The sequence below is a fragment of the Diorhabda carinulata genome, chromosome 2 (assembly GCF_026250575.1).
Source record: "Diorhabda carinulata isolate Delta chromosome 2, icDioCari1.1, whole genome shotgun sequence".
NCBI lineage: Eukaryota > Metazoa > Arthropoda > Insecta > Coleoptera > Chrysomelidae > Diorhabda > Diorhabda carinulata.
The window spans coordinates 31,728,734-31,872,912 of NC_079461.1; the positions used below are offsets into that span (position 1 = coordinate 31,728,734).

The 144,179-nt window shown below is 32.8% G+C and overlaps 2 protein-coding genes and 1 long non-coding RNA gene across 5 annotated transcripts; 1 reads left to right on the forward strand and 2 right to left on the reverse strand.

Moving 5' to 3' along the window:
* Nucleotides 1-233: 233 nt before the first annotated feature.
* LOC130903721 (uncharacterized) lies at nt 234-3,176 on the forward strand. Its single transcript, XR_009060768.1, has 3 exons — nt 234-363; nt 1,473-1,590; nt 2,815-3,176. It is a non-coding gene; the product is annotated as an uncharacterized LOC130903721 (long non-coding RNA).
* A 2,279-nt stretch (nt 3,177-5,455) lies between these two features.
* On the reverse strand, nt 5,456-118,809 carry LOC130903719 (glutamate receptor ionotropic, kainate 2). Of its 3 annotated transcripts, none has more exons than XM_057815957.1 (18): nt 118,697-118,809; nt 101,855-101,948; nt 93,867-94,022; nt 77,627-77,811; nt 70,759-70,916; nt 61,772-61,913; nt 58,324-58,488; nt 53,909-53,938; nt 39,131-39,283; nt 35,074-35,292; nt 27,442-27,692; nt 26,998-27,177; nt 22,481-22,618; nt 19,632-19,830; nt 15,400-15,631; nt 13,109-13,224; nt 12,376-12,531; nt 5,456-6,145 (listed from the first exon to the last, which is right to left on the reverse strand). In XM_057815957.1, the coding sequence occupies exons 2-18, from the start codon at nt 101,931-101,933 to the stop codon at nt 5,969-5,971; spliced, it is 2,736 nt and encodes a 911-aa protein (XP_057671940.1). In that variant the 5' UTR covers nt 101,934-101,948; nt 118,697-118,809; the 3' UTR covers nt 5,456-5,968. The 3 variants fall into 3 exon arrangements, with proteins under 3 accessions (XP_057671940.1, XP_057671941.1, XP_057671942.1); XM_057815958.1 differs by lacking the exon at nt 22,481-22,618 and adding an exon at nt 22,669-22,806; XM_057815959.1 differs by lacking the exons at nt 5,456-6,145; nt 22,481-22,618 and adding an exon at nt 22,669-22,806 and having other exon boundaries at nt 12,279-12,531.
* A 7,900-nt stretch (nt 118,810-126,709) lies between these two features.
* On the reverse strand, nt 126,710-132,799 carry LOC130890802 (26S proteasome non-ATPase regulatory subunit 10-like). The gene is made up of 4 exons (XM_057795126.1): nt 132,662-132,799; nt 131,682-131,968; nt 130,540-130,749; nt 126,710-129,081 (listed from the first exon to the last, which is right to left on the reverse strand). Exons 2-4 carry the CDS (start codon nt 131,965-131,967, stop codon nt 128,585-128,587), a joined length of 993 nt encoding a protein of 330 aa, XP_057651109.1. The 5' UTR covers nt 131,968; nt 132,662-132,799; the 3' UTR covers nt 126,710-128,584.
* Nucleotides 132,800-144,179: the final 11,380 nt, after the last annotated feature.

The following is a 144,179-nucleotide window of genomic DNA, read 5'->3' on the forward strand; positions in this document are numbered from 1 at the left end:
AAAACTTTTAGTTAACTAAATTGTTTCTATCTAAGCAAAAAGGCTTAAATTTTGAACAATTTTTTCATTAGTATCGATTACTGTCATCGATGCGAACCATTAATTTTTATACATTTTTTTTATAAATAAATTTGATATTGTTTCAGACGATTCTTGTTTAACGTATTTATCTTCTCAAAACAAAGTTTACTCATATGAATAGTTTACAAAGCATTTAAATTTAGAAGTGATAAAAATTAATCGATTCTGTCATGTGTCAAATATTGAGATTAAATATTTTCAGTAATGGCAATACTGCAAACAACTATCAATGAATTCTTTCACTTTTAAGTTGTGAACTGAAGAGGAAGTTCATAATCACGGGTTAGTCGTAAATTTTATGTATTTATCATTACTCAATTTTATAATTTGTGCAATAGAGATTGTATTGATAATATTAGAAATTAATGTATTACATTCAATTCAGTAACTGTTTTAAGGTTATGCGGAAACAATCTTGAACTTGTAGACAGTAGTTATATTTAGTCAATTTTATGTAATAGAAAAAATATATCCATGCACCAAGCAGTTTATTGCATTGAATAATAAATTTTATTTAATTTATCCCTTATGAATAACTTAAAGTATCTCTAGACAGAAAGAAAATAGGTTAGTTTTGAAATTTAAATAATAAAAAAATGGTATGAAAATAGAAGGACACGCATTATTTAATCAGGTGCTTTTGGAATTTCGAGGTTTAAATTTTTTTTTATTTGCTACTTTTCATTCACTGCAACAATTTCAAAAAACAGTTTTGCTTACTCGAAGTTATAACAGAAATAAATAGAAATGACAGAACATTTTTATATACTTTTATATATTTATTTGGATTTGATAGATAATGACGATGGTAATTATCTACAGACACTAAGTTATTTCCTCTAGAATTCTCTCCTTATGTCATTTATTTAATTTCTTCTTTGCTGTCTGTTGATTTTCTTAATCTTAGTTTTTCTCTGATTTTTTTCTTATTGTGGCTTTTCATTTTTTGATTTTTAACCTTTCTCCATCAGTTTTAAGAGTAAGGAGTGCTTCTGTCTACTTTTGTTCATACATTTACCATTATTTTATAAGGAGCACTAGAAATGTTTAGGAAATATAACTAGGAAATTTACAAATTTTCTACTTTTGTGATTTATCTAATTTCTTTTTTGTTCTTGGCAAATTTTATTTATCCTGGTTTTTCTCGCGACACTTTTCTTCTTACTCTAACTCCTCATATTTTGCTTGTTATCCTTCTTCCATCATTTTCAAGAGTATTGAACGCTTCTGGCTACTTTTGTTGATAAATTTTCCAAATTATTTTATAAGAAGACTAAAAATGTTTAGGAAAGATTACTAAATGTATAGAGGGGAGAAGTCATTTTGAAAAGGTATTTTAGTTTTTATAAACTTGGTTATTGTAAAGTAATTAAAAACATATTTAATTTTAGGTACAGGAGTGCGTGATACTAAAAACAACATTTTGAAAGTATTTTCAAAACAAGTATGTTGAATTTACCAACAAGAATATTCCACAGTCAAATAAACTTATTTAGATTATTGACAAAGGTAATTTTTTAATTATTAATTCTTTTTAAGTGTACATGTTGACCTTTTTTTATTATATTTATAATTATCAAAATTTCAAATTCAATATGTTTGGTAATAAAATAAACTTATTCTTATTAATTAATTGTACTTATTACGCAGCATTATTAAATAAATTAATAGTGATAGCTACTATTTACAAAAATAATATATTAAATCAAATTGTATAAACAATGACAAACAAATAAATTAAATGACTTTTAGAAAATATCATTTATGCATATACTTTCTGCTTATTGATATATCTGGTGAAAAGACAAGTTTACATTATTCTTATCGTTTATTGCTCTAATTTTATTGACCCATAAGACACATGGGTGTAAGTTTATATTTATTGAAGGGGTCATGAGTATATCATGTGAATGAAGAGGAAGTCCAAGTGATAATGATTTTGTAGTAATATACTGACAATTTATTTTGTCTATAAACATAGAATAACCTTGGCATTGGGACTAAAATTGTTTGGTAATGTTTTGTTTCTGAATTGTTTGGATTTTCTCAATACTGTAAAATATTGAGGTGTGAAACAAAGCAGTAATAGACATGGGTATGAAAATAAACACGAACAAGATAAAACCAATGGTGATTAGGGAAGAAGAAACCAAGATAAATATAAGAATCTATATAAAAACACAGAAACAAGTTAAACACTACCAATACATAGGAACAATAAGCCTGTGGCTTATACGACAATATTTACATACTAGGCTAATGTTACATAAATAATTATTTTATAATTTTATCACGTAAAACACTACTAAATATTTACAATTTAGTTCAGTACTGTATGAAATGGAAACTTAACAAAGATATTTAGTAGTCGTGGATAAAATATTGTATTCTACTCGCATATAATGAGTTATTATTCGCTAGGTGATAATAAACTTCACTCGTGTATAATATACTATTTTTGATTAATGCCTAGTGATTAACATCGTGGTTAAAATATTTTTATGTCACAAGTGCATTTTGGGTTAGAGTACAAAGAGCTGAATGTCTCTGTTTGCCATTTAATTTGACCCACGATATCAAAGCGATAACAGATAATATCAGCTCAATTTGAAATAAAACATCATTTTAAAAAGGAAGTCTATGATTGTTTAAAAAATTATGTGAAGTGTGTGGATGTTTGAGCTGAAATTTTTATTGTTATTTCCAATATCTGATGTACAATGTTTGTTTTAGCACACTCCCGGTAACCGTGGTGATGACAGAATATTCACACCTACAGTATTCTTTGCATTAGGATTAGGATTTGGATTACATGCTTACAGCGTGTCACTGATGTTTAGAAAAGACCGTCATAATGTCACTTCTGATTAGAACTCTTATCAATTTTATACAATTGTATTTTTTTTATTTGAAGAAAAGCATAGTGTCCTAGCATGTATTATGTTTTAAATTTAAGATTTACTACTCTAAATTAGGAGTAAGAGTAATGTACAAATTTTTAGTAAACATAAATTGAAAGTAATATCATTTATAGGCTTAATTTTGCTGTTTTTTTTCTTTATGTGTGCAATAGAAATAAAATGTGTCCTATTAAACTTTGTTTTTTCTTATATTCCATAAAATTGGGGTGTTACATTCTCAAATACTTATTGACACAAACCAGAGAATTCTAATTGCGTTCAAACTACATGGGGTGAGTCCAAGATCTAGTGTTGGAATATTAGACATGTAACCATTAGCCAAATAGTTTAATGTATGGGTCTTGAATTTAATTTTGGCACATAATATTGACAATGAAGTACCAATAATACTGATCTTCAAAATTGCAGTTTCACAGGAGACAAAAAACTTTTGAATTTTATATTCTTTAGAAGGTCTCTTAAAAAAAGTTCACATTTAAAAAGACAATTTCAATAAGAATTATCTGGTTAATAGAAAAAATGTTTGTTACATATTAAAATTCATTACTAGGGAATTTGATTCTTAAAAGTAAGATCGCCCAAATATAAACCGTTGTCCTCACGACATTCATTTAATCTAGCGGCTCTGCAGGTATTATCCGGGAAGGCTGGGAAGTCACTTTAGATTCGAACATAACCTCAAAGTAAAAAGTGTTTAGTGGTATTAAATCGAGATTGTGTGGAGGCCAACTTATGTCACCTCTCCTGGGCTCAATTTGCCTTGGCAAAGATCTATTAGACCCATGTGAAGTTGCCCGTTCTACTAGAACCATGTTCTTTGATTATCACAATTAAAATTTTGCAGTACAGAATCTGAATTCATTGTGTGTTCTTTTCCATCTTCAAAAATGACTTGTCCTTCATAGGGCTAAAACAGTTTAGCTGAATTGCAAAGCACTGTATTTAATTCCAAAGGATGGGAATGAAATAATTCTAGTTTAAAATTAATCATATTTTTATTAATAAATATCATTCACATTGTTATTAACACGAAGTACTTAAAACAACATTAATAAACTATATAAAACAAATTATATAACAATGTTTTTTACATTAGCAATAAATTAGGAATCCTTATTTAGGATGTTATAAAATTTTTGTTATTGGTATAAACTCATATATAGTGTGACTATAAAGTAACACAAAAGTTCTTCAATGACATCAAATTTTATATTATTCACTATTATTCAAAGTAATTCTAATCTGAACTTCATGAATTTCCCAACCGATTAAAAAATTGTTGAATGTTTTCAACTAAATTACAAAAGTAAGAAAATTTTTCTATTGAATTCATGATGTTTCTAACAATCTGCTTAAAGTTGAAACAATTTTATGCCAGTCTGTTTTGATGGCAGTTTTGGTCATTGTACTAAATTTTCAATTCTACAATACTGTAAGAAATTAATGTTGCTTTCAAACAGATTATAAAAATACTTTTTAGTTTCTTGATGTTCCCAAAAACCAAGCAGAAAATGGTATTAAACTGTCTATTTAAAAAGATCTATCTATCATTGAGTAATCTTGTTTTTTAATACTCAATACTTCTAATCTAACCACAAATTTCAGGTCACTATAGCGATATATTTTGAAAACACTCAGAAATTTTCAGAAAAAATGCATCACCGGCAACCATATAAGTTATTACATTTTTTTGGATAAATTATTTTATTTTTCAACCTAGTCTCCTAAATGTTTTTATACATTTTGTTAAACATTTCTCCAATTCTTTTATCCCTTCCAAATAATTAGATTTGTCAAAGTCGACAAAATGATATTTATTCATAATTCAGATTTGGGAAATGATCACTTGGTGCTACATGAAAATAGGATGTATGTGCCAGTAATTTTGTAGCCTAAACTAGAATTTTTTCGTAGAAACTGTCTTGCGTCCGTTTTTATGAAAGTCATATTCTCTATTTGATGGTTTTACCTTCCTGTAAAAAGTCATAGTGAATATTCTTTGTTGACAAACTCACCTTTGTGCAGATTCATCTCGAGAAACACTGTTTTGACTGCAGTTTTCTCTTTATTTTATTGTGATGTATCTACGAATACAAAACAGCGCAAAAACTTCATATTGCGGTAGAACAACTGACAAACAATTGAACATACGGCTGCGTTTGTGAACGATTCTTGCTAGTTTCTTATGTCCATACTATCTTGTACTTTAATCTTCGATCGATCGAAACGCATAGTGAATTGGTTCGGATGTTCAGAACATTTAGCATCTTCTGTGTTTTGTTCTGTCACAACGAAATTCAGTAAACCACTTTTGCACCATTGAAATTTATTGCTTTAACAGTGTTTATCAAGTTTAGTTTTGGTTCAAGTAGCAGTTTTGTCCATTAAAAATAATGGTTATTTAATGAGCATGTGAAATTATTTTTCACATTTTTTCTTTAGATGCTTCTCAAACAAACTAAACGAAGTTCGAATTTTGACAGATGTCAAATGTCTATTGATAGGAGCAGTGGTGACTTAATACATTTAGGGTGCATTTAATGCGTCCCGAATGTTAATTATGACGTTATGAGTGACATTCTAGCTGTGACTGCAACGGTCGTAGTCGCTATGTGGAAAGCCAAAAAGAGTATTTCGGGCACCGTGAACGCTTAGTGGAATACTCCCTTAATGGATGCTCAATGGTTAGGGATATTTCTTTATGTTTTTTATCAATTATTTTATTATTTCGTTAAGGTTTTGGTTACAGTTTATATTCATTTCTCTATGATACAAAAGTAGCAAGTTTGTGAGAAAATTTCTGAGAAAACCACAATAATCATTCATATCAAAATTTAAACAATACACAGATTAAAAACCATATTAACTTTTGAGAATCTATTTTGGAATCTGTATATATTCTTAATTTTAATTAATTTATCAAAGACACTTCGAAAAATGTATTTACATGTACTTGGGAAACGAGTTTAATTTATTATATCTTTACTGATAAATCCGTATGATGTGTAAGATCCTGAAGGGTGATACAATCCATCGTCCATAATTGGTGGACTGCATGATCTTTTCTTTTTGACAGATTTTGTACTATTTTGACAACAAACTGCTCGTCGAAATTCTACTGCCATGTCTTTACACAACGAGGACTGAAATGATAAAAAAATAGTATATAAATTTCATTTTACAAGGTAATAAAAGCAAATTTTCATGACGAATATTGTCCATTAGTAAATTTAAGGGAAAAACCAACACCAAGACAAAATATTGATTGAAGATTTCTTGTATTTATACGATAATTGAGAATGTGCGATTATGAAACAATTAAAAATTAACAGGCATTTATCTTTAAATCACCCCATACCTTAAATTTGCTCGGCTTAACAAAAATATTACACTCCTATCTAATACTACAAAAATATCAGCAAATTTTCTTAGAATTTAAGAAGAGATGGACGCTTGACATGTAGCAAGACAAATGACATGCAATTTCTTGCAAAATATTGCACGTTGTTTATTACTACGCAAGGTTCTTGCCAATTAATCTTAGCTGTGACTTACTCTTCACTATTCAGCTACAAAAAAATTAGAAATCATCAAGGTTAGATTAGTTAGGTTAGACTGACATTTGGTTAATCCAAAAATAAATAGATGTCTTCTTAGATTTGTAATTTGTATGCAACAAAAACGGCACCAAACGGATAAAGTTTGGCCCATCAGCTTTATCTGCGCTTCCTCAGTATCAGATATTCTGCGTTTCATTTTATGTTATTTTGCTCCATATGAAACGACCTTAATAAAGGTTTAGCAAGATGCTGCGGTTAAAAAGCACGCCTTTGAATTAGAAGAAGGTGGTAGATAACTTTGAGATTTTTTGAATGATTCGGAAAAATGACATTTGTAATTTTTAAAAAATCGACGTTTCAAAAGCTTATTTTTAATAAGTTAACGGAGCAATTTAATTCCATAATAATTTAAATTTAGCGTAAGGTCATTACTACTGGCTAGTAACAGAGATCTAGATATGAAAAATAAAATTTTGAGAGAAATTTATTACAACAAAATGATACGAGAAAACATTTTGTATACGTACACCGCAATATCCGATTTTCAATGCAAAATGATGTTGATACTTCAAATAAGATATTTACTTTTCTCAGTTTACCGATTTGAGCGTGTTATCTTGATCTATTTTGTTGTAGGTATTTCACGTAATTATTTCTGAACCGAAAATTTGATACTGATCGGTAATTTTATAATTGAGGCCATATATTACATTTAGAGTGAAATTTCCTTTAAATCCTTGTTGTATTGCTACTGAAACGTCAGTTCCACGAGTGCACAAAGTGACTTTTTTTGAACTACCGATGAAAGCCCGTTCTGACTACCATCAATATATAATGGGCGAAGTAGCTGCGACTCAGTTGATAATAATATGAAGTAGAGCGATTACTCGTGACAACTAGAGGGCGCCGTTGGTAAAAAAAGCGTTACAATCGATGTGGAACGTTTCCTATCTATATGTATATACTACAAGAATTAGCAACACCATAATAAATAAAAAAAATACTTACTTCCTATTTTATCCATATTAAGAATGCGCAAACAATATTAAAAGGAATCTTAGATAGTACCTACTTAAGTCTATGTATCATTGTGTACAAAAATTCAATATTATTAACAATTACCCTATAGATTTTTTATTCTATGCCATTAGAGTTATGTAGACCATGTGTAACATCATAATTTATAACTAAAGAACGTTATCCAATCCAATTTTGATCATTTTTATAGTACGAGAGATTAATTTTAACATACGTAGACTATTAAGCCGGGTTGTCACTTCGCGAAACGAGTCTCGTCTTCGTACTCATCCCGAAACTTGTTTCGCCAGTATGTTTCGAAGTGAGCCAACGCCAGTCGATTTTCGATCGCGCATTAAAGTGTTTCGCCTTCCGTATTGTTCACAGTGTGTACGTGGACTGATCAGCCTGCACTCGGTGTCTCGTACAAACTGACGGCTCATGCTATTTTCGCCTGGAATCCGAAACGTTTCGTCCAGTCGATCGAAGACATTTTCGCGAAACAGTTTCGCGCAGTGACAACCCGACTTTAAGACTAATATGCAAGGGTGTACAAATGGAAAGGTACAAAACGACGTTGTATTTTCTTCTTCGCGTTCCGTGACCGCTATCGATCGTTGATGTTGGTTTTCATATTTGACTATCATCGCTTCATTCATTACTTCGCCGAATAGCTGAGTTTTATATTAACCAAACCATTGACGTTGATTTTTTAACCATGCAGATCAAGATTTCTCCTGGTACATTTTGTTGTTTAGTTTTAATCATATATTTAGTCTTTTTTATATTAAGCTTTAATCCGTAATAATGAAATGATATAACAAGACGGTCTATGAGGTTTTCTAGTTCGGGGTGGCTACTAAAATAATATAAACAGCGTTGCGTATATTGTTGACAAGTTTTCCATTAACCAAGATACCTTCATCAACCTCATGTTTTACTCTATCGAACGTTTTTCAAAAATGGAAAGCTTATATATAAATGTCGTGGTTCATAACCCCACATGTTTGAACCATCTGTCGGAATAATTGAAGTTTCCTCTAATGTGTCTCTCAGTTCGTCGTCCGAGCTGAACCGGTTCCCTTTAAAATGTTTTTTAGAAGCCCAAACAGATGGTGATGGTCACAGGGTGATATTCCGGAGTTGTTGAGACTTTTTGTACTTTTTCATTTGAGCACCCGTCAGAATTCGATTAATAAATTAAATTAAATTGTCCCTTACGCCTCCGTAATTAAAAAGACAACGAAAAAACCCGCACAGCAAAAATATTATCCCGCCAAAAAGATGTTGCACAAGGACTTAGCTGGAAATTTTTATGATTGTGACAATACGACTGATTTTATTTCTGATATTGTCAGTAAATTCGTTATTAAAACATTTATATTGAGTCAGTACAAATGCTAAGAGGCCTCTATATACCTATTTACTATATATACAATTTATTTATAAAAATGTTTATATTTATGTTAATTTTTATTTTGTTTACACAGAGTTAAATTAATCGACCACATAATTGTCTTCAAAGCCCCATGTTTTGTGTATTTAAGAAAACAAAACATATGTACAAGGGCCGTTATTTTATCAACCTCCGATTGCTCCGTGCAGACGCTAAGCACGCTATTGTTGACATTCAGGTGTCAGTCGGCGTTGTGCTACAGGCACGTAATCATGTCCACAATTATAGATGCTCGCCAAGAGTGAATTGCGAAGTGTGATTCGTTTTCCACAGGCTGAAGGCCGTAGTGCTGTGGAAATGCATCCAAGAGAGGCCAAAGACTCAAATCTGTCGTTTCAGATGACCTGGTTCAACGAGTTGACAAAATGATTAAAGAAAACCGCAGATTCATCATTACTGCTTTGTCTACGGAATTTTCAGAACTTTCAAGGTCTGCTCATTGCCGGAAACATTCTTTGAAGAGGATATTGAAAAGGTTGTTCACAGAAATGACCAATTTCTCAATCTCTTTCAATCGGAGGTTAAAAAAAGAAACGGCTTTCGTATCTATAGTCCGGAAGCTCTAGTTACATTTTTCAAGTGATGCTTCAGATTACTACGTCATGAATTATCAATTGGCACAATCAATTAATATATGGTTGTTTACAGATCTACTTGGGTACACTCAGTACTCAGTATATAAGAAGTAGCCAAAATTAGCTCCAGGAAAGTGTTTGATTCAATTATTTTTTGTTGGCTGAGTTGATGAATAATTAAGAAAAAAAATGGCAGACACTTCTGAAGGAAATCATTTATCTCAAAGTTATAATTTATAAGATTTGAAAACAATATTTTGCATGTGTGTTAATTATACGCGAGAGGTAGTTTTGGACGAAGCAGCATACATTTTTCTACACAACCCCTTACATCTCTTGGTAAAAATTATTATTATCGTGTCAGAATTAAAAAATAAACAAATTCACACATTTATTGGAATGGCTACTGACATCAGAAACACTGGATCATGTGCTCCATATAATGATCTTCTCCACACTTGATGTCTTCTTTGGTATCATAGCTCTGGATTTATCGCCTCCCGATCTCAATCTATTTCGAGACTTTCATCATTCTCATCGTGTCCTGGTGATATCATCTGTCACGGTCAATGGGACCGCAATAATGACTTATTGAATCAAATATTTTTTTGGGGCCAATTTATATTTGAATTAACGATTTATGTGCATACCCAGATAGTGATATTGAATCTCTGATGCTATTCATGACGCAGTAAATCATCTTTGAGGATCGAAGATTAAATTCATATAGTTTGTAGATGATTTGAATTCATAGGTTGAAATGAATGAATTATATAGATTTCATATGTAACTCTGCCTATTTTAAAAAGTTATAACATCAAGTTTCTCTATGAATGAGTTTCAGCCATTCGTTATGGGCTTATGGTATGAATTTTTTCAATATCTAAACATATTCACCTTTATTTACACAATTTTTGGTAATTTTATTCTTATTAGAGTATATCTACCGATTTGAGCCTATACTTTTCAGGTGAGATGAAACATTGTTATTTAGACAGAATTTGAGATATAATTCAACACAGATATATTGAGCAATAGAGCACTAATCAAATTTTTTTGAGGTTAATAAGATATTTAGGTTTCCCTAACGTCAATATCTTGTTAAATGTGATTCGGTAAATTTTAAGAAATCTACTCGTATTATTTTTTGAAATCATGTTAATTTGAAGCAGAAAAACTGCTTGCTCTTCTTCTATGTGGAGCAGAAGTCAAAAAATAGCAAGAATCAATGCACCTGGACAGAAAAACAAACGATAACATAAATATAGGGCAAACTGTCCCACAGTTAACCAAGGCGCAAAGTGAATCATTTGATATTTGTTCTTCTTCTTTTGTCTTTACCATTAAGTTTGTTCTGAGATGGTGTTGGGAGCAGAATAACTTTCATCCAGTTATTTTTTGAAATAAATAAATGGATTTGTATCATTCAAGACGATCGTTATAGTTTTGATTGATACAAATCCATTGAATTGTTTCGAGAAATAACTAGACGCAATATTTGATTTCAAAATTTGAAATATGCAACCAAAAGCAGAAAGGAAACTGTCGTTTCCATGTACGTTTAGTACTGCTAACTAATCAAGAGATGGCGCTGAAACGGGAACTCGAGTTGTTTATCTAAAGGGTGTGGTTGTTGTGTGTGTATTGTGGCTGTTACTATTCAGATTGTCCCGAGATGTTGTGGGTAGCAGAACAACTTTCGTCTAGTTATGTCTCGAAACAATTCAATGTATTCGTAGCTGTATCATTCAAGACGATCACGATCATTTTGAATGATACGATTCCACTGAATTGTTTCGAGAAATACCTAGACGCAATATTTGAATTTAAAGTTTGAAATTTGCCGCCAAAAGCAGAAAGGAAATTGTCGTTTCCATGTACGTTTAGTACTGCTAACTAATCAAGAGATGGCGCTGAAACGGGAACTCGAGTTGTTTATCTAAAGGGTGTGGTTGTTGTGTGTATATTGTGGCTGTTACTATTCAGATTGTCCTGAGATGTTGTGGGGAGCGGTACTTTGTTTCCGCGCTTTCCAAGTAAATTATTCGACACATTTTACTGTAATTTTTCTAGTGGATATTTAATTTTGGGAGCTTCTATGTGGTAGGTAGTTAGATGATTACTAATTGATTACGAGGTTCGATGTGCGTACACGTACGAAATGACCAAGAATAATATGTATTAGAATAGCTATTTCTTGGTCGGAGAACAAAATTTCTGCAACTTTCACTGAGGTCACCTAAGCGTTGTAGTTGTTTAAAGGTCGGTTTACGGTGCAAATGCGAACTGGTCCAGGGTATCTACAGTGTAGTATACAGTCAATCACCTGACATTTTTTTTTGAAATTATCGTAGTATATGTTTTTCAAGTTTTTGGAAGTAAATTAGGCGTTAAGTTAATCTCAATAAACCAAACCATTTTCAGAAGTTTTTATTTCAAAAATGTGGCAGATATGGTTGTTGACTGCAGGAAAGAACAACAACCATATATGTAACATAAATAGATCTGAGAGTGGTTTTTGACGTTGAATTTAAAGAAGAAATAGAGAACTGCTTAGAAGAAAAACAAATCAATTTTTAATACCCAACCAGAGATGTGACACATTTACTTAATTCTATATAAAAAATAGCTCAATATATTTGTACTAATTTTTAAATTAATAAAAATATCCGAAACCCAATAGCCATATATTTATAAACAAAAAAAACTCAATAACAATTTTTTCTCATCTTTTATAGCTACGTGTCGTGTAGAATGCTGCTCACCCGTTCCTCGACTGCTACTTTCCGAGATTTCCATACAAATTCGCACACGGCGATGACGCAAGCTACTCCCATTCCACCCATCAGTACAACAAAAACTCCACCTACGTTCGCTAGTCCCAGTTCGTTAGCTGTACTACTAGTTTTCGTTGTTTCGTCCTGGAAGTTAAAGGGAAATATAAATTCCAACGATATCAATAAATTTATAATTACACATTCATATTCTCAACTCCTTTTGTCATTTTAATGGTGCTTACACGTCAACAAAACAGAGAAATTATTTTTTAGACGACGCCATCTGAAAATTGTTCGTTCTGTATTCATTTACATAGCGAAAGTTGCGTTTTGAGTGTTCCATGTAGTGAAAGTGACAGTTTCGTACTGCTGGACGCCTACTCCAGAGTAGGCAACTTTAATTTCATTAAATGTGACTTCAATGTTGACAGTTGACAGTTTCACTTCGATGATTTTGTATGATAAAATAAATTACATTACATTACATTTTATGTTTTACTGCAGAATATTTGATATAGTGGGTAGATGCAGCAAGAAAGGGGGACCTTTGGGTCACAGTGTATACGAGACCCCAAATCTATGCACATACAAAAAGGTAGATGAACGACCTTTGAGTACGTTATCACTCAGTCCCATATTCCATTTGTGTTGTGTGTGTTTGTAGTAAAGGATTGATGATCAATGTATTTAGAAAGTATCATACTAGTAAATTGATACTTACTCGGCATCTACCACCTCCTCTTTTTTCCTTCCACCATCTTGTTTTTAATATGTGTAGTTTTCCTTCTTCTTGTAGTTTGAGGATGGCACCACTGATGGGAGTTCTGAACGGCGAATCTATGAAAAACATTTTTTTATTAAATTTTGAAAAAAGAACAAGTGAAAGTAAAGGTTTAAGTCATATACTGATAATCCAAAAAAATTGAAGAGAGGACAGTTAAAAATGGGACTATCATTTTGACATTTCAATATAATTTTGGCGTTTTTAAAAATGTAGAGTATTCCAGGACTTAATGCCAAAAATTTGGGAGTGAGTAGATGACTTGAAAATAATGCTGTGACATAAAAAATTCATACCATCTCTCGTTTCTGAATTATAGGCTTTTAAAGTAGCGAAATCGGAATTTATATTTGAGTACATTTTATAAATTTTGCAACAAAAAGTTTGTTTAACTCGGTAAAATTTATATTTTCGGTCAAGAAAACCGTTCGCAGTAAAGAGAAATTGATCACTGATTGGAATTATTTATTGAAAATACCTACAGGGTATTACCATCTACCATATTGAAACTTAAATATGATGTGAAAATTATTGATGACAGGTTTTGAAAATTTAACATCAAACTGACATTAACAAATTAAGTCGATTGCAACTTTCAATTGAATATCACATAGTTATTAGTCTCTTTCAAATTTTTCCTTATGCCAGTAAAATGATCTTCGATAGTATGTAGTACAGATATTTATTTATTTATTCATTAGTCCTCCAAGAAATGTTTGAATGTGTTTTAATACCTCCTGTAAGTATTTTCTTCGAAAAATGGATACTTGTTGAGTTATTAATTTTTTTTGTAAAAAATTTGACCGTTGCTGACCCTTATAAACTATTTTTTTACAAGGATACCCTTAAAGATATGAAAATGGTTTCTGTTCGGTTGCTTTTAACAAGGTCACACGTATTTGAATCTTTGTTCAAAAATTTTATATTTTATACAGGGTGTGTATAAAAACTGTTCAAAGTTTAACTTCTTGAATATCAAATTTTTTCCTTTTTTTCACTAGAACCTCCCGGTTTTTGCTATTTTAATGCATTCAGGGGTAAAAAATAAGGCAAATTCATGTATACTTTGCTATACCTAAACCTTACCGTTATCCAGATATTAATTGTTTTCTGTAAGTTTTTAGAGATGCATATGTGGTCTAAATTTTATTTTGATTCGTTGATACAAGCACTAAGAAATAAAAAAGTATTTTTTTTATCAAAAAAACAAATCAAATTGTATTTACTAATCCTATTCCAACTTTTAGTCGATTTGGAGATATTTGAGGTTTTAATTTTTTATGTATACTTTCAGTAGGCTTTGAAATAATTGACAATTATTTAACTGTCATCAGTCAATTGTTAATACTTTCGTTAAAATGGCTTGTTTTCAATTTAATAACGAAGATTATGTAAATTTGCTTTTAATACATGTTAAATGTGACAAATTATTTACAAGATCATGTACTTTATTTGCTACAAGATATCCAGATACACCACGACCAAACTTTTAAAAGGATCCTCAATTTGAAGCTATACGGTTCATTTGTAGCAAAACTCAATCAAATTAAACCAGTTATTGATCTGCATTTGTATCTCTAAACATTTACAGCAAACATTTAATATCTAGATAAAGATAAGATTTAGGTATACGGAAGTATACTTGAATTTGTCTTATTTTTTACCTCTGAATGCATTAAAATAGAAAAAACCGGGTCCTTCTATTTAAAAAATTAGGAAATTTGATATTTATGAAGTTAAACTTTGAACACTTTTTATTCACACCCTGTATAAAATGAAAAATTTTTCAAAATAGATTCAAATACGACTGACCTTGCTAAAAGCAACCGAATAGAAACCTTATTCATATCTTTAAGGGTATTTTCGTAAAAAAATAATTTATAAAGGTCTGCAACGGTCAAATTTTTTACAAAAAAATTAATAACTCAAAAAGTATGCTTTTTTCGAAAAAAGTTTTTGGACAAAAATATGAAAAAAATTTTATTCAGTTTTTAAAAATGTACAGTGGAACCGGCCATATTTGAATATCTTTTAGTTGAAAAGATCGTATCCAAAAACTCAAACGTAAAAATTTTCATGATTTTACTAAAAGCGTTTCGCCATATATAGATAGTTTTAACTCGTCGAGGGACACCCTGAATAATAGATGATAACCAACTTGGAATAAACTGAGTGGGATAAATAGAAAAAGTGAAATAATATATTTAAAAATTAGAAAAAGAGAAACTCACTGGGTGGTGTAGCTATACCGTATCCCTTAGAATCGAGCAACCCACCGACTTGTGTCAATTCGCAATTTCTTTCGATGACGTATTCAATAGAAGTTGATTCCATAAGGAAAGCGTAACTACCTCTGCTTTTAATCACTTGTTCCACCCCTTCTTGATTGCTCGATGTAAATACGGGCGGACGTTGAGATTCCATAAACGCCCACATACGTTGATACGTTGAGAAATTGGAATCCTGAAAAGAATTCAAATTTGCTGTTATCTTATCAATCGAAGTATTATTCGACAAAAAGATAATGTTTTAAACCAATCGAAAATACTTTTTATAGTATATATAAAAAGTATCTGTTTGTTGATGATTTTTAAGATCAACACGTTTCTTTTAGTCGACGTTTTTTGCTGAACAATGTGATAAACGTTTTTTAAAAGAATCCATCCGCTTTCTTTAGAGTTTTCACTTTGCTGTCTAAAAGGAAAAGCTCCTGTTATACTCGTTGAGTACTTTTTGCTGTTTCTCTCGAAAGAAAAAGACGAAAACGTCTATACAATACCACTAGGAGTTACATTGTAATTTTCGTTTGTTTTCTTGCGTCTTTTGTAGTTTACTAAGATTATTTCCGTTTGAATTTTCGTCTTATCTTTCTCTCGGTTTTTCCACTAAGCGGAAGGAGAATAGTTGAATTATCGAGTCTTGAAAATATACACAGTGACTTCACAAAAAAAGTTTCCGTTCTTTGTTCTTAAGTTTATTTTCTATTGATTCTGCACCGAAAAGACAAGAAATTATCTTTTTTTGCATTCACATGGTGCCGTTTCATGAAACTCGAATGATGAATAACAATCAGGTGCTTTGAATGAGAACGGTCCCAGAAGTACTTGTCCTGACTTTGAGATGGCGGTAGTTGCTTGAAAAATACTACTGTATCAGAAAGTATACAATCTATTCAGTATATGTTTCAAGTTTGAGGACGCCACGTTGTTTGACGACCATCAATAGTGAACGTTTTCAGTGAATTTGTAAACATGGAAAAAATTGGTCATCGTTATGTGTTACAATACTTTTATTTGAATGGCATTAGCCCGACCAATATTGAAGCTGAACTAGATTCTACTTTGGGCGAGACTGCTCCTTCGTTATCAACAGTAAAATATTTGAAAGCAGAGTTTAAGCGAGGCCATACGACTTGCGAAGACCAGCATCGCAGTAGTCGACCAAATGAGGTGATGACTCCAGAAATGTTGAAGAAAATCCACAAAGCGTTACTGGACGATCGTCGGCTGAAAATGCTTGAGATAGCGGACATAGTAGGCATTTCAAAAGGTGTGGTACATCGTATATTACTGAAAATGTGGACATGAGAAAGCTGTGCGCAAGTTGGGTGCCGCGTTTGCTCACAATGGAACAAAAATAGAGGAGTCTTGAAATAAAGCTGCATTTGGCTAAGAATAAAGAGTTGTTTCATGAAGACAACGCACCAGCTCCAACATCCGTTATTGCAACGGCCAAAATTAATATATTAAAATTTCAATTGCCACCTCATGCACTCTATTCTCCAGATTAAGTCCCCTCGGATGATTATCTGTTCCCAGACATGAAAAATAGCTCGTTGGTCAAAGTTTATCCGTCAATATCGGCAGGTAATGGCTACTTTGAGGAGATTCACGATTCTTATCATAAAAAGAGTATCGAACCTATTGAACATCGCTGGAAAAAGTGCTGGGACTGTCCTCGTACAAGCTTAAAAAAAACTGCAATTGTCGCGAAAGTGTGAATATGATGCTGTTGCATTTAGTTATACGCTTATGAAGATGGTAAAAACATGAAAGAAAATATCAACATCGGCAGATCTTGCCATCGTTGTGGTTCTTGTTGTTGGTAGGTTCGAAATATACAAGATATAATATCGATTGGAAAATACTTCACTGGGAACACTGTAGAGAATTCAATAAAATAGGTTGTTACATTTACAGCCATGCTTCATTAAATATGATCTAAGCAATTGATAGGAGGAAGCTTCTCTAGTTTCACTTGTAAGTCGTTGTGTCATACCTTATCAAAGGCTTGGGATATGTCTATGAAGTCTGTAGTTTCTACCGATTTGGTTAACTAATCTATGAACTTTTTTAATTGTTTCCAGTTCATTTTGAATACCAAATGGTTGCGGTTATTTTCCTATCTGCTATTAGTATGTTTAGTCTCTTAGTATAAAGCTTCTCTAATATTTTCAAGAGAATTGATTGCTTAAAAATAATCTAAAAATGTGTTATTTATACAGCAAACTAAGCAAAAGCTGACAATCTAAAAATACTGTATAGAAAAAGTATTCTCACAGACAGTCGCTTTGTGAAAAAACCCATGACACATCTAGAATAAATAATATTAATTTTTGGGTGAAATTGAATCAAATTATTATCCTTACATCACTGATCGGCTGGGCAACTTGCAGTTTCTTCTTCAACAAAGTATAACAGTAGCCATTCCATTTTGACTGTATTTAATTAATTCAAATATCAATTTGATGCAGTGGACATGTACAGGTGATATTTATTCTTCATTTGGTTCTATCAATTGCTTCCTGTTGTCAATTGTTTGCTATTTCTGTATTCCATTTACTCCTGGTTCTGCCTCTTCTCTTTTTTTTTGTCTTTAGAGTTCTGTCCGCCTTCATTATCACTATTAGTCCAAATCATCTCAAGTGTTGTTCGATTTTTTGCACCTCACTCACTATGTTTCATTAGTGTCGATTCTTATTTCATTTTCGTGTTATTTTTTGTAATGTTTTTACTCTACATGTTATTTTCTGCCTCAATTTGTTGGTTAGAGCCCAATATGAATATCTTCATTAAGGTCTTACAATTGTCCGTTGATACTTAACGCTCTACTTTTACATATCTTGTATTTTCTCTGGTTTGTTTGATATTTTCATCTCTGTTTTTATTTCTGTTTTTTTGTATATTTATCTGCACTCGGTATTGCTTCATTTCATTACCTATTCAACTTCTGTATTATGTTTTGTAGAATACATTAGTCCGTTTGTTTATTTGTTTTCTTCAACCTTATGAAAGTATTTTAGTTCGTTTAGATTTCTCAGTCTGTTGTATCCCATGTGTACATTAAATTCATAATCCGCATTTATATGAAGTCGAATAAAACATTAATTCATTTTAAAATGCAATCAATGTAATACAAATATCTATAATATTCGCTAAGTTTTTCAAACTCTGATTATAATGAAGTTTTAGAAGTAATTTCCTCAATAAAATATTTTTTCGTACTATTTAAAAAGTTTTGCAGCGATCAGACAGCAATAAAAAAAGTATGAAACACCAAAAGTCTCAAAGTTAGGTTTAATAATCATATCTACCATCGTTTTTTATGACAAACGCTCTTAATGACTTTCAAACAAGATTATAACTGAAAGCTTCATTTTAAAGTCACGTTCTGGTTATTAAAGGACCGTATTTGAAGATTAAATCAAAGATTACAATTAAAAAGTTACGGAATATCATTTATTAAAACGGTTTCATTATTATTCACAATAATATTATATCTGAATAGTTTGATTTGTTTATTTCAGTCCTTAAAGTACTGTTCTAACTGAGAGTTTGTCAAATTTTCCTTTAATAATAACCAAAGATTATAAATATTACTTACGAAATACGAATTTAAAATGTCATATTAATACAAAAATGTGTGACGACCGCGCCATGTCACCTTGCATTTAAAATATTCAATACAGTGGACATTTCTCGGAACAAATTTTGGGTCATAACAGCCAAAAGAATAGTTTTACGTAAAAAATTTATATAACCTTATTTGTAGAACTTTTTATGAGCTTCATTATTTGCTTGAAACTTTTTTCTCTAAAATCAATATTTTCGGAGATATTAAGTAAAAATCGTTATAACTTTAAAAAGGACGGGGGGGGGGCAAACGAAGCTTTATCGGTAATCATCCTTCCAGGAATTATCTTTTCTAATCACGAACGAGCTTTGTCGAAAATTTCAACAATAACGGGTAGTTTAACTTTTAGTAACACCCAGTACACCTAGTTATTATAATTCATTTGTTAACTTATAGAAACTATTAATTAGTAACAATAATAAATATATAAATTGATATAGGTAGATAAAAATACGTATAGCGTGTTCACACTAAAAACTGAAAGTTTACGTGTTTGAATATTATCGAATTCCTCGTAATAACGCCCTGTATTTACAATTTGTGCACTTACCCGGAAGAAAGCCGCCGTCGAACCGCCTCTAAGGGCCCCGTATTTGATTTTCGTTTGTTTGGCTAAATCCTCGGCCGTCTCGATGGGCGAATCCATTCTCTCCACAGTGAGAAACGCTGCCAAGTTGGCCGTGTACGAAGATATCATAATTAAAGTGAAAAACCACCACATCCCAGCTACCATTCTAGTGGAAACGGCCCTGAAAAGAGAGAAAATAGTTCTATACGAGGCGATAAGGCGATTTCCCCGAGTGAAGTGAGAGAAACCAATTTCATCTTATCTACTTTTTTGGGTTATTATTTGATAAGTTTCTTCAAAATAGGTAGAAAAATTATTCATTGCGAAAAATGCTGATAAAATTTCTTGGAAAAACTTTGGTTTATCATTTTGATATTGCATATTACCTTTTACGTCATGTTTTAAAATAATTAGTGGGGCCTTATTGCTTGATAATGTTAATAACATTTAACTTTTTAACTGGACTTCAAACAAAATAACAACAGGAAGCAGTGAACATAAATACGGCAGAGCGATAATAAGATCTTTCACTCGTATCCCAATGTAATCAATTCAGAGGCTTCAGGTTTGAAGTCGCTTACAACTTCGTCCTTATTGTACAAAGTTGTTACAGGATCCAAAGCCGTGGATCACATGTCTATTTCTTTGTCGAAATTTCACACTAATCAATGGAAATAATTTTCTGAACCATGCAATCTTTAGAGATGAATCGACTTTCACTTTGGTAGATGTAGAAACAATCATATTGTGCATGTCTGTGAGTAAGAAAAGCTTCACGTGATGGTACAAGTGCAAATTGATTTTTTTGTGTGCCAAAATTTGGCAGTGAAAGAAGTTATTGTTTCTTTTTTATTTTGTTAAAGTTTAGCTATGGATCTTACCTCGGTTAGAAGAAGAAGAACTAGAAAACTACAGTTTTTCAGCAAGATGGTGCGTTTCATTGGCATAACGGAGTACTCTAGATTGGGTGCAAGGGGTCTAATAATAAAGCGTTTCTATAACCAAGTTATCGTCTTCAGAGATGGGTAAACAATGATAGAAAAAGATAACATCTTTTTCCTATTAATTTATATATCGTTTCATTTCAAATTTCAATTCAATTTTTTTGCTATAATAACGGGAAATTTCATATATTCATGACTAGTAGACTTCTTAAAATATATTCTGAAGTGATTTCGTAAGAGCTCTTTCGTATGCTTATGAAGAAATCGCTGGCATAATCCGTTTCTTTCAATAATAAAAAAAAGTCGATGAATCATATTTGATTTAAAAATGTATTTCCAGCCAGAAAATATCGTGGATCCGTGTAGCTTTGGATTCTTTCGACTTTAAGAAATTGTATAAATAAAACATTTACGGGGGTGGCTCGAGGTAATGGATCACATAATATAAAAAAATACAGAGCGCGACTAAATTATAGATCGAATTAATCATTTCATCAACTTATTTCCGATGAAAATCTCTAATACCTCATTTGATTTTTTTTTTATTTATATATTCAGCAGTATCACACTTAACTGGACTAATGCTTGTACAGGAAAAATAATTTATTTTATCCAGAAAATAATTTTACAATAAACGAATTTTTATATGAAATTTATTAATAAATTCCATCCTACATAAACTCCATGTCTCTGCGAATGTTTAGAGGAATATCACATAACAAATTAAGTCGCTTTCAATTTTTAATTGAGTATTACGTATTCCACAGTAACCTACTTGATGCAAAGTAATTATTGATCTGTTCTAAGTTTTTTGCTTATGCCAATAATATGATCTTCGATAGTACAAATGTACAAATTTATTCATACATTAGTTCTCCAAAAAATATTTGATTGTGTTTGAAGTGTTTTCAATAAATAATTAAAATTTATGATAATTTTCTTCAGAATGTCTCTTTATGGCGAACGGTTTCCTTGGCATGTACAACGATCCAAAAATCTACATATCTCCTAAACAATAAATTTTACGAGTTTAATGATGAGTACCTTTTTGTTAAATTAATTTTTGCTATCCATAAATTGTAAATGTTGTCCCTGTAAAAGTTACCCTTGACCCCTGGCCTTCAGATAGTAGTGTAGAATTATTTACTTCGTTACTCACACTACAAGGACATACGTAATCATTCATTAAAAATTCAAAATGTTCGAATGTATAAGTTAGAAAATATAATTGAATATAAATTCTGATTTCGCAATTTTAAATACCTGTAACTCAGAAACAAGGGGTCGTATGAGGAAATTCTTTTGCCACAACATTATTTTCACGTCATCTACTTACTTCCGGTTTTTGTTGCCCGGAGATACACAGTATAATACTGTTTACGGGTAAACAGCCGCACACCATCTGACGGCACCGGTTATAAGTTTATTATTATATTATATTCATTTTCTAATGGAAATTATACTGTTTATTTTATTTCATTATTGTGACTAAAGTGAGTTTTGTATTCAAAATATAATATTAGGAACAAAAAAAAATATTTTAGTGAGAGTTTAATGTTTGAAAGAGATTTAAACCTCAAAATTAAAATCAAAACTATGTCGCGAGGTTGCGGATTTACTTACAAAGAAACTACGAAGTAAAGAATGTTAACTACGTTACTACATTAAGACTAGTGACATTACTAAGTTGCCATATTATTAAAAAATCGATACTAAGATTTTTTTAAGTTTGTAAAATTATATTTTGGTCAATAATTTAGTAGCGCATAATTTTTTGAATTAGTTGATAAATACATGATTAATTGCACAACATCGACTAATCATTGCCAATTATTTCACTTCTACGGCCACATTATTCCGTTTTTTTTTTTGAATTCTAAAACTTACTTTGGTGCAATGTCTGAGCCCTGTTGCATGAGAGTACCGACGGTAAACCACAACGAATTCAACAAAGTGAATTGGTTTTCTAGTACAACCGGTACACTGTCACATGGATGCGGGTTGTCCCATTCGTACGGACTGAACCTGCAACCATAGAACAGTTTCGTAAGAATAAATAGACAAAATATGCTTACTTGGGTAGAAAATCGCATCCTTGTTGCATCAGGGAACCGATGGCGAACCACATGCAGTTGAACAACGTAAACTGATTCTCCAAGTGATCTGGATTCGGATTACAAGGATGCGGGTTTTGCCATTCGTACGGGGTGAATCTATATAAAGTTTCATTAGAAGTACGATTTGATTTAAAAACATAAAAAGTGTTATAAATTAGCGTAGCGACAAAATTTGGAGAACGGACAAAATCTCAACGAAGTCTGTAACTCATTTTGTCTTGCACGATTTTGGGAAGCTTTGTCACCTCATGCTTTGGAAAGAGAACTGTTCTCAGTTACTCTGTTTTTTGTTTTATACATGGATGAACGAAAGAGATGGAAAGTAAATTGTTACAGAAAACACACAGTAGATTGTTTACGACAGTGTTTACGTTCCAATTATAACTTGATGATTTGGAAATAGACATTTTCAAGATGCCATCTTCAGTTACTTCGTTTTTTATTATATACAAGAGGAGAATGAAACTATACAGAACATACTGTGTAATAAATGGTTTACAGAGGAGAGTATTAACGAATATCTTGATGTTGAGATAAATTACATCACTTAAAATGGTTCATTTTACCCATCTAACAAATCTGCCGTATCGAAAGAGGCTGGATTAAAAACAAAGAAATCTATAGCAATCTCATTGATTGACCAGAATCAACTTCGTCAGACTACCTACACGTGTTTGGTGGTGGTCGATTCTTAGGAACACGTGTATCATCAAAATAAAAAACCTAAAGAAGTAAACACGCCCACGGAAATTTGTTTGGAGGAACTAATAGCTTTACTGAAGGTGATATCAGACGGTTGACTTTTGGGTTCATTCGGATGAATGATCACTCAAGTGAATGTTCTCTTTTTTTTTCATTCCTCGCTCACAAGACACACACAAAATGAACTTTATTCGCTCATTTTCTCGAATATATCGTCAAATGAATTCGAGTGAACGTTCTATTCGTGTTCATACGTTTCATTTTTCGTTCATTCGGAGTGCGAGTGATTGATGCCGAATGCCGAAATCCAACATCGCTAGATTGGTTTACTAATAAAAGTATTTATCACTTTTGATTCATTTAATGCCTAGACGTTTCATTCTTAATGAAATATGCTGAATGAAAGACAGAAATGAATAAAAATTGAGCCTTCTGATATCGATATATGTTGCATTGAATACTCATGGATGTATTTAATATACCCTATAAGAGTATGTCACGCTAGACGTTCTTTTGATCGGAAAACTTTTGCTCATGCACGATCATGTTTGCCTTCACGAGGACCATTGTGTAAAGAAATTTCACAATTGTCGTGTTTGCAATGGATTGTCCAGCAAATTCTTTAAACCTAAACTCAATTGAAAATGTTTGGGTAGAAATGGGCAGATTTGGTAAGATCTGCCTTAACAAATTATAATGATATGCTGAGTATGAGAAGACCGTGACCGATATATGCTTTTAATCCGGTGATACAGGTTTTCTGCGGTTCTTCTATAACCTGGTAACCACGCGCAATATCGGACACATACACTAGGCGAGCATCACTCCAAAAGAAACGATTCCTTAAGTTCAGAGCGGTAGAGGAACATTTTTCCTATATCTGAATTATTTCTTAAGTCATATCTCACTAGGATAATCCCAGAGGTACCTGGCGCAACACAAAAATTTATTTATTTTCTCAACGTGAACTCTTTTCAGCTTAACACAGCGATGTTCAATAAGTTCGATAGCCTTTTTATAATAAGAATCGTCAAGCCCCTCAAAATAGTCTTAGCTGTCGATATTACAACAGAAAATAATCCGAGGGGACTAAATCTGACGAATAGGGCTCATGAGGTAGCAATTCAAACTTTAATTCATTAATTTTGTGAGCTAGTGCATTGTCTGGATAAAACAAAATTTTCTTCTTAGCCAAATGCGGTCGTTTTTTCTTGATTTCTTCGGTAAAATGTTGAAATTAGTTCGCGTCATACTCGTCGTTGATAGTTTTTCATTTTTCAAGTTAGTTAATGAACATTATCCACCGCGCATTTCAAAAAACTGACGCCATGACATTGTCTGGAGATGTAACCGTCTTTGCCTTCTTTTCTTTGCCAAACATTCGATGGAAACATCTTCACGACGCTGTTTTTGTTTCATTGTGAGCAAACACGGCACCCATCTTGCGCACAGCTTTCTCATGACCATTTAAAGTAATTTTACCCAAAATTAAAATATCGTAATGAATCAAAGAAGAAAATTTTTGAACATTTGTAGACGATTTACTCAACAGGGGGTTCTCAATAAAACCTTACTTTCCATTCTTTTCGTTCACCCATGTATGTACCAAGAAACAACGTAACTGAGGACGGAATCTGAATAGATCTCTGTCCGATGAATGAGTTTAGGTTACGATTCCTAAATAAACTTGTTAAAATCGGAGAGATAAGGTTCAATTGACATTAGGTAAATTCTCCCAATTTTGGTGGTGTTTATACGAAAACTAGAAGTATATATATGGTAATTCGTGAGTAATTAACCAGATTGTAACAATAATAATCATTTTGTCAATACAAGAATGGAATTTTGATGATACAACAATTAATTTTCGATATAACAACTTGAAAATTGAGTATGAACTAGTTTCAGTAATGGTAACCACATGATTCGGATGAAATCAACTACAAATTTTTTGTCTTTTCGAATATCTCGAAAACGGTTAATAAATCGAAATTATTTGTTGATTTATTTACGCAATGTAGACGTCTGCTATGATCGATATAAGTTTTTGAGACTAAAAAAATAAGATATACGGAGTATCAATCGCAGATCTGGTTAAATACTTTAAATATTTTATTGTTTTTAGCAATTTAAAAATTATCCGCCAAAAAGTTGACTATTTTCCAAATTTCTAGAAGCCCGATACCCGTCTTACCTGAGCGCTAGTCGCCGTCCACCTATTTGGGCTTAGTGAGCTCCCATCCCATGTACGGTATTTATAAGGGCCTCAATATACAAAAACTCAAATACATAAAGGTATTCGTCCATTGGATATTAGATTAGAGAATTAGATGTAAGCAATTAAGCGAAGTTGATCAATGTTAATCGACTAAGATAGTCTAAAGAGAGATTTCATCTCGTTTCTTGTAGCCTCACCTAGGCTCCGCTCGATTTTTGATCTTTTGAACATTTTCGGTTCATGAGCGAAAGCCAAATGTCAAAGGGCTCGAAGTGAGACAAAGTTTGAACACTACTTGGCTGACTTCAGTTTGCTTAGTTCTATTTCTAGGCGTTGCAATCACCCACCATTTTCTTTATCACCATTTTCGTTAGAATTATGTGTGACGAATTTAAAATTCAAATCAAAATTTCAATTGCTCGTACTCCGAGAGACAGAGCTCCACGCGAAGGTGCCCGAGTCCATCAAACATGCATTTCGAACTTCAGTTGTAGTTCTTCCAATATCAATTGCAGATTATTAAAACCCTTGCCGACGATTTTGTTTGATCTATAACTCATTTTATAAATTTATTATTTCATTCTCATCTTCTTTGATAACATGTTCAACACAGTTTTTCCAAAGCTCTTGGCGGTCTGCTGGTAGACGTTTCTTTACGAGTTCTACAACCTCTTTACTCAGTTCTGGAGACGCCAATAATCTTGTCGCCATGGAACTATCCTTGATGGTTATTGTCATCCGTATATTCAGTTTCTTGCTCCAAATGCTGACAAAACTTGACGCAATGTTTCTAAACTGGTATAATTGTATTCTTTATTCTTACTACACTGTGCAATTCCATTGTCTTCATTCGTCCATGGTCTAAATACCATATTTCTATTTATTTAAAGAAATTTATGAATTAAATGAATGTCACCAATGTCTAGCGCAGGCTTTCTAGCAGGAATAAATTGTGTACCGACAGCTACGGCCAACAGAAATACATTTATGTTTACGATTCGATGTTTTGAACGGTAAACCGTGGAAATGATGAGTCCACGTGGACTGACGGTTTGTTAAATGTTTACCGAAATTTATACGGGGAGTAAACATTATTTTTCATTTCTTATTTTTGTATGAGTGTCTTCTGTAATTGATATTGGGAGAACTGAAACTTCGTAGTGGATATTTTAAGTTTTTGTGATGGATATGATAATTGGAAGTTAAAGTTAACACCCCTTCACCAGATGGCAAATATTTGACTAGAATAGATAACATTGACGCGAACGTTCTTGTTGTTAATACTTGATATTGATTTGTTATGCAAATTGAATAAATTGTACAAATTTATATAATAATACTCATATAAGAAAGAATATGTTATTTACCTTGCTAAAATAAACAGTAAGACAGACACTCCGAGATACGCTGTCGCCATATAAATCCAAACATCGAGCGATAGCGGCGATAAAAAAGAAAATAAATTGGGAGATTGCTTGATCGGTTTCCTGTAGAGAATGCTAATACCCAGGTTCATGAAAGGCATTGTGAAATCCACTGCTTGCTCTCTGCTCGCATATTTGAAGCATGAAAGGAATATTGTATTTTTTATTAAGAAATGGTTTACAATATGGTTAATTTATGTGGTTTTGCAGTTTTGACATTATTTAAGAATACATATTAGACAACAACTTATCTGCGTCCTAGTGAAGCAAAAAATTTACCCGATTGGGTTTCTATATAAAGACTACATTTCAATTTAACTCATTTGTAATTAACCTTCGTAAATTACTCTGAAATTAAATTTTCATTAATGTTTTACCATCGCTCACCTGTCGTAAGTAATCGTGAGATCGGCTATAGCCAAATCCGCTTTCTGATCTAACAATTCTCTGATGAGACCGTCCCATTCTTTGGTTTCCCTATTCAGAGATCCGTATCTACCGTCTGGCACTAGTCGAATTGTGTAATTGAATCCTAAAACTCTAGATATCTCGTGGATTAAGTCGACTGCGTATCCTTCGAATTGTGCATTGCCTGACAGTTTTTCACTCGTTTCTTTCAGCATAACGTAAGGAGCACTCTGAAATTAAGCGGGGCATTTAAATTGACATAATTTTTCTCTTCTCTCTTGAATTTTCTTTATAAATTATCGAAAATTCAAAACAACAAAAATTAATGTCAACTAATAATCACTAATCTCAATGTATGGAAAAGTTGTCCGTGGGAAAACATCCAATCAAAATTTATTAGAATGAGGTAGTTGTGTTTAGTTCAATATCCAATCTCCTAATTTTGGTAATTCTGGTCACTACATTATATAAATAATAAGAGAAGAGTGAACAGTGAATAAGGATAATAGTGGAAAATCAGTAAAATTGTTTAAAATACAAATGAAAATAAAATTTGAATGTTCCTCATAATTTCAGTGTATGGAAAAAATTTAATTCAAAGTCAAAGGCCAAAAAAATGAGTTTTTCGTGATTATCAACAAAACGGTTAGTTTTATCATAAAAATATATCAGACAAAAAATGTAGATCATAAAATTATCTACAAAAAACGTATCGATACTTTTTGTCTTACGAGCCACCGTTTCTGAGATATAACGATTCAAAAAGTTGTGAAAGGATATACTGTCGTATTTAATGGCTATAATGATTGTACTAGAAATACCAAATAACATCGTCGAACTTTAGCAACATCTTCGTCAATTGATAATTTATTTGATGAACTTATGACAGTTCCAACCAGTTAACAAATATTTCTAACAAATACTCAAAACAAGTCGCGGTTCATTTCAATATTGTAAGAAAAGTTTACTGCTGAAAATATATTGGTGAAACCATTAAATACGAAAACTTTTATAACTTTTTGAATCATTATATCTCAGAAACAGTGGCTTGTAGGAAAAAAAGTATTGATATATTTTTTGTAGATAATTTTATGATCTACAATTTTTGTCTGAAGTATTTTTATGATAAAACTCACCGTTTTGCGGAAAATTGCAAAAAACTCATTTTTTTGACCTTTGACCTTGAATAAAATTTTTTCCGTACACGGAAATGATAAGGAACATTCAAATTATATGTTCAATTGTATTTTAAACAATTCTACTGATTATCAGCTTGATAGGAATTCATGTAACACACAATTGAATTTATCCAATTAGAACTACCAATCGTTCCAATGTACTAAGGATGAAATATCTTTATACATCGATGGTTGTTGTGGATGGCATTAAAATCAATTAAAAGTCTCTCAATTCTCAATAGAGATTGAATAAAATAAATTTACTTGACGTCACACTGTATAAAATCAACAATAACATAATAACAAAATGGTATGTAAAAAAATTTGATGTTCAAGATGTTTAAACTTTTAGTTGATTATTTAATCTATCCTATCTCTAAAAATAAATATGAATTATCACATAACTTATCAATAGATTTCAGAAGTACTAATGCAGAGCTTCCTTACTGATTTTGATTTCACCAAAAGGACTCTTCTCATGGTTGAGACGACGCAGTACATATATTTACATTGTATTTTAGTGAAAAATATCTTACATTCTAAACACAACAAAACACAATGAAAAATATTACATTTTGTATCTATAAGATTAATTAATATTCCGTCATTTTATTTGACTAGTCTAACCTAACCTAACCTAACCTTACATAACCTAACCTAACCTAACCAATTGCAAGTGCACATTAATTATGTTATGTGGAATTTTACAAATTACGACATCCGCAAGTTTTAAATATTCAGTTGTAAATATTTGATATATCATAAACATTGTAAATTGTTTAGTATCTACCTAATGTGAAAATTCTAAGGGCTTAGGAATTCTACGTTTTAATTTTTGGATTTTCCAATTTTAGAAAGTGGTACTAAATTCCAGATGAAACTCACAAGTTGTATTAAGTACTCGGACTACCTGAAATGTCCTCGTTTCGAGTTGTCGCATATTTATTTCAACGGATTAAAAATCATCACGAGTTGTAATGCACCTAAATGGATTTATTTGAACAACCCGAACATGGAAAAGCAGTTGTTGAACAAAGGATAATTAACAAAAGCCGTCGCAATGAGAGATAGATTCGAGCGGAAAGTCTTGTTGTATATCTGATGGAATTAGGAAAGTTCTACTTCCAGTTGATCGAGCCATCATTGCCGATGTATATAGTGGACATTCATGTAATCGAAAACTCAACCATATACTGCGAATGAGATCAAAGAACTTGGTAGTATCGACTCTCTACCAAATAGTCCGGACCTTGTTCCGTCAGATTTATTCAGATCCAGAGGGAAATTCTTGCGTGGAAAAATTTTGAATCCAAAGGAGATGTTTTTACATCTAAGCCCAAAATTAGATTTTACCAAGGTCTCAAAGAGGTTGCTGGACGTTGGTGTAAAACAATAGAATATGATGGGCTAAACTCATTATCAATATTGAAACTTTTTTTTTAATAATTATCAAACAAACAATGGAAAGCGTCAGTATTTATGTGACACCCTCTATTATTTACGTCGCTTTTTAGTGTTTTAGTTATGCTCTGAACACTGAGTGTCCATGCCTTTCTGACGTATAAGTGTTCAGGAAAGATAGCGATTGACAGATTGAAAGATTGACAGATCTTGTCGTCCTGTAGTAAATCCCAAAGCAACGTATTTCCAGGATGACAAACATTATCAACTTTAAAACAAGCTGATAATCTTAAATATGCAGTTTTTTCTGGAGGATGATCGAACTCGTGCAAATCCATACCAGCATGTCTTGATCTGGCAAGTTCATTTTCGCAAACGGAATCTTCTCCATCAAAATCTGCTATGTTCTTCTCGGATTTATTGCTCATGCGCGAAGAATAGCTTCCTTCTACTACTGCTTCTTCTCCACTTAACAAAATGTCTAAATTATAGTGAGTATTTCAACCCCTTATCCTGGGGAATATGTCTATGATAAAAGAAATGAAATATGGAGGAATTTCGAGAAATATATTTCATTTGATACAATACAGGAAATATCCGGTAATATAATATCAAATGTATAGTAAGTAAAAGAAGAAATGCGTTTTGTTTGTGTAAAATTCATCTTCTTTTTCCAATAATCCATTCTTGTTTATTTAAAAGTATGAAAGTTCTTTGGATAGTCACAGAATTGATAGTACTTTCATCAGTATTAAAAAAAATATGTTTCAATCGAAATGAATGTATTCTTTTTATATAAACAAGTCTAAGAGCAGAAAGTCAATTATAAATGAATTTTCAAGTGCCCTAGCAATGAAACCATCAAATATACTTGAAATTCCGGCGCGTATAAATTTCTATAGAATGTAATCAAACGAGTGTGCATCAGCGATGCGGAAAAAAGTTAAAATCCCTTTTCCAATTAGTATACCGTTTCGAGATGAAAGAGCAAACTTTCTGGAAATACAAAGGACAATTATAAACTCCCTAAAATGTTGTTATGCAAATATCATTCGTAATTTTCCCGGGAATTATATCAAGCTTTTATCTAAACAGTCATTTGGAAATATTGTTAACCCTTTCAATGAGTTGTACGCTATAGAAATATAATTTTCCAAAATGGAGATTTGCCTAATCGTGAGACTAGGGATCTTTCGTATTTTTAGAGAGATTAGATACATATTAAATTCCCATGTAATTTATTATTAGCAAACGATATTTACGAAGAATATTGTATAGCAGCATATTTATAAACAACGAGTAGCATTCCAGGACTTAACACAAAAAATTCGGAAGTTTCTGAGAAATAGTTTTTTAAAGTTGCGGAATCAGGGACGACTGATTAACAATGATTAACAATCCGTAACTTTTACAGGGACAGCCTGTACAATCTATGTACAGGCTGTATGTACAAGATAGCAAAAATGCATTTTTCATTCGATTTCTTAACAAAACTCGATAAAATTAATGGTTTAGGAGATATGTAGATTGTTATACATTGTTATAAAGAGAATTTCTGAAAAAAATTATCATAAATCGTAATTATTTATTGAAAATACTTACAGGAGGTATTAGAACACATTAAAAATTGCAATCGACTTAATTTGTCAGTTTTTTCAAAACCTGTTATCAATAATAATCACGACGTATTTAAAGTTTCAATATGGTAGAATTTATCTTTAGTGAATATGCTGACATGTATTTGATGTATGGTTTAGTTTCTGGTAACTCTTCAGAAACCAAAAGGTTGTATACTGAATGCTTTCCGGACAGAATTATACCCGACTGTAGAACTTTCGTTAGTTTCCGTTTGTCTACATAAATTAAGAGAACTAGTCATTTCTGCAATAGTTATTTGTATGCCAAGGACTGAAAGTGCCAGTATTTCAGCAACGACGTACACAACATTTTTTAGACGACGCATAAGATCCAAAACGTACACTGAGGAAAGAAAATGAATAATAGAGAAATATAAACATTTTATCTATTGAAAAATAAGGATATTTGCAATATCAATATTAAGTTATTAATTATTCGTAAAAAGTAATGTTGATTATACCTCCAGGACAATTATTAATATTTATTGGATTGGATGTAGATGGAATATGTATACCTCTACTAGATGTTGATCGAATCTCTGTAGATGTGTTTGTGTCATCGAAGTGAAACTGTCAACTGTCAATATTGAAGTGACAGTCACATTTAAGGAAATTAAAGTTGTCTACTCCAGAGCGTCCCGAAAGTGTTTTGCGGTACGGAACTGTCACTTTCACTACATGGAACGAATGATTTCCCATCTATGTTAGGTAATATTCCTCTAAACATTCGCGGAGACATGTGATTCATGCACGATAGAGCCACTCCCCACTTCCTAAATGACGTGAAAAATCATCTTAATAACATTTTTCCTAATAGGTAGTTTGGTCGGGAGGTCCAATTGTAAGGCCACCACGTTGCCCTGAATTAAATACAATGGATTCATTTTTTTGGGGATATCTTGGAAGTTTGGTATATGCAACATCGATAATCACAAAGAACGAGATGATTTTCCACGGAATATCCTCCGAAGGAGCCCACTTCGAACATTTATAGTATTTTAGTCTTTTTTTGTTTTTATTTGATAAGTTGTGGGCTAACCAACTAAATTTTTCTATATTTAAATTTCGAAGAGTACTTTTTTATTGAAAAATCGATTGAAAAATTGCTTTTTGCTATTTTTACGGTGAACCTGTAGAACCATTGGGCACGAACCACCCCTGGCCTTCAAATACTAGTTTAGAATTAATTATTCCGTCAACCACACTACAAAGATATACGTAATCAACCATAAAAAACTCATAACATTCGAATGTATAATTTATAAAATTAAGCACTATAGTGCACCAAGTTCTCCAAGGCAGTTTTTTCTAATCTAATCTAAATTTCTAATATCTAGTAAAGTGAAATGGTAAAATGAAATATGATGGATCAGAAGAGATGAAAGACCGCATACAATCTGGAAATAGAACATACTATAATATAATAGATTAATAGAAGACTAGAGCTTGAGTACCAAAACCAAGTTAAAAAATATCGAGCAGCAATTAGACCTGTTTTTACTATATATTGTAAAAACTGTGTCTCACGAAGAAAGAAGAAGAATACCTTGGAGTGAATGGAGAAGAAAATGCGGATAAGAATATTTGTAACAAATAAAATAGATGAGAATGAATATAGAAGAGTAGGGAACGAGGAAATGATATGGATAATTGGTGAACAAGTTAAATTCATAAAATCTGAAAGTTTCAAATATACAGAAGGACGGTATCTGGATTATATCATAATATTAAAAAGATTAGACCAACGGAAGGTAGACCAAGAATAATAGACGATGATAAAGTGATATAATACATTAAGATAATAATCGAAGCGTTAGATATAAAAGGAAAGAATACAAGAAACTAAACGACAGAAATATCATTCATAAAAAAGAGTATGAATGATTTATTTCAATTAATATTTTTAAATTCAGTTTATTCCCGAATCCAAGTCGGTTCATCGATTGATTTGGATCGTTCTAAAAGTTTCCAAAGATACACAAAACGCCCGCGTTTTGATGCTGTAACAGCAGTTTCTTTATATCTCTAGGGAAATCTGTTGATTATAAAAAAGCCGTGGGCTAAACTGATCTGGAAAACCTTTGTAAATTGATAAGATGTATCTGTAAACAATTTATATACAGTCTAACACGTTTTTTGATATTATTCATTAGGTAACAATGTTTGTAGCTAATACAAGTAGTATAAAAAGTAGTGAAAATAGTAGAAAATATATCGAATGATCGAAAGCAGTTTTCAAAAAAATTTATTGTAGAATCTATGATTTTGGCAATCTTATACAAGATGATATAACACAAATTTATTATAAAAAATCGTAAACAATATTTAACTATTGAATTGCCTTAGCTTACTTAGTTCCATCTAACAATTTTATAAATTGCTATCGTTGTGAAAAAGATGTTTCAACTACAAGAATGAAAAATTATAAAAGAACCCCAGCGGAAAACCCTACAATAAAAAAGCGAATATTTTGATATTCTTTTGTACTACGAGGTGTCATAAGAAAATATGAATGAAGGTTTTTTTTAACTCTCAGAATAACTGTGCATAATGAGCATTTGATATGAATGAATGGATGACTTGTGGAGAATGACCCCATGGAGTAACCTCTTCTAAAACTTAATATTAGTCTTATTACAAGTTTTTTTTGTTTCTATGTGTCTTAATAATAAACTTATCTGTGTTCACTGCTCAGATTGGATATCAGCAGGCGTTTCAAACTTCCCACTTCACTATTATCTCGCACATTTAACTAAATGTCTAGCACAGTGGGACGATGAATAAAATTCTGTAGCAGTCGTTCTTCTATTCCACCTAATATATCTCGTAACTTCGATTGTTTGAAACAAGCAGTGATAAGTTTGAAGTAATTTCGATTTCTCAATCCGCTACTGAATCTGCTTTGAGGATTGCAGTGTCTGCCATGGAACAAGGATCTTAAATAACCATTAATATCAAGCTGAAGACAAAGTAACTCACGAAATACTGAAATCTGTATTTGGTGATTAAACTTTTAAAGTTTTTAAAAGTCATATGAATGATTTAAAAGCGGAAATATGCAAAAATAGTACGAACTAATTTTATATAAATATAGATTGTGGTGAACTGTAATGTTTGCGAAACGATGCAATCAGACCTGACAAAGAAACCGATGGTTTTCTTTCAAGTCGCATTTGATTCACAAGTTTTTACCCGATGTTTGATCACATTCACATTATTGTAATTTTGTGTTCTTCCCAAAAATAAAGGAAGGAGAACGATAAGAATTACACAACAGTGTCATCCATAATTGCTTCCAGTCATGGACTCATAGTTATGATGAGTGCATATTTTCTCATCATACTTCGTACATTTCAGCTGGTATATTTATAACAAATATTGAAAAAAAAACTTACCAACAACGTTGTGACAACAAAAGTTTTGTTCTGTATAATCTCCACAATCTGCGTATACGCTTCCCCGTAGGTTCTTGTAAAATTAACACCTTCAGTGGAATTCCACGTCCCGATTTTTTTCAGTCCTTCTCTGCTAAGCTCTATTATTTCCAGGACGAAGTCGGTCCTGAATCCCTGATGATCGAACTTGATGACTCCCGTCAGACCCTTCATCTCCACCTGGGAAATCACTTACATTGAAAGAGGTGCGAAAACGGAGAAAAAACGGGAAAATATTTCACTGAAACACACCGGTTGGTGAGTTATTAAGTCGATCACGTTGTAGGCGAAAAATATTGGAAATTTTCGAACAAGATGGATACAAATATTAATGGATGTTGTTAGTTTGACGGTTTCGTATCTTATATTATTAAAAGTGTCAATTCGCGGTAGAATTTTTTATTTATTATTTTTAACGGTAATTTTTAGTTTAAGCATGATTTAATTCGATACAAACGGAATGGAATATCCACAAGTGCAAATATATGACGTTAATGAAGAGTAAATTTTCCTTTTTTAATAGTATTTTCCACGATATTTTATACTCATTAGTAAATATTTTCTATATTTTTTGCATTTAACTGCAATTGATCTTTTTCGAGTTTACACGAGAGATTGGATGTCTATTAGAAGTGCAATCGTGTGCCTTTGCGGTCGTTCCATGGTGAGAGTCTCTGGTTGATGGATAAAAATTAAGTAATTTCCTTTTCAATATCTTATTATTGAAAAAATAAAATGTTTGGCGTGATTTTTGGAACAATTATTTAGGTTGGGAATGAGTTAAATATTATATGCTGATGATGACAAAGTTGAATATATGGAAATATACGTAAAAATGCATTTTTATTTTGATAAAGATCATTTTACCTGTTTTTCAAACAGATTTGCTATCAAAAGAGGCCTAAAATCAAGACGAATCATTACGAAATTAAAGTTTGTAGAAACTAATGTCCATTGTGTTAAAGCTAAAATGATCAAATCTGGTTGAAATGAGTGAAAAAATTGTTGGAAAATTGAGGAACAAAGTAATAATATCATAAAGTGTGGTCCTTTCATTTGTACAGTGAGTTTGACCGCAGTGGGATAGTATCCTAAAAACTGGATTTTCGGCATTCTTTGAGTCATTTTATTTCACAGTCCCCGTTTAATGAACTAGTCAAAAATTTTGCGTTTTGTCCAAGCTGCGCTATCATCGAAAAGCACTGAACATTTTTTTGGATCTTTGACTATGGCCCATCAATTATAACGATTAACCTCTTGTGACATTTCTGTAACAAACTATAGCAGATCGTACATAATCCAGGTGGACTTTTTTTTCGCTACATACCGTACTAACAAACTAATAAACAGCTTTACACAGAGATAGCACCACTAGTATATTATAGAAAAGTTCGTTTTCCGTTGCAAGTTGGTACATGACGCAGTTTTCATTTAAATAAACCAGGTAAAAGCCTAAAATTAGATATTTGATAGATGCCATTTATCATTGATAAGTGATGGTAAAAACAATTTACCTACCACCAATATGTAATATCAAACATAACGATACTAATATGAGTTTCGTAATGAGATACTTTACCGCACTAGAAGAATAAAAAATTAAACTTCCTTTATTATAATAATTAAACACAACACCTGTACAATTAGTGATGTTTATTCCAGCTAACGTGGAGGCAATTGAAGAATTGTAGTTTTCAATTTCAATTGAATTTTTTGTAGAAACGATTTCTCCTTCCATTAATTTAGTATCTATATTTTTTTGTTTTCTAAGGATGTTTCTACATATCCTTTAGCGACACTACTGGATTTCCATCCACCATGTCTCTTCAAAATGTGCATATCAACACCAGCATCAGCAAGTAGGGATGCTGATGATCTTCTAAAACAGTGACCTGTATATTGTGATGGATTTGGTAGCTTCAGAAACGTTGCTATTTCTTTTGGAATGCGCCCAAAAGTATTGATACCAATTGGTTGAGAAAAACATTTTCCATTTTTATATAAAATAAAAAACCGGTCATGGACTATATTTTGAGGACGAAGTCGTACATATTTTCGGACGTTATTCAAGCAGTCAAAACCAGCGATGTTTCCTCTAGTAATAGCACAATTTATTTCCCCTAATGCAGTTTGTCAAGATCAAGTAGGATACTGGCCAGCTTGGTAAAAAAGGATTAGGTGCAAATTCCCTAAGTTTTTAGGAGTCTTCCAAACCATAAGAGAGAAATGTGGTGTAGGTTTATGCTCCAACAAAAAAATATGATTCCTTCAAAGATTTCTTCACCACAGAGAAAAAAGAAATAAGAGTTCGATAAGATATATCACAATTCTGTAATTATTGAAAAAATAATCAATATATTGATTTTTCAAAAAATAACGTAACAAAATGTTTTATTTTAAAATTTATGGTTAAAGGTTATAACTGGTTTGAACCAACTTTGGTGGGTAGAGTATATATGCTAGAACTTCTTATGAAAATTCGAATTTGGAACGCAAAATGGGATTATTCTAGAGCAATTCAAACCATAGTATTTGTTTGGGTGGTTTGTTACTTGTGTGACAATCAACGAAATCACAAAGGGAATTACTCAAGGAAGACTATGTCGAAAATCCGCCGTCGATATATTTTTATATAAAAAATAAGTACAAGATATCCGGCATAAGATCCGACATACAGCAAACGCTTATGGGAGCAATTGGGGACAATTTACCTCTATATCAAGCTACATTCCTCAGGGGTCACTGTTTAAGACTGTCAAGGGAATTAAGTTGTTGTTAAGGTGATCAAACCATTCTGAGTATGAACCTAACCTAACCTAACCTTGAAATTTTTTATTTGCATACCATAGATAACTTAATTTTAAAACTTTATTTACTCTCGTAATTTTTCATCAAACTTTGTCATTTTCAAGGAAAAATCCAATAAGCAAAGACATGTTTTCAATAACAACAATATTTTACAGTTTCCCTTACGAAAATCTAACACCAACTACATATTCACTCATTTAAAAAAATTATATCAATTCCGTTACTAGAAGAACTGAATTACAGCCAACTATTGACTTTTTCAAATCAACCAACAGATAAAAAACTTTTGTGTTAAATTTTAAGGTTAGGTTAACATTTCAGTAACGTTCGATTGCCTCCTACGTACCATTACTTAACAATCTTAATATAGAGTAAAATAGAAACAAGAAAAATTGATGATAGTAATAATTCCGTGAAGAAACAAACACATTACAGGAAATATCTGTCTGCAGTAGTGCTTTTTCATTGTAAGGCATTACTATATCGTAAGTGATAGACATTCAAACATATTTCAACTAGTATAGGTGACAAAACAGACATCATAAATTAACTGTTCCTTTGAGTAACCACATAACACATAAAAACCATATTACTTATAATGGAATTCTAAAATTTGGCGAAATCGCGGCGAGTTTGATATGCTTTTTATGCACCAGTGAGTTGTGTATGTTGTTTCCTTGAACTAATTTCAAGGAAGGTCAATTTTATTTATTAGTTTGTTTATATTGTAGAATGTTTGAAACATCCGTTTTGGGTATATAAACGAGTTTTTTTTAGCGGAGTTAGTGAGTTTATGATAATAATGAACGAAACGACGTAGACAAGTAACCATTGAAATTAAATACACAATACAAATTAATTAAAAATCAGCGATAAGTTGATTATTATATAAGTTAGTTAAATCTAGTGTAAGTGTTTAAATGAATTAAGTACGTAAAAAACAGTGTATATAAATTCACCCCATCGATAGAAATAGGATAAATAAATAAAAAAGTATTTATCAAGAGGAGAAATATTTGCTGTATATTTTGTATATTTATATATTTAAAATTAAATTCAATATTCACATATACCTGCAGCATATTTGATGAGTGTAGTGTAAAAATTAGAGCACTTCACCCTATTGCCCTGATAAACACCGTATAGAAAATTAAATCGGTACATGAATGTGGAGAATATTTCGATTTACTCATAAAATAGTTCAGCTTACCACTTTCATATAATTGATGAGGCTGTATCCGTGAGGCCAAAAATCCACAGCATCGCAACTCAGCGGTTTGATATCAATTTGCTGGCTAGTATCCAAATCGTGTAATGCTTTGGCGAACAAGTGGACTGCATCGTACATTAATGCCGTTTCTGCCTGTAATAAAAGACATTTGATTATCTTCTAAAATCTATAATAATATGGGTCTTACGAATTGTTTCACCAATGGAAAGTTGTTTAATGTTATTTTGATAAAATTTAAAACGCTCTGTATTAAATGAGACCACAGGTTCGTCACCGATATGAAAATATAATAGTATAGATACAGGGTGCTTCTAAATTCATGCGACAAAATTCAGCAGGTGATTGCTTGTATTAATGAAGTTGGGTTTTTGCTATAACAAAAATTTCATCAATTCATTAGAAACCTTAAGCATTCGTCCCACAAGAAAATAGGAGAATTTTTGATTCGCAGGGTATATTACACCCCGAACTATACATATATGTACTACAGTTGACACTCGTTATCAGTTAATTCTAGTTTCGACTAGGAAAAACCAGTTTTCACAAACCACTTCCGTTAAAACTTGTTTATACTAGTCAAAACTAGAGTTATCTTCTTTCTTTTCATTGGGACTAAGTTGGAATTTATGGAACCGTTGTGGTGATATTCATATTCAATACAGTGTTTACACCAATACTCACAATTTCACTGTCTGTCACGCGTTTCGATAACCAAGTTATCGTCTTCAGAGATTGAAGATATGTACTACTCTTTAGTGATATAGAGTGGTATATATGAATATATGAAATTAAGTGTGGATATTGTGACGAGAAGTATATTGGGCAGACTAAGAGATCCGTTAATGTCCGGTTTAAAGAGCACATAGCTCATTTGAAATATGGATGGACCGAAAAATCAAATATTGCTAGTCATAATGATGACATAAATATTATTAATGTGAAATTTTTAAAAAATGTATCCAATAATAAATTGTTGGATGCATTTGAAAGCTTTGAAATTATTAAATGTAAGAGTAGCTTAAATAGGGACAAAGGGACAATTTCTTACAGCCCACTCTATAGTTTAGTAGTCAAGGAATAAATGTGAAAAATCCTGCCAAGGAGGCTTTTTCCGCTGGAGAAGGTTTATTGGTGGGAAAAAATTTAGTATAAAACAGGTAAGTCAAGTCATTAGATTTTAGTTCACCTTCAGCCTATGAAGACGATATTTGGTTATCGAAACGCGCGTCAGACAGTGTAATTGTGATACCATACTTTCCTTATTACTTATCATTTGAGTAGAAAATTTATTCCTCATTTTGAGTTCTTTACACATTAATTTCCACTGTTGCGTTCAAGTTTATCAAACATGAGTAAGGTTAAAATAATAACCTAGTGGCATCTAAAAGGTACAAGGACAAGAGTTAACTCTTTTTCGATAGGTGAAAAAAGCTCTAGTTAGAATCCTGGTCATTTTCCACAAGTTTTCAATATATTTGTGTTTCAGACTTTATTTACCGTTTACTTACGCTAAGTAAAACACTGCATGGTGGAAAAAACGACAAAAGTCACGTTTCTAGGAAGAAATTTCGCACTTCTTTTAGTAGCATTCTTCAAGAAGCAATTTCACAATAAAACTGTGAATAAGACTAAAAGCGAACAAATAATTTCACAAATCTCACAAAAACGTATGGTATTTAGTATTTTTAAATGGGCATCGGATGATTTTGACAATTTCTTAGATTCCCTAATACTTATGTCAAAACTTCAGACGAAGACTTTGGAAGAGTGCGCGTGAGGTTCGAGATCGGCGACGCTTAAATAGTATCAGTCAGATGTATGAAGTACTTGGGTATAGATGTGTCTTCAGAAGGATGAATTATTAATAAAAAACTCAGTTCCTCACAGGCCACGGGAGTTTTGGAGTATACCTGAAATGTATAGGTGAAAGTGAGAACGAGAGCTGCTTGTATTGTGAACACACTGTGTTCCACTGCATGAAATTCCATAATTAATGGACAAGACTCAATTAACTGTTGAATGGATTGATGATAGGCAAAATAATAATAAAAATTGTGGGGAAAAGGAAGACAACATTTGATAAATAAAGAAAACAGTACAGAGAATTAAAAAAACTAATAGAATAACTGCTGTTCATGCAATTAATTACAATGCCACGACAGTTTAAACTTGCCAAGCAAGTAGAATAATATTTTTATTATATTTCACGTGCTCAATTTTTTTTAATATTAATAATTCCGACTTTTTATTGTTTTAATCGAATATAGTTTTGGAGCAATTATTTTTTTAATGGGAAACACAATTTTTCATTGGTAGAATCCCCAGTGAAAACTAATTTTAACTGATAATTTTCTTAAATCAGATGAAACACGTTAAACTAATAAATTCTAGTATTTCCTTGTCAAAAATGTGAAAATAGTAGTTTTAGCGCCGAGGATATTAGTCAACACTAGTTTCGACAAGTAAAAACTAGTTTTAACGGAAAAGGTTTGTGAAAACTAGTTTTCCCTAGAGGAAATTAGAATAAATTAAAAACGGGTTCCAGCTGTAACATATGTACATAGAAAGTTTGTTCCTCACGAAGTGGATGAAATAATATTATTTCAAATTAGTTACATTTCGTGCACTTTTGGAAAGCTACTTCAAATTTCAGTCTATATTATATTTTTAAATCTAAAACACTAAAAACTCAAACAAGTAATATTATATATCCAGTGCCTTGTACTAATATATAGGGCAGACATCTCAGTATTTAGAAATTAGACTAAAAGGTCATCGATACGATAAAAAAAATTAAACTACATTAAGGAATCTTGAAATATCAAAAAAACATAAATTCAATTATAAAGATTCAAAAATCCTTGAAACGGAATCTAATCCTCTAAAGAGAGTGAGTAAGTAAATTCTAATAAAACTAAAAACTATATATTTGAGATGTAAGGACTAAGAAAAATTAAAAGTTTGATTTTATTCTTATTTTGATATTTATGATGAAGGTGATCTATTGAACAATATAAATAAGCAAATTGTCAGTGTCATTTTGATAAAGAATTAAAAAAAAAACTAATTTTGAAACAGTAGAAACCTAAAATCAAAAAGATTCAGAAACATAAAAATATTATATTTTATTGAAAAAACGGAATATTATGATTGAAAGCAAAGCGTAATAGGCCAAGCAACGGGGATTTTTTCGTGACACAAATCTTAACAGGTAGCGAGTGGTGTCAATCGATAGAGTAAGTTGCCCCCATCAAAACAGTATACTTTTAAACTCGAGAAAATCGCGCGTTTGTTTGTTATTAACAAAAAACTGTAAATTTTCGGACTTTTTTTGGTTTTTTATTTATAAATCCGAAAGATTTGTAGGAATCGTTATGGTTGTAATACAAAAGTTGTAGAGAATTGGATAACAAAGAAAATGAGCTGTCGCACGACTTCGTAGCTTGATTAGAAGCTGAGAAAACCCGGAAAAACTGGAAAATTCTCTCTCTTTTTTAAAAATTCATATCTCCGTCAATTTTTGACATGGAGAGCCGAAACTTCGCAGAATGATAGAAGAACATATGCGCTTTATGCATGCAAAACCCTGTAACTGTGCGATTATTAGTTTTGCCGTAACGGTTGTTTATACAAATTAACGCGAAATTTTCCCGAGTCTCCTAGTGACACACGGATCGTTTAAATTCAATTTTGAAAACGGATTTCGAAAGAATGCGACCTCAGCTACACAATGTATATTCTGATTTTTCGAAAAAAAAAGAAAAACTGTTTCAAATTCGACGTCAAAGATGACCGTTTTTCTTCGCGCGCCGCGAAATAGTCGAAGAGTGGGGGGAGCAGAGGCGGAGGAGAGCAGCGATATATACTAATAGCTGCGCGCTGCTCGCGGCACACGTATATTTGTAGTTATCTGAGTTCGCTCATTGATTTTTCGTAATAAAGATGTTGTTATTTTTTTGTTTAATGCATGCAGTTATAATTAACGTGAGAGAGAAAGACAGACAGAGACAAAGAGAGACAGAGAGAGAAGACCCGAAAAAGAGACGCGGAAGATGATCATTGGATGCTCCGAAATGAGAAATAATTCAAATACAATGACGTGTTTCATACCGTAAGGAATTATATTTTACGAAAAAATTTATCAAAAATCCGAACGTCACATATTTTATTTAACAATCGTAAAAAAAATCAGTGAGATTTATGAAATAATAGCAAAGAAATTCTAAGATTAAAAACGAATGAGGCGGCATGCTACAAGCAGCGCGCAGCTATTACTATATATGCGCTGCTCTCCTCCGCCTCTGCTCCCCCCACTCTTCGACTATTTCGCGGCGTGCGAAGAAAAACGGTCATCTTTGACGTCGGATTTGAAACAGTTTTTCTTTTTTTTTCGAAAAATCAGAATATACATTGTGTAGCTGAGGTCGCATTCTTTCGAAATCCGTTTTCAAAATTGAATTTAAACGATCCGTGTGTCACTAGGAGACTCGGGAAAATTTCGCGTTAATTTGTTTAAACAACCGTTACGGCAAAACTAATAATCGCACAGTTACAGGGTTTTGCATGCATAAAGCGCATATGTTCTTCTATCATTCTGCGAAGTTTCGGCTCTCCACGTCAAAAATTGACGGAGATATGAATTTTTAAAAAAAAGAGAGAATTTTCCAGTTTTTCCGGGTTTTCTCAGCTTCTAATCAAGCTACGAAGTCGTGCGACAGCTCATTTTCTTCGTTATCTAATTCTCTACAACTTTTGTATTACAACCATAACGATTCCTATAAATCTTTCGGATTTATAAATAAAAAACCAAAAAAAGTCCGAAAATTTACAGTTTTTTGTTAATAACAAACAAACGCGCGATTTTCTCGAGTTTAAAAGTATACTGTTTTGATGGGGGCAACTTACTCTATCGATTGGCACCACTCGCTACCTGTTAAGATTTGTGTCACGAAACCCTATATACAGGCTGCCCCGTTGCTTGGCCTATAACGCGGTTCTCAATTTTTGTTAAAATGAATTTGAAATCGATATTTCAATACCTCCACACGTCTAACGTTATGCATGATAAATAGGTACGTGGTTAGGATGTTAGTAAGAGCCTATAAATTCGATGATTAAAGTGTAAAGTTCAAATTTATCTTCATTTAACTTCTAATATCATACTGAGACATTTACCGAATTTATTTCATTTTATGTCACGCACATTTACACAATTATGATATAATTATCACACTGCTTATACACCGGGAGGGATTTTCGTCCTAGAACGATAGCAGCTTATTATCGATTTGATAATCAATATTTTTTTGACTGGAGGGTTGCGAGGGTTCCGAGGGCTAATATTTATATAAAAATGCCATCATCGATTATCCGTGATTTTCTGATTCCTCCCAACTAAATTAATCAAATATGATATTTGGTTCAAAATAGTCAGATAAAATGTTGGCAGGAAGTTTCCGAGGGCACAACTGTTCCTGCGCAAAATTTTCATCCTGAGACTGTGATTTTTTGATAATTTCCTTTTTATGTCACAGATAATCACAGAATCGGGACGAAAATTTCCCAAGAACAGTTCTGTGAACATTACAGAAAATTTTAATGGAAACCCCAATATCTCTATTACACAAACTTTTCTCTGATCATTAATACGAGGGTTGTTACTTTGTGATAGACAAATATTTATAATTGGATACGGCTTTATTGTTTTCAAAAATATTCTCCATTAAGATCATTAAAATTTTGCATGTGTTTGAAGCAATTGTCAAATTTTTTCCATTTCGATTAAGGTATCTCCAAAACATCTGATTTGAACGCGTCCAGGTGTAGAAAAACGTTGACCTCGCAATTCATTTTTGATTTTCGAGAATAAGAAGAACTCATTGGCTGCCAAACAAGGACTGTACCCATCAATTCGATGTTTTGACTGTACAAAAATGTTGTTGTTCGACTTGATACGTGAGAGCTCGCTTTTTCGTGAGAATGATTGGTTTCTCTGAATTTTTGGAACACTTCTGGCAAACAAATGCTGATGTACTTCCAGAATTGATTGTTCTACGTTGTTCTATTAAAATGGTGGTGATACGTCTAGTTATTTCGAAAAAACAGACGACTATTTGCTTCGTGCTTTTGTTTGTATCCAACGCGAACAAATCTTTTTCACAGTCAATTTCTTAATCTCACGGTAAGTCACTGTTAGTTTAATCCACGTCGAAAATTATCGCACGAAAATGTCTTACTTTTATTTTTTGACCAAGATCTGTAAACAATTCAAATAGCACTCGTATAACAACGCGTTCCAAGTACGTTCTTCATTAAAAATGTCATCAGTGTTACCATACCTCAAAACATAAGTAGCAGCCTTCTCATTTATTTCGACAACTTGCAGATATTCGGGTGTATATTCTGTAGTGTGTTCAAAAATGTTTAAGAAATGGTATGGTTGCAAAAGTAACAAAATTTTCATGGGAAATCAATCGTACGTTCTCTAAATGAATTAAAAATTTACTTCTTTTTATGAGACGGTTTGATGGAATAACGACTTTGCCCAATAAACCTCACCTTTACACACTTAGTCCAGTAAGTTTAAATTTTTTTCGGAATTTCCGTAAAACACACGCCTCTTTCCATCTGTCGGAAATCGCTTTTCACTAATAAGTTTGGAAATAGAAAATAATTGGAGGGAGCCAGATAAGTTGAATACGGCGAGAGAGGCAATAAATTATATGGCAATTCTTTTGCAACAACACCGGATGAATAGGCCGGCGCATTGGCGTGATGGAACCAAATTCGTTTTTATAAAAAATATTATACTTTTCAAATTCGAAAATACTGAAATCATAACTTTATTAACCGAAAAAACCGTTTTTGTTTGCTTGGAAGCAGATTTCTCGGATGAAGTACTTTGTTTTGACTATCTTTGTGTCTGGGGATAATGGATTAGCCAAATTTCTTTGTCAGAGATATATCGATCGAAACAATCACTTGGATTACGTTTGAAGATATCCACACATTTATTTCAATGTCGTTTGGCATTAACCAATTGCAGCAACTTCAGTTACAGATATAATATATATAATCTTTCATTTGATATATTGATTTATCACAAAAGTAGAAGGGCAATTTTTGTTTTAGTTATAGTAAATCATCCGTTTTGATATCAAAGATAGAAAGTGCGAGGTAAAGGAACAAAAATACGGAATTTTCTGAATAAGTCAATAAGAAATGTAAATCGTTCATGAATTTCTCCAGATTAAGCGATTTAATTCTTTATTTTGTTCACATTTTTACAGACGCCTCTAAAATGAAACTCGTACGCTAATTTTCAGTATTCAATATTTCATACAATGAATGTTCCGCTTCGAATTGAACCGTAGAGGATTTCAATTAAATTTTCTCCCCACTTTATGTCGACAGAATACTTCTGAATTTCAACGACCGCTATCCAGATCCCAAATAAAATTCAAACTGTTTATTCGAGCGAAGCACTAATTAAAAATAAAATCTATTTGAAACATTTTAAAATGAATTCAATTTAAAAATTTTAAACTGTTGTAGATTCCACAAATTATTTTATACATAAAGCAAGTTTGTAAAATCAAGACAAAATAATTGAACTTATGCTAAACATCTCAAAGACATTACAAACTATAAGTTGTCTCAAATCGATCGCCAAATCCTTTCTAAAAATGATTGGAATGTTAGAGAATTTAAATTCCACTTTGGATGCTTTGGACGAAAATGTCTCTTCTTCTTCTTCATCATTCGTTAAGACTTAGTACTGTGTTTGCATCAATCGTTGCCTAGCTGCAGCTGGGATGATGAAGACCAGCTTTCATACTATCTTGTAGGAGGTCGTCTTGGTGGTCGGGACATATTCGGTTTTTATTCCTTTGCAATCTTTGCCAACCGGTCATCTGACATTCTGTCCATGTGGTTTCTCTATTCCCTTCGTCGATTTGTTGCCCATCTCCCTACATCCTGAATGTCACATGTTATGACTTCATCATTTTGTCTTGTGGTCCAATAATGTGTGTCCTGCTATTAATCTCAGCGTTTGCATTTCAGTAGTTCTTAGTTATGGGAACGAAAATGTGTTCTTACGAATTCGTTAGAGTATAAGAGTTTCGGCATACATCAAAGTAAAGGAAGAAGAAATAGCAAACAATAGGGAGGATGAACCCTTTATAAGACTTGAGATTTATTGAACCGGGCTCTATATGCTCCTCAAAGTCTTCGAGACTACTAAGCTCCAGAGTACTAAATCTGGAGACGTATGAAATAGAAAATGAAGACATTTGATAGCTAGAATCAACCCATAAAAGTGCCGTTTTCTGATGGAAGCGTTTCCAGAGCAGAGACCACCACGTCGGAATATATACAACGTCATCAGAACTATTTAAACGATAAAACAAATTTGATTCTTTCGTCTGTCTTGTATCTGTTTTGGTTGTTTTCGTGACTTGAATTTGATCATTTCAATATGGATAACGGTAAATTGAGTAAAGTTTTGTGTTCAAAAATAGGGAGACAAAATCTATAGTGAGGAAGATATCGCTCGACAAAAGTAGAAAAAAGGAGTACTCAATACTACTTATGAGTAATTAGATTCATTGTTTGCATCATTTATCTATCAAGAACATAATTTGTAGAGCTACAGATTATTTACTTGCCTTTATTTGGTATTAAGCATTAAGTTCGTATGCAGAATTTATTTTCTACAATGCAATTTATTATAAAAAGCTATGATGAAGTAACGCACAAAATCATAAAACGTACATTTTTAGAATAAGAAGCCAAATACAATATTGTGGTCTTAATAGCCGAAAAGTTCTGGATAACCAGTTTAATAGAAATGGAAACTGGAAGACGTGGATCAATGTAGTGGTCACATAGGTCACTTGATCTTACTCTCTTGATTTTTTTCTGTTAGTACATTTCATAAGTCTGGTCTACGTTAATCGACCAGACAATTGAGAAGACTTAATGAAACGAGTTATAACTTATAACTACGTAGATCTATGTGATACAGGTTCACCATTGTCTTGACTTACACTACCAGTCAAAAATTTTCGCCCACCCCATAATCTATTCAATGAATTTCAAAATAATACACGTCGAAAGTCGAAACGGTGCCTTACAAATCAAAAATAATAGTGTAGTTTAGTCCTAGTTGTGAGACTCAAGAACGTGCTGTGATTTATACCTCTTGGACCAAGTCATTTTTTTGTGAAGTTCGTATACAAATTGTTTTCGTTCTCGCAAATTCAGACTTGTAGGTTTTAAAATGGGTAATCGTGCATTAATCTTCACAGTCTAGGAAAAACCAACCGTATCGTTGCCACCGAATTAAAAATTCTACGATGTACCGTGGAATACACTGTGAAAAAATATGCATCCACCAGGAATTTTGTCGATAGAAAACGTTCAGGGTGGTGTCGAAAAACTACAATGCTTAAAAAAACGTATTGTATATTAAACGTGATCGACGACTCACGGACTCAGGGATAACAGCTCAGATCAATGAATCTAGGGATTTCCCTTTGAGTAATTTTACACTGGAAAGAAGTTAGAGAGGAGCTGACATTGTTGGCAGGGTGGCAGGAAGAAAACATCTTTTAAGACGTCAAAATAAAATTAAGAGGTTACAGTGAATAAAAATTGGACACATGAAAAGTTAAAGAGAGTTTTATGTAGTGATGAGTTGAAGTTTGTGGTTTTTGGGCTTAAGAGAAGAGTCAAAAGAAGAACGAATGTTGGATCCGTGTTTGTGTGCAGGTCAAAAGAAAAACGGATGTTATATCCATATGTTAATCCCGGTAGAGACTTTGTTATGATTTGGGGATGTGCTGGAGAATGAGCGGCCGTGGATTTGGTGAAAATTGAAGGGATTATGAACAAAAAAAGGCTATAAAAAATATGAAGAGAAAATGTAGTACGTTCTGGCCAGCGCCTGATACCAAGCCTTCCTCGAAGTTGTGCAAAGAATAAAGAATTGCAAAGGAAGAATGTACTGGAAGTAACGATTTAGCCGTTACAGTCGCCCGACCTCAAACCGATTGAGTTATTGTGGGATAAATTGGATAAGGAAGTCCTTCTTCTATTTTACATTTTTTGATTGGACGATGATTATTGTTACAGAGAACACAAAATTGGCACCGAAATAATCAAAACAAAACTGTAGTTTCCTTATTACTTTATTCTTATCTATATATGTTCTTTAATAGGTATATAAATATCCAAATCGATCATATTGTTTCTAAATGTTGTGTATCACCCAAACTATACGATGGGCAAAAACTTTTGACTGGTATTGTATGCTAGATATTGAGTAGGATTGAATTGAATAGGATACAGTTTGTATAATTCATGTAATAAATAGTAAATATCCACTACACAAAGAAAAAAATTTATTTGCTTTTCAAATTAGAAATTTATGTGAAAATCTTTCTAGAATATCCAAGCTCTTAAATTTTGTAAATGTTAATATTTTTAAAACTGATATTGGGAATTTTGTTTAATATTAGGAAAAGATGAGATACTAAGAATATCTTTGTCGTGCGCACCGTTATTACAAGGTTAAAATTCGTTCTGGTACATCAGTTTTGCGAGTAGTTACTCTTTAAGGTAGTCACACACTTGTTGTCATCGGACGGAACGTTCGCAACGAACGGATGGGATTTATTTCGACAGCTGCGCAGGTTTGTAAGCTCCACAAATTACCGATTCCGAGGTCTCTCGCCAGTCGTAAGTTTGAGTGGCGTACTTTCGCTGAAGAAGACTCGTGCGTTTGGTTTTTGACTTGCTTGCTGGCAAAAGATGAAGAGAAAGAGCTTAAGCTGGCCAGAAAGCCCCCAGATTTTTTCAATATTTCAGTTTCCTTAAGTTGACACTCCGTACGGATGATTCGAAATCCATTTAAATCAAAGTTTTTAATCACACTCGGGAAAATCGAACCGTTCGATGCGTGCGTGACTACCTTTATATACTTATATTATAACAAAACTTTTATTTAATTTTAATTGCGAGCTGATCTCAAAGTTTTGATCATGTCGACGTGGTTTACGATTATTAAGAAGTGAAGCTTAAAATTCTCAAGTCACATTATACAAAGTTCTGTAAAGATAAGAAAGATTACACAAACTTTGTCGATTGTCAGAGGGGTTCCATTTAAACATAATGAAGACGTCGCGAGATATAATATTTTCAGTGGAACGTTGTAAGAAACCAGTGGAGTATTGTGTAGATTTTAAACTTATTTGTTAAAAGAATCGTGATCTTGTCGACTTCATTAGGACGCAACAAGAATGGTACAATCGATGAAGATATATGAATACCTAGTTTAAACCAAGAAGTCGATATTAGATAATCTAGTTTACATATAAGTTTGTATGGAGTCGTCAAACTAGCGTTTCACAATTACTAAGAAGTGATAAAAATTTATCTCATTTCTCTAAACGTTTCTTTGGTATTCAAGGTGTAAATTCTAAAATTTATTATGAAAATAATATATGAATCATGTGGTTGCAAACACACATTGTCATGTTTTTCAGTCAAAAACTACGAGCTTATTGGTACAGTTTAGAAAAATATAGGATTACTAGCTGACCCTGCAAACGTTGTTCTGCAATATAAATTATATCTACGAAATATTTTCTTAGTTCAATACAAATAACTAACTTACTATAAGTATGTAGGGACGTACTTGAAACGTTGTAGATAATGAAAGTCCGTCTTTAGCCAACACAAACAAACTGGATGGTCTTCCCAAGCGAAAGCCAATGTAATTGGAAATTGAGTGTGTTTGAATTCAATTGGCACATCTGTAGGAATCATGGCAGTTTTTCATTAATCCTTTAATGACTAATCGTGTGCCACTACACAGCCGTGGTGGGTTCAAGTTACGAAGCAGAAAGATCGGAGATCCAACCTTCAATTGTAAATGGTTTGGTGGCATGCCTGGCAAATCCAATGAATTTAAAAACTCAATTGGATAATTCACACTTTCGTAGGTATCGCAAACTGCATCGATAGATTTATGACACCAAATCCCCAGGCAACAACTGTTGTATCTTTAAATTTAACCCATCGACTTCCACATTTTTTGCTGCGAAAATCGCTCTTTCTGCCAGCCACTTATGATTTTCATATTGTGTGTGTACATCGGGAAATATGTTATCGATGAGAGTATTTTGCGAGTCGATAATTACGCAGAAGTCCGTAATTTTATGCATCATCCAGTATTTTCATGAACAACAACTTTTCCTTCGCCAATACCTAACAGTTGTTTAGAGAAAGTTTCGGCGGATGGATCCTGAAGCATTTGAACGCGCATGTTCACCATCAGTTGTACTTCAACAGTCGCGATGATTTTAAGCAAGCGGTAATATCATCAGCGTTCGTTGAACGTGAAATAACGGAAAGTGTTTGTCTAAAATCACCTGAAAGCAGTAACAAAGTGCCGCCAAATAGTTTATCGTTGTTTTTTATATCATTTAATGTCCAATATGCCATAATGCATTTATCCCAGATAATCATTGTTTTTTATGTTGCACACTGCGTTTGAATTTCTTTGAATGTCCAATGGTAGCTTAAATGTTGAATGAGCTGTTCTGCCTCCATCTAATAAAGTTGCTGCAATGCCAGAAGATGCAACGGCCAATGCGATGCCATTTTTTGATCGTATCTCGGCAAAAAGTAACGAAATAAGGAACGTTTTGTCAGTTCCACCTGGTGTATCCAAAAAAAGAATCCTCCTCGTCCTGCCGAAACTGCCAGCTTAAGGCGGTCGTGAATAAATTTTTGGACATTATTTAGTACTGGAACAAAGCGACTAACAATGGCTACCATTTCTACAGTATCTTACTGTAGTTCACGATTCATATCTGTGATGAATAAATCAGGTGCACTTCGATTCGGTGAGCTCATATCGAAATGACTGATCGATGAATTGGCAACAATTCAATGATCCTCGATAGGAGTCAATGCTTCATTGTACAGTCATTGAATCTTTGTGATTATACCAAAAGATTTGTGCTCGGGTCGGCAAACATGTAGTTAGTACTATAGCAAATAGTAGACTTATTTGTGTTCCTGTGCAGTTTAATGCTGCTTCAGCAAGCATATCGTCCCTATGATTGTCGTCTCCTAGCAAGCCTAGTGCAAGGCATGCATCTTTATACATTGGATACTGTTCTCCATCTACCTTTCGTATATTTTGAAATGACAATGGTCCGGTGACATCAATCAACAACAGTCGCAGATAAAAGCACTAAGTCTGCCTTGGATTGACTGTACATACACGACTCAAACTATTTGATTTGAATAAACCGGAGCACGCATCAACTGGTGTTTCTTAAAAAAAATCGCGATGGAAAAATAGGGCTTGATCGTAGAGTAATAATATTTCTTGTTTCACGACAAAAAAATAAAAATCTTGCCAAAAAAATTAAAGTTTTTAATTAACAAATAAAAAAATTTATCTAAAAAAATTGAAAAAAAAAATTAGGGGTGGACTATCCTTAACATTTAGGGGGATGAAACTAGATGTTGATCGATTCTCCGACCTACCTGATATGCACACAAAATTTCATGAGAATTGTTCCAGCAATTTCGGAGGAGTTCAATTACAAACACCACGAAACGAGAATTTTATATCTTATATATTAAAAAAATTGATGACTTCCATTCCGAGTCCGTTTAGGCGTTCTACCCAACCGATTTGCTTAATTTTTTTTTTCAATGAAAGGTATTAATGCACAGATCAGCCATCAACCATCGGATTTCATCAAATTTTCACCATTCTCAAGTTATACTCAAATGTGATTTCCCCCTGTACATTACATATCGGAGTTTTTCACACACACACACACACACGTTTTATCCTCAATATTTCAGGTTCTATTCAAGATAGAGACTTCGTTTTTGTTTAAGAACACTCGCTGAAACACCCTCTTTCTTTTGAGTTTTTAAACACTTAAATCGGTTGAGTTGGAGATGAGCTGGCGCGGACATTAAATGTGGAGTTATGGATTTTTGTAGGTTTTTGGCAATTTTTCTACATTCAAAGATCTATATCTCAGGTTCTAATATAGCTACAGAGTTCGTTTTGGTTTAAGAACACTCGCTGAAATACCTTCTTTCTTTTGAGTTTTTGAACACTTAAATCGGTTGAGTTGGAGATGAGCTGGCGCGGACATTAAATGTGGAGTTATGGATTTTTGTAGGTTTTTGGCAATTTTTCTACATTCAAAGATCTATATCTCGGGTTCTAATATAGCTACAGAGTTCGTTTTGGTTTAAGAACACTCGCTGAAACACCTTCTTTCTTTTGAGTTTTTGAACACTTAAATCGGTTGAGTTGGAGATGAGCTGGCGCGGACATTAAATGTGGAGTTATGGATTTTTGTAGGTTTTTGGCAATTTTTCTAAAAGCTAGTATTGGATTAAATTACAACGACATCTTCTCGAACGAAAATTCCTCATCATTTTGGAAGTCTGTGAGGTAGTTTCTTTCCAGTCTTCTTGTTACTATTATTAGTTAAACCAACCTCCCTAAATAACGGTTTTGTTCGACATAGTTTTTCATGAACTATTTGTTTGCTGGATTGAAAAAAATCAAAATATACATTTTCTAAACTTATCATCAATCATAACCGTTCGGTTTAATTTAATTTCCTCTTTCAGACACAATATTAGGTGATTACTACGAAAGGTTAGGTATTTTCTCAAAATAGCACTTTAGTACATAAAGGGACTTACCTTAACAAAGGTGGTGTTATCCTGGATATCCTTGCAGCAAAAATGAAAATACGAACATTAAAACTTAATAAAATTCCTTCTTAGTGTTAGGTTATTTTGATTTTTTGTTGTTGTACGTAGTTAGTGGGGCACAAGGAAACAGTAGGCACATAAATACACGAGCACGATTCAATAATCATTTCTTCTGTATCATCCTATGAATATCTATATCTCCCAAAACGTCTTTAAATGTTATTCCACCTTATGTTTCAGTATTTCCAGCCAATAGCTTGTTAGGCTTCTAAACTAATGATAAGACGTAATCTCCAGGATCCGTACTGCCATATCCCCGGCCCTGCAGAGAAAAAAAATGCCTATATCAGGGCTCATTCCAAAGAACCCTCCTTTTCCTTATCCTACTAAATTTATCCAACGAATCTCTTTCTTTCAGGGACATATCCTAAAAAGTTTTTCAATGGAAAGAAATCTAAGTAACGAAGAAAATCCAGGGTTTATAATATGTTAGAAAAAAATCGACTACAAGTCTTATATACAGAAGAAGAGCAAAATGAGATGAAGCAGAAAGCAAAGCAGTTAAAAAAGGCACATAATTTTTGAGAAACTAAAAAGCGTAGAAAGAAAAAAGTCATTGTCAAATTCTGATTCCAGTGAGAATCAGTTGCTAAGATTAAGTGATGTTGATGATAAGATGTCGGAGGAAGAAGTAGAGTTTGACGTTCCTAATCCAGAAAATATGAATATTGCTACGCCCTTCTTATTAAATTTGGAAAGAAGTAATTGGTGCTTTATTATGTGGTAAAGTAATTTTTAAATACAATTTAATTGAGTACCAAGAATTATATCTCAGATGAAATATATATTTGTTTTTCCAGAAAAGGGAGATGTTGTTTTCCTGAACCAAATTATACAAAAGGCACAGCGTGGACAATACCTATGGATATTTTTTTAAAAAATGTACAATAAAATTAGCAATTTGTCGTTGTTAATAATATCTGTCAAGCTGTTTAACATAATCCAGGCTAGAGCAGTTTTTGTAAAACCTACTCGACAAGCAGACGTGACTCATTTCTTTGGAGGAGTGCAATTCTGTGGAATCAGCAAGGCACGTCTTTTCCGAGAACTACAACCTACAGAAAAAAATCTAAATATCATTTAAAGTAATCTGATAAACGATTTGGGTGATTTTATATCATGTATCCAGGCAGACATGGCTCCGAGTTCGCACTGCAGACGTCTAGAACTTCAATTGGTAGGGACTCATTCTTTGGAGACGTGCAAGCCTGTGGCTACTAAGGCACGGCTTTCCCGAGCACTACAACCTACAGATGCTCAAGAGGCATCTCCACTCGGTAAGAGTGTAAAATGGTTTACCATCTTGTGCTGCTTTTTACATAAAAATAAAATTGTGTTAACGCGTTTTCCCGATTGTTTTTTTTTACTTTTTAAGTTTTATTTGTCATTCAGTGGATATATAAATGTTTTAACAAGTCTTGAGGACTGGAAAATATAATCACAATAAAAATATTATTTCAATATCTTTTAACTAATTCCATACAAATTCTTTTTTCCGTTCTGTCACAACTTGAACAATTATTATAGTATTGATAAATTTGGCTTGATTTTCATTTGAAAATAAATTGAAAACATAAAATTATTCACAGATTATTACATTATTAATTTTCATATTATATGAAATATTTCTTTCTTGGTTGAAAATAGCCAATAGTGAAACATACAATAATGATATCAAAGATGATAATAATATTGTTTTCAAATCAAATGGTTTCAGTATTTCTAACTCAAATTAATTTAATGTTTTGGTAGCTTTTTTATTAACCATCCAGTATTCAACCAACATTTTTGGTCACGTTGTAAACCTTTGATAAAATAGAAGGAAATTATTATACTTCATGTAACACCGTTAGCGGAAATAAAATTACACGTGTATATACACAGGTACTACAGAATGTTGTAAATTAGTATGTACGGGAATATGAATTTCCTCTCACAAAAACGTGTCTTTGTACGGTTTAATTAAACGAATGTTGTGGAAGCAATGCCAAGAAAGAAGTTTACGTTGATACATATTACGACATAATTTTACTGCAACTAGAACTGATTCGTTTTTTTAAACGATTTACAGGTTTTTGGGGGTTTTGTAGTTAAAACATCAGAATACATTGCTTTTTGTTAAAAGAGCGGTGGAAATAGGTCAAATCAGCATTTTAATTTTTTGATTTATTTTAAAAGTCCAAAAGATAGGCTTTAAAGAAACATGACCCAAGAAATGGCAAAATAGGTTTTACATAAATCTTGTATATCACAAGAAACAAAAGGAATAAATACATATAAGAATGATAAAATGTACTTTCAGATTAGTACTTTCTTTATGTTCGATTATGAAACAAAGAGAAAAGGATGTGTTAAAGTCTACCCTATAATAAATGATATTATTCATCACAACTTTAACTTTCGGTTAACGCTCACCAAGATCGAGTGCCAATAAAAACTGCAAAGATTGAAGATATTAAAAAACTGAGAGCCTACATTTCAAACGAGCATCGGGGATTTTCCGAAAAAATTTGTGACTGGCCAACTCAAGAGATTAAAGGCTTTTCCAATAAGGACTTGACAACTTTTTTTCAAAATAAAATGAAAACCATTTGAGATATTTCAAAAACTTCATTATCGGGTTGGAGTACATTCAAAACATTTTCCGTGACTCGGCCACACATTTCGGCCGAAACGGCTGCTATTTCGCGTTCAATGTTGGCTTTGAGCTCATCCAACGTTGTCGGCTTATTAGCATAGACCAATGACTTGACGTAGCCCCAATGAAAAAAATCTAGAGGTGTTAAATCGCACGAACGAGGCGGCCAATCGACTGGCCCATTTCTTGAGGTAACACGCTCATCAAACTCAATAAATCGATTGTAACACACCAAACAGTTATTTTTTGTGGATGAAGGGGTTTTTCATTAATCTTATGTGGATTTTCACCCGCCCCAATACCGCATCTTTTCCAGAGCCCAATCGGAGAACGTACGTCGCTTCGAATGGGTCCATCGGCTTCAATTCTTGAGCGAGCCTGATCTTTTATGATTGTAAAGTAAGATCCTTACGCAAAATTCGTCATAAAGTGGTCTTGGATGCTCAACTCTTGGGAATTGGCCGATTTGGATCATTGTCCCTATTGGAAAGTCCCGTACTAGCGATTTCGAGGTTGAAGAAACCAACGATTACCAATAAATCAGAAAAATAGCCTATATCTTCAATTTTTTTTCTTTTAAACTCAGTTAAATAATTTTACTATCTTTTTAGTAAATTGTAAACATTGTCTTACAATAAAAATAACAGTTTTTACTTGAAATTTAATGGTTTTTATCTCCTTGGAACATGATTTTTTCAAAATGGCCACATTTTCACACTTTTGGAGCGACATAACTAAATTATGGATAAAGATACAAGTGTGAAATTTTGAATCTTGCTGTAAATAGAATTTCTTTACATGTTGACATTTTTTAAAAAATGTTTCAAGTGGAATATTTTGATTTAAACAGTTTTTTTTAGTTTTCCGAAAGTTTACTTTCTTGGACTTACGCCCGTTTAAAAAAAACCGATTAAACTAGATACAATTGATACAAAAAGATATTTCCTTGTATTTTCTAAAGGAAACTAACTATAATTAGTTTTCCAATAGATCAAATTGACAACTAACCCGATCTATCCTAACCTTGACCCTATCCTTACCTCAAACTATTTTGTTTTATCTAGAGTCAAAGTTGGTAACCATGGTCATGTTAATTTTCAATTTAGTTAAGTTGGCAGGCGATAAGCACCTTTTGATATGTTGAAGTGACAGTAAAAAAAACGAAATGAAATGGCGACAGGCAAACGCGCTCTAATTTGTAATCTCAAGAACTGTTAAATATTGAGCAACAATCCGACGATTGTTTAACAAGAGTTTTGTTAATCAAAACAAGTATTGTGAAACGATTCAAAAGGTACCTTTTGAAACTCTGTTCAATAAAATGAACATTTTGTCAACTTTGGACTTTTCATTTCTCAACAAAGAACCCAAATCCACGGATAAAAAACAACAGAGTTCACTGACTTATACAGGGCACTTTTACAGTAAAATCTAAATATAAACACATGAATTATTTGTAAATAAATGTTGACGGATAGTGTATGCTTTTCAAACTAATTGTAATTGAACCTATTACTAAAAAGTGAACTTATATCGTTACTTCCAATCTTATAATTGACATTATTTTATAAGCATAATTCAGAATAGTAATTACTTTGTTGTTTTAACCCTGTTATTGATCTCTCTTTTTTTGAGTACTGTAAACTTTTATCCGATTCATCATTCAACTGGTATCTTTCCTATTTAATCACTATAAAATACTTACCCTATACAACGGTGGTGGTTCACCTTTTCGGTTTTTTATATCGATTCCCGCATTCCAATCTCGTATAATTTTATGAACTTCCGGACCATCTGGATCAACCAATCTGAATGCTGTAATATTAGTTCCGCCGTATTTAAATTCTTCTAAATTCACACCATGCAAGTCCTGAAACAATATTACAACATTACAACCCTGAAATGAGCTAGATCTATTGGCATATTTCTTTTCAAAATAGAGCAAAGAAGTGGTTGCAGTTAGACGGTGCATTTTCAATTAGCTGCAATGGACTATCTAAATAGAAAATTTCCAAATAGATGGATAAGAAGAGGGGGTTAATATAGATTTTTTATTATTGGAAAACATGAAAGGTATTGTTTTTAGTACCACACCGACTAATTTCGTGAATAAAAATTCGGATTAGGAACGTATTTGCTGCAGTTACATCTGACATTTTAAGAGATGTTAAACTATCATTTGAGTTTAGGATTACACTCTGTATTACAGAAAATTGCGCTCAACTCGAGCAACCTTTGTAATTTATCTGTTTAACTATTTTAATATTTGATAGATTGAGTTGATTTTTCCATTATATTATCATGAATTTGAATTACAAAGTGGAGCCGGGCTGGCCTGTAGCTAAGCTTGAGGATGCACGCCAAAAAGATTTTGGAGTGGAGACCTCGACGTTGCACACCAGAGTAGGGGACCAACTATATTAAGAGAATGCAATCTAACTATATGAATACCGCACAGAATTGACTCAGATGGATTTAATTACGGGAGGCTAGTGTCCAGTAGTAGATTCAGATGAATTGAATGATGATGATTGTTATATTTCAGAAGGTACATAAAATTTATTAAGTAGGACAGAATTGTCAAAAGGCGCCTTGATCGAACATGAAAATGGTTAGAAATAGAAAGTTTATGAATTAGGATAATAAATATTGTATCCTTGATTATTAAACTACTTTTGGAATATCCTTTAGGCTGGAAACATTTTTAGATTATCGCCCTAATTGATGTTCATATGATTATGAGAAAAAATTTTGAAAAATGTCACCGTTCACTCATCGTATAAATATACCAAACGCCAAAAAGCTTTCAAACGAGATAAAGTTGACACTTTCATAGCCTGTTTAATTGTTGCTGTATATAAGGATATCCCAACTGCTGTGGCCTTCCTTCTCGTTGAAACTTATTTTATGTGCAAAGTTATGTTGAACCGACACCTTTTTATCTTTTCAAACTATGTTACATCCGTTACACATTGTATAGAAATAATTTTTCTTTTAAATCTGGTTAAGCAAACAATGCTATGAAAATTTCTTACAAGAAAAAAATCATTAATGTAGAAAATGGTGTCGAGTAGAGTGTATTGAAAGAATAATTGGCGCCTCAACGTGGACTTCCATACACCAACAGGAGTTAAAATGACATGAAAATTGTTACATAAAAATTTTCGGTTCATAACCAAAATTAAAGGCGTCAATAATGAAGCATACTGATAATTTTTATACAGAATGCGCAATTAAGCTTAATATAATTGCATAGTTATTGTTGTTTTAAATAATCACTACATTATTTAAAACAATTGGGATGATTAAAAAGAAAATATGTATTTAATCGACGCTTTAGACATACAAATGGTAATCATCTCATACACAATACAATTGAATATACTGTCTTGAAATGAATATATTTTAGGAGAATTGGCATGAGATGAAAGGCGGTTTGATTTAATCTACTTTGTTATGTGACAGATTTAAGTTATTGCGTTTTGTACACAACGGCTTATTTTTGTTTTCAAAAAAACGAGATAATATTGTAATTTGTTTATCTTTCAAACATATACGAATATAATTTGCATCCTTAGAAAGCACTTGAACCGTTTAAAGAAATATTACTGCATATATACAGAATATAGTAGGAATAACGATGATTTTTTTCGATATAGGAAAACCAGAGTCCGTTCACATATAAAATATTATAAATTCTGACAATAAACTGTACTTTTCCAATCCTCCAAATGTTTTTCTATACTTCTATACAGTTTTCACATTTTTCAAAACGTTTTACAAGCTTTTGCTTGCCCGAGTAAGAAGATAACCAAACTAGAACTACTTCTGTCACCTCATTATCTGAGTCGGACCCGAGAAACTTTTTCAGATAATGGAATATGTGAAAATTGATTGACGCCAAGTCTGGACTGGATAGCAGTTTCCATATTTGTCTAAGCATTTTCCATAACTTTTTAGAAACTTCCGTTTACCTGACTCTGAAGATACTCAGTCTTGAACTGCTTCTGTCACCTCATCATTTGTCGCAAAGCTGAAAACTCTTTTAGATAGTGGATTTAAGTGTGAATAGCAGAATAAGGTCTGGCCTCTGCATTTATTGCTGTCTATTGCTGCTTAAATTTGATAAAAATACCCCATGTTCATCTCATAACACGTTTGCCATAGCCTTGCGTGTGGGGATGCTTGCTCGGCCTTGGTTTTGACTGGAGATGGTGTGTGACGGCATTATATTCATTCAGACTCTGAGATTCTGTGGGAAATCCACGATAGGTGGTTAATCTCTTTCTATCCAAAGTATCTGATTAGATTTTGACTTTGTGTTTCTATGCTTCTTCACTTCAGCAGACCCCTGTATTGCATATCTAAATTTGTTTAAAGTAGGACAGATAGCGTCCACATCTATTCCAAAACATGGTTTGCATAACGTCGAGTATAGATATGATCTGTTTAGACTGTAGATGTTGTGTAACGCAATTATATTCACAGACGTTTATACTTTGAGGTTCTGTGAGAAGACCACGTTTCATTCCTTGTGAGATAAAAGTCCGAGATAGTGAAATAAGTGAAATTTTATCGGCGCGAAGTCTGGACTGTAGGTGGCCTATCCAGAAGATGAGGTAATGCAACAAAACGTCAGAATACCATTGAGGCTACACTTATGGTTGTTTCTTGTCGCAAAGACTCCATATTCATTCCAAAATTCTGATATTATAACCTCAAGTATAAAGATTGTTTGCTTGGCCTTGACTCTGAGGCTCTCTTAGAAATCGGTCTCGTTCCTTGTGACAATCTTCTCCAAAAATTAATCAACTTATTTATGATATCGATTGAGAGATTAAAACGCGACAATTTGCGAGGTCTCAACTTGTCAGAAACGTTTTTGGCAAAGTCTAGCCAGCCCTGCCTTCATATGCATATTTTTACAATATAAATTTCTTTTCTGTACGAATTTTCAACAATGTTATCAACTTTGATCTCAATTTAAATGATTCAATTGTAAAGCTTCCTCGTATAACGAAAATTTGGAATATTCAGTTTTCTATCATAATTCATAGTTAGTTACTTTTAGCTAACGTTAGACCATCCCGAGTCCCTCATAAACACAGTTACATGAGCATTAACTTAAAGCCGAAAAGCGATGGAATACTCACCAGAGACGTGATAAGATAACTGTGGTAGTCGCTCATCATCCCGATCTGTTGCGCCTGCTTCAGGACGTCGTAAATCCTTTGAGTCGAGCAATCCAGCACTATGTGGGATTCAGCAGAGTTCTTTATTTGTTTCAGTAAAGGCCTGAAAAACGTAAATCAACGGGGTTATATTCCACCACCGCAAGCAGACTTAACTACACCCTGATTTATGGACGACAATATTTCCGTACAAGGGTCCAGTTTTATTTTATTTCATTCTTTATTATTTCAGTGCAGATAATATTTTGGAATGACGACTTTATGTAATAGAATCTTTGGTAAAGGTATTTGTGAAACACACGATAAGAATTGTAATTCTTATCGTTTAACTTGACCGTACTTTATATAAAGCTTAATACCAAGAAGACTAAATACGTAGTCATAATTTAACAACGAAATATACCAGAAGAAGAAATTATGGTTAATAACGTATAAAAAGACCGAGTATGAAAAATAAAGCTAAAAACTTTGGAATGTCTGAGCAGTAAGATGGATCAACAAAGTGCAATCGATTCGGGCAAACCTTAGAAAGCTTTGATAATAAAAATTATATAATAAGAAATGATAAATGTATTTGTACAGAAGAAAAATGCATTTCGAATGGTTAAAAAATGAAAAATCAACTTAATTTTACTGCTCGGGAGCTTTCGAGATCGCTGAACCCAAATATCATGATAGAAACGGTCTACGAGGTATCTGGTATCCAGGGTAGCCAACATCTACGTCGTCCACCGGAGTCTCGATATTAAATTGAATATATACATCCTGGGGATGTTCAAGGTTGATGAATACGAATATTAAGGCGGCGATGATGACCTGTGAGGTACCTTGTACCCAGGTTGGCTAGTTTATACGTCTTCTGTGTGTTGTTCCTGAAGATGCCATGGTTTATATAGTAATGTGGGCTTGTGAATAAAAAAAAGAGATCGCACTTGCGCTGACACCAATCCTCAAGAGCTCCGTCCAAAGTCACAGGATGGCGTGCAATTTTCTGACCTTAGTCCTTGGTTCTTAATACAGTAGTTGAATAGTGTGTTTGTAAACCTTTTAGTGTTTTGATAATACTTCATTTTGACATATAACAGTCACTAATTATCATCAGATTATGTAATCATCCCTTTGCAGATCGTGCTGTATGTTATATATATTTTTAATCATCCCAATTTGGTTGCGCTGCTGTATAGCCGAGAGTTAGGTAATGGTTTGTATGTATGGAAATAGGTCACTGATGGTTTAATAATCACGTTGATGATGATAATATGGTGTTCTAACAACGTTTGATGGATATGAGAGAGGTCGACGAAATTGAAAATTAATATTTGATTATGTACCGTCTCAAACTTCCCGATGCTTTAACATTTAATCTTAGATCAAGTGCAATTTGTAACCAAACATTTACTTCAGATAGTTTTATGAAGTATGAAATATTTATATCATTAGTAAAACAATTATAAAGTATAATCAAATGTAATGTGTCAAGATTTTCATTATTTTTACAAAATAATATGAAATATGAAAAACTAGATATTATTGTGTTGAAGTTGAATAAATTCATCGTATTTTTATCAAATATTTATTTGAAATCCGTAATAATATTATCCAGGGAAGGTAAATATATGTGAAGTCGAAAATACTCCTTTAATTCCCTATTGTTTTCGTGGTACCTATTTTATATATTATATATAAGAGCATAGAGTACAGAAAGAACTTCATTATGAATCGTCTGCATACTGTAGTATATTGGAATTGTTTAAACAGATCTGCTACATATGAAGAAAATAATAAAGGACCTAAAATAGAACCATGGGGTACTCCCGGTTTCAGTAGCAAATACATTTACCACCTCATTATTTTTAATTGATATATATGATCTGAAAAAGTCGATAGCAAGGTTAGAAAAGCAAAAATAATTTAATTTGACTAAAAGTATATTCTGGTCAATGGTATCGAATGCTTTGGTAAATTCAAGTAACGACAAGCAGGTAGCCTATCCTAGATTTTCTCTAGATCTTATTTCATTTACCAATTTAACCAGACTTCAACTTCAGTTTAACTGGAAAAAAATCAACGAGTCGCTAGCTCAACCATTATAGGAATTACGTATGCACAAATATCGATATGAAACACACAACTTTTCAAAAAATCATATCCACCAAACTAATGGTTGGATTGAATTGAAATTCTGAGGAAATCATATGTGAGGTAAGTTTCAACTGGAAAAAAATCAACGAGTCGCTAGCTCAACCATTATAGGAATTACGTATGCACAAATATCGATATGAAACATACAAATATTCAAAAAATCATATCTACCAAACTAATGGTTGGATTGAATTGAAATTCTGAGGAAATCATATGTGAGGTAAGTTTCAACTGGAAAAAAATCAACGAGTCGCTAGCTCAACCATTATAGGAATTACGTATGCACAAATATCGATATGAAACACACAACTTTTCAAAAAATCATATCCACCAAACTAATGGTTGGATTGAATTGAAATTCTGAGGAAATCATATGTGAGGTAAGTTTCAACTGGAAAAAAATCAACGAGTCGCTAGCTCAACCATTATAGGAATTACGTATGCACAAATATCGATATGAAACACACAACTTTTCAAAAAATCATATCTACCAAACTAATGGTTGGATTGAATTGAAATTCTGAGGAAATCATATGTGAGGTAAGTTTCAACTGGAAAAAAATCAACGAGTTGCTAGCTCAACCATTATAGGAATTACGTATGCACAAATATCGATATGAAACATACAAATATTCAAAAAATCATATCTACCAAACTAATGGTTGGATTGAATTGAAATTCTGAGGAAATCATATGTGAGGTAAGTTTCAACTGGAAAAAAATCAACGAGTCGCTAGCTCAACCATTATAGGAATTACGTATGCACAAATATCGATATGAAACATACAAATTTTCAAAAAATCATATCTACCAAACTAATGGTTGGATTGAATTGAAATTCTGAGGAAATCATATGTGAGGTAAGTTTCAACTGGAAAAAAATCAACGAGTCGCTAGCTCAACCATTATAGGAATTACGTATGCACAAATATCGATATGAAACATACAAATATTCAAAAAATCATATCTACCAAACTAATGGTTGGATTGAATTGAAATTCTGAGGAAATCATATGTGAGGTAAGTTTCAACTGGAAAAAAATCAACGAGTCGCTAGCTCAACCATTATAGGAATTACGTATGCACAAATATCGATATGAAACATACAAATATTCAAAAAATCATATCTACCAAACTAATGGTTGGATTGAATTGAAATTCTGAGGAAATCATATGTGAGGTAAGTTTCAACTGGAAAAAAATCAACGAGTCGCTAGCTCAACCATTATAGGAATTACGTATGCACAAATATCGATATGAAACATACAAATTTTCAAAAAATCATATCTACCAAACTAATGGTTGGATTGAATTGAAATTCTGAGGAAATCATATGTGAGGTAAGTTTCAACTGGAAAAAAATCAACGAGTCGCTAGCTCAACCATTATAGGAATTACGTATGCACAAATATCGATATGAAACATACAAATATTCAAAAAATCATATCTACCAAACTAATGGTTGGATTGAATTGAAATTCTGAGGAAATCATATGTGAGGTAAGTTTCAACTGGAAAAAAATCAACGAGTCGCTAGCTCAACCATTATAGGAATTACATATGCACAAATATCGATATGAAACATACAAATATTCAAAAAATCATATCTACCAAACTAATGGTTGGATTGAATTGAAATTCTGAGAAAATCATATGTGAGGTAAGTTTCAACTGGAAAAAAATCAACGAGTCGCTAGCTCAACCATTATAGGAATTACGTATGCACAAATATCGATATGAAACATACAAATATTCAAAAAATCATATCTACCAAACTAATGGTTGGATTGAATTGAAATTTTGAGGAAATCATATGTGAGGTAAGTTTCAACTGGAAAAAAATCAACGAGTCGCTAGCTTAACCATTATAGGAATTACGTATGCACAAATATCGATATGAAACATACAAATTTTCAAAAAATCATATCCACCAAACTAATGGTTGAATTGAGTTGAAGTTGACGTACAGGAAAATTTCCTATAGCTTGATTGATTGTCAGATATAAAGTTAGACGAATAGACGAACTCGCCAGGCTTGGTTGTATACGTGTCTTTCTAGGATTTTTGATACCACTGGTAATATGCTTATAAGTTTTAAGTCTTTTGCTTTTGGCTATGTATTTTCAGGAAAAGAAATGAGAATAGCTTTCTTTTGAATATGAGGAAAACACTTTACAAAATAGAACTTTTAATAATATATATTAAAGGCTTTATGCACTAGGGTAAGCATAGTTTAAGTTCCCTAATTGTAAAACCGTCTTCACCAACAGCATTCGTATTAATTGAACACTTTTCGAAGAAATTTTCTTTCAAACACATTTAAAATTTTATAAAGAAATTAAAATATCAAACAATACACTTAATATAATAAATATAATAATAAATATTTACTCCTCTATAAATTCGTATGAATTGTAGTTCAGTTAATCAAAGTTTGGACATTTTATTCCCATCAGTATAACATTGTTGTTGCAACATCATGAAATAGGTTAACAAAATTATATATACTTAATTATTCCATCGTTTACTACAACAATTAAAGAATTAAGAGCCCTTCAATATTCCATGCTTTTCTCTAATTAGATTTTCTAACCAATGAACACTATCAGGTGAATATTTATTTACAAATCCCACCTCGTCGATCGTCGATGTTACAGGTTTTCAGCGGTTTTACCGCTCTACAACAACCACTCAACTTCACTCTACAAATGCCGTTTGGGTTTGGTTTGAAGAGCCATCTTTTTTCCAAAGCCCAGAGGAAAAGTTCTCCTATATCATGGAAATTTCAGAAATTAACCCTATCCTACATAAAAATATCCCTATTCTATTCGAAAACAATCCAACGAGTCTCTCAAAAATAAGAACACAACTTCAGTTTCGGAGAAAGGGTTTCGGTTATAACTAAATGGCTTTTCATTTTTTCTCCGATTACGTTTAAAAGTAGGCAGAGGAAAAGTATTCCTATATCAGGACAATTTCTGAAATTATACATATCCTACTTGAAAATGTCCCTATCCCATTCAAAAACAAACAAACGAGTGTCTCAAAAATAAGAACAAAACTTCAGTTTAGATTTATAACTAAATGGCTTTTCATTTTTCTTCCGATTACGTTTAAAAGTCGTCACCTTACTATTAAGGACATTCAAAATATCTCATACTGTAAGACAATGTTTTTTTTGAAAAAATCTTCAACATTTTAGCCTAATGTACTAAATTATCAAAAAAATAATATTCATCAGTACTCCTAAGTTTACAGTTTACACTAGTAATTTTATGAAACTTTTATGAACATCATCCCTGTTCATAGTTTAACTGAAAGTATGAGTAGTCGTTACAAAGTTTTTGACAGAATTGGAGACTTAAATGAAAACTATGAACGTACTAGAATGGAAACATACATCAAGTCAAACGAGGAAGAAGTTTGAACTGTTTTCAGTACATAAAATTGTACAAACCCACAACAAAAGTCCTTAGCGTGATATATGATGATTTGACAGAGTGGTTGATCAATATAGTGGAAAATAAACTATTTAGTTCTTCTACACAGGGATATTGATTAGTGATAAAGTTCAGTGCCTCCTTTGTCCTTTGAGATATCAATTTGAAAATTTATTATTCTTTTTATTACAAAATTATTTATAATCGAGAATTTGCCATATCAAAGTTAAATTTTTCTAATTGAAACACCCTAAATTTGATTGAACATTTGGAATAAGTTTGACTTCCCCAATCCAATAATCTAGGGCAAATCATAACAAGTTCGATACCCTGTTCAATGTAAGAGAAATTAAAGAATGAAAATTCAATGAATATGATACAGTGTGAATCAAAATACTAATACTTTATTATCTTTATTTTTTTCAAATGAATCACCCTGTATTTTATGTAAGTATCGAAAAGTAATATCAACATACTCATTTTTTAACAAACTGTCCTATGCCGTAAATTATTAGTTTGTTTTGATTTTTCTGAACAAAACAATTGTGAGTTGGCTGTGATTTATGTGTCAAAAATGACATTTTATCATTGCTGTTTGATACTGTTGAGGTTAAATTGCAATACCAAAAAATATTACGAATAAAGTACAGGAATGAAACAATGGAAAACTATCCAATTTACTACAGTATACATACACGTCTTCATTATCACAATAAGTGTTCGACATGACATCCAAAGATATCTAAGCTTAGTTGAGAGCGATAATTCAAAGGATTACTCACATTAGGAAGCATTTCACCCAGTATATGCTTAAACACTTAGTTGGATATAAAGGATGCAATGTATGTGAAAAAACAGAAGAATGGAAAAACCAAACAGGAAGTGGATAGATGAAATTGTAGCATTTTCTTCAAATTTTTTCATGATGCGGAGTATTAAATATTAACTTCTGGTCAAAAATTATACCCTACTCGATCTAGTTTTTTCTCCAGTAAGGATTTGACACAATTTTTTCACTGCAATATCTCGTATTTATTCTTTTCGTATCTAAAGTATCAATTTTTCAGTTTGAACATGCGATACAAAATATTTTCCACCTCATTGTATAATAGAGTATGAAACATTGTGTCGATGTTTTCACAATATAAATGAATTTGTTTCCTTTTTTTTTCAGAGTTAGCCATCTCCAGTGATCCTATTATTCACGTTAGCGAGGTTGAATTAAAACTTTTTTTTTGGGAAACAATGAATTTAGCTGTTTATTTCTAGAAGTTCTTGTAACATTTTGTACCCCAGTAAATTAAAACTGACCCTCGTTAGGATAAAATGTCATCCATAAATCAGCTGTGGGTTATTTCAAAGTTGAGCTCTGGCAATCCGATTAATTTCGTTTTCAGTTGGAAAATTGTTTGAAAGTGTATATGTTACCAAACCCGACTTCAGGTCAAACTTCAGATCAGAATTTGACATTTGCAATCAAAATTTTTAGAGGTAGCAGATGTAAACCAAGGCTCTAAAATATCGTTAAGAATTGCGGCTACGAAACATTCGGTTGGATTAGGCCAAGGTTTTGTTTTGTGGATGCAGCTGCAACAAAAAGTGTTCCACAAACAGATGCCAGTGCAAAATACTCTGCAATTCTGAGGACCACCAAAGCACACCATGTAAAAATAAATAACAATTTTAAAAATTATATTAGAGAAGCATTGTATTAACAATTATCCATAGCTTTCAACGACGAATCATTATTGTTTCAATAAAAATGATTATTCTTACTATTACGGAGTTTGTTATTCAGTTTATCCATTTGGCCTAGGTTAAACTGGTTTATCCTATCGAACTTTAGACAAATTCGGGTTTGGCCGCTAACATATGCATTTATCAACAATTTCATGTTGATGCTAATAAAAAACTAGATTTAATTTGAGTAAAATATTGATAAAAAGCTATAATGAGAGGAGAGATATCTGCTATATACAATTCCCAAGGAAAATTAGGTGCAACGCGGTGTAATATTTACATAAACATTTAAATATTATTTTGAAGTGCGTATAATTTTGAAATTCCTTATTTGAATGATAAATAAGTTATTACAAAAGTGATTAATTTCAACCAATATAAATGGAAGTTTTAATTTTCTTACGGAAGAAGGTACAACGAGAGTGAAATATTTTTGTAGAAATAAACAATTCTGGTTAATTGAAATCTCAAACTGGCACTTCCAGTTTACGTACAAAGCGATTTTCTAAGCAAATCAAGTGAATAATGTTGTAATATTGGATTTTAAAAAACGTTTTTCAATGTGGACTCGTTAATATAAAATTTAACTATATCTGTGTCGTTCTGATCGATGATCTTTTGCCACTTCTAGTAAAACCACACCTCACCCAGTAATTCCAAGAAGCATCTTTTGAAGTCAGTTTAACACCCTTAAGAGAATTTTGTGGAGACATTACAAAGCCAAGGATATACAGAGGATGCATTAATACTTGTTACCCAAACTTAGTTTTTGACGAGTCCTCAAGATATGTGCCGGTTTAGCTGATAGTTTGTGGCGCTCTTTTGAAAACCTACATGGTTTTCCTTACCTCCACACCCTCCATATGTTCACATAATAAAGGATGAAATCATAAAACGGTGCGGCTTGGCAAAGGTAATGGAATAGGTGACAGAGAAATCAAAATCCTGTGATGTGCCGATGACGCCACGATGTGTACCGAAAAAGATGATCTTCAAAGATTATTTAATTTGTTTAATATCACAGAAAAACAGTGTAATGCGTATGTAAGGCGGAACAAACACCTGAGACAAGAAACAAAGGCAGGAATTTACAAAGCGGCAGACCTATGATGACCAATACGACAGAAACATCAAAAACGAAACTACTCTTGAAAACCACAGAGATACAAACTTCTAGGCGGATCTATAAAAAGAAAAAACCTCTGACGATTATGTGATAACATTAACGAATTGGTATTACTGGATATAAAACAATGCAATCAACATATAAGTCGAATGACAGACGATAGAATGGTAAAAATACCAAGTGATAAATCTTATTTGGAGCACGGAGTAGAGGTCTACCACGAAAGAGGTGGAATGACAATCTAGGGTGAGGTTGACGAATGATATCGAAGACGTTTTACCTATTATGGAAGAAAGAAGAAGAAGTAGGTTGTTGATTGTGTTTGTGTTATACAATTGGTATAGAACTTTTTGTGCTGATTAAATATTAAAAAAAGAAATTTTCTCTACGTTGCGAATGGAGAAATTGTATATTGTGAATTTTTGATCAACAAATAAATTGAGAGTGTAATTCAATGTTTTTATCATTTTATAGTATTGCAAAATTTATATTTTCATCACCTATAGTCCGAAGCTTCCCCCAATTGGCGCACAGTTATAGGAAACTCATAAGGTCCATGAGCTTTGAGTAATTCCTGTAGACGAACGAGTCCTTCGTTGTTCTCGTAGATTATCGTAAATGATTTCCAACCCCATGCTTTGACTAGATCAACGTATGCCTGAAACAATTTTGAATACGTCAAAAATTAAAAACAACAACAACAGAAAAGTTGAGAAAATGATTGATTTTAATACGAGGGCCGTTTTTTTCAACCTCCGATCGCTCCATGCAGACGCTACGCGGGCAGAAGAAGGGAGACTGCGAAGCTCTCGCACTACACACTCCGCTATTGTTGATACTCAGGCGTCAGTCGGCGTTGTGCTACAGCCACGTAAACATGTCCACAATTATTGATACTCTCGCCAAGAGTGAATTGCGAAGTGTGATTCGTTTTCTACAGGCTGAAGGCCATAGTGCTGGAGTGCTGGAGTGTGTATGGGAAAAACTTCATTAGTGATGGTGTTGTGCGTGAATGGTGTCGAAAATTTGAAGATGACCGTAATGATGTGCATGATGAAGTACGCTAAGGACGCAAATTTTTCGTTTCCAATGACCTGGTTCAACGAGTTGACAGAATGATTAGAGAAAATCGCAGAATTATCATTACTGCTTTGTCTATGGAATTTCTAGAAGTTTCAAAGTCTGTTTTGTACTCTATAGCTACTGAACGATTTGGCTACATTAGCAGCATCTTTCTTGGAAGAGGATATTGAAAAGCTTGTCCACAGTTATGACAAATGTCTCAATCTCTTCGGTGACTATATCGAAAAGGAATCGGAAGTGTATCAATCTTTTGGTAGTAAAATTATTGTTCTATATAAACTTGTCTTTTATTTATAGCCTATCGGAAATCTATCTACGATTTGATCATATACATAGTTTAATTTTAAAACGTATCATGCTTTATAAATCGCCTCTTTGACGAAGCTACTACACATTTATATTTAAGAGACAGTTTGTAGATTGCTTTTCAATAAAATCTCGTCAATCTTTTAACGGGAGCAGATATAACCCCCGGAAACTTGATTAGAAAAGGGTGACTGATACTTTTTTTAGTAGTTATACAAAAATTGTGTGAAAACTTCGGCTTGTATAGACAAGTGTTTGAAAAAAGACATCAATAGGCGTCGCTTTTGCTTCTTGTTAAGTACTGAGATCTCAAACTTAATTAACACTCGTAAAAATTTCGGAATAATTTTATAATTTGATGATGTTGCTTCGTATGACACAGACTGAAGATTGTTTTAAAGAAGAAAAGCGTAAGATCGAATATGCAAATTTGCAATTTATATAAATATTGTTCTGGGACCGAATCCTCAATCACGCTTGGTTCCAGTTCCGGCAAATCACATTTAATTGTTTTAAAGGTTTTAATAGTTTAGAAGTGATTTGAGGTTCTCAAAGGTACAGTCAGAACTTCTTTGGTCTCGTCTTATGGAATAGAACTCACTTGCCGAAGCAACGAAACTTTTCATCATAATTGTTGCGTTTTTCTCATTTTACAATATGGGACGTTTATTACGTTTTTTTCTGAATTAATGTAGGATTCATATATCAAGTATTTTTCTTGTGAATGACTCTTGATTATACACTTATCGCAATATAGGTTGAGTCTTATTACATAATGGAAATTTAAAACAATCTGTGCTAGCTGCCCTACGAAAATAAGCGCAGCAGCTGCAACTAGCAGATGTATATTACAATTTTAGTGGAATTTGGGATATTTGCTCTTTGTGGATTAGTCGTACATTGAATGAACACTAAGTAAGTCAAAGTTAGCCGAAAATTTCAGCTTTTTCTGACCGTTATCGTATTTAAATAGGTCTACCTGTGATTTAATTAAAAATCCACGAGTTTATTTCCATCCGTAGCCGAGACTGTTCGAAACTCTCTCAGCCGAGAGTTGAAATTTTATGATTGAATTTCGAAACTTCATATACAACTTGTTAATGAAACCAAGGTAATATCTAGTAGTTTCTTTAATGATGTTTCATAACTTATATCTACCCTCGTCATATAAATTTTGATCTCTCCAATGCACACGTCTTTCAACAGAGAACACAAATGTTTTTTTACACGTGAGAGAGCGTAGAGTAGAGAAGACCGATACTCACTTAAAGAAAAAGAGAGTAACGTCCAGGGAAACGTTCAGGTCGTGTGAAAGTTTTTCTAAACCCATATGTCGTTCACATTATTATTTACCACTTCATTTTTGGAAATGTACACTCCAATGATGCTCTCAACTATAAATTCCTATCAAATAGTAAGTAATGAGACAGGATTCTATTCAAATTCCCAGAAACTTATTATTGGACTATTCAAGACTGGAGCTTATTCCCGATAAAAGTTTATCCCAGAGAACAGGAATTTGACGTATATTACATTAATATACAAGGAGATAGAAGGCGAGTGACAATTATCGTGCGCACGAGCGCAATAGGTTGTGCGGCAAAGTTTTAAAAAATAGAATTCCAGAAAATATGATTGAAATAGAAGGATGGGAGTACTAAAGAAACGTGAAGCCAGACATTTAGTAACCTAGTGGATCTTGAAAAGGTCTACGACATGGTGCCGTTGAGAACGCTTTATACGATATATTGACAAAATGTGACCTCAGCAATGTTAAAACCTTTTCACTGCTAGTATTACTTCTTAGATAATTTATAAATTCCATTAAAATGCGTTTATGGGACTATTTTAATCAGTTGCAGAAGTCAGATGATGAAAATCTTGCGTCCGACTTTAGGGATTGTCCGCAGGCACAGAACATTCATCTAGACTTACTAAAATGGGGCAAAGCCGGGAAGTTTCACTGGCCCGACTATAGAAGGGCGTAGCAGTGAAAAGGTTAATATTCGAGCTATTCAGAACATATACAGAAAGTCGAAAGGTGTAGTTAAGTTGGAAAATACCCTAACAAAACCATTTTCGTATTCGAAAGGTTTGAGAAAATATTTTAAACATACATTCAGGAAGCTCTGAGTAGTTGTAGAACTAAAATTGCGAGAATGGGAATGCTTAACAAGTTATTGTTAACAAGACGACCAAGTTATTGCATTTGGCGACGCAGACGATGCAGATTATATGCTGAGAAAGTTGGACGACGAATATGTAAAATGGGGTTTGAATATGATTATGTCAAAACCAGAATATTTGCCGGTGGAAAGCTCACAAGTAGACCCCGAACTGCAAATAAATAGGCTTGAACGATACCTAAGAAGTATAATTTTGGAATATGGAATATGGAACGACAAAAGACGATATAAGAAATAAAGTGCAGCAAGGGAAAAAAGCTTCACAAATTCTGAACTCATTGCTGTGGTCATAAAAAATTAATGAAGTCATAGTGGAACTTATTTTAACGTATTAATGTTAGTACCGGCAAATAACTGATAGACAGGAGACAAATATAGAGGTTTAGAAATGGACTACTTCAGAAGATCGCGCAGAATATTCAGAACAGAGTATACACGACTTCAGAGAGAATACAGACTAAGCAACTGCTCTGGTACGGACATGTGATGAGGATGGATCAGAACAGATGGCCGAAAAAAGCATTGAAATATCGACCGCTGAATAGGAGGAGGCAAGGAAGATACTCAAGGACCTGATAGATAGATAGAAATGTGGGATGCGGAAAGAAAGCTGAAAGACTCCCGCTGTATATGTATATATATAATATAGCCGTTGAGGTGAAAATAAACTTAATCAGTTGAAATGATTTCGTTCTATTTATACACGCATATTCTCAGAACGAATTAAATTTCTTAGTTGAAATCCACCTACTTATCAACTCATTGTTGGAATATTAAATTCAAGGCTCGAGTTTATTCCAGATAAAAGAGAGCAAAGTTTAACTTGCTTGGAATGAAAAAAAAATTTATAGAATAATTAATTAGTGTAACAAACAACTTCAAAATAAACTTTATCATATAATATCATTCTAAAAATAACTCTGAATGGTACAAAAATATGGACAATCTATCTGATGAAGTTAGAGAACTTGATGTAAACAAATAAGATTATTTACATCGTTCAAATGCTGTATGAAATGATTGGACATACAAATGCTAGTCATAAGACTACAAGTTTTTGTTAACAATCAGAATATTTTTTACATTCTATAGGTTAATTTGCTCGCGAGTGTTAGATAATCTAACATCTATAATGTCTTGGTGAGGCTTACATCCAGTGATGCAACCTCTTATAACTCATATTGACCAACTTTTTTTCAGTCTTTTCGCGTTTCGTGGCGTCAACAACTCCTCTAGTATTGGATTTGGATGAGTTTCTATAGTTTTGTGGTATTTGATGATCCTCTCTTGGATAACTTCTTGTACAGTGGGCACTCCCAGGTCTACGTGAATAGTGTTATTTATTACATACCAGGGAATATTTTAAATTGGGATCTCTGAATAATATTTGTATTAGATTTGGAAGAGCAACCCCACAGCTCTATTCCATATGTCCATATAGGCTTCATGAGAAATTTGTAGATAAGGATATATTTAGGCATAGATTATATATTATATACAGAACTTTTCTAAATTCATGTGACAAAATTCAGAAGGTGTTTGCTCGTTTAAAATTAAGATGGGTTTTTCCTATAACAAAATTTCCTCAGCACAACCCTTTCCGAGATAAGACTAAAGACTAAAATTGAGTTTTGTTAATTATGAAGTTTCAGTAAAGCTAGAAACTTGAAATTCTGTACCATTCATCATTATTTTGTTGGAAAATATGGTAATCGCAGGACTTTCACGTGGGTGTTTGATAATATGACCTCTTCTGAGAATTGTTCTAGTGTTGAGAAAAATATATATGTAGAAATGCTCGATCCAAAGAATCTATTATGTTCCCTTTTCTTGCTGCGGCATAGGGATGCTCGGTGTTTATAGCTAATCTAATTATTTCTGTCTTTTCAGAAAGTTGGTGAGATGTGGGATGGATCTAGCCACCAAAAATCTTTTTTAGACGACGCCATCTGAAAGTTGTTCGTTCTGTATTCATTTACATTCCGATAGTTGCGTTTTGAGTGTTCTATGTAGTGAAAGTGACAGTTCAGTACTGTAATACACTTTCGGGATGCTTTGGAGTAGACAACTCTAGCCACTTCAATATTGACAGTTGACAGTTTCACTTCGATTATTTTGCATAACCTTAAATTTTCAATTTTCTGAAATTATTTGTTTTATTCAAAGTCCTTGGCATACAAATAATTATTTTTCTATTTCTACAGCCCCGGTGTAATAATATGGAGTTCCGTAGACTTTCGCGATTGAATGTGGATAGAAGTTTCGTCATCCACATAGCAGAGTCTGCACGCTATGTTCTCTGTTAAACCAAGCGTCCACTGCTGCGGAAATTAGATTAATCTGACAACTAATAGTTTGTGGATATTGCATCATGGAAGAGTGTGGATGAAGTGATCGAAAACTAGTGAAAATATGGTGCGGTTTACTGAAAAAACCAAATTATGATATAAAAATAGTTTTAAAAAGAAAAGGTAGAGATAGGTACTAAGAAAATAGGGAAGGAAATTGAGAAAAACAAGTGAGTGTGAATCAGAGCTTGAACCTCGCATTGAGAACAGTTTCTCTAATGGAACACCAGTTGAGCCTACAGTCTCTGTTCTCACTTGAATAATTTTGGGCATAATCGACGTCCAGGTATTTTAATAAAGGTCATAAACGTTAAGAAAACCAAACAGTATGTTATTACTATCACACTAACTGACTCTCTCGCGTATAATCTTACTTGTTATAAGTTAATAAACTTGCCTAATGAAACAGATTATTTGGTGTCTTATTTAACGAGAATCAACGAGAAAAAGAAGTGTTCCAAGTATTTTAAAATATAAATAATCCCAGATTAAAGAGTATAATAATTGTTAAAAACTATAATATGTATAAGGTGGAGTATTTTCTTGGATAAAATTTCTAATTTCCTCAGAGACTTAACTGCGCCAAGGGAAAACTTGAATTATTATGTTATTTTAAAGCGTACGGAAGAGAAAATGCGTTTTCTTAGTTTAAAATGAGAAAACGAAAAGAGACAAGACGGCTTTTCCTGAATTCTGAAAATTACACAGGTAGTAAAGGATCCAAAGTTGGATTAGAATGTATATACAAGAGAGGTAGAATCTTGTTTTCAATCGTTTTGTTTGTTTTATAATGTTCAGTTTGGCGCTCTTCAAGATAAACTTAAAGATATATTGTAAAACATATTTGTGTTTTGTCACCAGTTTCCAATTGTTAATTTTTTATTAAAATCATTCTAAATTGCTCTGGCTTTCTGTATCCACTTGTCAGAGCATATCACGAATAAGCTCGCGAAATGGGTCCTTAGACCGGCCCTACTCAGCTACAATGGAATTTTAAAATTCGGCGAATCAGCGTGGTGCCTTTATAAATGGTGGACGCACCTTTGATAAACTTTTTATTATAGAAAGCGATTTATTACAGTATTAAATGATTTCTAGGAAAGTCTATTTATTTTTTTTTGTTCTAGAGCTTCGTAGAATTCTAGTTGTGGCGTATAAATAAGTTTATGAAGCGCAGTTAGTTCAGTTTTAAATAAATAGTCGTAGCGAAAAGATTGCAAATAAACGTATTGAGTATTAAATTTTTTTTTACCACTGATACTTATGAAACCATGGTATCGGGAGTCCTTCAAAATAATTTGCTACGAGCCTCGCGTTTGCTTAATCTGTCACTAGTTCAAACTATACAAATCAACGTAACAACATTTTGCATGATACAATAAATCAAGAATTAGGAGTATCTCCTATATAAAAGTAACTTTTAAAATGTAAAATAGGCACTTTACCTTTGACAGAGTAGTAGGATGCGGATAAAGATTAACTAAGCAACTTTCCCTGCGGAGTCTGTAGTCCCAACGAGTCTCCAGATGTGGAATTTCCATTGTATCGCATATCGACTGTACGTGACTAGCAGTATGAGCAGATTGTGGACCAAAAATTGCCGCTACTCCATTGCGAAGTAAGTGACACACTGAAATTCGAAAATTCGAATAAAATTCGTCACAGATGGAAGAGAAAAATATTCGTTAGAAATAATATAAGAACGTTATTTTTTAGAGAATAAGATTTGAATTTAGTTTCAGATCAAATTGCTATCCAAAACATTTCAAACACAAAGTGATAAACAGCCAATTTTTTATTCAATTATTTTGCTCTATTTTCTTGAAGCTTGTATCCTAAGTCTACAAATTGTCTAGACATTTGTTTGAGTAGTGTTTAAAATTCAGATACACTAATAGAGAGGGAGAGAGAGAAATTCGTTGGGTATATTTTGGGTGGGAAGAGAAAATTGTTTATGGTGAGGAAGGTTCATTGGATTTGGCCCTGATATGGGAGCTGCTCCTCTGCAGGGCTAGGGTTGTGTTGATAGGTTTGTGGTTGCACTGCCTCAGGCTGAAAAAAAACTAACGACCAGCCTGGGTTTGTATAAGAAGAGAGCTCCATCCTAAAAAAACAGTTCCTTCCAGGTTTAAAGGTATGTTTTGTAAGTTTTTCTGTCTTTTTTTGGATTTTTTGTTGTTCTTTGTTTGTTTTTTTGTTTATTTTAAAGTTGGCTGAACCAGCAGTTTTTCCATTACCGGCAATATATTTTTACAAACATTATTTTGTCAGTAGATTAAATTTGTATTTCAAAAATTTTTTCAATCAAATCACTTCTATCAAATGTAAAGCACAAATATCAGTTTATGATTTTTTGGTGATGGCCAAGATTACTAAAAATCATCAATTCTAGTGGGTGTAACCAGTAAATTTAAATAAATTTGTATGTTGGTAGTCAAGTACGTAAGACAGTGTTTATTGATTCACCCCTCGACTAGAAATAGTTTGAATGAATGATAAAAACATTACACTATTAGAAAAAATGTTTACTGGGATTCAATGATTTTGATTGGATTACTCCAGGAGGAATTATTTGCTGAAATCTAAGGTTACTGTATTGTATTAAGTATTAAGATTAATTGATAAAGAAAGAAGGTTAATTTGTTTCAGCTGATAAAGGATTTTTAGAAACAAAGGCATTTTTTGATCAGAGCGGACATAAAGTGAAGCTTGTTATGCCACCATTTTTTGAAAAAAAGATTGAGTTACCAGAAGAATATACTGAATAAACTTATCAAGTTGCCCGAGTACGAATTCCCGTTGAAAGAATCATGCAGCAATTATGCCTTTATGGCCGCTTGACATGATGCAAGACAACGTAAAGATCAAAATATTTCATAGACAGGTTCCGCTAGACTTTATTCAAGTCTCTTGCTATCAGGGTTGCTATTAACCAAAATTCCATAAGTTAAAGTAAACAATTTATTAGCCTCAAATTTTATTTAATACTTTGTGGACGGTTTAAACTTGAAAATAACAAAGCTAGTTAAAGTGAACAAGAAAAAGTGCATCATCAGCAATAATTACGAGGATTGTCTGGCCTGATCTAGAGAGGGTGGTAGTTGCTTGAAAAATACAATTGTATTAGAAAGTACTAATCTATACAGCATATGTTTCAAGTTTGAAGACGCCACGTTGTTTAATATTTGTTTAGCAGCCATCAATAGTGAAAGTTTTCAAATTTCAAATTTGTAAACACGGAAAAAATTGTTATTGTTAAACAATTTCTGTTTGAAAGGCATTTTGTCCAACAATTATAAAAACTGAACTAGATTCAACTCTGGGTGAGACTACTTCTTCGTTATCAACAGTAAAATATTGGATAGCAGACTTTAAACGAGGTCGTACGACCTACAAAGACATGATAAGCATTTCAAAGAGTGCAGTACATCGTTTATTGATTGAAAATTTGTAGACGAGGAAGCTATGCGTAAGATGGGTGCCGCGTTTGCTCACAAAAACAACGTCGTGAAGATGTTTCCATCGAGTGTTTGGCAATGTTTCATAACCATGGATGGAACAAAGCAACTATCGAAACAAGGTTTCCAGACTAGAAAAAATTGCTCGGCGATCAAAAATGTCTTAACAATGAGGAGGTAATTTTGTGTTTTCTTTGTTGGACCTGGTACTTCTGGGACCTTCTCGTATATCTGATACTGCCTTACTGTTGGAGTCTAATAGACAGAAAAGAGCCTCCAAGCGATGGTGGGCTATACTTGGCTAGATAGAACAACAGGAAACAAGAGTTTAGCTATAGAATTAGACAAAAATCATACAAACATTAGTTGAGAATAGTGAAGAAAATTTCCAGGAAAATAAAACGTGATATTAGCAGATTAAAAGCTTATTTCTCACTGGAATTGCAGCTGGCACGCAATGAACCCCGGCCTTTTTTCTATCATAGATAAATTTACTTTGAATTTATTTTACTTAGTTGTTGACATGTTTGTTACGTTTGGCAACCTCCAATTATTTCTAATAAAGATAGAGCACATAGAATTACTTAAATTTCAAGAAATTGTGTATATCAAACTAAAATTTTTTGTATTTTACTATATTTTGAGGTAAATATTAATGTGTTTTATTAAAATATATCGATTATACAAAATAATCAATAGTTTTTTCTTATCAATATCAAATATCTTTAAAAAGTAATAAAACTTAAAATCACAATATTCAAAATATAGAGAATCGTAACCCAATACAATCTAACTTTCGTTAATTTTTATTTTTTATTTCAGATTATCAAATAATCAACTATTTTAACATTTTTTATATTTTGTCATGTAACACTTTTTATAATTCACTGATTAACCTCACAGGTCACTAAATTTCTTTCATATATTCATGTTTTTTAATGCATTTCAAATTTTGAATTATTTTTTTAAGATTATTATTGTTTATACGGATCTTACATATGTCATACTATTGCCAAGTATGATTTTATGCAAACATCAGATGCCGCTTTTGTTGCACACCCTGTCAATGGGTCTATGTATCTAAATTAACTCTTAAGATTTTAGTCTTAAAACTATGCTTCATGCACGAAACAAATCTACAAATTTAAACCACAAAGGAACGTCTCAGATGCTCGAAAGTGCGAAAATAGGCAAAATTGCACGGTTATAAAGTTGTGTTCTGAAATAGGATATGACTTTCGTCCAATGGATTGAAATCTATTTCTCATCAAGTGGGATCTAAATTTTTCTACTTTGGTTAATAATGAAAACAAGTTTTCTACGTCAGAAAAAGTCAATAACATTAAGTTTAAATGCCAGTAGAGAAAAAGTAAATTTTCTCTGTTTATGGTTCACATCTAGGGGAAAATATTACTGATATAAATCTTGTTTTCTTTTTTTATTTCATTTCATAGCGCTATAACAGTAATTAACTGTTTAATTTAGTACCAAACACGAAAAACAAATGATTTTTCATGAAGTTCTCAACCACATTACATTCCTTTTTCCTCTCCGGAAAACATAATGCAGTTTAAAGCACAACTAATTTGAATGTTTTAGTGTTTCCCCGAGCAATTTCTTCCGTGGTTCTTTCTCAGTTCTAAGTTTACGATTCGGTTTCATTTCGAACGTGAATGTGGAATATTATTACCAGATTTAGATGAAAAAATGTATATAATATTACAGAAATAAATAAAAGTCAAATATTTATGTATTCCGACTGGTAGCAAATAAAAATCAATCAAAATTAATAAAAGAGAACTGCTGGAAAAAGGGCTGCTCAGCATTTCCAATCGTTTTCGAAAGATCTCAGGTGTTAATACTCTTGTCGTTTTCATAACATTCAAGACATTCAAATTTCACATACTCATTTCATTATTGTAGCGCTTTGACATAAATATTCAAATCAATTTCTCTTTTGCGATATTAATTAAGACATTTATTAGATGCAGAGCAGCAAAGCGAAAATGTAGTTCTACCCTTGAGATTCTGGTTGATGCAATTAAGTTATGACAGTTGAGCACAAAGTTCCTGGCGACGCCGCCGGATGCTTGCACCATTTCGAATGAACTTAAAACTCATTTCCGGGGAACAGACAAAGGAGACGACACGACGTGTCGCGTTTACAATTTTCTAGTCAAATTTCGACGCCCTAAAAGGAAATAACGATTTGAAACCTGAAGCATTGTCGGCCTATTTCTCTATTTAAGGTTAATTCGACTGTAGAGGTAATTTGAATAAAACAAAACAGAACGAAGTGTAATTGAATTCATTCCTAATTTACTAAATGACAAGAGGAAACGTACGAGTAATTTTTATCAGATGCTTCCAAGAGATCTTATAAATTTCTAGCTTTCGATGATTTTCGTGTCGATTCGTGAGTATCGAGTGATAAATTGAGGGATTTTGTTTTATATATGGTCTTTCAATGATTCTAGAACATTGTGGTATATTTCTATAGTGTCAGACAAGATCTCTTTACAATATCTAGAGTATAGTTCATAGCTACCCATTAATAGATGGAGCCACCTACCATGCTTTAGAGTTTCCACTACATTAAGTTATGAGTGGTGCTTGGATGTCTCATCACTTCCATCACAATATAAATATATCATCGATTGTATCTCATTTCCAAACGCGATAACTTTTTGACGTGATGATGAAGACGAGAAAATGTTAAATACAGACAATGATAAAGAAGAAACATATAAAATCGCACTCATAAAACGCAAAAGGAAGAAAACATACCAAAACCAACTAAAGAAGAAGTAGTAGATATCATTCAAAACCAAAAAATCGGCAAATTCTCCGAAATTTATTCGCAACAAATATGGGAAAATGAGATAATATCAAAGGCATGGGATACTGCGATAATAGTGCCAAGATACAAAAAAGGAATTACCCGCGAAGTTGCACTTTTGGACGCATTGTACAAAATGATGGCGTGGTGTCTAGAAAGGAAAATAAAATAGTATGGACAAACCCTGTTTGTGCGGATTTCGAACTAGAAGATCAGTAACACACCATATATATTGAATCTCGTTCACAAAGAATAAATTATGAATACAATTTGCCGATATTTTCAAGTTCTATCAGCTTCCAAACTTTGACATACTTACAAGAGAAAATCTTCACAAAAATACCAATTAAACTGATACAGCTCACGAAAATGACACTCGAAAAAATTCAAACAAAAATTGAACGGAAAACATCCGATAGCTTTCTAACAAATATAGGACTAAGACAGGAAAATCCTCTATCTACTACGTTGTTTACCATAATACTGGAATGGATAGTACGAAGAAGCGAAATGAATACCACGAGAACATTACAAGCTGTTGGAGAAGACAGGGCTTTCATTGGTCAACAAGGAGAAATCAAAATTCATGTAAATGACGCAGCCCAAAATACTGAATAAAATGAAAGAAAGAAAAATCCTCGATTAGAATTTCATACGCAAAAAATAAACCAGATATACAAGAACATTAAAGCAAAGCGTGGAAACTAAATTAATTGAGAGAAAAAATTACTTGTGAGGATATTAGGAGGAAAGAATGAGGAAGACATAATGAGAAAAAGGTCAAAGCTAGTATCTATTTAATCTATAAATCCAATTCAATTGACTGTAGTTTTCAGCTGTTTGGAATTTTTGAGTTTTAGTTACAATGGTACCTTCAGTGACTGTCACTGAAAGCGTATGTCCAAAAAATGCCTCGGAAGCGTAAATCTACATTATCTAAAAATTCGTCACGGGCCTTAGCACCAAGAAATGAAGTGGTTAATAAGATTAACACCGACATTTTAAAAGATGTGCAAGGAGAAATGGGGGAATATTTGTCGATGGATACAATTATGGATACTGAACTAAGTACTTCATAGTCAAGTTTTTAATTTCCCTTGAACTGTCAGTACCAGTAATGCTGATGCAAAATCTAGATGCTCCTCGGTTATGTAATGGAACAAGGCTTCGTATAACAAAATTGGGGCAGAATATACTTGGTGCTACTATTTTAACAGGTGTCGGCAAGGGAGAAAGTGTTATCATACCTCGGATTCCAATTATTCCAACTGATCTTCCTTTTCAATTTAAAAGAGTTCAGTTTCCGGTCAAGCTTAGCTTTGCTGTTACTATAAACAAAGATCATTACAGGTAGCAGGAGTACATTTAGAAAAGCCAAGCTTCTCTCTTGGCTAACTATATGTAGCGTGTTCACGTGTATTTAATGCCCGGAATTTACCCATATTTGCAATATAGTCTACAAAAATATTCTAGATTAATACTCAGCATTTTATCTTTTTAATTATTAGAGTTCCAAACTATTTATTTTTGTTACAGGAAAATATATTTTAACATTTGTTATTGTATTTCAATAAAGCGTGTTTTGAAACTTCATTGTATGTAGTAATTTTTAAAAATCGATAATACTAACCAAGGAATAAAATAAAGTTATAACTTATTTAATGGATTCGATGCGAGCGAAGCCGCGGGTAAAATCTAGTATATTATAATCTTAAGTAATATTACGTACCAAACAAACTTTTCTCAAATTTCTAGTTTACATATTAACTGTAATTAGTAGTCTTCAGACAATTACACCTAAATACATAATTGTAAGTTTTCGATGACATTGGATGTTTGCTGCTCAGTGTTGTGAATGTTGATGTTGTTCTCATCGAGTCATTCATCATCTTGGTGTTTCACATTTTAAATAATGCTCATCAATTCATCAGCATGACAAGCAGACACTTTTATATAGTAGATTGAATTTATTCCTAGTCGCCGCATGCAATTGTTCTTTAATTAATATCAACTTCCTGGTCGGACTTTGCCTTGCGAATGCCACACTTTTTTGTAATTTTTTGGCATTTCTTGGATTTTCTAACATTAATTTCCTTTGCTTTGCTTAAAACATGTTAAATTGTCAATCCTACCGAAACCCTATTTGGTTCTAAGCGAGTACCTAAACCTAAACCTAAATTATTTGTGGAAATCCCCGAAAATGCGTTTCGTTTTCAAGCGTAGACAATATGTGGGTTGTCATATAAGTAAAAAGTAGTTAATTGTTACCGATTTAATCACCATCTAAACCCTCCAACCCCTCCTATCAACAATAATAAGCAAAGTAAATACCCCCCACCCACCTATAGTGTTTACGTAATATTTAAACGCCCTCTCTAACCCTAGCCTTAAAGAATTCAATTATAATTTTTAATAGTATTATATTCGAGAGTAATTACCAATATTCGTTTATTGAATATAAAGTGTTGTGGTATTCTTAAAGTTTGCGACGAGGGTTAAGTTTTGATATATGGCAACACTGATTTGAATATGTGAAATCTGACATTGCTAATAACATAAAATTTGACATTTTCGATGGTGAACGTACTCAGAATCTAATCACCGTGCTTCGCTGGTTTTCCGAATTCAAACGCACTTCGTTATTGGATGAATTTCGTGAAGGTCGTTCAAAATTGTCGTCCAATTAACTGTTTGGGTCTTCCAAGATTAGCCAAATCCAACAAAAGTTGTTTGCATATGAAGCACAAATAATAAGATATGCCACCACCGTTCATTTAAAACAACGTGTGGCAGAAGACGAATCATCCTCCACCACGACAATACGAGTTCTTACCCAGCAGTTCAAACAAAAACGTTTTTGAATAGTCAAAACATCGAATTGGAGATTCAACCGCCATACAGTCCAGTCCTTCTTTGATACCTAATCATTTCTTCTTATACGCGATGTCAAAGTTTTTCTACACCCGAAGAAGCGTTTGATTGTTTTGGAGGTACCTCAATCGGAATAGAAAAAACGCTTCTTCACTTGGCATGCAAGAGTCTTAGTGGAAATATTTTGAAAAACAAGAAAACAATATCCAATTATACATATTTGTTTCAATTTGTCTAGTTTACTAGTATTACCGATGAGAAATCACTCATTCCATATATTTTTGTCTTACGCAAAAAAGAATAAGTAAAAAAGTATTTTAACCATCTCATTTCTAATGTCGTTTTATCATTAATTTAATAGTAGGTCCCTTTTTTTATTAACGATTATATCCCCAGATAATCCTGAAGGTAAATCTAAACTAAATTACTTTTTCTGTTAAACGTATTGAAAAGTTTGTGGTTGAAATCCCTTTAACCCCAAAAGTTATATCTCAGGTATATAGCTAACACCTTCTCTGATGATAATTATACCCGTAATAATTTGGAATTCTGCCCAAATTTCGCAACGGACTAATCTGGTACGGATTACACACGGAATTCACAATCCCCTGATTAACTAACTTTTAATTTCTAGAGAGGTTTCACTCCATTTTGCCTAATTTGGATAAATGAACGGAAAACATTTTTCCTACGACCACCAAGTAGCTTATTTCACACATGTACTAAAAAATAACAAAACATACATGTATTGAAATGCTTCTCTTTCTTATGTTATATATGGTCTCGAACGATAGAGGAAATACACGAATACAATAAGAATCTGGCTGGGTGCCGATAGGCAAAAGGCCAAATTTAAGAAGAAATATGATTTTTTGAGGTTATAATAGTGTTTTCAATAAAAATTAAAAGTTTGTTGTGATTTGTGTTCAAATACATATTAGTGTCTGCAAGATAATTTTGACGTTAAAATTAAATGCTATTACTAATACTGAGTAATGTATAAATTAGTTCAATGAAAATTTATTCTTCATAGTGAAGGAAAACATTCTTCATGACTGTTTTGATTTTACTAACAGGTAAGATAAAAGCAAAAACATTTATTGTTCTATTGGTTCTTTTCCTGTTCTTTAGTTATAAAATATCATATATATATCATATAATCATTCTTTTCGTTGTTTTTATCTCAATTATTACAAAATAAAAAATATTTTGTAGGGCTTTTCAACATTTCAGCACACGTGTTTATAAATTTTTCAACACATGTGCGATATTGATTAATTGACTTTCTTATTTAAAAAATACGTTTTTTTGAAGAATTTTTTACGTTGTCGTAGGAAAAATAGTGTACTTAACTCGTTGAAAGTGTATTTCGCACTCGCTACGTGGCTCGTGCAAAACAGTAACTAGTGCGAAATGTATTACTTTCCAAACTCGTTATGTAATATTATTATAATATAATAGAATTTTCAAACGATTAATTTTTAAATTATAAACATTGAAATTGACGAAATATTAAGGTTCTTTTTTCCATAACGACTTTGTAATAAGAAAATGAATGAAAACAGAATCACAAACAAAATGGGTAAGAAATATTCAAATCTGTTCTCTAAAGATAGTCTCATATTTCTTATCTCAGTTTAGTTGTAATTCCACGACATAATTAGATTTTTCCTCAGTTCCTTTTAGCCGTTTTAGAAGTAACAATTTTTTATCTAAATTTTTTGATAACATCATTAAACTATTTACACTTTTAACAATGGTTACATAAACAGAAAACTGCTGGGTTTCTATGGCCAATTGCACAGGTGCGATTACATTATTTAGAGGGCGTCTCATGAATAAAGGCAGCTTCCAATATCCACTTTGTACTCATCAAAAAGAAAGACTTAATATTAGTATTCTATGGTTTCAAACCCAACGTAGAGCAAGCTCTTGGAGACATTGGTGAAACCATTCATTGGGCTTAGATACAAAATATTGTCGCACTGCCTTTTCAACATCTCCTTTGGATCCTTCCTCAAACCATTGATCTTAATAAATAGTAATCTGATAGTGCAAGGTCTGGAAAAAATGCTGGATTGGGTAGGAGCATACAAATACCTCGGTTCGGCTATCTGGAAAGATTTCGAAGTACATTAAACCCCTATAATTCCACCAGATACACAAGAAGACTTCCCGCTTCAATTGACCATCTGGTAATTGCCTTTTGTCCAACCAATATTTATCCATGTTCGGGTTCTCTTGATGATCATTTTCAGGCAGAGCAAGGAGATCTTTAACTCGACGTTTCGCTTGAATCTCTTTAAAAGCTTCTAGAAATTTTACTTAAAGATTTTAAATAGTGATCTTTAGGAGATCCAAGGGAGTTCGATAATTGCTGGTAACTAAGTTGGTGTGACGTTCGCTCATTATCTGTATTTTCATTTAACATACATATTTTCTTTGTAGCCACGGTTATTTCAAACTTTTATTTCCAATAATGTCTGATAAATACATGAATTTATATATTTAATTGCCTCACACGCTTGATACGTACATTTTGGATTTTTTTATCATAAAGTTATGATCTATCCATAGCGATTAAACTACCTTTCGCAGCAAATCTTAACAAGTCCAATCAACCCGACATAACACAAAATCTGTATTATATTATAAGCTATAAATTATATCGAAATATTAAGGACATTGGATGACATTGCAAAAACAGTTGGAATATGTGGTAAAAGAAGAAATGGTAGACAAACCAGAAAATCTATACTGTGAAAACACGATGGAGGAGTTCGAAAGTTACATATTTTTCGAAAAAGAAAAAAAAATAAACAAGGTACAGGCTCAGAAGCATATCATGTGAATATATGGAAACATGTGGACGCTTTTTATTTTTTAGAAAAACTTCCATTAGATATTTTGTGAATAATATATAGCATCTTTCTTCCTTTCTAAATGCAAGTAATTTATTATTCATACTTCCGCGGAATTTCGATAAACTTCATCATCTTCTTCTGTTAGTACACACATTTTTATAAACTGCCAACGTCAGTAAAGAAAATACCTTAAGACTCTCTCTTTTAAATTCGTTATACCACAATTGCTCGTGAGGAGCTTCTATCAAGAAATGCCCATTGTAATCTTACGATTACACTTTGTGGTTTACTTAAACTTTTAAGAGTTTTGCCGCGAAGACCAAGAAAGTATAATCGGATCAATTTCAATGGGTATTGAAACTACGGTTTTCTAATATGATCCGACATCCAAAATATGGTTTGGTGTCGGAAAGGAGATTCTGTACCAAAACAAGCAAAGGTCACGAAAAGTGATGGCTACGATTTGTTGGAACTGCAAGGATATTCTTTCGATTAACTTTAAGGAATTAAATACCATCGTGAACACGGCATATTAATCTGATTACTAAGGCAGTTGCTTTTAAAAATGATCGAAAAGTGTACGCTTGCTTCATAATAATGCTCCAGTCCACAATGCTTTGGTTTGCAAGGGCATTATGACACGAATGTGTCCTTACAGAAATTGAACACCCACAATATAGCCCTGATATGGTCTCGCCCGATTATTTTTTGTTCGCAAAAATGAAGGCCGGCTTAAGAGGCAGAAGATTTAATGGCGACGATGAAATTAAACTGGCGATGTAGGAACATTTCGACTCTAAAATTCATCATATTTTTTATAATAACATAGAAGCTTTGTGCTATTTTTATATAATCCGTCATATTTGCATATCCCATTCCTTAATCGCTTCAGCATGCGTTATAATTAAACATTGTTATCAGCCGAGCATGTTTTAAAAACAATGTTTTTATTTCAAATACGATGCAATGCTTCAGTCTGCATCGTTAAAACTATGAAATTACCAATCTATAATATGTGCCACAATCTGTTCCGAGCATTCCAATTGCAGACATTTCTACATCATAAAATTGTACGTGCAGGGTTCTCGAATATCCTATAAATGAAAAGCTATCGTAAACTGTGAGCAAACATTGAAAATTTCTGTGTATTTCCCCTGCATTCAACGCTTTTTAAACGTATGGATTTATTGTTGGTAAAGGGTGATTTTATATTTATCTATTATATGAAATATGGTGATGTTTTATCTATTTTCGCATTGAAAAATATTATCTCAAATGACGATCTCAATTTTTTATCGCATATTAGATTACATAGAATTATATATTGATCAACTTAATATGGTGGAAGACTCCTTTTACTTTTCTGTGTGCTCCGTAGATTTTTCCGTAGAATCCAAATCATCACTGTTTACTTCAGCTGCTCCTTTCGAAAACGATTTAGTTAGTCTCAATCTGTACATCACGGGAAAAGAGCCTAGAAGTCTGATTAACTAATCAAGGTTATATTATTTCTTTTAGAAAATTTGCACGCAAAGCTAATGTTTATTTCCTGCTTAAGCAGTTTTCTCAGACAGCATATATTCATGAACTACCCCGTTGAGTAAGGGTTTCAAACTCATGAACTACATTAGTTTAAACTAACTACGTTTAACTTTAGATGAGGACCTATGACAAAAACTAGGTTGATAAACATTTGTAAAAATCAGGCTTTCAACTTTGAATTTAGATCATCTCTGTATTTGACTGGGTATTTGAAAAATACGAGTAAAATACACAAAAAATTGTTTTATGTATAATAATTCAAGACCAAAATTAGCCAAATATATACATAAATTTGTTTGTTAGTCTCGCGAAAATTCGACCGATTTGGCTAATTTTGATGAATAAATATAAAAATGCTCCGAATTAAATGAAAACAGAAATTTTGTTTTTCCTCGATGAAATAAAATTTCTGAACGCAACCATACTATAAGACATTTGACAATCAACTATATGTCGATTGATGAATCTTAAGTTTTGTCACATATTAAATTTCTGAACGCCACCATATTATTTGACATTTGACATTTGACAACCAACTATATGTAGATTGATGAATCTTAAGTTTTGTCACTAATTAAATTTCTGAACGCAGCAATAATATTTGACATTTGACAGCCAACTAACATGTCGATTCATCGTCTATGTCGATCGATACCTTAGACAAAGAGTGCATACTGCTCTCTTTGTGATTGAAGATTACCGCTAACTTTCTTTACTTCCTTTGTGATAGTGATATGTCAAGTTATGGGGTCTTTTTTTGTGATAGCAACACTTTACTGTTGTTGTTGTTGTCAGATATTGGCAATAATAAAGTCGCAGTGGATTCATCACATTACCCACAGATTTCTGACACATCACAGACTTAAAAGAGGAGCTTATTCCGATTGTTTTCCCAGATATAACGCAACAGTTCAATAAACCAGGATGACGTAGTCAACTATCCTACGGAATTGCCTGGTTTACCACCTCACAATTTTCAGCTAAAAGTAGGATAAGTTGTCATCATGCTGCTATATTAATCAACCTCGACTGTGCAATGGACCGAGAATGACTGTGAAAAAGGTGGTGAATAACGTCATTGAGGCAACAATCATAAAGGAAAAATATAAAGGAGAGGATGTCTTGATCCGACATATACCGATGTCTTCAACGGATTTACCATTCGATTTTAAACGTTTACAATTTTCGGTACGTCTGGCCTTTGCGATGACCATAAATAAATCGCAAGGCCAGTCGTTGGAAGGTTGCGAAATCAACTTGGAGTTTCACTGTTTCGCGCATGGACAAACAAAACAATGAAAATAATTTATCAGAAAGCTTGAAATTGATTAACAGACTGTATCATAACTGTGTGTGTGTGTCTGTCAATATCAATTTGAAATAGCCAACTCTGTTTTGTAAGTGAGCAACATCATGTATAATTAATCGAAAATAATAATGAAACTTCATTCATACCGAACATTTTTTTAATTTGTTCTATTAAAGAAAGAATTTATTAGAACAAAGTTTATGTTATACAAAAGTTAGATCTTTCATTTATCGATTGAGGCAGTACGAAGTCTGCCGGGTCAGCTGGTCAAAAAATTTTAAAATTTTATTCAAACTTCAGCTGCAAGTTTTTCAATTATTGTCTACGTGTATGAAATCAATTTTTCTTGTTGCACTTAGTTGAACCTCTTATCTTATTGCAATATAAACAAATATTTGAAGCCACGCTTATACCATGTGGTACATAATATATTTACAGCTAAACTCAATATGAGAAAATAAACTGTCTACTACTACTTCAAACGTTAACAGATGCATAAAAGCAAAATGGAAAAGACATTCTTGAAGAATTAGTTACAATGGATGATCCAGGGATCCATCCCTATGATGTTAAGACCAAAATTCAAAGTGGAGAGTGGAAATGACGAGGTTCACCGCTGGTGAGAAAATTTAAGATACCACCTTTAGCAGGCAAGTTTATACTAACTATATTTTTGAATCTTGAAGACGTAGCAAAGGTATCAGCTCTCGTATAATTATTTGTATTTATGCGAATATAATATAATACAATATAAATCGTTCAAATTCTTAGTTACATCAACCATGAAACATAAGACTTGAAAACACATCATGAAACGGATAAAAAAATAGTTACTTCCTGTACTATTTGTACTTTATTCCATACATCATCCCGAAGACAGTTAAAGAGAAATTTGTTTTGAATAGTTATTTGATTATTTTTATAATATACGTACAGACTACACGATATAATCGATATATTGACTGTGCTGTTCAAGATGTATAATTATTCATATCGGAAGGAAATAATTCAACATCAAACGAAGAGAAGTGTCAGAGTAGAAAATTAAGTTACATGCTACAACAACCTGTCTTAAGGTTTTATTATTTTATAGACTTTATTAATGATTAACTTAGACTGGGTGAGTGAGGAGGAACGTTCCAAATTACCGATTACAATTTTTTGAAAACTTTGTTGGACACGTTGTTATTAGGATTTCTTGAATGTGGAGACTGATATACTACTCTATATACTAGTTAAATAAATTAAATCAGCCTCAAAACTTCAATTAATCTTGAACATATGATATACAGGGTGTCCCACGACGAGTTGAAACTATCTGTATATGGCAAAATACTTTGTTATTTCAAATAGAACACCCCATATATTAATATATTTTTGGAATCTACGTAAAATTTTAGTATGATTTTGCCTGAGAACTTTTTTCTAAAAATGCTTAATTTTTGAGTTATTAATTTTTTTTTAAATTGACCTTTGCAGACCCTTATAAATTATTTTTTTACGAGGATACCCTTAAAGATATGAAAATGGTTTCTATTCGTTTGCTTTTAACAAGGTCAGATGTAGTTGAATATATGTTGAAAAGTTTTTTATTTCATACAGGGTGTGAATAAAAAGTGTTCAAACTTTAACTTCATAAATATCAAATTACTTCATTTTTTAAATAGATCCGGTTTTTCTATTTTAATGCATTAAGGGGTAAAAAATAACAAAATTCATGTAAGTTATCCAGATATTAAATGTTTTCTGTAAATTTTTATAGATGCAGATGTGGTCTAAATTTTATTTTGGCCCGTTGATACAAACACTAAGAAATAAAAAAGTATTTTTCTTTATCTTGGAGGTCTATCAAGGTCTGTAAAATTGTATTTTTTAACAAAACCATTTCCATATATTTAAGGGTATTCTCGTTAATAAACAATTTGTAAGGGTCTGCAACGGTCACTTTTTTTTCCAAAAAATTGATAACTCAAAAAGTATGCATTTTTCGAAAAAAGTTTTAAGACAAAATGATACTAAAATTTTACTTAGATTTCAAAGATGTATTAATATACAGGGTGTTTACAGGCTCGACGTAGGACACCTGTATCAATTGTAAAAGATTTAACATCCAGTAATTGTGCGAAAAATCTTCATTTTCACGTGGAAATTCCGGTGGTTGTATTAATAAAGTTTCATGTGTGAAGAGATAAAAACTTTTGCTATAATGTAAAGAAATATATGGAAGAAGAAACCATAGAAGGTTGTGGGTAAAACTGGAACCAAGAACAAAAAAAGTTGATGACATAAAAATCAGAACATACGGTTAAAAATACTAGTAATAGACAAATAAGAGAAAATTGAAAATGGGGCAAGTGATGGACAGAGATCAAAATACAGAAAAATAGGAGATGAAGAGAAAGAATAAGATATGACAAGCGAAGAACATACAAACGAAGAAGTTAATATAAAAATTAGAGGGTTTCTAGTTATAACAAATTGAGTAATCAAGAAAGTATACAAGAAAGGTAGATAAAACAAAAAACAAAATGAGTATAAAGACAATATAAAAATATTATAGAAGAAGACGAAGAAAACTATGGATTGAAAAAATGTAGAAAGCAGCAATGCTCAAACGGGAAGGAATAAAAGATCAAACGAAAGATAAAAAGGCACGGAGAAAAAAGTATATGGTATGACCCCCTAAAATAGCATAAAAAATGTGTGTATAAAGACTCAAAATGTTTACAACAGCGAAATACATGTAATTAATATTTTGTATTCCATTCACGCATTCTATATTACAAAATACATTGAAATCACCTTTTTTTGAAGCGTGGAAACTATCCTGCGGGGGTATTTTTTCGATTTGTGCACTGAGCTTTGATCTCGGTAGGATAGAGCGATCGTTATTGATTTTCTCTACGGCGTATCGAAATGCAATTTCCTGTTTATCGTCAGCAGGATGGAAAAGGCCACCTGCAACAAATGTAAACAATCAAATATGAATTAGGATACGAATAGAGCTTCGGATTTTGCGTTACTGCATAAAAGCAAGAGGAAAACTGTACAAAAATAAAGTACGTATCTGCGGGACTTAATTATTATTCATGAACTAATAACAGTGTTGTGAGACACGACATTATTTTTGATAAATTTCACTAGATATATGTGATATGTAATTTGATAGTTTGTATGAATATTATGATCAGATTTACAGAATTGATTTTCTAATTAGAATTCATCGACATTATTAAATCTCAAACTTTATCTAGACCTAAACATAATGTTGAAGAACAAACAAAACAACGAACTTAATATACGTTCTATTTTCATAATTGATCTTAGTTAGTTGGTGCCGGTAAAGATGTTTACTTCTACGAGTTTAGTGAGAAAAGTAGGATATATACTACCGGTCAAAAGTTTTTGCCCACCGTATAGTTCGCGTGATAAACAACGAATAAAAACGATACGATCGAATTTGATATTTATAACTTAAAAAACACATGTAGATCATAATATACAAATGATGAAACTACAATCTGTAATTGTTTTATATTTAAATTTTTTGCTACATAAATGTAGCTTTTATTATTTCGGTGCAAAATTTTCAACAAATAATCGTCGTTTATTTGATTCCTCCTTTCCAACTCTTTCAAATACTCTTAGCATAACTTCCAGGAATGCTTGGAATCTTTGTCATGCTGGATGACCAGAACGTACTACATTCTACTTTAATATCTTTCATGGCTTTCTTTCTTCCAAATTCCTTCAATTTTCACCAGACCTCCAGTTGCATTTCGTTTAAAACATCTCCAAACCGTCACCGCGCCACCGACGTGTTATGGATCTAACATCTGCTCTTCAGTTCTTTAGCCCCCTGCAACCTTTTTATTATTTTATTTTGAAGTCTTTTGAGGTTTTTTCACTGCTATCCACAAAAAGCCAACTTCTCTCATTCTCCTTTTCACTGTAGAAGTACTCAAAAGCAGATCCCTAGATTCATTGATCTGAGCTGCTTTTTTTGGCCTGGGAGTCGTTGATCACGTTTACTGATCAATACAATTCATTTATGCTTAGCGGTTGTTGTTTTTCGAGACTGCCCTGAACATTTTCTTTTCCCGAATGCCTGGTAGATCCATATTTTTTCATTTTATAGGCCACGGTATGTCGAGGTAGATCGCAAAATGGATCCCTAGGCCGGGCATGTCCAGCTACTATCTTTTTATAAAAATTTGGCGAATTCGCGCCCCGTTTTCTGAGCGGCGTCTTTCATAAATAGCGGAACTCGTTTGATGTTTATTTGTACATAATTTTTTCAGTTGCAGGCGGTCTATTTATCATATTTCTTTTAAATAATTTCTAGAGCCTTGTAGAATTTTATTTAGGTATATAAATGATTTGTGTGAACGCAGTTAGTTTGTTTTCGAATAAGTAGTCGTAGTGAAAAGAACTAATTAGTAGAATTAATCGCAGAAATCATTTAAGTGATATTTATAAGTGAATTATTATAAGTTAAGTGTATTTTATAGTGTGTAAATAAGTTAAGAACGTAAGATAAAGTGTTTATTAATATAGAAATAGTGTAATAAAAACAAAAAAAAATTACAATATTTATATAAAATATATTCCTATTCAAAAGTTATTTCTAAACTGTCCTAAATTCTGAACTAAATAGATATATTTGTAATTATTGATTGTAGTTTGTTTTCTTCAGAGCCTGAATTCAGAATTGCTTAATTGTGCTTGAAAATATTGAACGGCTGCACCAAATTTTTGGAGTTTGGTAAATTTTGATAATGGTAAGAAAGGGAGGGCTTATGTTTAATGAGTTATTTCGTTAATATTCGTTAATATTCTCGTGGTCCACATTGTACATATTCAGGACACTCTGTTGATATAAATATTTATTTTCATGAAATTTGTCTTGTCTTACATCAGAAATGTGAGCTTCTTCATTGATAAATTTTTAAATTAACTCGAAATTTCTTGTCGATAGAAGTTGAAAACGAACAGCTAAATTTAAAATTTCCTATGCAATTTATTACCGACCTAAAGTTTAGCATTGTCAACAAGTCGAATCAAAGTAATCGACGTAATTTCTTAAGTTCGACAGAATGGGATAAACAGGATAAATAATCTTTACAAAACGGAGGTCCTTTCCAAGTATTTTTATAGAAAATATAAATGGAGGTATCATTTTTATGATATTTCCACTTTATAGCGCAGCTAAAAGTGAATGGGAATTCCATCTTATATAATGTTCAGCTCTTTATAAAGAATATAAGATACATTCTGGTTTTTGCTTTATTATTGAATGAAGTGAGTAAAAATAAACTGCACAGATTTATGAAATTTTATATAGATGAAGATACCTAATTATATTTGAATTCCATAAATAAAACAACAAACAGAGACATTTGTATAAGTCTTCATGCTTTGATTTGATCTCAAATATACACAATAAATTGGAGCTTAGCGAAGAATAATCAAATGTAACATTAAGTAAAATTATTGGTGATCGTTATAATGTTTTATTTACTCAGTTAGTAGAGATTGAGCTAGATAGATGTTATCAAATATCGTAATGTTGTGGGTTAGTCAGATTTGTTCGGCAATTTGCAGACAATAGGTAAGAAACGCCAATTGTTTGCATTCAATTGATTATTGGTACTAATTTCAGATGGTCTGAATACAACCTTTCGAAAAAGAATTTATGATTTCGCAGCAGATGTGATAATGAATGAGAAAGGAAAAAATGAATTTAATCTAAACCTATGGAGGAATCATTTTTAAGGGGAGTTGATTTCGGACAGCAGATATGATCATGGATGAAGAAGGAGGAATTCACTGAATCTATACAAACTTGGGGGAGAATCGATATCAAGAGAAGTTAATTCTGGACAACATATGAGATAATGGATGGGGAAGTAACATGAATTTATTCAATTAAAGCTGGAGTTGAAATGATTTTAAAAGTAATAAATCCATGTTTTGCTAGCTTCAGCAGCTTCTTCAAAAAGGGATAACAAGTTCATGTTTATCTAGTCTTTATCTTGTTTGAATATATCCTGATTTTGCTCAGTAAACAAAGATGATATGCAATATTGAGACTGTTGATATTTATTGGTGGTATTTTATTTTAATATTGAGTTTATTTTTTCTGGCAGTTTCTTCTTAGCGTGTGCCGCTTTTTTTACATTTCAACATATTCAAATATTGTTCCTTTTAATTCTGATTTGACTTTAGGAAAGAAATAGGATTCGCACGATGCAAGATTCGACGAATTCATTGTCTATTCCTATAGATTAAGAAATCGCACGAATACGCAGCCAACGGTCAGATCGAACAAGACTTTTTTGATTGTTTCATTCATTTTTGACGTGGAAGGGTGACCCGAACGTGAATCATTCCAAACGTTTAAATCTCTAATATGTGGATGCGGCAAACTTCATTACCATACACAACAATCCGTTGCTATCATTTGTACGGCAAAACAAAAAACAGCACTTGTACCAACGAAGGCCACGGCTTATCTATAGAGACGTTGGAGATCATATTGGAAAGAGCGAGCTTCAGGCTAAATAGCTGACTAACCTTTGGCGCAAGCGTAGTTTTTGTGTAGCTGCGTTAGTCTCGTTACTTAATAAGTACACCTCGTACATCTTTATACAATTTTTATGCTTTAATCTCACAGTGAATGCATATCCCATACGTTATAAATCAATTTAAAAAAAGTTTTTAAGATTTATGTTGGGTATTAAGGTTGAATAACAACCGTGAAAAGAGCCTTGAAGAAAGTGAAAGTTTTCGATTTCATTTTAATATCACCGTATTGGATTATAAGATGTAAAAACAATTGCGAGTGTTGAAACAAGTCCAAGGGGAATAGGGAGTTGAGAGTTTTCGGGACAAAGTTAAATTGGTAGATCGGAATTGCAAACATAATGAATAAAAGTTTTAGATACGAAGTATTTTCAAGTCAAATATTGCGCACGTGGAGATTTTAACTGCGCGGCTAGAGGGCGCCCTAGATGGGTGGGATAAAAAACGAGTAGTGCTTTGTGTATCTAGATATCTTGTTTATGTACATCCCAAAGCACGTTTCCGTCACTATTATAGTATTTGTGCAGTAGCGGTTTGAAACGAACTTGTTTTTTTCTCGTGCCGAAAACCACGTGTGACGAAAAACAGGAGCAGCGTTCCAATCTCAAATTTCTCCTTAAATTGTTGCAAGAGGCCTTCGAAGACAATTCCCTATCTCGTGCGCGTGTTTTTGGGTGGTGTAAGCGCTTTAGTGAGGGCCGAGAGAGCACTGAAGATGATCAGCGCCCAGGTCGCCCTGTGACTGTTTGAACTCCGGAAACAGGGACCAAAATCAACCAAATTGTGCGTGCAGATCGTCGATTAAGTATCCGGATGATTACCGAGGCTATAAACGCCGATAAAGAAACGGCTAGGAAAATTTTATACGAGGAATTACACATGACAATAATCTGTTCGAAGTTGGTGCCAAAAATCTGAACACCCGCCTTGTTCACTAGATTTGCCACCGTGCGACTTTTGTTGTTTCCGAAGATAAAATCTACTTTGAAAAGGACCCGATTTGAGTCGATGGAAGAGGTAAAGCAAAAAACGACAGAGCTCCTAGAGGCACTCCCCAAAGAAGACACTTCCAGCAATGCTTCGATCAATGGAAAAAACTTATGGAAAGGTGTGTGGCGAGGAGAGGGGAGTATATTGAAGGAGAGCATTCGAATGTAGAATAATTTTTATAATAAAGCCCTTTTCCGTAACCAGTTATTTAATAGCCAGACCTCGTGTATTGACTTCAACATCAGAGTTTTGTCACATATTAATTCAAACTTGTCATTGTTTATTTTAATAGTCCAATGATAACCTCATTGTCGGAAATTTTAAGACTCAACTTCCCTTTAGAATTTACTATGATTGTCTATTTTGCTTAAGAAGCCCCACAAACTGCAACTCTATATAGTTAGAAGCAAGAATTTTATAATAAAGCAAATGGACACATTTTCAGAAATATAATATTATGAAAAAACGATTATTTATTAGTATATTAGTGATTATTAGGACATTTCAGTTCCTAAATAAGGAAAGTGATACCCTGCTACATTTCTAAGCCCTGCGATTTTGAAATTATATACTCGTAGAGTATAGAGAAGGTCCTGATTATTACGGAATTTCAAAATAAATCACGACTAACTTAAAACCTAATATGAATTGATCAAGTGATTTACTACAGCTTAAATTTTCGTTATCAACCTATTGCAAGTAGCACAAACTTGGCATATTTGGCAAAATTAATCTTCTTTCGACTTCTAGACAAGGTACTATTTCAAACTTTGTATTTACCTTGCAGACGTTCGACAACTTAGTGCATTTGTTAAACTACAATAAAGTTTTCTAACTACTTGCTCAATCTCTTGGAAACATTGGAGCAAATAGAGGTCACGTGCTATAAACTAGTTAATAACAAGTTTTATTCCGTAATTCTCACATATCAATACCAGGAATGATCATGATAATATTAAAAGGCACATTTGAAAATACATATGAAGAATTAGTGTTTCCCCAGATTAGAGACAGTCGACGCGACTTGACAAACATTTTGTGCGAGGCTGAAAGTGGCAAAACGTTTAGAATCTGTTTGAAAATGATTCAATTTATGACATTTATAATTTATAACGCAGGATTATTAGCGAGTAATTAAGGTTTGATACATTCGATCTAGATTTAACTATTTAGTTTGAAAACTTTCAGGTTAAGTTAGGTTCATAAGTTTCTTTGGGTCTTCTTGAAATAGCTTCTCCAGTGAATATCGTAGTAGATTCATTTTTCGTTCTTTGTCACATTTTAAACAGTCCATTAGGAGGTGTTTCACTGTTAACTCACTATTTCATAACTCGCTAGTTGGTTTGTGATTTTCCGCTAATAGGTAATCCGATTCTTAGGCGGGAAAGCGTCACTTGATCTCTTCAACTTATGGAGTTATAGTCGTAATATTTTTTGAGGGTTTCGTAAGGTTCATGTTGGTTATGATTTGCTTTTTCTTGCCATTTACTTTTTAAAGAATGCTTTGAAATCGGTATGTGCTATATAGTTACTCTTTATTGATTCCTCGTTGTTGTATGCATTTTTTGCTAATCCGGTGTGAGATGGAAACTACATGAAATTAACATTTATATTGCTGTTTCGGCAAGTGAGTAGCTCGTTCTTAATATGAATGGCAAGAGGATGGTTGGGATATTGCTGACAAATTGTCGTTAGTGAGCTTTGAGAATCTGTTATTATAAGGATATTCTTGGATCCAATTTTCTGAAATTCCTTGAGTGCTTCTAGAATGGCAAACAGTTCAGCAGAGTGGATAGATATAAAAGGAGGGAGTATAAAGGATTTCGACAGGTTTGACATTTATAATTAATTAGTTGTTTAAAAGAAATAACGATACATCATAAAGCGTGAGTATTTCTATCTTTTCAATGAAGCAGACAAGATGTTAAAAATCGAAATATGGCAGGAAGCGAGCGGCAAAGTTCTTTAACGACAGAAATCAACATTGGTAACTCTACATAACCATTAAACTAAGAGATATCTATTGAAAGTATCCACATAAAAGCAATTTACAAATACTACCAGGAGTATTTTCGGGACATTGTCGCCTCAATAGACACCAGCTCTAGCAAAGGATGCAAAGTACAAAGTCTGTTAAGTAGAGAACAAAACTCCAGAGCATTACACTTGAGAGTGTATCAAATAGAAGAAGAACATCTTTGACAGTCAGAGTCATTCCACATTCTGGAAGGAGTAGGATAAATAGATCATTCATATAATTTTGCATGAAATCTAGTCAAAGCTGGGACTGATCTATGGTAAGAAACACTTGATTTTTTCTATAAGGAATCATCCTGGCTGCATCATTTTATCCTTGCAAGTGTAACCACTCTCGATTGACATCAAACGAATTTAGGGCTGCACCCTTAACCGATAAAATTGTTGAAACCATATTCTGAGAAATATGTGGTGTTTTATTACCTGGTGTACGCCTGGACCATCAAAGCGGACCGTTATTGTCCCACTTTCATAAGGTTACGCGAAGGCTTAAAAAGAACGGTTATGTTAAATCATACTGTTAAAGAAATGGAGGATTTGTAGCTTATAGACCAGATTTGGCACTTAGAGACTATTTTCTGTTTCCAAAGTTGTAGGAACTTTTATTTCGCACTTCGCTCAACATCCAACCATCTACTTCTCATCTCTTTCTGAACATTTGATTACCGTAATAAAATATTTCAGATTAACAATTGTTGTTTAGAGCATATTCAACGGCTGCATAAAATACTCCATCATAAAGTAACAATAAGATCTGGAATGTAAACCTTGAGATAACATTTAGCTGCTCCACAGAGATGAAAAAGAATTTCTCTAAGGTACCACTAAATATATTTATTTATTGTGATAGCTTCTGATAGTTTAGTTTACGTTGTATAATTTATTCATGAAATTATCATAAACATTGATTGAATCTGAAAGATTTGTCTATTTTAACGTAAAATTAATTCAATAAAAGTTTCAACGATTCATTTCAGTAAATTTCGAAGAATGTAACTTTTGTAACGTTTTTGTCCAAGTTATAAATGAACGTAAAACTAGTTTGAAAGAAAGGAGTTAATATTTGGAGACATATACAACTGTCGAGATATTTTTAATCAAAAAGTTGCAACAATAAAATTGCCAGGAGTAGCAATCATTTTTGAACATCGGCTTGTTCAATAACAATTTATACTTACCAATAGGTATAGTTTCCGGTAAGCAAGTTATCAGCTCAAATAAAAATACGAAGAACAGTAGTTGCATTGTGCTTTCCATCACCTACTGGATCATCTGAAAATTAATAGCAATTATGAGTTATTACTGAAAGAAAAATTTTTTTTATTAATACACAGCACTTTCACCATCTACTATATGAACAAAGTATTAAATAAATAGTCTTGATTAGTAAAATGTTATGGATTATTTGGTACCAAGGGGCTTTACTTCATATACAAAGTGATTTGGATTGAAATATTTAGATTATCTTGGTACTTGAATATAATTTTCGAGACCTTTTGTCTAATTTGGTCTTAGGCCATAATCCTACCAATAAAAAAGCAGAACCAGATCCTACTCTGAGTAAGACTGCTGCATCGCAGTGATCGACCAAATGTGATAACGACTCCAGAAATGTTGAAGAAAATCTATAAAGCGGTACTAGATGATCTTCGACTGAAAGTGCGCGAGTTAACAGATATAGTAGGCATTTTAAAAAGTGCGGTACATCTCATATTAACAGGAAATTTGGACATGAGAAAGATGTGCGCTTTGGTTTTTAGGATGCGTGTGGGATAATTTTCAGTAACTATCTTGAAAAAGAAAAAACTATCAACGGCGAGGATAATGCGAACGTTTGAGTGAAGAAATCAAGCAAAAACAACCGCATTTGGCTAAGAAAAGAGTGTTGTTTTAACAAGACAATGCACCAGCTCACAAATCCGTTATTGCAATAGCCAAAATTAATAAATTAAAGTTTGAATTGCTACTTCATGCACCTTATTTGTCAGATTTGGCCCCGTCGGTTTATTTTCCGTTTTCAAACTTGGAAAAATAGCTGTGTGGTCAAAGATTTTCCAACAATGAGATGGTGATGTCGGCAGTTAATGACTTATCGAACTTATCGAACATCGCTGGGGGCTAAAAGGAGACTACGTTGGAAAATAAATATATTTTTTTCCCAAAATTTTTTTGTTCCCTTTGTCAGGTACTTCTGTGGCCATCCTCGTGTAACTCATTTTCTTTTTTGACCCCATAATAGTACGCATGACTTTTCTTTCCAATTTACCATCATTTTTCTTCTTTTTTTGTTTTATATTTTATACGTTTCTGCAGCAAAAGTCATGATGTGTCTTATTATTGTTTTATATATTTCAAGTTTTTTATAAATTTATATTTCTTGGCTATTCAATGTTTTTATATTTGCTCCAGGTACTCTATTTGCTATTTATTTCTCTTCTCTCACTTTTTCTGTTCTATCACTTCAAACTTAATTAATTTTTAGAATAATTTATTCGCTTTCTTTTATCAATTCTTCTTTCATTACATTTTTATTCTTTGCTGCCGTAGCTATATCATCCACCCACGCTATCTCTCTTATTTCTTATTGTTATTGTTTTTTTAATTTATTTTTTTGTTACATAATCGAGAGTGAAGATAAAGAATGTTGCGTCATCTTGTCCCATCACTTTATTTATTACATTATTGTGTTCTCAATCAAGCATTTAAGTTTTCCATTCACATTTTTATTAGATTCAATAACTTTGGTGGGATTCTCAAGTATTTCTTTTTATTGTATCAAAAGCCTACTTTAGCATGTGTATTACATCAGTAGTTGATCTATTGGGCATAAAACCACTTTAGCAATTGCTCGTCTTTAATTTGCGCAGTACCCATAGTTTGTTCTATATAATTGTCGCCAGCCTGATGAAGATATTAATAATACTAATAACATTAAGTACAAAAACGTATACGTTGTTTATAACCTGCAACAACTTTTATTATTTTTAACAGATTATTGATAAATTGTAACATATTTTAATTATTTATCGATAATATTTGATGGCTTTTATGCACTTAATATTAATCTAGAATTATATTGCATTGAGAGCTGAAAAACATCATGTCAAAATAGCGAATGATAAATTCCAGCGAAACTTTATGATTCCATGGTACAGACAATGCGACAGAGGCACTCACTTGAACTAATAATGCATTAACCAAACTACATGTTTGCCTAAACTTGGAAATATTACAGCAGCAAATTCAGTTGCGGATAAATGAAAACTAACGCGAGTTGAATTCGTGCCTTATCTCGCTTTAATGAGGACCTACATTGTCGCGTCCGAAGTGATGAATAGCGAGGAGGTTTTGTGATCCTGCCGCTCTTCTCTACGGTGTTTATTTAAGACAATACTGGGCAATTTGTCTCTTCACCGGGCCGTTTTGAGGTGTTAACCTAAAGTAAGATCGTAATTACTGCACCAAATTGTCAGTAGCTAGAAGGGATTTACTCGGATCTTTCAATTTCGACGTTTTAGTATATGTAAATACTGAACGCTTCATATGAAAGGTAACTGTTATCGACAATATTTGTTCACAGTAGGTATGTAGTTAGTATCTATGAAAAGTGAGAAAACGTTTATTCAAATAAAAATAGATGTTAATTAAAAATTGTGAGGATAAAGAAGTTTCGATACACAGTTTCTATCCAACCAGAAAAATTCTTGTAGTTCCAGCTATCTTATTTTCTTATATATCCGCTCAAGCCGGCTTTTCCATGGCCTTCTTCTGTTTCGTCTTCTCGTTAGTTTCTAGAGAAGAATTTTTGTTTAGATACACTTTCGTTCGAACATGACCAAACCATTTTAGTTGCTCTATTTTTTCATAATCCTCAATTGAATGATTTACAACTACAATTTTTGGCATTTTTAGTTGTCCTTTATAATTTCAATCTGCCTGCGGTAATTCTCCAAATATTTTTGTCGATTCCGTTCTATTCTAATCTAGTATTACTGGAAAGTTTAGAGTGTAAATATTATTGCTGAGTTGAGTTCAATTGAGTTTTTTCTAATAATATTTTAAAGTCGTATAAGCCATTACGCCCTTTCAAAATCTTGTTTAAACGTGTTTATAGGGCTTCCAATTGCTTAAGTTTTCTCAGGAGTTCTCGTGAGATAAAATAGCTGGAAGTTTTTTGTATAATTGATGAGCTTGTACCTTAGCTTTGTTATCAGAGAATTCTAGTTTTATTTTGATTTTAAATACTTTGGCGTATGATTTTCTTATTGGTGCCATTACTTCGATTCGTCTTTAAATTACACAGTCCTCCTTGGTACCCTACTTTTGATTTGGGGTGAGGAACGACTCTATCCATTCCGCTAGTAATAATGCACATTTGAAATAACTGCAAGGTAATCATATAAATTTTATTCCTCTATTTCCTTCGTAGATATTCTAATTGATAAAGTTGATACAATTATGTTGTTTATGTGTTCGGATTCTCTAAATTTTTCTCGGTATTTTAGCAGTGGGATTTTCACAATTTTTTCAATGTAATAGGAAATATTAAAACTTCTCTCTTTATCTTGACGTTATGACTTTAATAATTTCCGGCTTTCTATACTTTTCTCCCTCAAAGATATGTTTGTTTGCTTTCCCACGATGAAATCTGTTTGTAGGTATGTGATTTTTCTCCTGATTTTTGCTTAGTCTGCTTTAAATAATATTTTATCTTCATCTTTGTTCGTTATTATAAATCTGAGCGTCACTTCTTCTTTTATATCTCTTTCGATACCTAGATACAGGATGAAAAACATTTTTTTGTCCAAAAAGGAAATCCTCTTATATATTCCTTGAAGCTACGTATAAAAATTTTTCAATCATATTGACTATTTCAACTACTTTTACTTCAGTTTCTACTACATTTTAGTATCGCAATATTTTGCTCATAATAATTGGTAATACTTTTCATTCCATTATTACATCATCTAATTTTGATGTACGTGATTATAATTCTTTAGAATTCAGTTGCATTTTAAATGATTATACTTTTTTATTTATATCCATTACTTTAATAAATTCTTCAGTCTGCGTTTCCCATATCGTTTGGTATGTCATTTTTGGAAATTTTCCTCAGTTTGCATTCTCTTCTCATTCCTGTAATTTTTCAATTGTGTTTGTTAATTTTTCTCTTATTATGTATTCAACCAAGTTAAGTCTTATGCTTTCATGTATCTTTTCATGATTTTTTATCAATCTATCTATCTTCCGATGAAATTTTTATGTCAAACTTTATATTTCTCTCATGGTAATTGTTTATTACTTTGATTTTTACATATATGTGATTAGTAAACATAATTCTAAGCTACTTTTTTCTACGACACTCTAGAGGTCATATCTCTGAAGACGTTAGGCAGAAAATTCATTATATGAAAGACTCATCATAATTCCGGGTAATCATTGTTTGCGCTTCCCCTTTGAAGTCATTATCCAGAAAATGGGCTGAGCGGTTACTCGTTGATTAATGTAGGAAGTGATCCGGTTGCGTGATCTCAATCTGTCTACTCCACGTAACGTATCTTACTTTCCGGCTGATTTTAAGGCGGCGCAATCTGCCTATTCCTTGCAACTCGATCGAATAGAAAGGAAATTATAAAATTAGAGTAGATAAAAAACGATATAACTGCAGTTGAATTTTGAAAAGTATCAACAACGATTGTAATTAACTCAAGAATATCACTGGAAAAGCCAAACCAGAAACAACATATAATCCAGAGATAACAGTGAGAATAAGCGATAAGTACGTGGCTAATAATTTACAAGTCCAGGATTCCTATTCAACAAAAGCTTTCCTCCTCTAAATTTACTGTACCCCGATCTTTTGCCTCCATTGTGGTTACTCAAACTCAAAATATAACACTTTATTAATGTCAGATATTCAAGTCAGATACTAAATCAAAATTAATACATGAAAAGATTATAAAATTAATGTCAGATCTATGGGAAAGCATAATCATCTACGCAAGAGGATGGTTTGAGAATACAATCTGTGACATAGTTCAAAGAGAAGTGATGTAGATTAGTGAGGCTGAATGTCACCCCGAGTAAGACCTACCCTATTTCCTTCACTCAATTACTCAATCTCAATCCCATCAAGCTAGACGGGCAAACACGAAAAGGAAATAATCACTAAAGCTTACTGTAGATGTTTACGACAATTATGAGACTTATCATCACATATTGGGCAGTGGTTTGGGGTACAAGAGCTACTATTAATATCACGCGAAACAATTTCTCAAAGGTACAAAGACCTGAGCCATACAATCTTTGCCCAACAGCTCCACTAGAAGTGATTATAAATCTCCCACCTCTTCACGTAGTACTGGGAAGCGTCGCATATAAAACATCACTTAGAATGTTAAAAGATGGAATCACCAAAGAAAAACCGTCCCTAAATAATGACCCAACATGGGACATGCCTCAGAATAATGCATCGAAAAAGTTTAGCTTCGAGAAAGCAGCAGAATTGATATAGGAGTGTGTGGACCCAGAACCAAACACTGCCCAGGCAGCACACCAAGCATTTTCAAGCAGACATTGATGCTGTCCGATAGCCAGCAGCCAATAGAGCTTTAAGCTTCAATATTATAAAATTCAAACTCGTTAGAAAAATTAAACGAGCTAGACAAGAATAATAAAGTTACTCTGTCATGGATTAAGGGACAGACCGGAGTGAACGGAAATGAAATAGCCGATCGCTGAAGCGGGTGTAGACAAGCCTTTCATTAGACCTGAATCTCTTTGTGGTATCAGCTACAGAACAATAGAAAATAATTTGAAAAGAAAGGAGATAAGAGCAAAACCAATTATTGAACAACCTGCAGGGGTTGAGACAGGCAAAGAAATTATAACCAGATGAGATCTGCTGAATGTATCTACCTAATTAAGAACAATCTATGAATACTAAGAGGAGTTAACTGATGCCCCAAAGATGCTAAACTTAGCAAATAATGCTTCCCGATATTGCAGCAAGGAAGGGGGACACAATGGATCCTTTGGGTCGTAGTGTTTATGATACCCCAATAGATACATACATGGAAAAGCCACTTTTCTAACACTTCGAGCAAACTTGATAATGGTTGGGCTGCTTCATAATGTATAGTAGCTTAGCAACGGTTAATTTTTATTTTGTTTCTACTGTATATACTAAATTCTTGTAGAAAACTTTTTTTTGTGACTTGTTGTAGGCCTTTTTATTGAATTCCATATATTTAGTTTGTATTTCATTGATTTCTTATTCGTAGTCTACTAGCACATTTTAGAATTCAGTTATTGCTTAGTTTTTATAAGTTATCATTCTTGTTATTTGTTATTATTGCGTATATTTTTTTGTTCAGCAATTTCGCTCTTCTCATTCTACATTCCAGTGATATTCCAGTGATATATAAAATAACGTTATTTGTAGTGACTTTAATGTATTCAATCTCACTTTAAGTTCATAGCTCATATATGAAAATATCGAAATAAGAAGTGAATTACTTTAGTTTTATAGGCTATTGAACATTTGGCGAGAGCGCTAGTTTAATGTGCTCCCACCATTTTATCGATAACAGCCGACCTATTTATTTATTCACTTAGTTTGCCTTTGCTGCCGGTCAAACCGAGTAATGAAGTTAATCTTTGGAATACAAAATTGAACACTAATGGCATCTAACTCTGGTAAGGCCCTAGATTAAGTGGAAGCAAAGCATTGCCTAATGCGCTATCGTTTAGTGCGAAATAGTATGTCGTTTCCTTCATTAGTTTAATAAATAACAAGTTTGAAGAGAAACAAGACTGTAGCTTCGTATTAGATTACTACAAATTACTGTTATATCAAAGTAAATAATTGGATTCGCCGAAATAACAGTATATTGTGTTTATCATCACCTGAGACTTTCTTTGGGTATTCCAATGTTTTCTAATGATCTTTTATGTAAAATATTATGAGAACGGAATCTAAAGTTTAATCACAAAATGAGATCTCAGTGAATAATTCATCAATTATTGTCTATAAGTTCAGCATTTGAACAATTCTGACCGATTGAAAGGAATGAAAATAAGTAAGTTGGAATTTCTGGAGTGATTGGTAATATTCATACTAAACACACTATCACTACACCATAACTCACAATAATTCTGCCTAATACACGTTTCGATAATCACAATATCATCTTCAGATACACTAACTAATAATTCATTTCAATTTTTTTTATCTCCTATCTTCCTAATTTGTTCAATCTATTTTAATTGATTCCAACGACGTTTAGAGGAGTTTTTAGGTTTCTTATTATTGGCTCTTGTATTGTTAATTATTCTTATTTCTTCATATCTACATTTATCTCACTTAATTCCTCTTTCATATTTCATTTAGATTGTGTTCATTTTGGCATCAAATTTTCTAAATATCAAATTATCGCTTGTATATGTTAGTACTGGTTTTGTAATTCTTCATTTTCATTTTCACGTCAATATCTCTATGTCCCAATATAATCTAGTTAATGTCTAGTAGTATATGCTATACATATGGCTCTATAATTATCACATTTCGTCTGGTCTCCAATCTCTCAATATTCTTTTTTTACCATGCCTATATATTTTCCAATTTCCTTTTTTAGATGACGCCATTTGAAAGTTCTTCGTTCTGTATTCATTTACATACCGAAAGTTGCGTTTCGAGTGTTCCATGTAGTGAAAGTGACAGTTCCGTACTGCAAAACACTTTCGGGACGCTCTGGAGTAGACAACTTTAACTTAAATGTGACTCTAACCACATCAATGTTGACAGTTGACAGTTTCACTTAGATGATTTTGCATAACCTTAAATTATTATATATATATTATATATATAAAATTATAAATCACCTGAAGAAAGCAATGCGGCCGGTCTTAATTTGTTGCCGGATAAATCTCGTGCAAGGTACGAAAAACAGTACGAGCTCTTTATGAAGTGGTGCCACCAGAAAAAATTATAAATAAAATGTTTATAATTGTCTCTATTATTTATTTTTTTTCCTCAGTTTAATTGAAAAAGTTTTGGATCTTATGCGTCGTCTAAAAAATGTTGTGTACGGCGCGGATTAAATACTGAAATACAACTACTTTGTTGGACTCGACTGTTGCTCGCCTCGCTTCGCTCGTCTCGTCTCTCGTCTTCAGTTCTTGGCATACAAATAACTATTTATCAAGCCGTTTTATCATTCTCATTATTTAAGTGTTGCGTCTTCTATTTCCTCTCTACTCATTTAGTTCTGTTTTCCATCCTCTCTATTCACTCCTTCTTTTGTGTTTCTATTACCTCTACTCTTCCTGTTTGTAGTTGATAATTCAATGTTTTCAATGTTTCAAGTTCCTACTTCTATACAATAAATTTCACCGCCATTTTACGCGAAAAATAAAGCCAACAGGAAAAGATTTGATTCCTATCTAATAAACTGTGGAGCGGACAATATGAAATAGGTCCTTTGTTTCTAGTTGAACTGTCTTTAAATCGCACAATCTTCTATCAAACTCGCGTTTCCATAACTTAGTTATCGGTAAAAAGCGAAAGGAAGCAACGGATAAGACGGGGGTAGGCATTCGAATGCACAAACCTAACCTAACCTTACTTTATCTAACCTGACATAACCTAACTTCACCTAAACTAATCTAACCGAACCAAACCAAAATCAACCCGACAATTTTCTAGATAAATACTACTTTTAAGGGCTGGGCTGACCATGGTCAGTTTATCACATCAATCTAGCCTGAATCGAAATTTCTTTAGGATCCGAGAAAGGGTCTCGTATATTGAAAATGAGCCACGAAGTGTTATTCCAAAATAGTCAAGTGGGAAATATTTCTTTATATCAAGTGCAATTTCGCTAATTAGGCATCGTGAAAGGTAAATTTCAGCGTTCTGTTGATTTTGTTTTTATTATAAATTTCGAATTCATATTGAAATTACCGTACTGTAAATCAATTATCTACATCGATGTATGTTGGGAATATACTATGTTTTTATCAAAATTATATTCGTATGGCAAGCTTTGACGTTGTTAATGTATTTACATGAAACGATCACATATTAATGAACAAAAACATGACGATATTGTTGAATCGATTATAACTTTTGTTAAAATTTCAATGGAGCTACAAAATTAATTACGGCGATATTTTGAAAGCATCTCCATTTTCCAACTATTCGAATCTCCTTTTATTTGTGCTTGAATTAGATTAATGAATAGTTCAATTAGAATTTGAATTAATCAAATAAAGTTTCTTCAAAGTAAGGTCTTACCGATCAATCTTGAGAATACAATTATCTGTTCACAATAATCCGTAACGGTATTCATGGTTACTCAAACATGTAAATAGACTACTGAAGTATTTATACTTTGTGGGCAATATTGAATACGAGGAGTCATCGAATTTGAAGGGGTGTTTAGACAACTATCAAAAAGACTAGCATACGTGCAAGAAGAGTCGTTTCAGCTTAGCGGACGGTCTCAAAGCCAGCCGTAATGGAGATTGAGGGAGTTATTTCGGTGAAATTTGGAAAAAAGTTGATATACCTGAGAAACGCCATGGTGATACTGGTACAGGGTACAGGAAGAAAGGACTCGATAGATAGAAAAATGGCAAAACTCTTAGGAGCAAAATCAAAGAAAAAGATAGACAACGCGATTGAAACTACGCGTGCCACCTTGGATAGAAACGCTCGATAGCGAAGTTTGCACATAATGAGCAAGAGGGATTCGTCCGAATGCCCCAATTGCGTTACAATACGCACGTTTTCTACTGTAAATGATTAACAGTGAGGAATTGGTGTCGTACATCTGCGAGATATCAGCAGACATTATTGTGGTGAAGATTTTAAGAAAAGAGAACCACTGGAATCTAGTTCCTCAATACATTCAATAAGTTCTACGCACCAAAATTGCTGACCTACACCTGACAGCGATTTAAGCGAGAGAAATAAAGTGGTAAGAACGAGCGCCGAAAGAAAGAGGGAGCTCTAGCCCGAAATAGTTTGTTAAATAGCTTTAGGTTGGTGTTCAGAATAAGAGGTAAAGCGAGAGAAGTCATGAATCTAATACTCTATCCGAAAATGCATGTCTTCCGCCAAAGAAAAGAGTCTTTGCTTAGAATTATCCTGAAAATGAAAATACACTTCTGCTTCTGTTTCAAGAATTCCGTGAATACATAACATAAACCAACATAAAACCTACTAGTCATACTGTTTCGTACGATTAAACAAATAGCTCTTCGTTCCTAAATGCCTTTCAACGGCAGATTCATCTACAAGCCTCAAGCACATTCTCTGCAACAGCTCAAACTTTAGCGACAGTGCCCAAAGGTAACGTGACCATTTATTTTTTGACTTAAATCGGGACATTGGCTTATTTAGGTTAATAAACAGGTAGTAAATGGAAAAAAACACTTTATTAAAGTTATTTATTTAGAAAAATTCGGTTAATTCAAAATATATTGATTACAAATTAAAAAAATATATTGTATACCCGAAATGTTTAATTATATTTATATTTATCACAGGAACAAATTTGCTTTAATATAACTGCTGACGATTTTAAGCAAGTAAAAAACTCTTGGCATGTTGTTTTTATATTTACCTCAATTATCAACATCGCCTTTAGAACTGAAAGTTGTAACTGGGTTTTCTCAGATGACCACAATTTGTTCATCATAGTAAATACTCTTTCTTCTGGAGCATTCATAGCAGGCAAACATAAAATATATTCAACTGAAATAGAAAAATTTTCATGCTGAAGATTGTTGGCTTGAAAGTGTTTGAATACTTCAACCCAACGAGTTTCCGTGGAAACATTAGGATTATTCCATTCAGTTACTTTCTGCGATATAATGTAGTTACAAATTAACGAAAATTCGTCAAAAACTTCATCTTTATTAAAGTCAATATATTCCTTTTCAATCAATAAATCCAATACATTTTTTAAATCTGTCCAAGAAACTATTTCCATTTCTTTGGTAATAACGCAAGTCCACTTCTCCAGATATTCATGGCTTGTTCCATACAATTCTGTAGCCGCTCTTTTCACAAACTCTTCATATATGTCAGTAACATTAACTTTCGATTTCACTATTAATTGACGGACCATAAATGGAAGAAACTGATGGGACTGTTTCTGAGTCAAATTGTCTTTTAATTGATTGATATCTTTTGCTGATAACGTCTGACCTTCAGGTTTCAATACAGCATGATGAAAACTTACTGACTGACCGTGTAAAAAATAAAACCACAATTCGGATGTGGGATCTTCAAAAAAATTTTTTAGTAACAGGGGACATTTTTAAATGATCAAAAAGTTGTTTTTTAATGGCTGATACATTTTCAAAACCCTTTCCAAGGCAGGCGTAAGAGCAAGTCATCTGGTTTTACTATAGTTTCACTATTTTACTATATTTGTTGATATTCCGGTTCAGTTTCGGCGCAAAACTCCTTTAGAAGTTCAACTCGAATCGTGTATATATAAAAAAATGAATTTATCTTCACAATGATGCTTTCATAATCTAAGGGTAGCTTGTTTTCAGCTGATTTTATTGCATTGTGAATTACATAGGCTTCACATCCAAAACCTATCAATGGTTTTTTCAGAGATGATTGTAATTTCGTTAACACATTGTTAGCCGCGTCTCCGACTTCAACGTTGGCAATGTCTCCGCAAAATGCCATGACTTTTGCTGTCAAATTATTATCTGTCAGTACTTGGTTTAAATAATTAACAATGATGTCAGAAGTCTCACCTAGTTGGTCTCCTGGAGATCTAAAATTTTTACTTGTACACGGTTGAAAAAGGCTCACTAGAATAAGGTATATTTTTTTGTTACCGTGGTTTGAGCATCGTTTAGTATTGGACTTACCTGGATCTTCTTTTAATCTTTTCGTCGCTGTAGGCGTCAAAACATTCACTACAATAGCTTCTGGTTTCGTACGAGCGCATGTAAATTTGGGATCAAAACATGATTGAATCAATTTCGACGCACAATCATTAGAGCGAAAACTGTGGTTTTCCTGTTTCGTGTGATAAGCCCGGGACACGTAACTATAAAATGGGACAGTCCCCGTTGAAACAAAGCCGCTCGCGTTGAAAAGTGTATTGTGAAAACAATTTTTACAATTATTAAATTTAACTATCTTAACAATAGACACTATGTAATGAGATCAGTGCCTTTACAAACAATTCGATATAAATATGGTATATTCTTGCAGGAGTAGTTGCCTCAAGTGTCTATCTTGACGTTTTGTAGGACGTTTCGGCTGAATAATTGGTTTATCGACCTGATCCTCCACTTTCGAGATCAAGAAATTATTTCTTCTGAGTGTAACAATAATGTAACTCAGTATGATATACTGAAAAATATCCGATAGTACTAAAAAGTAATGAGGTCGAGCATTGTTAATTAAATACTAACTGCGTATTTACTCCAGGGAAGAGCATGTATATTTCCGATAAAAGAGCTGATAAGCATAACATCAACAAGATTAAAAACAATATATATGGCGGAAATAGGAAAAGCCTTTAGTTAATTATAGATAAAATATAAATAGAAATGAAAATAATGGGTTTTTAATTCTGATTGGTTTTCATTGTTATTTAAAAAACCATGAAAAACATATAATCAATTTCGGGTTCAATTGTTCCAAATTTTTTATTTCAAGATTTGGGTAATTCACATTTTTGAAAACTCTCAATTGAATTGTGAACTTTGAATATTGCCTACTAAAAATTCACAATAGGGTCAATTTTTGATATTTCACATGTCGGAGACACTGAAAAAGTTGAAGGAGAAACTTGTTCTGAATATCAATCGGCAAAACTACATGGGCGCACCCCAAATGTTTATAGAATATCGAATAAAACAATTTATAAAATAAGGAACACAAGATTTTCGTTATTAAATTTGAAATTCGGTGTACTGATTAGACATATAGAATATTTTTTATTAGTTTAGTATATTTTATGTCAATGTTGGGATAGAATAAATCGATTATTTACTCCTTAGATACTCTCTTGCGAGCGGACTTGTCGGCGATGTAATTGCTACACCAAAAATGAGCTTTGGTGATTTTGCTTAGAGGAGAAATGAGACTTGTCGGTGCCCGATTGATCAAACACCTAACAAAACTCGACTTTGTAGCCATCGTTCATCATTTCATCAGTAAAAAGACCTCAGCACAACAGCTCAGCTGTTATTGGCTTTATAGCAGCTCTTCTTCTGAAAAGAATGAATTTACTGTGTATTTACGGCATCAACTAAGTATGGTGTGTTCTACAAAATCAGGTCAAGCAACTCATCCTGGTGCTATCCAATTACCAGCATCGCAGATTTAGAAAACCTTGTTCAAGAGTCCTGTCCGTCACGTGTACCTCCACGTTCATCATTGACCATCAGATTTATAAAAAATAATGTGGGTTTTTTCTTAAAATATGTTAATTAAAGAAATGTTGTTTCTTTTACATACAATCGTCCATTAGAAGCAAAATTTACATTTGTATTTCAAATAAAAGTCTATATAATTCCTAAAAATTAGCTTGAAGCAACTCTATATGTCCATGAAATTGAGTCTGGAATGTTGTAAAACTTTTGCTACATTGCTAAGTAGTACCATTGGGAATAGGTTATCTTTATCTCCAACTTTCAAGGGTAATATAGATGGAGAAACACCAAGAGTCGAGATGGTGGTAAAATATTTGGAGCTGGTGCTATGCTTATCATCACTAGTAACTTTCAGTTAGGAATACCATTGAAAAAATGAGGAAATTAGTCAATTTCCTAAAATAGAAAATTCAATAACATAAAGAAGAATTTAAAGATACCTTTTGGCTTCCCAATATTCGGAAATTGAGGAAAACAGAGGTATGATTAAAAAACTTACTGTCACGAAGCTTGTGGTATGGGAAAATTCATTCACAAATAGTTTCTGAAGTAGGAAGGATATGAAAGAGTAACAGTTGTGGGTATTTTCCAGAGCTGGAAAACTTCCCTGCACTTGAATACTGGAATTTCTAACAAATATTTGAATTTGAATAAAAGAATGCTACATTTCACTGCTTATATCACAGAATACTACCGTTTCAGAGGAAATCAAAGAGTTGCTTAAAATGACGAATACAGGATCTAATTAACAATAACTTTATAGCTGGAAGGTCCATTAACGAGAACAGCTTCGATAGAGGACAGAGATGACATGGTAACGTTTGTTTCTAAATATAATATCAATCTAAATATAATCCTACAGCCATTACCAACATTTAGAAAGTATCTTCTACGCAAATTGAATATTTTTTCCAAACTAGTACGACTATATGTGCTATAAGTTCATTTGACTTTAAATTAGGACAGTACATTCAACATTATTAGCCGTAAAAGTCCTAAATCAAATTTTATTGAAACAGAACACATATACCGCAACTCCTTCCAAACTATATTGGGCTATAAATTTTCAGCGATACCTACAGGTATAGATTCGTGTATATGCTCTCGAAAAGGATCTTCCTCATTCCCGATATTCACATTTGGTTATACGACGACGGTTAGACATTCAATTGTTTCACAATTCTATAAGACGAATTTCTGGTAATTCAAGACATCTTTCGACGTATATATTTCACGGTTTCCATTTGGATGATTTATTGAAACATATTTCAATGCTTTTGTGAATTATGGGATCACTTAGAATATTGATACATTATTGTGATTGGTCAATTGTAGAAAAAGGTATTCCCGCTTCTTTTCAATATTAACACGGCACTTCAACTTCCGAAATAATTTAGACACCCTATATTTTTTAAATAATTTATAATTATTTTCCTTTACAGTATTTATAGAGAGAATTCTTATTTAATTATTTTGTTTTATCATCTTTTTAATATAAGGTCAAAACCCGTAATTGTAAGTCATTGACTTGAACATATTTTCCTTGTATATTTATCAATTCTAGTTCTACTATTTATTTTCATCTCGAGTCGTAGCTCAGAGAATATTGATAGAAACTAATTTCCACTTGTCATTGAGAATGAATGACTTCTATAAAATATTTTGTTTTGTTTTTCTTTGGCATCAAAATCAGCGAATATATAAAAACTATAATGAGTTCATAATATACCAGAAAAAAATAAGTTCAGAATATAAGTTGAAACAAAAAATAATTTCTGAGCAGTTTAGGAGCAGCGATGTAACATGGAATAATTCAAACGTGGGCGAAGTCCCATCAACTAGGACCTTTTTATTTCGTTCCTAAATCGCGGTTTTTGAATATAGTTCAAAAGATTTTATTGAGGTACGTCAAACTAAAACGCTTTCAAATTCGTGTCGTTCTTTTTTAAGCGTAGAAATAATAAAATTAATTGGAAATACATGTATGGTAAAGTCTGGGTTGGTTTCGCATTCAGCAGGATCTCTCAAAGTCTTCTAAATTGCATGTATCTGGATAAGAGCCCACATCAGCCACACCTAGCTACGCTATATTATACTTAAAGTTTGATGATTTTTTTCATAATGATAAATCCAGAAAGAAACTTCATATTAACATAAAATAGTTAGGTTAGGTGGCTACGGATAATCTCGACATTATCTTTTCTGCTTTCTCTTCATTGATCCTTGGTCAAGTCGCTCTGGATATCGTGCAATCACTTCTGTTAGACCATATATCTCGATATTTGACTTTGATTCTCATGTCCTTCCTCACCTACAATAACAATTTATACTCCCACTTTTGACATTTGACGTTATCGTTGATGTTCTATGTCAAAATTGTCATTTTCAAGTATATTTTTAATTCTAAGGACTTACAGACAAATTGATTGACACTTATTCCTTATTCTTACTTCAAGTTGTTGGTTTGCTGTTAGAAACCTTCAAAGAATTTGAGATCCTGCGATCTCGGTAGCCTTTCCTACCTATTCATCTACCTGATTATGAAGATACGTTCAAATCTTGTGGAAAGGGGTTAAAATCAGAATTAGTATAGACAAAGCTAGCAAACAAATTAGACACCTGCGATTTTAATAATTTTTTTTTTTGATAACACCAATTTGTATTTAGTTGAATAGTACAGGGTATTTCCTGATTCTCGACCTTTTTCTTTATACGTAAATTTGGTTACGTTATAAAGGTCGTGGTGTCCAACTCGATATTTATATTGCTAGTTTCAGGTTTTGAACTATAAGGATGTATTCTGAATATATATTGTCGATCAATTAATTTCTATAATATAGAACAGCAACAAATGTTATAAAATCCCGTTAAAAACTATATAAATAACATATTTATTTATCATTCTCATATGTCTGAACTTCATTTAGAAATTCAACTGAGACACTCATAATTAAGGAAGTAAAAAATAAGTAATAATAAGAACTATCTCAAACTTTAGCCGCGGATCCCTATAATTAGATGGAACATCAATGTCCATAACTGTACCGAGTGTGGCAGATTAGTATTCAAAGTGTAATTTACCGTAGAGACAAGCCGTAAACAATTTTATTACTAAAGTAACCGAAAGAAGACTGTTGAAAATATTTTCTAATTTACGAGAAATTTTACAGTCCCTGGAGTTTTCTATCGCGTATCTATGCGAAAAATAGTTGTATATAACAAATTTTTTTGATCTGGCTCACTCAGTATGTTTATGAATATTTATTTTTACATTGTTATTTACATTTTGAGTTAAGTTTTTAATTATTGTTGAATAATTCTCATTTTATGAGTTTAGTTAATTATTTATGATTGTTGAAGGAATATTTGTAAGTAGCATGCTTATTTCCATCAACAAAATTTGTAAATGTTTTCATTTGTTAATAAAAAGCGTTAAGATATGAAAGACTTTTGCTAAAATTGGTTCATTACCGTTCTTTCTAGTTTTATTTATTTTGCTATGACAAAATTAACAATTATACGAATTAAATGCGTATATTTGATAAAAGTTTTAAATAGTTTTATTATGTAAGAAATACACTGAAGATATAAGACTCACCCACCTGCAATTTTGAGTAGATATGTTCCTGGGCATCAATCACAAACCCGATATGACTATAAAAGTGAAAATGTCGATTGTTAGTAGTTTCTCCCGACGGTGCGCAACCCTCACTGCAGCCTGGATTCTGGATTCTGGATATTATCTCGTCGTTGGCGTCGGCGCTCTTTTCCAGATGGGTGGCAGGCGTCCTAAGAGATAGCCTAGAAGCATTCGAGTGGACATGAAATTAACGCAGTGTTTATCTTGGTCTTTACGTACGGACGTAATTGCCTTTCGTGACTATACGGCAGCAGATGCTGTATAAAGGTCAGTGTTTCCTTAAGGAGCTTGTACCACGGAGGAAAGTCGAGTAAAGGTTGCTACGGTTTACATGACTGTTGCTTTTCAATTATAAGTTTCTGTTCACATATTACTTCACCCTTAAATCGTAAAACTTTACGGGAAACTACAGTCATGTAATTAAATTCGATAATAGATCTTGAAGGAGACAAATGGGGACAAAATTGTTCGCTATTATTTAACGTAGATTCAATGAAGAATAGAAAATTATTTTATTTACGTCCAAGCAATCACCAGCTACTTCAACACACTTTTGTATGCGAATCTTCTATAACTTATAAGTTTGAAAACAGTATTCAATCAATAATGAATTTTTTTGACTACCTTATCCTCCGTCATGAAACGTGGACGATGTTTCTTTAGGTTACATAATAACCGGAAATCATAATCGGCCAAATCAGGCGAATAAGGTGGAAGCGAGTATTCACTGCTTCAAGAACTGCAGGTAAACATTTTGTGGCGTACCAGTTTATATAATTAGATTGGTCTACAAGTTTAATTGCTTGCAACGGTCTTGTACTGCGAAAGAAAATTTATCATTACTTCACAGACCTTTATTGTTCTCCATTGTTGGTCTTGGTGAACCTTCAGCTCTCCTGGTTCCTAGGTTCGTAAGCTGGTTTCTGGAAGCTGGATGGTTTAACATGAATATTAAATAATTATTAACATTAAGTTTTGTTTCTATTGGAAAAAGGTGTCAAAACAGATCTTAAAATGTCAAAATTCTATAACCTGGAAACATAAGTTCAGAATTTTCAATGGAAAATAAATGACTATTCTCACCGTACTAAATCTCATGAATCAAAGTCGAGCCTTGAGCAATTAGTAATGGTTTTTTGATTTTACAAGAAAATATTAGAAAGTTTACGAAATGATGTGCGAATGAGAAGGCTTTAGGTGCCAAATTTGGACTGTCGTAACACATCCTGCGTTGCTTTAGTTCTGGTATCCTCATGCCAGAAAATTAACCCTTTATTTCGTAGGATTGCTTCAATAAACCCCATCAAAGAGGAATAATAACAAACTGTTTTGATGGTATAACACCACTATTCAGATAATCGATGAGAATAACATCACATTAATCCCAAAATATGGTTGACCTAATTGTATTGGTTCAATGTGTAACCTCAAATTTCTTTGTTGATGATCCAGAGTATTTTTACTCCAAATTTACTTTTTTGCTTTTGGGGGAATGAAATGATGAAGCCGTTTTCTCGCCGTTGATGTCATATTCTGCACATTACCACAGTTCAGTCCATTAACGCACATTTATTTTCCATAGATCATTTTCCTTGTGCAGTATGTTTACCAGATTTCAAAGAATGACATAATTTCGTCCCATGTTATCTACTATTGTTTCTTCACTATAAACTTCAACGATTTTATTGTTAATATCAGCTCTATTGCTCTTATTTACACACCGTACCAATTTTCTAAAAGTTTTTCCATTACAATTCTTTTGTCTTGGTGAAAGAAAACATAGTTTTCAAATGATTGGTTTTTAAACCAAAACTGAGCTCCTGAGCTCATTATAGATGATATATGATGTATTATCCAATAGCGAGTGAAAAAAAAAACAGTGGGAATCGTTTTGATGCTTGGAAAGACCATTCATGCCACCTCTGCATATTCGTGATCTTTTCTGACAGAACCAATTTATAAATATCCTTTTTTATAGCATGATTTTGGAGGAAAGGAGTAAGAAAGAGGCGATAAACGCGTCGCGACGGCTATTACACACATCTGACAATGCGAGAATCTACAAAGAAAACCCGAAAAATAAAAAGTTGAAAGCTCTTAACCTTCTCGCGGAGATTGTGCTTCATAAGTTTCAGTTTTTCTTAAAAGTTTCTAAGCGTTAAATAAAAGTAGAGTTTTGAAGTAAATACTGTAAAGAGTTATTCTATTATAATCTTTTCTTTTAGTTATGACTGGTTTCAGAAAGGAAATTTGTTTAATGTGGTTTACTGCCTCATTAAATCGAATCTAGTTCACAGAAATATCCTCCGTAGATTTGATAAGTTTACGATGTTCGAAAGTATGCAGTTTAATTAGAAATGTGTGATTGTGTATTTTCAATAAATAATTACAATTTATGACAATTTTCTTCACAATGTCTTTTTATGGTGAACGGTTTTCTTGGCATGTACGATCTAAAAATCTACATATCTCCTAAACAATAAATTTTATCGAGTTAAACAACGAGTACCTTTTTGTTGAAGAATCGATTGAAAATTGCATTTTTGCTATCTTTAGATTGTACAGGTTGTCCCTGTAAAAGTTACGGAATCTTAACTTTTGGGCATGAGCTGCCCCTGGCCTTCAGATGGTAATGTATAATTATTTATGCTGTACACATTATATGGAAAAACGTTAATCCCCCCACCCACCGGTGGCTCGCGATCGAATGTTTGACAACCACTAATCGAAAAGTCTGCGAAAATGTCAATTAAATTCTAGGTAATTCAATGTTTTACCTTTGAGATATTATGAGCTTTATAATTTTCATGGATACAACCCATTACCATATAAACTACATTTTCAAATATTATAGTCGTTAACTTTCGAAACGATTATGTGCCCTATTGTATTGTTAAGTTCAAAATATGCCAAGATCAAATGAAGCTGTAGTGTTGTCACGATTTTAACGTACTTCTAGTAAACCATTATATCCATAAAAATTGTTTTTATACTATGTAGCATTTTGTTGTTTAGAGACATGAAGTTTGACATGATGATTCTGCTGAAAAATAATGTCAGTTATTTTTATATACATTTTTCGTTTTGCTTCCAGTCGTTAAAAATGATATTGAACGCTCGATTCTTTTGTGTTTTTCAATGTATAAAGAAACCTAAAAGTATCTGATGCTGTTTCTAACGCTGTATAAATATATTACATCTTTGAAAATTAGAAAAAAAATGAGGAGTGATCAAAAAAAGGAAGGAAAGAAAAAGCTCTATTACAACAGAATTCAATTTGTACAAGATCTGACAAAAAAATTCAATTAACCTAATGAGAGAACATTTCAAGTCACTTTATGAAATAAAGGACGAAAAGAGGGAATAGAAAAAAGAATAGAAAAAGAAAATGAAACAGCAGGAAACTCATCAAAAATGTTAAACTCAAAATAAGAATGTAATGAAAATAATAAACCTATGCGTCTGAAAGAAAACTTTTTTTATAAAAAGTATTTCGATTTTACTCGATTTATTCAAACAATGTAATCGATATCGACGCCTATGCGTCGCATTAACGAGATATCATCTCCGTAGTCGGTAAGACGACACATCAAAGACTACATATTCCGAGAAGCGCGTGCCAACAAGGTATGGCATGATGCCGTTGGCGGAATAGTATGTCTGTGTCGGCAAAGCGGTCATAGTTTATGATTTCATGATTTCTGACCACTTGTGCCATCCGATGCCATGCTAGCTTCCTTCTATAGCGTTTGCGCTGCTGTTTCAAAGACACCGACAAGCTCTTATCATCCTACCTACGCGAGTCTTATCTACAGGTTGATGATTAAATTACCGTTGTGGCTCTGATACCGTTCACGGATAAGAACCGAGATTTTTTTGTAGATTAAATAAATTAAAGATGTAGTTTTGGAACTCTAGTTGTTGAATAAACTTAGATGGAAAAGAAAAAAAATATACGAGAAAAGAAAGATAACTAAATAGTAATTTTACGAAAAAGTTTGTCATAAATTGCATGAAGGGCTTTTCGACAACCAAATTATCGTCCTGAGAGAAAACTATTCATAAAAAATATGAAATAATATCAAATCGTATAGATGGAAATAACTATATTCTATAATATTTTTTTAATTATTGTATAGATACCAAATTCCATGAAGAAGTATCAATATTTTGAATATAGTCACTGGAGTCATAAATTCGCCTTCCTTTTCAGTTTATAAGCAGCATATATTACTCCAAAATCCCGAAGAAGATGAAAGAACTACTATTACGTAATAGTTCAGGGGGTGAAATGAAAAAAAAAACGAAAATAAAAGGGAATGTATAAAGTCCTTTATACATGATGGGATCCTTTGCCCCGTTTATATTAAATTTGCTCGAATGGAGCTATTTATATTAAATTTGAGTTTAGTTGTTGAATCACGGCGGATGAATTCAACCCTCCAAAAACAGAATCCTAATAAAAAAATATATTCAGAACGATACGATGGAAACTTTATCTTTTTCATGATAAATAACTGGAGAATGAAAGTTTTATCTGTAGAACTATGTTTAAGTACAGATGAAGACATTAAAAAAGTGTTTCTTTCTCCAATAGAGACAGTTAGGGCGGAAATATCTTCAGAGGGCATACGTTATTTTTTTAAAAAACGCGTGGAGATTCAGTAACTGATAAGAATATGTCAAAATGCAACAATTTTTTTTCAAACCACAGTTTCACTATTTTGGGCAGCTGTAACATGGTGTAACCTATCATACATCTAACGAGAGCTTGTCCGTGGTTAAAAGAATGTTTTTAACAAATTAATTTCGCGCTTAGGAGATATTCCATGACTTTTCCTTAGCCCTGATTTTTCATAATCCGTTATTTACTTATTTTGGCTCAGTAGTTGCTTTTGTTTCAGTATCACATTCTGATTTTCAAAGAAATTAATTTGTTACGACCTATCACTCAATTTGAAAAGTTTAATAGAATCTTAGTGCATATTGAAAAACGTCCCGTTGTCTTTTAAACGTAAAACATGAAGTGAATTATAGATATAAAATTATTCTAATATCTTTTTACCTTTGCTTTTTATATGTAGTGCTCAGAAAATTTCTTATATCTCTTATAACTTTCTTCTTATTCAAATACAGCCGTTTTTGCCGATTTCTTCTCTCAAATAAGTTCGTATAATACTTGCCGTTGAAAGTTTTTCATTTTTAAGTTAGTAAATGGAAATTATCCTACAAGCATCCCAAAAAACCGACGCCATAACCTTGCCTGCATATACAACGATCTTTGCCTTCTTTGGAGCCGTTTCTCCCTTTACAGTCCATTGTTTTTTGGGGATGGACCCACATCACATTCATGGATTTAAAACAACGTAAAAATTCTGCCTTATTTCTGTGAAACTTTGCCAAAAACTCGATGGAAACATCTTCACGACACTGTATTTGTTCCATTGGCGGCATCCATCTTGTGCACAGCTTTCTCATATCCAAATTTTCAATAATATACGATGTACTACACCTTTTGAAATGTGTACTATGTCTGCTATCTCAAGTCTTTCAGTCGACGATCATCCAGCACCGCTTTGTGGATTTTCTTCAACATTATTGGAGTCGTCACAACATTTGGTCGACTATTGCGATGCTACCTAATATTTCACTGTTGGGAACGAAGCAGTAGTCGTATTTAGAGTAGAATCTAATTCAGCTGTTATACTATAAAACTGAATGCGTTCGATGGCCACCAAACAAATATTAAGCAACGTGGAGTCTTAAAACTTGAAACATATGCTGTATAGATTATGTACTTTCGAATACAGTAGTATTTTTCAAGAAACTACCGCTATCTCTAGGTGAGGCTAATTAGTTCTGGGACCATCCTTGTAGTCATAACGTGAAATCTAAATAAAAATGCTACCAGTAGCGTATCTCAAAAAACATATCTTATAGATGCATTACGAGAGCTATTTAGAGTTTGGCACCCGAAAATTAACCCGTTAACAGTTGGCTGAAATCAAAATATTTACTGTCTCTGGGAATAAAAGAGCTTAACGTATATAAAATTAACATTCACATAAATGAGCGTCTAGTAATGATTTTCTCGTAGGTAATTAATAACAGAAAACACGTCCTTTTCATCTAGTGACGTTGCTTAAATGATTAATGAGATATTATCTTTCCTATTAAACATCCGAACGTAAAGGAAAGATGGAGAAAAAAAGCTGCGGCATGATGCGGAGGTTAACTACGTTATAATGATTTGTTAAAAGAATCCAGATTGGTGGTGAAACAAAACCAAAACCAAATTCAAACGCTATTGGGAGTTTCATTGAAAAGTGGAAAACAGAAAATAATGAGAATTTGATTAGATGAATGGAGATCATTTTTCAACGCGAACAGATGGGCAACGTAACAACTTATAAGATTCAAAAATCATTATAATTAGAGCTGAATGTGTCAGTTCATAATCTTGTATCAATATTTTGTTCTATTATCGATTTTAAAAATGTTTTAATTTGGTTCAAAACAATGTCGAATTTATTCGAATCATACAATTAATATTTAAAATGCTATGGAAGTTTTTTCAAGTAGGCTCGAACTGCTATTAAATTGAGAACATCGGACTAACACTCTATCTACTCTATTTCGATTGGATCTTTAATATTCATTCTATGTATAAAACACCTCTCAGGAGCGAGTAGACGGAAAAAGAGGGTAATTATTTAGTTTAGGTTGCATACGCCCGATTTCCTTCAAAATTTAATATGTTGTAGAGAAAATTCGAGGATGAAAATTTAGTCAGGTTGGATTCATTCTCAAAATATTGAGCGATATTCGTGATAACATAGCTCGTTGTGAAAAAACTAGATCTCATTATCGTTAGTATTTTGGGGAATTTCTATATAAAAAACATTATTAATCAAATAGAATTGTAGAATTTATTGAAGAAATATCACGAATGTATCCAATAGAAATTTAATGTTGGAGAGGATTTGGGGCGGGGGGTGTGTGTTAAAGGATAGTCTAAAATTTTAACAAAGCCCACTTCCCCGCCCCTAACCATTCCAACATCAAGTATTTGCAAAATATCAATTATTCAAGATAGTGTGCATTTTCCAATGTTCAAACCATAAAAACTACGTGAAGAAATGTTTTCCGCGCCCAACATATATACATCTTCTTTTTCAGCATAAAAAACTGTATTAAATACTAAAATTTCAAGGAAATCGGGCGTATGCAACCTAAACTAAATAATTAACAAAAAGAGAATGGAAGGCTAATGCCATTTCTTAGTTTTTCAACATTACTTACAACACTTACTTTTCGCTCTATCTTAGAGATTAATCGCCCTATCTTCAATATTAACTGCCGATCTATCTTAATATACATAAAATACCGATCAGGAGCGAGTAAAAAAGAATAGAGATTAATAAGCCAATGCTTTTTCTTTCTTTGCCAATTTTACAATTCCATTTAAATGCCGCTCTATCTTTAATATTAACTTCCGCTATATATTTAATATTACCTTTATGGTTCAGATAAAACCGAATTTAAGATTTCATTCATAGAATAATGCCAATAATGAAGACATTATAAATTGGTAACATATCAAGCTACTTGAATAAAAAACAAATGTCTTATTTTTCGTGGATGTCGCTTATGGAACTAGAAAGAAATTTCTCGTGCCAATGATTTTGTCCACTGTTCGTGCTAAATCTAAAATTGCGGTAGCAGTCGCTTCTTTTGGACTAGTTATTAGGAGGATGTCGTATGGCTTATTTAGCCTTAAAATTGCTATTAAATCTTCAAACTACTGAACAACCGAAGGTAACGTTATGAAACACTCTGCATTTGCAAATGTTTAAGTGGCACCAAAAATTTTCCATCAAATATTGTCAGTTTTTGAGTATAGACTTGAGTATAGTATAGAGTAGGATTCAGGACATTGTTAGACAAGGACAGTGATGTTATAAAAGAATATATTGTATATAAAACACTTAGATACTTCAAAAATATATTTCAATAAAAATTCTTCGTAAAAATAAAATATGACAAATATAAAATTTATTTTTTTATCGCCAGTATAAAAATTGAGTAACGATTTCATTATAAAATACGAATTCTGTCTTAGTCAATTTGGCTCCACTCCATCTATTTATTAGTTAATTAACTTCTAAGGCAATATTTTTATATTTTTAAATGGTTATCCAAAACTGATTATTTTTGAATGTTTTCTATATTGAAATAGTTATCTTTATAAAATAGTTTGTGTTAACAAAGTGATGTAGTAGAAAACTTACGTTTATTGGCTTAGATGAAGTAAATATAGACTTTGTAAAACAAATAATAATGCTTAGAGAACCGATTTTGTAATTTCAACTCAATTGCATTGGATTTGGTACGTTGTAAAACTGTTTCTGACGAAATTTCCTTTAAAAAAGTCAAAGTAAAATAGTCTAGCAGATCCAAAAGAATCCACAATATGGTCTCCAAACCTATAGAACAACATTTTTTCGGCTGATGAAGCTAGATCTGTTTGTGGTAGTAGGAGACGTGTAATTAAAACCAGAAATCAAGTGTTTTACAATGATCTCAAAAAGAGTTTCCGGCTTCCCTTATGTTTTGGGAATTCCTTTAAAAACATAGCAAATTTCACTGAGACAAGTTCGTATTGAATATTTAGACTAATAATTTTAGAATATTTCGATATTATCAAAAGAAACTATAGCATAAATGGTTCAGTGATTTTACGGAACAAGACTGGCGTGTTCACATGAATCTACATAGTTAGTTTTGACAGTAAAAGTAATATTCTTCATTCACATTGGTATGATAATATATTTTTTCTCTAATTAATGTCCACGACGAACAAAAACTAAAGACATATAGTGACATAAAAACCAGAAAACCAAGTAGACATTATTTTAAAAATATTCCACGTAAAATGATTATCATGAGTTTTTATGCGAGATTAGAATTCATCAGTTGAATATTCCTATTCTCATACAATTATGCATTTGCTGTGAGTGCTGAACGAATCGAATTGTTGGGCTGTCATTCCAAGAAATTGCTACAATAATTATTAGTGTGGATGTTGTTTTATCAGATTTAACTGGCATAGTCTCAAGAAGACCAAAGGAAAAAAGTCAATAACAGAGAAATAGAGAGTAGAATAAAGAACTAAGATGGTTTCTTAAAGTTACTAGCTCCAAGAAATCGTTTTCCATCAAGAAGGGCAATAACAGCTCAGTGGAATGCAGAATATGGATATTGGAACCTCATCTGATTCTTTTCCTCTATATACCCTGTTTAGGAAAATAATGCACGTATTTAGACAGAAAAACTAATTTCATCAAGCTCAAACTCATCTTCTTACTTGACTTCCAAGATCCCCAAATGAACATGTGTTCATCATTTACACATCACGAATTTATGGTGAATCTAAACTGAATAATTTGGTTTTTATTTGGTTTTCGGGCTCCCATGTCACTGAATAATATATAGGGCATTTTCGTGATTCACAGATATAACATTTTTCATTCTATTCTCCAATTTAATATACTATATATAATTTTTATTAGAATTTCGTAAATAATTAAATGGATTGATAAAAAATAAACTTTAACAAATGATATAAAATCAAATTAATTTGAAAACTTAAAATTACCACTTGGGTATTTCTCTACTAAATGTCGTTCATATTTAAATCACAAACCTTCATTTCAATATATGATTTCAAATGTTTGAGAACAGTTTTTAAAGACCAGATTTCATTTAGTAGCGAAACCCCCGCGTACTTATGGTATGCTATAATAAATAATAACCTTAAAATTAAAACTTATCAACATACGAATAGATTTTATTGGAGATTGGGTGATAACACCAATTCGGCTTGATCCTGATTAATATTCATATTCAAAAAATCATTAGCATTCGCGAAAATATTCGTCATAGGTAGAGGACTGTAAGATACGAAATGATTGGGAGTAAAACTGGGCGGAAAGAACATCTGGGGAACATTAAAAGGAGTTACAGGAGAAATATTAGGAGTAGCTACGTATACTGTTGGACTGGGAGAAGCTTTTCTTATGCAAACAAAGGAAGATGGTGCAAGATTCAACATGGACGGTTGTGGCGAGATAAAACATTGCGCAGGTGCCATGTGGGGACTTCTCGAGATTAGTTCAGCTGGAGTAAGTTTCTTCGGTTGCTCTTTTTTTCGCTGTCTTGCTTTTCTGATATCGTTGGCCGTTTCGTTTAGATAATTTTTTATGGTAGTATCCGCTTTGTTTTTTAACAACAACGCAAATGCTTCATTGTCTTCCATTGAAGAAGCGAACATTAAAGGAGTAATGCCTGAAAATTGGAAAAACTAATCAAATATATTTATTTATCTATGGTTATATACATATTTTTTTTGTACTGAAATTCTTATTACATCTAAATCAACAAAAAACTAAGTCTTAAGAAATAGTATTTCATATAGATCAAGGCTGTTCAACCTTTTGAAGAGTCGGGGGGCCAAACGGTGCATTCGGCACGGGCCACTTACATTTCCTGTTTCAGTTACTCTCAAGTCAAGCGCAATGAAAACTTAATTATTAAAAAAATAAAATTGAATTATTGTTTATTAGGAACAAATTTTGTATCTTATTCTAAAATGCAAGTAAAGAAATAAAATTTGTTTATGTAATCAAAATGTGATTTCTGCCATTGTTTGTGTTATAATTTACTTATGTTTGGCGACAAATCCGACTTTGACAATAACAACAACAAGTCACAAATATGTTGCTCAGTTAAGAATGTGCTGTATTTATTTTTTACATAATTAAGATCTGAAAAAACCTTTTTGCATACATACGTTGATCCAAAACTACTTAAAAACTGTAACGCAGGGTTAGTTATTGCTGGAAATTCTCCTTTTGGTACCAATTTCCAAAAATCTGCGAAATCTTCGGAAGAATTTTGTGCTTTCGAAGACAATTTGTTAGCAAAAAGGTTTTTCAACGTATCATGATTTTGCAGTTCAACAAGTTCTAATTGAATATTGGCAGGATAAGTAACTATTTCAGCCCAACAAAGGATTTATATAAAAATTTGTACATATTGTTTTTTACTCTTGAAATCTCCTCTCAAATAACTGTGATAAGCATTTAATTTTAGATTGGTATTTGGAGTAATTAACAGAAACAATATTGGACTCCTCTTTCTAATGTTTAAGTGTGGGGAAGAGAGCTAATTGAAAAGAGAATCAATTTTGCTTGGAATCCGCTTATCAAATTAAACATTGTTGGAAGTGAACACTCTTTACCCTGTAACTTTAGATTCAAAATATTTGGGTAATTCGTAATGTCAACAAGAAATGCAAGATCACTAAACCAGGATGTATTCTTCAATAAATCAACTTTCTGCTCTAAAAATTGCGACACCTGTTCTTGCAAGTTGAAGAAATGTTTCCACATGTCGCCCCTTGAAAGCCATTGCACAGCTCAATACAGTTGTAACTCTCCATATTCTCTGATTTCTTCCTCAAATAATAGCCCGAATTGACGTCGGTTAAGAGCTTTTGCACGTATGTAATTTATGCAGCGTACTACTGAACCCATGACGTGCGCCGCGGGATTTTTGAATTTGGTGCGTATTTTTAAACCACACTTGCGCGGACCACTTAAGATTCCTTCGCGGGCCTGGGGTTGTTGAGCAGCCTGGATATAGATGATATTCAAAGGATTTCTTGGGAATGCGAAATATTAGAGTCGTTTAATCAAAGAAAATCTCCAATTGGAATAATCGAATTTAACACATTTCACTAACCTGTATATAGAGTTTTGGCATTCAAGTTAAATTTTTCTTGTATCAAATATGATAGAATATCATTATTTCGGAATAGAATTGCCATTGATAACGGCGAGAAATTGAGCTGCATCAATCTTTTCGAAATACCTCCTGTTAAAAGATGTTCCATAATCATTTTAACTATTTCCAAACTTCCTCCAGAAATACTTATATGCAGGACAGACATACCTGAAATATAATACAACTTTAAAAATATATTGACTGAATTTTATGATGGCGATAACATTCTTAACAACATTTTCAAAATAATTCCGAAATTCGTACCCAAAATTTCAATTTTCTTCGTCCTTTTCAATTCAAGCAGATCCCTTGACGATCCTTAAAAACAAGATCTTTTGACAGTAATCCTCGGCACTTGTTCTGTTTTTCGCACCACAATTTCTTAATGGTCACGCAGTAAACATGCGCATTGATTGTTTGGCCTTAGCAAAATGCCCTTTTTGTACCAAAAACTGGGCGCAAGAGTTTTCGAGGTATCAAGATTTGCTTATGCTTAACTTTTTTTGGCGACAAAATGTACCTAAATTCCATTGGTTGCCATTTAGTTTCTGTGCTAAAATTAATCCCCTGTGACTATCCGAGAAAGAAAATCATCGCCTTCTTCATTTGGCGCGTGTCAAAAAAAACTGAAGTGCACTGACCATCTGTTGTTTTTTGTGTTGCTGAGCGACAATTTCAGGTACTCATCGTGAACAAAGTTTTCGTAACTTCCGCTACGATTGCGTGAAGCAGGTCAATAATCAAATACTGGCGTCCAGTTTTTCATCGTGGACTTGACCAAGACCTTCATTGTACTGTCTGACCCATCTGAATCACTCATAGTATTTTGTCCATAAACCTCAAACAGTTGCCGATAGATGTCACTTCGTTCAACTTTTTTTATATTGATAAAACTAATAAAAAAATCTGATTTCACAAGGAGCTTTTTCACTTATAGCTGACATCATAAAGAAGTACTGCAAAGAACACGTCTTTGACTTCATTCGACAATTAATAACATTAATAGTTCTCATTGATTCAAAATTTCTACATTTTCTCTATATTATTTATATCTAAGATAATCAAAAAATTGTGAACAAAAATAAAATATGTCAACAAACCAAATTTATTTATCCTAGTCACATCGCCTCCAAGCTGTAACAGAAGTTTGACAGTTTTGACTTGTTTATTTCGGCACGCCATCATCAATGGTGTCCAACCTAGATAATTTTCCATATTGAGCTCTTCAAATTTAATACATTTCTTAAATTCCTCGTCTTTTCCCCGGGCTGCCGCGTAGTGTAAAATTGTGTTCTTGTCGTCGTCGATGAGTGTCATGTAAGGACTCACTGTTAATGGAGGAACGGGCTCAGGTTTTTCCTGAACTGATTTTGGTTCTGCAGCCATTCTACAGTGGTAAATAAATTCAAAAATTACTTTGAAAAGTACATTTCTAGTCCGTTCTATATCATCCTTGAATAGGAATTCTAATGAATGTAAATTGGATAAAAATATGAAATTGCTGAAATTGCAGAAAATTGTGGAATGAGAACTAATCTCAATTGAACTGGTATAGACACAGATAGAGTGAAAAATAATTCTTTTAAAATGAGTGATGCTTAACAACTATTTTTGAAGGCTGTAAATAATGTAAATCCTGAAAACTGAGCGAAAACAGAAAATCATTCAATCAAAGAAAAGTGAATGTGGAAGTTGCACAATTTTACTGATGGAATGATCGAACCAGTTCATCTTCTGATTCCGATTAATATTTGAACCTTCGGACAGAGACAAAAATAATCATTTAAACATTTTTCTCTTTCAATGTCAGTTGATTCGCCTAAAATTAAAATTCATTCTAAACATATGATATATATTGAATATCAAATCAAAAAATCTCAAAATGAAGTCTGGGGAGTATTGTGCAAAAAATATTTGTTTATGCGTTTTAGTGCATTTTTCAATGGTATATTGCAGCTAAAATGAATTTTTTTTAATTAAAATTGAATGTTCAGTGAAAATTAAAAACAAAATTGTGTTGCGAGATTCCGGGGTTCACTCACAAAAAATAAAGTAAATAGTGAAATAAATGTAAACTCACTGTTTATCTTGGAAACTTGTATTTATCGCAAACAACGTATAACAAAACTCACATAAATGATAATTGTTCCTATTTAATTGTTTTGTTTTATTTAAATTCCAGTTTTTTTAATTCCATAGACGTAGATTGTCCACTTTTTTTATAAAAATTTCATAGACGTAGATTGTTTTGAAATCGGAGAGAAAAATAATTTTATAATCAAATGCATCAATTTTCCTATCAACAAAACGTTTTTGAACAATTTATAAAAATAAAAAAGACGGATATAATAATTTGAAAATTACTAGAAATTTCAATCAATTGAACTGCATATATTCTACAGTAATGATTTTCCAATGAATCTAACGAGCTTTTCATTGCCATAGGATCGCCGTGGATATGACTGGAACAAATTGGGGCTTAAGCATCAGTCCACCAGCTAAGAGAACAGCAAACTCCTTTCCTGATGCCTGATGTATTGTTTCAAACAATCAATTTGTGTTTACAGTTTACAATTGCAGTTTATTTATGAGGAACAATTGAGAACTCAGTTCACTACAAGTAAACAATTAAAGTATTTCATTATGACCTGAGTCATAATGAAATATTGTTGGTGTTCAACTAATTAAAATGGGAAATAATGAGATTTGAGCATAGTATATAGTACGAGGAGCTCACAACGAACGGAACAACTTCCCAATGGATACAATTAAAGCTTTTGTTGTTTCCTTGTATATGCGAGTTCTTACTAAAGAACAGAGGAGGACACACCGAATATTAATTCATTTTTGATATCGTTCTGTAGTGGTTTTCTTCCGGATGACAAATTATGGTTATCATTTTATTGAGCAATATTTTCATTTGCATTTTGTTTGTTTGTTAAAATTCGTTTCAATCAATTCTCATTTGATACGTAACCAAACGCCTAACTATTCATACATTTTACTTCTTAGATCTTTTTATATGTTTTTCGTGGTGATTTTATTCATCAAAATATGACTTGACATTGACAATTTGCGTGATTACATCAATCAATACATCACCTACAACAGGAATACCAAAATAAAATCAAATTATATCGAAGCATCAAACTTTCACCTCTCCTATTATTTTGAACTGATTTTCTACCACGAAAATAAAAATAAAATACTCGTTTTAGATTATTTGGAAGTTGTTTCGCTTTCCAGTCACTCTGCACTAGTACCTAGAAGATATTTTGTACAAGACTCTGCATCTCATTGTTCTGCTTTCCAAATACATAGATTCTGTCCGAAACCGGCTATTTTTCTGTGGTTAACATGTCTCACTTCCCAAGGTATTAGCCTATGTCTCACTTCCCAAGGTACCTAAGTCTTTTGAAGAATGTACAGGACAATTGCAGAACAGATATTTTGCAATCTCTATGGCTTGCTAGCAGAATTTGCATTTGTCGTTTTTCATGCTTATTGTTTTAAGTTGCTATTTAGGACAGGATCGACAACCAGTTTAATGTGGTTTTTGGACATCACATGAAGTTCCTCAAATTTTTTAGCTAATATTGTCACTTGGATTGTAGTAGACATTGAGTGTTTCTCCATTGAGACTTCACTTGATTCTTTACATATCCCTACAGTTCGTTTGTCAGGTAGCATCTCATGAGACCACAGTAGGATTTTAATCTAAAATATAAAGACGTTGTCTCCTTTTTGGCAACGCTATCTGCTATCTCATTGTTTGGTATACCTTGGTGACCTGGTGGTTACATTAAGGTTTCAGTTGCTTCAGTTATCTAGTGCTTTTAGAGTTTGTTTGCAATCCAATGCTAGCTTGGACGTGCCCTCAATAGCCTTCAGTGCTTTCAAGGCTGCTTGGCTATAGGAGAGAATGTAGTAACAGTGCCTGATAAATAACGAAATGATTTTTCCTGTAGTATGGAAGGCTTACATTTTCACGTTCACTGAAATACTCCATCACGTCATCAATAGACGAATCAAAACAACAAATTTTATGAGAAATTCCATCTTAACAGGGTAATTTGCATTGTGGAACGAAAATATGAGTTGGAAAACTTGGATTATCCGTTTAAGTAATCTTCTAAATACTAAAATATCTATAAAGACATAAAGACGATAATCTTCTTATCGATGACAAGAGCATTTAATGATCTCGTTTATAAATAGTTTCTGTCTCTTGTTACCACTAAATATAACGTTTTTATTCCCAGACGATTTTTTTTTTCGGTGAATTTATATGGGATAAGACTGTATTCGTGAAATTTATTGCCGCGACTCGCTTAGTATTCTGGAAATCTACGTGTAATTTGTCGTATTCTTAGCACGTAAGCATCATCATAGAAACCGAAATATTACCACAATTCTAAGGCTGTATTTACCTTAAAAAACGGGATGCAGATACACTGAGATGGTAGTTAATAAGACCGAAAAGATTGTATTGTTTATTGTACCACGAAAAAAATGGAAAAAGATATTTGAATTGGTAATAAGTGAGACGAAGTTAGAGAGTATTCGAATCTTTTTCTGGGTGATTATTAGGTGAATGTGGAGACCAAATACGAACAAATCATTCACAAAAATATACACATATACGAGATTAATTCCAAAAATATCGAGTATACCTACATATGTCTGTATTGATGTTAATATGTATCAATTAGCCTCCATTTTATCTAATCCGTTACTTTGAAGCAAGACATTGTCCGATTTTTAATTGAAAAAATATTTAACTTTGATTGAATATATATTTTCAGCACATGCGTAGTTAGTTTGACTAAAGCTTCTATGCCATTATGAAAATATGATGCACTTTTAGAGTCAAAATGTTCGTGCATCATAATTTCATCGTGACATTGAATCTTTTACTCCTTAACTCGGTCTGCAGTTTTGTGAACAGAAACTAGTCGGACGGGTCCAGATCAGGGCTATATAGCGGCTGTTCAATTTCGTTGCTATACAAACCAGTGTAGATTGGAGCATTGCCAGTAAGCAACCGAACACTCGGCTGATTTTGACACGCCTTTATTCGATCATTTTATGGCGCAATTACCTTAGTAAGTTGTATTTAATGTATTGAAGTCAATCGGAAGGATATCGTCACAGCCCCAAAATATTGTAGCCATCATTTGTTTGGTGCTTTTCGTGACCTTTCCTTTTTTTGCACGGGCTCTTCTTTCTTTGCCACATGGAATATCTTATGGATATCTTGGTCCTCCCGGCAAAGCTCTAAAATTGCTTGCAACATTCTACTTGATGCTGTTCTTGCATAGCAATGAGAATTCAAGACATTTACCATGCTCTAATGCATATTTATATAATGTCATATTTAAATTCTTATGTCCTCAGAACATTTGTTTTGGAAATGCTGGTCTGCGCTGCAATTTCTTCAATTTTCAGGCGCCGATTACTTGGAGTATTCACCACCACAGGACCTCCCGCCCATAGGCTCTTGAGTCATCTTCTGATGATTCACGTCCTCAGCTAAACCAATTTCAAAATAATGGGAATGTTGGAAAGAATCTACCGTAAACAGCCTCCATTCTGTTTTTTATTTGTGTTGGTATTAATCCTTCTCAATAGCTTCTTGAGACTTATCACTGACTGTCACGTGCATGAAGATTTTTACGAACGCATTTACTATATGAGGCCATGGAACACACTACGAATATTTATATTATTATATTATATTATTATAATAAATCATTTAATCGAAAAACGACGACAGATTGGTGGAAATAAACCGAAAATTTATTTCCGTTTTTTTAGACAAATTCCAATTTCGGTTTTGTCATATTTCCGATTATTTATTTGTATAGTTAACTGCGCAGCGTAAAATTTATTGACCAATCATGAAAAAGACATTAAAGCATCATGGCCTATCTATGATACAACAAAGAACCCATTAAACGTCGGTCGGTACTATTGAAAACTTACCATACACGCAGTTGTCGATCAGTGGGGGTCCAATTGTTTCGTATGCAAAGAGCTATTCCGCCGGATGCTTTTACACATTCGAAATATAGAGATGGGCATTTACAACCAAACTTAGATTCACAAAATGTAAATCCATCCTAACCTAACCACCAAATTTTTGTTCAACGATCAATCAATCAAATTATAAACTGAGAAAAATCAACAGAAAGTTCGTGTTAAGGTTTCTAAAACGTACAAGCACGGAAGTGGCAATAGTTCAATATTACTATTCAATTTGTGTTTCTGGGTGTCGATCTTTATAGTGAAAAATTTGTTACAGTAATCCAACCTTTAGCATACAAGATCATACAAGAATTGGTCTCGGATCAGCTGCGGATTTAGAGAGGGTCCAGATAGGCTGAAGTCTCAGGCCCCGAGGAGGTAATGGTCCCGCACTTATTAATACCATTAAAAATGCTCAATAGGATCGTTGATCATGATCGAAACTTTTCCGAATGTATATACGGGTAGCCGGAAGATTGCCGTCAAAAAAAAACAGGTCCTTCGTGTCATGGGGTATTCAAATCACCCCCATGTATGTTCTGCGATTTGTCACGGTTTTCAAGCTATGAATTTTTTATAAGGTTTTGAGAATTTTCGACTTGACAATCTTAAAAATAAGTATTAGACTTTTCTGGTACTATTATACGTAAAATAACCAGCTTCGTAACTTTGATAAAAATTATGGAAATGTTGGTCTCAAGAGAAAAATTCAGGTATTTTGAATTATCTAAACAGGCTACTTCCTGGTTTCTTAGTAGGCTTAAAAAGTGCGTTCAACAACTCTCAGTTTTCACAATCATCAAGTCTGGACGGCAATTCAAATGGACCAATTAGTTCACCATTGAGGATCCCAGACCACAAGTTAACGCTTTTTTCTTGAGACCAACATTTCCATAACTTTTATCAAAGTTACGAAGCTGGTTATTTTGCGTATAATAGTACTATTCATGACGATTTAGTTACAAAAAAAAATATCAGAAAAGTCTTATACTTTTTTTGTAGATTATTTTTAAGATGGTCAAATCGAAAATTCTCAAAACTAAAAATTCATGATGAAAATTGAAAACCGTGAAAAATCGGAGAACATACATGGGGGTGATTCGAATACCCCATGACACGAGGGACCTGTTTTTTTGTTGACGTCAATCTTCCGGCCACCTGTATGTCCTACCGATTACTCGTGACGATATCTATAGCAAATTGTGAAGCAGAAAGGTCGTTGTGAGTTTTAAAGAAAATAAATAATGCAAGTACTTCGATCTACAATGTTAGATCAGCGATTGTTGTCATTAACTAACATGACAGAATATGAATTTTCATGAGATAATTGGGATTTTTGACTCAACTAAATCAAGTTTATGATATAGATTTTCAATATTTTTTATATTCTTACGTTAGCCCCAGGTCGCTGCCTTAGATGTCCATTTATTTCTACATTCCTCAGTAGCAAATAATTGTGTGAATGTGAATCATGTCTAAAATGTCATCTCGAGATATTTTACTCAAAAACCAATAAATTTCTATCGGTCCAGAATCGAAAAATTTGCATATTAGTTGGCAAAATGTTGATGACAAAGGTGATTAAAAATAAGAAGTTGCTAGAATTAATTTATTCCAGAAAGTGTCATCACTTTCCTGTTCTCCTGTATAGTATAGCGTGGTGTTCATTATACTGACTTACTAAAACATAACCAATAAAATTACTACAATGAGTTGTCAAGTAGACATCACAGTAACCGTTTCTTCAACCTCTACTACGGCGGTGGCGCTGTCAACTCCAGAAAAAAACTTTATGATCTGCGAAGATTTATTGTTAACGATTTTTACCTGTAATTGATGAGCGTTTCTTGACACGGTATTAAAGTGACATAAATTATAAATTGATAGACCTTTTCGACTTGAGTTTTTCCAAAATAATTACTAATATTTGATGAATGTTTAATACATAATTGAGGACATCAATTGTTGGAAAATGAACATAAATATCCAACAAGTCTATAGTCACTATAATTGTTTGTTATTGCTGCTTAAGAATATGGCACAAAAGGAATTTAATAGTTTGCAAATTAGTATCATTATTAATATAAGTTTCAATTATTGGCTATTCAGTTTATGTTTAGTATACATTCGACCTTCTGATTCCAAATGTAATAATATTATGAGATAAAACTCTTTCAAAGGATGCAGCTTGTTCTTGGCGTCAATTATTGAGAAGAAGAAGGTAAAGTTGAACCTTTGTCACAAATTGTTATAGTCGTATATAGTAATTAATCTGTTTTTGTTGATGAATCGTCTTCATTTCAAGTCTCTTCTGAATGAATATTAGTTTTTAAAAAGGTAAAAATATTGATATTTCCACGTACTTTGGTCTTTATCAAACTATTTTCATAATTGTTCTAGCTTAGTTCCTATTAATTCTGGGAACCTACCCGATGTTGAAGGATTTACTGTACCACTTGAAATGTAAATACTACACTATAAAAAAATTTTGGATTTTCATCACAATGCTTCAAAAAGATTTCGCTAAATTCCGAACGTATCTTTGGATAATCTCCTTAGAGGCCGTTGAACTTTGTACTGGAGAAGTTTTTCTTTTTTACTGCAAAAGACTGACTAACATTTTGTTGTTAGTTGTCTTCTGATTACAACAACATCTAACTTTGTATCGTCGCTTATTCCTGGTCTTCCAAATTTTGAGTATTTTTCATGGTTCCCGTTTAAATTTTGCAAACATTCTGCTTCCTGTGCTTCTAGCAATTGAAAGTATATAAGTATAAAGCGTTGCGGAGTCCCTGGGACTCTAAGAAAGTATGATACTGTGATAACTTTCGTACTTGTTGATCAGGCGGTAGGCGCTGCTTAATACCTTCCTATGGTGGGGAGACCCATCCCGTACTAAGATGGTTTGAGGAATGTGATACAGAAGGTTCAAACCAAGATTGCGTTCCCGAAAGCAAAACGTGACGTGCACTCGATTTGATAATATTAACATTAGAAAAACTCAAGAATAATTGCAAGTCCAATCATTTGTAAATAATTAGTTAAAATTTTCCTTATTATTTGGATCTGGAAATGACGCAATTAGAAGCACTGCCTTACAAAGTTGTTTCAAATATCGCTCAGCAGTTTCCCATAAAAGAAATATGGACCAATAAATTTCCCTATCCAAATATCATTTTTTCGGGGCGCTGGGTGTGTTTTGATCGAATCCAGTGGGGGTTTTTCCAATGCCAGTAGGTAGAATTATGTAGATTTATTGTACCACTTGAACAAAACGTCTTAATATACTATGTTATTAAGATAATTTGGATTTTCATCACAATGCCTCATGAATATTTCACAAAATTCCTTTCAAAAGAGTTCGTGAACAAGTGGAACTTTGTATGGGTACAGTTTTTATTATGTTCCAAAATTTATTCGTCTCGAACTGATACTAAACAAGTTCAATTTGTTGATGGGACGTAAAACTTTATTACTTGAATTTGATACGGTTGAAACGCAATTTTCTTATTGCGCATGATCAAGTCTGCTGGAATTAACTTATATTCCTTCATTACCTCTTTTCGTAAAGCTTTCGTCACGTACACACCAGCTTACTCAAGTCAATCGTGGAAAAAGAAATTCGTCCAATTTTTAAATATTGCGTTGTTGCAATACCTAAGAGAAAAGTACGTCACTGTATCTTTGTTTGCTCCTAAAAGCTGCAGCAGTTTGGATAAAATAGTCCATCACAAAAAACAATTTATGAGTAATAAACATCCCGTATTATTGCCTATCTTCGGAAATTCAGAAACTGCTCTAAAACTTAATAATGAAGTTTTGTTTTAAGACCCATAACTCGGTATTGAACATAGTTTATAAATTTAGAAAGAAAGATGAGATGACCATTAATTTTATGGTTCTGTTTAAATAATACATGGTGATAAAATTTGAAATATTACGAAATTAAAATTATCATCCTGAGATATATCAGATTATTTTTTTATTAGAAAATCGAATCTATAGTCTGTTTATGTTTAAGATTCAGTCGAAGTAATTTTTCTAAACAAACTATAATCTTCCCACAAGAGGTGTATGCACTGAGTTTTAATCTAGAAGGTAACCAATGGACGGAAACATCTTTCTTCGTAACATACCATTCGATTTGTTAAGTTTTGTCTTCAAATATTTAGAATATTTCTTTATTAACGTATTGTGGCCCAGTAAACAATAACAATAGCTTTGCTCGCGGATCAAATCTGAATCAGTTTATGGAAGAGAGCTCATCGACTCGCGAACGACAATTTTAAATACGACAAAGCTTCATATGTTCAAGTTTTTGGAAGAATTTAATTTGTTTTCGACTCCCACATTTAATCAAATCTCGTTATCTATTCTAAAACGTCCTCTATCTATCTACATTCTACAACTAAAGTGTAAAATCAAAGTAAATTTAGTAAATCGGTGTGATACTATTTTCTTTATACGGTGGTAAAGTTTTTCTAATATCCTCACAAAACTTCAATTATATTTAATTTGAGTTTTTCATATCTTAGATCATAATCTCCTTTTTACAAAAATCCGTTCTACCTACTCGTTCTTTCTTTGCTGTCAGGCTGGAGTTTGACCATCACAAATGACCCATTGAACTCCAATAACTTGGAATTTAGTTGAGGGCAGTAACCGGCATTCCAGAGATAAGTCCCAGTTCTTTACATGAGACATACCTTCTTTGTATGGAAACAGGAGGTGTCGTGATGTTCTGAACGATTAAAAACTTCAATACCGTCCCCATGATGGATCGAGAATGAGAAGAAGTCAATGTTTGTCATGAATAAATAGAAAATGGGAGAGGGGACCTTCAAGTGATAGAATACGAATGTTTCAAATAACTACGGGGGGAAATACCAAAAGAGAAGAAGATGAAGAGAGGACTCGTGTTTTTGTCGTGAAGATTCCGATACAAAAGACAATTATTTTAATAACTCTTGTTTTTATTTCAATTCCATCAATGAAGAAGTTGTTTTTTTTTTAATTTCCTCCACGTGTGACTTTGATTTTGGTTTAGATTAGCCGATAAAATCGGATGAGAGACCGTTTCCAAACAATGCCATTAACTAATGAGTTTTTTCAACAAATTTTCGCACTAAAAGTATCATTCAAGGTAATTGTTTTTATTACAAATTTGTAAATAAGTAGTTTGTATTTTTTCTGAACAACGTACAGTAAAATAATTACTTCATTATAAAGTCGTATTGATACTCAGGATCGATTATGGCGAAGCGTTTAGAAAACTGAAAGGGACCATATATGTTATAATCAGACACCGAAAAGATTAAATTAACTTTTTTATGGTGGCCATAATTTATATCTAAAGGAACTTTTTGAATTCCGTCAGTACCGCATCGTATTATATTCTTTTACCTACACTACGGTTATTCCATGCCGCTCAACCGATCAACCAGTCCTCGATTGAGAGAATATAAATACCGACTTTATTTCGAGTATATAAATCAAAATGTTTATCTTCTCCTAACTAAAAATTATAGGTCAGGGATGTTTTAAGGATATACGAGGTTAATCTAAAATATAACGTTCTTATTTACAGGTTACAGGAAAGGTTCGATTAGATTACGCACAAGAAAAAATACATAGGATTTAAATCAATTATACATTACGACAGGTCCACGTATCCCAATCCAACAGTTTCACTCGTCTACCAGGTTTTAAAATCGACAACTGACTCGAAGGTTATACAAATAATATTAATAGCATATACAAAAAACAAAACTGGCACATATGGATCTCTACAGATCTACAGAAGAAGTGCAGTTGATTTTAGATTAATCAGAGCAAATGTTTTTTTATGTAAAAAGCACACTCGAGTAGTTCTAGTGGCGTATGCCGTGTGTAATGCCTGTGGATATTGAACTTGAACTTCTGTAGGTTGAAGTGTCCGAGAAAGTCGTTCCTTGATAGTTGATTCCATAATCTTGCACTTCTCCAAAGAAATGAGTTCCGATAAATTGAAGGTCTGGGCGCCTGCAGATGAGGTTAGTGCTCATGAGCTACATCTGCCTGTCGAGTAGATCTTGCAAAAACAGCATTTGCCGTAGTAGTATCGGTGTCAGGTCTACGACGTTTTTTCTGTGGTCTCAGTTGTCCAAGTCTGATCAACTTTGGATGGCCTACAAGTCGAACTGCTCTTTTCTGTATTAAGTCGAGAATTTTCACGGTAATCTGGACCTTGTAGATGATTACAAGCTGTGACTATGCCAGGACATATTGCTTCCAGCCTCAACACCCAACAAGCGAATTTGCGACGATGTTGATATTTTATGTCCAGACAGGACCAAATTCTGAACTGCAGTGCCACCTTTTTTGTAAAAATAGCAGTTTGAGACTTTGCTGCAATAAACTCCATCATATTACTTCCAACCCACTCCGGAATGTTTTCTAGATCGGTAATGATAGGGGTGATCTGTTGTAGAGGTTTGGGTGTTAACCGAATCTACTGGGACGGTTGATTTGAACAAAGATGTGCTATCGTCGGTCAAGCTATAGAGTGAACTTGCAGTTATGACTAGTAGATCGTTGATTTACAGGAAAAAAAGCTTAGATGACAAAATGCATCCTTGAGGAATACCAGTGTTGACCTCAACGTTTCTGAGGTGTGTCCATCGATGGCGACCAGGTTGTATCGGTCTCTGAGAAAGCTGCTAAACCAGTCGATTAGTGAGGACGACAATTTTAATTTATTTAGAAGGTTGTCATGCTAAAACCTGTCAAGAGCATTCGATATGTCCAGTGCGATTGCTCTGAATTTGATTTTATAGATCAATTTTAGTGACCAAACACCAACCAGCAATCCATGCATGGAGTTATAACACAGATTATTATTAATCATCAAAAAATGCGTGTTACTATTCAGTTCAATTTGCTCTGAACGCTTTGGTCACCCGAATGACCATTCGACGTTTGCTACAACATACAAATTGTGTAATTATTATTCATTAATGCGCTTCTGAATCAAATCAGATCAGATCGTCGGATGAGTAATGCCTGGTGAAGCGGCTAAAAACTTAAATATATATTGGCAATGACATATTTTGGAATGTGGAAGAAGTGTTTCATTTACCGAAAATCTTATAATAATGAATTTGACAAAGCAGCGTTATCTATAACGTCCCTTGTCCCAAATCTATGAAAACTATGGTCAAACTGAACAAGTTACACCTGCAATTGTATGACCAGATGTAATTCTATTTTTTTACTAGTTCTTTGCTCCATGAAATAGATGATGCCATTGTAGAAAAGACTAATCGTTCTAAAAAAGCAATTGGTGGAGATGAATATTCTGTTGAATAAAGTCAACATTTTAAGAATTTCCACTACTTTCGTATAGGAAATATCGTATTTCTATAATTTCTCGATAATTTCATAAAAACAAGATATACAGACCTCGTATAATACCTTTAAAAAACCCATTATTCAAAGAAACTTATATTCTTATTTATTTCAAAACGCGGTAGCCGCAGCTTCGACACGATAAATTATATGGTTCATAAACAAGCTTGACATACCCTTTTGTC

What these genes read in the sequence shown, in the direction of transcription:
- LOC130903719 (XM_057815957.1), bottom strand. Translation starts at nt 101,933, where the DNA reads ATGGAAAGCACAATGCAACTACTGTTCTTCGTATTTTTATTTGAGCTG. An exon ending in GTTATCTTATCACGTCTCTG is followed by an intron (nt 58,489 to 61,771) that starts GTGAGTATTCCA and finishes ATATTGTTTCAG; the next exon opens with GACTTGCATGGTGTGAATTT. An exon ending in ATAACACCACCTTTGTTAAG is followed by an intron (nt 39,284 to 53,908) that starts GTAAGTCCCTTT and finishes CTTTTATTACAG; the next exon opens with GCAGAAACGGCATTAATGTA.
- LOC130890802 (XM_057795126.1), bottom strand. Translation starts at nt 131,967, where the DNA reads ATGGCTGCAGAACCAAAATCAGTTCAGGAAAAACCTGAGCCCGTTCCT. An exon ending in GACTAGGATAAATAAATTTG is followed by an intron (nt 130,750 to 131,681) that starts GTTTGTTGACAT and finishes ATTATATTTCAG; the next exon opens with GTATGTCTGTCCTGCATATA. An exon ending in TGCCAAAACTCTATATACAG is followed by an intron (nt 129,082 to 130,539) that starts GTTAGTGAAATG and finishes TCCAATTTTCAG; the next exon opens with GCATTACTCCTTTAATGTTC.